General features: G+C 41.3%; 5 protein-coding genes across 12 annotated transcripts in view; 3 read left to right on the forward strand and 2 right to left on the reverse strand.

The window, feature by feature from the left end:
• The first annotated feature begins 23,146 nt into the window (after positions 1 to 23,146).
• Positions 23,147 to 43,623, forward strand: disp2 (dispatched RND transporter family member 2). The gene is made up of 8 exons (XM_064928701.1): positions 23,147 to 23,488; positions 35,649 to 36,071; positions 36,160 to 36,189; positions 36,595 to 36,718; positions 37,300 to 37,427; positions 37,786 to 37,904; positions 38,146 to 38,243; positions 38,614 to 43,623. Exons 1-8 carry the CDS (start codon positions 23,397 to 23,399, stop codon positions 42,112 to 42,114), a joined length of 4,515 nt encoding a protein of 1,504 aa, XP_064784773.1. The 5' UTR covers positions 23,147 to 23,396; the 3' UTR covers positions 42,115 to 43,623.
• On the reverse strand, positions 43,565 to 46,254 carry rpusd2 (RNA pseudouridine synthase domain containing 2). Its single transcript, XM_064928702.1, has 3 exons — positions 45,398 to 46,254; positions 44,953 to 45,249; positions 43,565 to 44,738 (listed from the first exon to the last, which is right to left on the reverse strand). The coding sequence occupies exons 1-3, from the start codon at positions 46,100 to 46,102 to the stop codon at positions 43,950 to 43,952; spliced, it is 1,791 nt and encodes a 596-aa protein (XP_064784774.1). The 5' UTR covers positions 46,103 to 46,254; the 3' UTR covers positions 43,565 to 43,949.
• Positions 46,255 to 63,796: 17,542 nt separating this feature from the next.
• Positions 63,797 to 72,447, forward strand: LOC135508482 (coiled-coil domain-containing protein 32-like). Of its 2 annotated transcripts, none has more exons than XM_064928705.1 (4): positions 63,797 to 64,115; positions 65,583 to 65,852; positions 70,527 to 70,680; positions 70,854 to 72,447. In XM_064928705.1, the coding sequence occupies exons 2-4, from the start codon at positions 65,597 to 65,599 to the stop codon at positions 71,035 to 71,037; spliced, it is 594 nt and encodes a 197-aa protein (XP_064784777.1). In that variant the 5' UTR covers positions 63,797 to 64,115; positions 65,583 to 65,596; the 3' UTR covers positions 71,038 to 72,447. The 2 variants fall into 2 exon arrangements, with proteins under 2 accessions (XP_064784777.1, XP_064784776.1); XM_064928704.1 differs by lacking the exon at positions 63,797 to 64,115 and adding an exon at positions 64,138 to 64,463 and having other exon boundaries at positions 70,854 to 72,446.
• Positions 72,448 to 76,113: 3,666 nt separating this feature from the next.
• Positions 76,114 to 78,121, forward strand: prlh2r (prolactin releasing hormone 2 receptor). Its single transcript, XM_064928703.1, has one exon. The coding sequence runs from the start codon at positions 76,114 to 76,116 to the stop codon at positions 77,332 to 77,334; it is 1,221 nt and encodes a 406-aa protein (XP_064784775.1). The 3' UTR covers positions 77,335 to 78,121.
• A 33,424-nt stretch (positions 78,122 to 111,545) lies between these two features.
• Positions 111,546 to 144,179, reverse strand: part of bahd1 (bromo adjacent homology domain containing 1) — a 44,593-nt gene continuing 11,959 nt past the window's right edge. For 2 of the 7 annotated variants that reach the window (XM_064928710.1, XM_064928706.1), the window contains exons 2-7: positions 121,765 to 123,314; positions 118,301 to 118,662; positions 116,350 to 116,509; positions 115,886 to 115,965; positions 113,997 to 114,088; positions 111,546 to 113,834 (exon numbers count right to left, since the gene is read on the reverse strand). In XM_064928710.1, coding sequence (XP_064784782.1) covers positions 113,645 to 113,834; positions 113,997 to 114,088; positions 115,886 to 115,965; positions 116,350 to 116,509; positions 118,301 to 118,662; positions 121,765 to 123,307 — 2,427 coding nt within the window. In that variant the 5' untranslated portion in view covers positions 123,308 to 123,314 and the 3' untranslated portion in view covers positions 111,546 to 113,644. Of the gene's footprint in view, positions 113,835 to 113,996; positions 114,089 to 115,885; positions 115,966 to 116,349; positions 116,510 to 118,300; positions 118,663 to 121,764; positions 123,315 to 128,152; positions 128,438 to 128,465; positions 128,625 to 128,892; positions 129,012 to 144,179 lie in introns of those variants that run through there. The other 5 variants (XM_064928709.1, XM_064928711.1, XM_064928712.1 and 2 more) reach the window with 5 other exon arrangements.

Raw genomic sequence — 144,179 nt, forward strand, 5'->3', positions numbered from 1 at the left:
TTTACTGTAGAATAGCATTGTATCTGGTCAAACACTATTTTTTTCAGAGGTTTACTACGGGTTGGTAACAGGCTGATTGGTTGGCTATTTGAGTAAAGGGGGATATACTATTCTTGGGTAGCGAAATGACTTTAGCTTTTCTCCAACCTTGAGGGCACACGCTTTCTCGTAGGCTTAAATTGAAGATGTGGCAAATAGGAGTGGCACTATCGTCTGCTATTATCCTCAGTAATTTTCCATCCAGATTGTCAGACGCTGGTGGCTTGTCATTGTTGATAGACAACAATATGTTTGTTCACCTCTTCTACACTGACTGAATTCAAAAGTACAATTCTTGTGTTTCATAATTTGGTCATATTTTTTTATTTTACCTTTATTTAACCAGGCAAGTCAGTTAAGAACAAATTCTTATTTTCAATGACTGCCCGGGAACAGTGGCTTAACTGCCTGTTCAGGGGCAGAACAACAGATTTGTGCCTTGTCAGCTCGGGGTTTGAACTCGCAACCTTCCGGTTACTAGCCCAACACTCTAACCACTAGGCTACCCTGCCGCCCATGTATTTGGTGATATACTTGGATGTGTAGTGTCAGCGTTTGTTGCTGGCATGACACCCCTAAGTTTGCTTCTCTTGCCAATGAAAAAGTCATTAAAGTAGTTTGCAATATCAGTGGGCTTTGTGATGAATGAGCCATCTGATTCAATTAATGAAGGAGACGAGTTGGCTTATTTTCCCAAAATGTCATTAAGGTGCCCCAAAGCTGTTTACAATCATTCCTTGTTAATGTATCTTTGCTTCATAGTGTAGTATATTTGTATTTAGTTCAGTCACATGATTTCTTAATTTGCAGTATGTTTGCCAATCAGTTGGGCTGCCAGACTTAATTGCCATACCTTTTGCCACATCCCTCTCAACCATACCATTTTTAAATTCCTCATCAATCCAAGGGGATTTAACAGTTTTTACAGTAATTTTCTTAATGGTTGCTGCTTATTAGTAACTGGAATAAGTGATTTCATAAATGCGTCAAGTGCAGTGTCTGGTTGCTCCTCATTACACACCACAGACCAGCAAATATTCTTTACATAATCAACATATGAATCACTACAAAACGTATTGTATGACCTCTTATACACTATATTAGGTCTAGCCTTTGGAACTTTGGTTTTCCTAGATATGGCTACTCTATTGTGATCACTAAATCCTATGGATTTGGATACTGCTTTAAAGCAAATATCTGCAGCGTCAGTAAAAAACGTGATCAATACATGTCTATGATTTAATTCCTGTGCTGTTTGTAACTACTCTGGTAGGTTGACTGACAACCTGATCCAGGTTGCAGGCACTGGCTACAGTTTGAAGTTTTTTCCTGAGTGGGCAGCTTGATGATAGCCAGTCAATATTGAAATGACCCAGAAAATATATTTCTCTGTTGATATCACATACATTATCAAGCATTTCACACATATTATCCAGATACTGGCTGTTAGCACTTGGTGGTCTATAGCAGCTTCCCACAATAATGGGCTTTAGGTGAGGCAGATGAACCTGCAGCCATATTACTTATTACTTCAACAGTATTTGATTGCCTCTAAGCTTTACAAGAATGAGGTTCTGAATATAGATCGCAACACCGCCTCCGTTGGCATTTCTGTATTTTCTGTAGATGTTATAACCATGTATTGCTACCACTGTATCATTAAAGGTATTATCTCAGTGAGTTTCAGAGTCAGAATATGAATGTCATCTGTTACAAGCAATTCGTAATTTCATGGACCTTGTTTCTTAGGCTACATATTTTATTATGGCCTATTTTCTGGGTTGCTTGATTGTTTTTAATGCTTTTTCTGGGAAGCTTATCAGAGGTAGACTTGTTCATGTTATTTACATTGGAGCTGATAGTGCAGGGTGAGCTGCATAAAGTGGTCTTCCTACTATTGCACACCGCCTCAGTGCTAACAGTGTAACTCGGGTTTATAGGCTCATGTTTACTGCTTACAATAGCTGTACGATAAACAGATGTATTCGGTGCAATTAGGAGTACATAAATTAAATTACTTACATTGTGTTTGCCAATGCCCCTAAGATCAAGCACATTTGATGCAGTATTATGACGACTCGATTGTCACAATGGTAGGGATTAACTGAGTCGGTCCTGGATCATTTACCAGTCATTGCTTCAACGCAGCCTTGAAATGCATAGACAGAGTCCAGGAGCCAAGATGATTTGGATGGACTCCGTCATTCCTGTAGAGTATCTTCTGTTTCCGGAAGGTGTCAAAGTTATCAATAAAAGTGACTCCAGCAGAGCTGCAGTAGTCTTTTAGAGAGATGTGTAATGCCAGCTGTCTGCTGAATCTTTCACACCCGCGGCCCAACGATGGTACTGGACCTGAAATGATCGGCCATTTTTTGGAGTCTTTTAATGCTAAAATCAGTTCTTTAAAATCCATTTTCAAATGTATATCCAGTACTATATGAAAGCTCAGTCCAGAAAGTAGTTTACATTTATATTTTAGCAGATGCTCTTATTGAGAGTGACTTACAGTTGTGAGTTTTCATACTTTTTTCATACTGGTCCCCTGTGGGAATCGAACCCACAACCCCTGGCGTTGCAAGCTCCATGCTCTAACAACTGAATCACACGCAGTGATCCAGTCAGTCATTGAACTAGTATTTTCTCCCCAATGCCTTATCATGCCAACCAGTTCTAACCTAGACAGTATGGGACCAGGGACAATGACACACTCCCGTAGCCCTCCATAACCTGCTTCTACCAGGCTTATTTCTGGCTCTGCATACCTGCATTCAATACCTCCTCCTCTCAATGGAACTCACGGGAGCTCTCCCAAACAGGGTAACAGATAGAGAGGAGAGGGTGCCAAAAGGAATGCATACACATGCCCACACATTAGTGTAAAGTGTGATTGACTGGTTGGAGTAGAGACGGGTTCAATTCCTATTGTGACGCTATCAAAAAGACAGACTCCAAAACACAATATATCAAAGCATTTTAAAATATTAAACAACAATATTAAAAATTAAAATAAGCATATTAAAAGTCCAGAACAGAAAGTAATCATTGAACAGAATCTCTTTCATTGAAAAAAGTTACAGGTTCACACCCACAAGGTGTACAAAATGAAACACAAACAATGCAATGACAATTCTATTCTAGCATCACATATGGTATTAATTAACTTAACTTGGCATTCAAATCAAAGACCATTACGAGGGAACGAAATTGTTTTGATCATCGAGGCCGACTGCTGTGATGTAAGCACCTATATGCTCGAGTTCACATCTGGAACCAGATAGCTGAAACTGCTTTGGAATGAGACAAGGAGGCAGCCTGCAGACAAGCAAAGATAAAGAAATAAGAAAAAAACGAAGTTCTTCAGAGACCCAGAATGAAAGTAAATCTGAACTGGAGCTTGATTTCAGGTTTAAAGTACTCAGCATTAAGGGGAGTCAACATGTCACGCCCTGGCCATAGAGAGGCTATTTATTCTCTATTTTGGTTAGGCCAGGGTGTGACTAGGGTGGGCATTCTATGTTATTTTTTCTATGTTTTCGTATTTCTTTGTTTTTGGCAGGGTATGGTTCTCAATCAGGGACAGCTGTCTGTCGTTGTCTCCATCCTAACCATACTTAGGTAGCCTTTTCCCACCTGTGTTTTGTGGGTAATTATTTTTCCGTGTGTGTTTGTGTGCACCTTGGCTTCGTCACGTTCTTTGCTGTTTACCTGTTTGTTTACCTGTTTGTTTACCTGTTTGTTTACCTGTTTGTTTGTTTGTTGGGTTTTACTTTCATTAAAAGATGTGGATCTACATGCACGCTGCGCCTTGGTCGATGTATGACAGGGAGTTTGAGGATAGTGAGCGTGACACCACTTGAATAATTTACACATTTTAATGACAAAAAATGTGACTTTAAAAGGTGAAATTAGGCATTTTACATCATTGACTTCCCAAAGCATAATCTTCCAATTCCACCCCTGATGACAACCACAGTTCAGTCAATGTCTCAACGGTGAAAATGAGTGACACTAACCTGTCCACATCCTCTGGTTGTTCAGGCTGAAGCTAGTGCACTGAGGATGGGAGTTACAGATGAAGGCCGCCTCCTTGGCACTGTACACCGACAGCACGCAGCCTTGGTGGTTGTACGAGGGCCAGCATCTGGATTCCATGTTTCCAGAGGTGCTGATGCCTCTCATGACTGCATAATCTAATGGGGGGGGAGAAGAAACACCAGAGTCTTTCAGAGACGTTGTGGGGCCTGGGCCAAACTTATCTGCTAAACATTAGCATGGGATGTGAATTATGAGCGCCTGGCCTCGCTCCAACCCAACATCAGAATGGAAGTCAACTCATTCACAGTGAGAGGAAGGTGGCAGGGGTGTCGTGTTACGCCATTGGTATTCTTTCACCTAAACCTACAAGGCCGGTGTTGGAAATGCTGGGGGGCACACTAAATGGGGGACAAGCGCTTCTGTTGGGGAATTTGTGAGGCAGACAGAGGCTCACTTTAAAAGTGAAAACTTAAGCTGGAAACAAAAGGGTGACAGGGTTGAGCTCCAGAAACACAGTGTTAAGAACAATCAGTAGAACAAATCATCTGGAAAAAAGGGGAGACATTAGGTTTATCGGTTTTACTTTAGGTCTTGGACAGTGAATCTCCTCTGTATATCCTCGGTCTATGGGGTTCCAAAATTGAACTTGAGTATTTGGTAGCATTGCCTTTAAATTGTTTAACTTGGGTCAAAGTTTTGGGTAGGCTTCAACAATTTTCCCACAATAAGTTGGGTGAATTTTGTCTCATTCCTCCTGACAGAGCTGGTGTAACTGAGTCAGGTTTGCAGGACTCCTTGCTCGCACACGCTTTTTCAGTTCTGCCCACACATTTTCTATAGGATTGAGTTCAGGGCTTTGTGATGGCCACTTCAATACCTTGACTTTGTTGTCCTTAAGCCATATTGCCACAACTTTGGAAGTATGCTGTGGATCATTGTCCATTTGGAAGACCCATTTGATGCAAAGCTTTAACTTCTTGTGATGTTGCTTCAATATATCCACATAATTGTCCCCTCTCATGATGCCATCTATTTTGTGAAGCGCACCAGCCCCTCCTGCAGCAAAGCACCCTCAAAACATGATGCTGCCGCCCACGTGCTTCACGGTTGGGATGGTGTTCTTTGGCTTGCAAGCCTCCCCCTCTTTCCTCCAAACATAACAATGGTCATTATGGCCAAACAGTTCTATTTATGTTTCATCAGACCAAAGGACATTTCTCCAAAAAGTAGGATCTTTGTCCCCATGTGCAGTTGTAAACCATAGTCTGGCTACTTTATGGCAGTTTTGGAGCAGTAGCTCATTCCTTGCTGAGAGGCCTTCCAGGTTAAGTGTATTTCAGGTTAAGTGTATTTCAGGTTAAGTGTATGTAAACTTCTGACTTCAACAGTATATATAAATAATCTGCCTTCTTATTACCCTCCAAGCTTTTTTATTTTTAAATCTTACCTTTATTTAACTAGGCAGGTCAGTTAAGAACCAATTCTTATTTGCAATGACGCCCTACACAGGCCAAACCCGGACGACGCTGAGCTAATTGTGCGCCGCCCTATGGGACTCCCAATCACAGCCGGTTATGATACCGCCTGTATTCGAACCAGGATGTCTGTAGTGACACCTTTAGCACTGAGATGCAGTGCCTTAGACCGCTGTGCCACTCGGGAGCCCCAAATTAAGCTCAGGACTCTGGATCTGAACCCCTCCCTGTGCAACTAAGTCCTAGACTTTCTTGACAGGATGACCCCAGGTGTTGAAGGTCGGGAACAAAACCTTTGCCATGCTGATCCTCACAGAAGTTCATGTTCAGCCCCCTCCTGTACTCTCTGTTCACCCATGACTGTGTGGTTATGCACGTTTACAACTCAATCAACAAGTTTGCTGACGACACAACAGTGGTAGGCCTGATTACTAACACTGATGAGACAGACTACAGACAGGAAGTGGGAGCCCTGGCAGAGTGGTACCAGGAAAATAACCTCTCCCTCAACGTCAACAAAACTAAGGAGCTGATCGTGGACTACAGGAGACAGCAGAGAGAGCACGCCCCCATCCACATTGATGGGGTCACTGTGGAGAAGGTTAAAAACTTCACTGAGTACCTGAAATGGTACCTCCACACCGATACTGTGGTGAAGAAGGCAAAATGTCCATGATTTTTGTCCAAAGAGCTACTTTTGTTAGCACGTTTGGTAAACAAATCCAAAGTCATGAAGCGCATTCCCTAGTTGCAGACGAAATGTCAAAAAGTTCCGTTACTGTCCTTAGAAACATGTCAAACGATGTATGGAATCAATCTTAAGAATGTTTTTAACATAAATCTTCAATAAAATTCCAACCGGAGAACTCCTTTGTCTTCAGAAAAGCAAAGGAATGCAGCTACCTCTCATGTGAAATGCGTGATCAGCACGTGACTGCTGGCAGACCTCTGACTCATTACTCTCTCATTCAGTCCAACTTCACAGTAGAATCCTCAAACAAGTTTCTAAAGATGGTTGACATCTAGTGGAAACCCTAGGAAGTGCAACTTTATCCATATCCCACTGTGTATTCAATAGGGTCTGGGTTGAAAATCGACCAACCTCAGATTTCCCACTTCCTGTTTGGATTTCTTCTCAGGTTTTTTCCTGCCATATGAGTTTTGTTATACTCACAGACATCATTCAAACAGTTTTAGAAATGTCAGAGTGTTTTCTATCCAATACTAATAATAATATGTATTTTTTAGCAACTGGGACTGAGGAGCAGGCAGTTTACTCTGGGCACCTCTGGGCACCTTTCATCCAAGCTACTCAATATTGCCCCTGCAGCCATAAGAAGTTAAAGCACATTCGGCAGCGATTACAGCCTCGAGTCTTCTTGGGTATGACGCTACAAGCTTGGCACACCTGTATTTGGGGAGTTTCTCCCATTTCTCTTTGCAGGTCCTATCAAGCTCTGTCAAGTTGGATGCAGGTCTTCTCTACGTTTGTCAAGTGCATCCTGTTTCTATAACCAATGGAAACTCGATGCACCTGAGCTCAAGTTCGAGTCTTATTGCAAAGGGTATGAATACTTATGTAATTAAGGTATTTGTTGTTTATATTTAATACATATGCAAAAACCTGTTTGTCAATATGGGGTATTGTGTGTAGATTGATGAGGAATACAAATAATTTGATCAATTTTAGAATAAGGCTGTAAGGTAACAAATTGTGGCAAAAGTCAAAAAGGGGTCTGAATACTTTCCGAAGGCACTGTAATATTATTTATATTCAAGTCGAGGCGGTCGGTCACGTACTTACATTCTGGACTCTGATATTGCTCGTTCTGATGTTTTTTGCAATCTTATCTTTTTATTGATTTTTTATTTAATTGAGATTATTTGTGTATTAGTATTGTACTGTTAGACATTTACTTATACACAAGCATTTTGCAGCACTTGCTTTGACATCTACTAATCTGTGTATGTGACAAATAAGCTTTGAGGGACCACCCTCACCCTCACCTCACCCTCACCCTCACCCTCACCCTTACCCTCACCCTTACCCTTACCCTCACCCTCACCCTCACCCTTACCCTTACCCTCACCCTCACCCTCAACTCACCCTCACCCTCACCCTCACCCTCACCCTCACCTCACCCTCACCCTCACCCTCACCCTCACCCTCACCCTCACCCTCACCCTCACCTCACCCTCACCCTCACCCTCACCCTCACCTTCACCCTTACTGTTACTCATTTCTCACCTTCACAGATCCCCAAATTACTAGCCCTGATGACTCTTGTATTCTAATGAGCATATACTGTACTTGCAAACAGGACCACTTCTGGAAGTATATGCATGCACATCCATGCATGTTCTCTCACACACACAAAATGCACACACGCAGACAATCAGTGTCACACACAGAGAATCAGTGTCACACACAGACAGACATATATGGGACACTACGCACACTAGAAAATAGTAGAGGGCTTAAGGCGTGAGAGAGGAGGCCAACATTCAAGATCCCTCCCTGAGCACCGACATCTGTCCTTCAGAGTATTTTATCAGGCCCAGTTGGAATGAAGATGGGGACTGGGTTAATCCACTCCAGGCTAAGAACGTCATCCTCCAAGCAGCAGCTCCCTCTCCCCCATCATCCACCCCAGGTATGCCCCAGTGGGAGCCAGGGGACAGGCTGTTCCTGATTAGCACTTTCTCCAGGGATGTGGAGGAGGAGTGCAGTAGAGAGAGAGATTGAGTGTGTCTGTGTGTGAGAGACAGAAAGAGAGAGAGAGCAGAGAGCGAAGTGAGAAAGAGAGCAGAGTGAGAGAGAAAAGAGAGCGAGGCAGAGAGAGATATGATTTGGTGCTTCTGTCCCCAGCCAAGGAGGGCCTACAGCAGCACCTAGATCTTCTGCACAGATTCTGTCAGACCTGGGCCCTGACAAACTTGGGCCCTGACAGACCTGGACCCTGACAGACCTGGGCCCTGACAGTATATCTCAGTAAGAGAAAAATAATGGTGCTCCAAAAAAGGTCCAATTGCCAGGACCACAAATACAAATTTCATCTAGACACCTTTGCCTTAGAGCACACAAAAAAACTATATGTGCCTTGGCATAAACATCAGCGCCACAGCTAACTTCCACAAAGCTATGAACGATCTGAGAGACAAGGTAAGAAGGGCCTTCTACACCATCAAAAGGAACATCAAATTCGACATACCAATTAGGATCTGTCAAAAAAATACTTCAATCAGTTATAGAACCCATTGCCCTTTATGGTTGTGAACGTCTGGGGTCAGCTCACCAACAAAGAATTCACAAAATGGGACAAACACCAAATTGAGACTATGCATGCAGAATTACAAATATATCCTCTTTGTACAACGAAAAACACCAAATAATGTATGCAGAGCAGAATAAGGCTGATACATGCTAATGATCAAAATCCAGAAAAGAGCTGATAAATTCTACAACCACCTAAAAGGAAGCAATTCCCAAACCTTCCATAACAAACCCATCACCTACAGATAGGGGATCTTCTCCAGGTTCATCTTAGAAAGCTGGTCGTGGGACTCTGTTCACAAACAGAGCCCCAGGACAGCAACACAATTAGACCCAACCAAATCATGAGAAAACAAAAAGATAATACTTTGTCACATTGGAATGAATTCACAAAAAAAACAGAGCCAACAAGAATGCTATTTGACCCTAAACAGAGAGTACACAGTGGCAGAATACCTGACCACTGTGACTGACTCAAAATTAAGGAAAGCTATGACTATGTACAGACTCAGTGAGCATAGCCTTGCAATTTAGAAAGGCCGCTGAAGGCAGACCTGGCTCTCAAGAGAAGACAGACTATGTTCATACTGCCCACAAAATGAGTTGGGAACTGAGCTGCACTTCCTAACCTCCTGCCAAATGTATGACCATGTACAAGACACGTATTTCTCTCAGATTACACAGACCCACAAAGAATAATAAAACGTATCACATTTTGATAAACTGCCACATCTATTGGGTGAAATACCACAGTGTGCCATCATAGCAGCAAGATTTGTGACCTGTTGCCTCAAGAAAAGGGCCACCAGTGAAGAACAGACACCATCGTAAATACAACCCATATTTATTTTTCCATTTGTACTTAAATTATTTGCACATCATTACATTATGAAAGTATTACGACCCCTTGACAATCTACACATCCCATAATGACAAAGCAAAAACTGGTTTTATGAAATCTTTGCAAATGTATTACAAAAAAACGTAAATATCACATTAACATAAGTATTCAAACCCTTTACTCAGTACTTTGTTGAAGCACCTTTGACAGTGATTGCGGCCTTAAGTCTTCTTGCGTATGACACTACAAGCTTGCCACACGTTTGGAGAGTTTCTCCCATTCCTCTCTGCAGATCTTCTCAAGCTCTGTCAGGTTTGACAGAGAGTGTTGCTGCACAGTTATTTTCAGATCTCTCCAGAGATGCTCGATCGGGTTCAAGTCCGGCCTCTGGTTGGGCTACTCATGGATATTCAGGGACTTGACCCGAAGTCACTCCTGCGTTGTCTTGGCTGTGTGCTTAGGGTCGTTGTCTTGTTGGTAGGTGAACCTTCGGCCCAGTCTGAGGTCCTGAGCACTCTGGAGTAGATCTTCATCAAGGATCTCACTGTACTTTGCTCTGTTCATATTTCCCTCAATCCTGACTAGTCTTCCAGTCCCTGCTGCTGAAAAACATCCCCACAGAATGATGCTGCCACCACCACCATGCTTCACAATAGGAATAGTGCCAGGTTTCCTCCAGATGTGACACTTGGCATTCAGGCCAAAGATTTCAAACTTGGTTTCATCAAAACAGATGATCTAGTTTATCATGGTCTGAGAGTCCTTTGGGTGCCTTTTGTCAAACTCTAAGCGAGCTGTCGTGTCTTTTACTGAGGAGTGGCTTCTGTCTGACCATTCTACCATAAAGGCCTGATTGGTGGAGTGCTGCAGAGCTGGTTGTCCTTCTATAAGGTTCTCCCATCTCTCCAGAGGAACTCTTGAGTTCTTTCAGAGTGACCATTGGGTTCTTGGTCACCTCCCTGACCAAGGCCCTTCTCCCCCGCCTGCTCAGTTTGGCCAAGAGGCCAGCTCTAGGGAGAGTCTTGTGGTTCCAAACATCTTCCATTTAAGAATGATGGAGGCCTCTGTGTTCCTGGGGACCTTCAATGCTGCAAACATTTTTTGGTACCCTTCCCCAGATCTGTGCCTCTACATAATCCTGTCTCGGAGCTCTACTGTCTCGGAGCTCTAATTCTTTCAACCTCATGGCTTGGTTTTCGCACTATCAACTGTGGGACCTTATATATAGACAGGTGTGTGCCTTTCCAAATAATTTCTGAATAAAAATCAAATCAACGTTTATTTGTCACGTGCACTGAATACAACAGATGTTGACCTTACAGTGAAATGCTTACTTACAGGCTCTAACCAATAGTGCAAAAAAGGTATTAGGTGAACAACGGGTAGGTAAATAAATAAAACAGTAAAAAGACAGGCTATTTACAGTAGTGAGGCTATAAAAGTAGCGAGGCTACATACAGACACTGGTTAGTCAGGCTGATTGAGGTAGTATGTACACGTAGATATGGTTAAAGAGAGAGAACAGTCTATGACTGGGGTGGCTGGGGACTTTGACAATTTTTAGGGCCTTCCTCTGACACCGCCTGGTGTAGAGGTCCTGGACGGCAGGCAGCTTAGCCTCAGTGATGTACTGGGCCGTACGCACTACACTCTGTAGTGCCTTGTGGTCAGAGGCCGAGGAATTGCTGTACCAGGCAGTGATGTAACCAGTCAAAAAAATGTGTTTCCTGAGGGGGAATAGGCTTTGTCATATCCTCTTCACGACTGTCTTGGTGTTTTTGGACCATTCTAGTTTGTTGTTGATGATGACACCAAGGAACTTGAAGCTCTCAACCTGCTCCACTACAGCCCTGCCGATGACAATGGGGGCGTGCTCGGTCCTCATTTTCCTGTTGTCCACAATCATCTGCTTAGTCTCAGTTACGTTGAGGGATAGGTTGTTATTCTGGCACCACCCGGCAAGGTCTCTGACCTCCTCCCTATAGGCTGTCTCGTCATTGTCGGTGATCAGGCCTACCACTGTTGTGTTGTCTGCAAACTAAATCATGGTGTTGGAGTCGTGTCTGGCCATGCAGTCGTGGGTGAACAGGGAGTACAGGAGAGGACTGAGCACGCACCCCTGGGGAGCTCCTGTGTTGAGGATCAGCGTGGCAGATGTGTTGCTACCTATCCTCAGTCAGGAAGTCTAGGATCCAGTTGCAGAGGGATGTGTATAGTCCCAGGATCCTTAGCTTAGTAATGAGCTTTGAGGGTACTATGGTGTTGAACGCTGAGCTGTAGTCAATTAATATCATTCTCACATAAGTGTTCCTTTTGTCCAGGTGGGCAAGGGCAGTGTGGAGTGCAATAGAGATTGCATCATCTGTGGATCTGTTTGGGCGGTATGCAAACTGGAGCGGGTCTAGGGTTTCTGGGATAATGGTGTTGATGTGAGCCATTACCAACCTTTCAAAGCACTTCATGGCTACAGACGTGAGTTCTATGGGTCTGTAGTAATTTAGGCAGGTTACCTTCGCTTTCTTGGGCACAGGGACTATGGTGGTCTGCTTGAAACATGTAGGTATTACAGACTCAATCAGGGACCCCTGCCAGTTGGTCAGCACATGCTCAGAGCATACGGCCTGGTAATCCATCTGGCACCGCAGCCTTGGGAATGTTGACCTGTTTAAAGGTATTCAGGTCAGCGACGGAGAGCGTGATCACACAGTCGTACAGAACAGCTGATGCTCTCATGCATGCCTCAGTGTTGCTTAAGCGAGCATATACGTGATTTAGTTCGTCTGGTAGGCTCGTGTCACTGGGCAGCTCAGCTGATGCATGGCTGTGCTTCCCTTTGTAGCCGAAGATTTCTAAAAACCTGTTTTCGCTTTGTCATCATGTGGTATTATTTGTAGATTGATGATTTACAAAATAATAATAATAATAATAATAATAATACATTTTAGAATAAGGCTGTAACGTAACAAAATGTGGAAAAAGTCAAGGGGCCTGAATACTTTCCGAATTCACTGTAAACAGCCTTAATGACATTTTAAATATCTCTATTCCTTTGGAACTTCTGTGAATGTAATATTTACTATTCATTTTTTATTTCACTATTGTTTATAATCTATTTCACTTGCTTTGGCAATGGAAACACATACAGTTGAAGTCAGATGTTTACATACACTTAGGTTGGAGACATTAAAACTCATTTTTCAACACCTCCACAAATTTCTTGTTAATAAACTATAGTTTTGGCAAGTTGGTTAGGACATTTTCTTTGTGCATGACACAAGTCCTTTTTCCAACAATTGTTTAGAGACAGATTATTTCACTTATACATCACTGTATCACAATTCCAGTGGGTCAGAAGTTTACATACACTAAGTTGATTGTGCCTTTAAACAGCTTGGAAAATTCCAGAAAGTGATGTCAAGGCTTTATAAGCTTAAGCTAATTGACATCATTTGAGTCAATTGGAGGTGTACCTGTGGATACATTTCAAAGCCTACCTTCAAACTCATTGCCTCTTTGCTTGACATCATGGTAAAATTAAATTAAATCAGCCCAAGACGCCAGAAAAAATGTGTAGACCTCCACAAGTCTGGTTCATCCTTGGGAGCAATTTCCAAATGCCTGAAGGTACCACGTTCATCTGTACACACAATAGTACGCAATTATAAACACCATGGGACCATGCAGCCGTCATACCGCTCAGGAAGGAGATGTGTTCTGTCTCCTACAGATGAATGTACTTTGGTGCAAAAAGTGCAAATTAATCCCAGAACAACAGCAAAGGACCTTGTGAAGATGCTGGAGGAAACAGGTACAAAAGTATTTATATCCACAGTAAAATTAGTCCTTTTTCGACATAACCTGACAGGCCACTCAGCAAGGAAGAAGGGGCTGCTCAAAAACCGCCACAAGAAAGCCAGACTACGGTTTGCAACAAACACCGTACTTTTTGAAGAAATGTCCTCTGGTTTGATGAAACAAAAATAGAACTGTTTGGCCATAATGACCACAGTTATGTTTGGAGGAAAAAGGGGGATGCTTGCAAGCTGAAGAACACCATCCCAACCGTGAAGCACATCTCAACACATCAGTCAGGAAGTTAAAGCTTGACCACAAATGGGTCTTCCACATGGACAATGACCCCAAGCATACTTCCAAAGTTGTGGGAAAACGGCTTAAGGACAACAAAGTCAAGGTATTGGAATGGCCATCACAAAGCCCTGACCTCAATCCCATAGAAAATTTGTGGGCAGAACTGCAAAAGCGTGTGCGAGCAAAGGAGGCCTACAAACCTGACTCAGTTACACCAGCTCTGTCAGGAGGAATGGGCCACAATGCACTCAACTTATTGTGGGAAGCTTGTGGAATGCTACCCAAAACGTTTGACCCAAGTTAAACAATTTAAAGGCAATACTACCAAATTCTAATTGAGTGAGTGAACTTCCGAACTTCTGACCCACTGGGAATGTGATGAAAACAATAAAAGCTGAAATAAATCATTCTCTAATATTATTCTGACATTTCACATTCTTAAAATAAAGTGGTGATCCTAACTGACCTAAGACTGGGAATTTTTACTCGGATTAAATGTCAGGAATTGTGAAAAACTGAGTTTAAATGTATTTGGCTATGGTGTACAGTCGTGGCCAAATGTTTTTAGAATTACACAAATATACATTTTCACAAAGTCTGCTGCCTCAGTTTGTATGATGGCAATGTGCATATATTCCAGAATGTTATGAAGAGTGATCAGATGAATTGCAATTGATTGCAAAGTCCCTCTTTGCCATGAAAGTGAACTGAATCCCAAATAAACATTTCCACTGCATTTCAGCCTTGCCACAAAAGGACCAGCTGACATCATGTCAGTGATTCTCTCATTAACACAGGTGTGAGTGTTGACGAGGACAAGGCTGGAGCTCACTCTGTCATGCTGATTGAGTTCGAATAACAGACTGGAAACTTCAAAAGGAGAGTGGTGCGTGGAATCATTGTTCTTCCTCTGTCGACCATGGTTACCTGCAATGAAACAAGTGCGGACATCATTGCTTTGCACAAAAAGGGCTTCACAGGCAAGGATATTGCTGCCAGTAAGATTGCACCTAAATCAACAATTTATCGGATCATCAAGAACTTCAAGGATAGTGGTTCAATTGTTGTGAAGAAGGCTTCAGGGTGCCCAAGAAAGTCCAGCAAGCACCAGGACCGTCTCCTAAAGCTGATTCAGCTGTGGGATTGGGGCACCAGCACAGAGCTTGCTCAGGAATGGCAGCAGGCAGGTGTGAGTGCATCTGCATGCACAGTGAGGTGAATACTATTGGAGGATGGCCTGTCAAGAGGGACAGCAAATAAGCCACTTCTCTCCAGGAAAAACATCAGGGACAGACTGATATTCTGAAAAAGGTACAGGGATTGGACTGCTGAGGACTGGGGTAAAGTCATTTTCTCTGATGAATCCCCTTTTCGATTGTTTGGGGCATCCAGAAAAAAGCTTGTCCGGAGAAGACAAGGTGAGCTACCATCAATCCTGTGTCATGCCAACAGTAAAGCATCCTGAGACCATTCATGTGTGGGGTTGCTTCTCAGCCAAGGGAGTGGGCTCACTCCCAATTTTGCCTAAGAACACAGCCATGAATAAAGAATGGTACCAACACATCCTCCGAGAGCAACTTCTCCCAACCATCCAGGAACAGTTTGGTGACAAACAATGCCTTTTCCAGCATGATAGGGTACCTTTCCATAAGGCAAAAGTGATAACTAAGTGGCTCAGGGGAACAAAACATCGATATTTTGGGTCCATGGCCAGGAAACTCCCCAGACCTCCATCCCATTGAGAACTTGTGGTCAATCCTCAAGAGGCAGGTGGACAAACAAAATCCCACAAATTCTGACAAACTCCAAGCATTGATTATGCAAGAATGGGCCGACATCAGTCAGGATGTGGCCCAGAAGTGAATTGACAGCATGCCAGGGTGGATTGCAGAGGTCTTGAAAAAGAAGGGTCAACACTGCAAATATTGACTCTTTGCATCAACTTCATGTAATTGTCAATAAAAGCCTTTGACACTTATGAAATGCTTGTAATTATACTTCAGAATTCCATAGTAACATCTGACGAAAATATCTAAAGACACTGAAGCAGAAAACTTTGTGGAAAGTAATATGTGTCCTTCTCAAAACTTTTGGCCACGACTGTATGTAAAACTTCTGACTTCAACTGTATTTCCCATGCCAATGAAGCCCTTTGAATTGAGAGAGAGCGCGAGAGAAGAGAAGAGAGAGAGAGAGAGATAGAGAAACCACCGGCCCTTTTACTGTCCTCACAGTGGCCTCAGAGCTACAGGGGGAAATAGGTTATACTGCACTATCAGGAGAGAATTATGAGAAAGCAGCATAACTGTTTCAACACGTTCTCAGGACAAACCAGCAAAATGTGCTCTATTACTTTGGTCTGTTACAGTGAATAGATTACTGTTTTATTTTATTTATTTAACCTTTATTTAACTAGGCAAGTCAGTTAAGAACAAATTCTCATTTACAATGAAGGCCTACCCAAACAACGCTGGGCCAATTGTGCGCCGCTCTATGGGACTCACAATCACAGCGTGTTGTGATACAACCTGGATTTGAACCAGGGTGTCTGCAGCGACGCCTCAAGCACTGAGATGCAGTACTTTATACCGCTGCACCACTTGGGAGCCAAGTTTGTTCATTAAGGTAGTCATCACAGTAGCCTACAACTACAGTTACGACTGCTTAAATTCACATTGCAAATTAGACTGTAATGGATTGATTAAATAGACTTGGTGGATTTTTAGAGCAACGGGCAGAGTAGCCAACAGAGGGACACTGTATCTCATCCAGCTGCTGATGCAGAACTGAGAGCCAAGGTCAGGAGAGGTTCAAGAGGAAATACATTAGGAAGGTCCTGCAGATGCACATCGAGGCTTTTCATCCATTTCACACATGCAGCAGAGCATAATAGACATAGAGAAGGGGATAGCTCCTTAAATAGGCAACTAAGTCACACTGATGGGCTTGAGGTTTCTAGTTTTCTATCACTGTAGGTCATGTTTTTTTAAAGGCAGGGCTATGTTGTGTGTTTGTGTAAGCCTCTGACACCTTGATTTGTCGATATCCCCTGGATATCAATAAAGTTATATTCTATTCCTTAGGCCATTTATGTATTTATTCAATTAATACCCTTTTCACGTACCTTGATGATGTTTGGATGTTGCAGTTTCTGCAGCAAAAATACATTTTTTTCAGTTTGAAAGACAGGAGCTTGTGACAGCCCAAGGGGTCTTTAAAATCTGCGAGACATCTCCCCATGTCAGTTCCTTTGTCGTACACAGTCTTCAAAGCAACAGAATGTCCCTCCAATAGCACAAATTTGAGCAAATTTGAGCCCTATTTCACAGCTTTCAAATCAGCAAGCTGATCACAGACAATATGATCCTTATTCGTTCTAATAGATTCAATGGAATCTTCACTATCCTTCTACAAACTAATATCCAAATTATTACTTTCAAATGATTGATGTTGTGCAAAACAACAACCTCTCTGCCCCAGAATAGATGAAGAAAGGGAGGATTTCCTTGCCTCTTTCGTTGAGTTCATGAACTAATGTGTTATGCTCCTGTAACAGTATAACCCTCGCCCATACCCGGGCGCGAACCAGGGACCCTCTGCACACATCAACAACAGTCACCCACGAAGCATCGTTAGCCATCGCTCCACAAAAGCCGCGGCCCGTGCAAAGCAAGGGGAACCACTACTTCAACGTCTCAGTGCAAGTGACGTCACTGATTGAAACGCTATTTAGCGCGCACCACCGCTAACTAGCTAGCTATTTCACATCCGTTACACTCCATAACAAAATCATCCTCAAGAGTTCCATTGGTAAGTTTACGTTTATGAACTCTGAAGTGCCAACTGTCCATAAAAAAAGGTTAAAGAAAAGACCAGAATATATAAAAGTGCCGCTGCGCATTGTGGGCAGGTCTTTCAACGGTTGTAGGAAAACACACCAAAAGCTGTCAATTCAATCGGATGATAGATCTATTTTGTGGTCGTGGTCAGAGAGAAAGCAAGGTTGAGCTCATTGTTTTTACCTCTTGAGGCACGCCCATTAGAAAGAAGCGTGTCTTCCCGTAACATCACGCCCCTGAGTTAGTTGATGCAGTGTTTTCACAAGTAAAATGGTTCAAATCAGGGATGGGCAACTGTTGGCCTGCGGGTAGCATAACACCCTCAGATCAATTTCCACCAAAAACAAATTGAACTCAAATGGGGTCTCAATTTATTGTTGCAAATGATAATAGTAGAATACACAAGGTGCAATTTCGATATTTGGTTGTGCATCAGCAGTTTTTATCATGTTGTGTAAGTCACTGATAGTCAGTCAATTAGCCATGTCAGCATTTTTTAAATTTATGATAAATTCATTGATCATGATCGAATTACCAGCTGGTGGTCCCTCAGATATCACATTAAAAACTGCAAACATTTCTCTCTGCCCAATGGCAAAACAATAATAATTGGTGGGGGCCCACATCCTCATCAAAGTTGTTCATCCCTGGTTAAATGTGTTTTTATATATATATTTTTTTAACCTTTATTTAACTAGGCAAATCAGTTAAGATCCAACTCTTATTTACAATGACGGCCTACATGCCAAACCCAGACAATGCTGGGGGAATTGTGCCCCCTATGGGATTCCCAATCACGGCCGGATGTGATACAGCCAAGATGCATAAACCAAATTCAAGAATTACAGGAGATAATTTTTTTTTACAGAATATTCAAGTTCATATTCTTCCTAAACATTTACAACTTTGTCACTCTGTAGACTTTCCTCTCACACACATGTGCATATAGCAGACACTGTTACCCAGAGACACTGTTACCCACAGACACTGTTATCCAGAGACACTGTTATCCAGAGACACTGTTACCCAGAGACACTGTTACCCAGAGACACTGTTACCCACAGACACTGTTATCCAGAGACACTGTTATCCAGAGAAACTGTTACCCAGAGACACACTGTTACCCAGAAACACTGTTACTCAGAGACACTCTTGTTTAGAGACACTGTTATCCAGAGACACTGTTACCCAGAGACACTGTTTAGAGACACTGTTCCAGAGACACTGTTACCCAGAGACACTCTTGTTTAGAGACACTGTTATCCAGAGACACACTCTTGTTTAGAGACACTGTTACCCAGAGACACTGTTACCCAGAGACACTGTTATTGTTTAGAGACACTGTTACCCAGAGACACTTTTATCCAGAGACACTCTTGTTTAGAGACACTGTTATCCAGAGACACTGTTACCCAGAGACACTCTTACAGTTTAGAGACACTGTTATTAGCAAAATTAGGAAAAGACCCAGTAGTGACTAGTAGAGACACTGTTACCCAGAGACAGTCTATCAGTAGCAAACCCAGTAGTGACTAGTAGTCTATCAGTAGCATACCCAGAAACACTGTTACCCAGAGACACTCTTGTTTAGAGACACTGTTATCCAGAGACACTGTTACCCAGAGACACTCTTGTTTAGAGTGACACTGTTACCCAGAGACACTGTTACCCAGAGACATCAGTAGCATACCCAGTTAGAAACACTGTTACCAGAGACACTCTTGTTTCAGAGACACTGTTATCAGAGCATACCCAGTAGTGACTGTGTTACCCAGAGACACTCTTGTTTAGAGACACTGTTATCCAGAGACACTGTTACCCAGAGACACTGTTACCCAGAGACACTGTTACCCAGAGACACTGAGACACTAGCATACCCAGTATAGTGACTAGTAGTCTATCAGTAGCATACCCAGTATAGTGACTAGTAGTCTATCAGTAGCATACCCAGTATAGTGACTAGTAGTCTATCTAGCATACCCAGTATAGTGACATACTATCAGTAGCATACCCAGTATAGTGACTAGTAGTCTATCAGTAGCATACCCAGTATAGTGACTAGTAGTCTATCAGTAGCATACCCAGTATAGTGACTAGTAGTCTATCAGTAGCATACCCAGTATAGTGACTAGTAGTCTATCAGTAGCATACCCAGTATAGTGACTAGTAGTCTATCAGTAGCATACCCAGTATAGTGACTAGTAGTCTATCTAGTAGTCAGTAGCATATCTAGTAGTCTATCAGTAGCATACCCAGTATAGTGACTAGTAGTCTATCAGTAGCATACCCAGTATAGTGACTAGTAGTCTATCAGTAGCATACCCAGTATATTGTGACTAGTAGTCTATATAGTACATACCCAGTATAGTGACTAGTAGTCTATCAGTAGCATACCCAGTATAGTGACTAGTAGTCTATCAGTAGCATACCCAGTAGTGACTAGTAGTGACTAGTAGTCTATAGTATCAGTAGCATACCCAGTATAGTGACTAGTAGTCTATCAGTAGCATACCCAGTATAGTGACTAGTAGTCTATCAGTAGCATACCCACTATAGTGACTAGTAGTCTATCAGTAGCATATAGTGACTAGTAGTCTATCAGTAGCATACCCAGTATAGTGACTAGTAGTCTATCAGTAGCATACCCAGTATAGTGACTAGTAGTCTATCAGTAGCATACCCAGTAGTGACTAGTAGTCTATCAGTAGCATACCCAGTATAGTGACTAGTAGTCTATCAGTAGCATATACTATCAGTAGCATACCCAGTAGTGACTAGTAGTAGCATACCCAGTAGTGACTAGTAGTCTATCAGTAGCATACCCAGTAGCGACTAGTAGTCTATCAGTAGCATACCCAGTATAGTGACTAGTAGTCTGTCAGTAGTCCTACCCAGTAGTGCCTAGTAGTCTAAGTGTAATATATCTCATACAGGTGGGATTCACTTGGCATGTTACAGAGATTAGGAGAGTCTAGACCCTTCAAATTCTAATCTGGACCTTGAAGTCAGTTCCATTGCTTTTTGTACATTCTTTCCCTGCAATTCAGGAGACTGATTTACAACTGGGACACCAGGTGGGTGATTCCCCTGTAATCAGAGACTGGTTTACAACTGGGACACCAGGTGGGTGATTCCCCTGTAATCAGAGAATGATTTAGAATTCGGACACCAGGTGGGTGATTCCCCTGTAATCAGAGAATGATTTAGAAATGGGACACCAGGTGGGTGATTCCCCTGTAATCAGAGAATGATTTAGAACTAGGAAACCAGGTGGGTGCAATTAATGATCAGCTAGAAGAGAAAACCAGCAATACTTCAGAGCACCAAGGTAGGATTTGAATACCTCTGGTCTAGACTGAAAATACCTTTGTTAGTGACTAGTACATTTACATTGAACATAAAAAAAGGTCAAATGAGATTTTGTAAGAACTTTTTTTTACACATATAAAAATCAACATGTTATTTCATTGTGAGATAAGATAGGTAAACAACTTCATGCAGATGGCTGGAGTAACCATAGCAACACACCTTCCTAGTCTGTTTTTTAAATGGCACCATGCACAAAATTCATCAGCAAAATGGCATTATCTTCTTACGGATACAAGGGCAGAGGAACAATAGCTAGCCAACTGTCAGTGCCAGGAACTAGAACTATACTTGGATGAAATCCCTGCAGTTCTGCATGCAATTACTTTAACTAACTATATGTCTAATGTTATTAAAAATGGAACAGTTGAATTATTAACCATTATTCTCTATCCTAGACTGAAGGTCAGATGTGATGATTCATTGTGAAATATTGTTCACAGTTCACACTTCCCTTACTGAAATATACAATATATCTTGTTGCTCATTTGGAAACAATCGTCACACTTCTCATAGCATGCCTTTTAATAATACTCCTGCCGCTTTATCTTCCTATCTCGTGTTCATAAGCAACATCTTGCCTTTGGGAACCTCTTGTATCCCTTATTAGGGAAATCTTTCCGCTCCGTCTTGAGCTGTATCCAGGACATAAATAAACCATTTTCGCTCGCATCACTACTCACTGAGAAGAAATCTGCCACAGGAAATTACCATGGGTGTCGTTTCAGGTCCAACCTTAATACAGAGTAGACAAAGCTATAGGCGGGCTGAGGATGTAGCGGCATTAGCCTCAACGCTTCATGATCAACCCTCACAGCTTATGTACAGACTGAATGTACAGTAGATACAGTACAATATAGATGCAAAACCCAGTGTTAAATCTATCATGTGAAAATCCAATGGCAATGGGCAGATTGAAGCTCATTCTGAGTACTGTGCATCTGTAGGCCTACTTAAGTATCTTGTAATATAGACGACTCAAACGTGCATAGATTTATCTTAAGAGCGAAATACCATGTTTCAAATGTTATTAAGTCAATAACCTCAAAATTCATTTGGAGCTAATTGATTGTTTCTCGAAAGAAAAAAAGGGACTGTTTGGAACAAATACATCTAAATGTGAGATACATCAATGGGTTCTTGACAGAATATGCTACTCCGTAGGCATATTTAAAATGTTATAGTCAAAACTAAAATCGCTAGTTAACAAAAAAAGTAATGGTTTCTCTAGAAAATGAACTGCTTGCTTGGATCATCTAAATCAAATGTTTTGACACAGGCAAGTTGTTGATAAAGGATGCTTTCAGACTGTGTCCCTGTGGCAGAATACCTTGGTATTTTCAACCAATTTTTCCAATGGTTGCCTCTGAGTGTAAAAAAAAAACCACACCATTGTTCTTTCCTCCAGTCAATACTAATGGGATCAGTGATGACGACGAGGTGTCTGCATTATGATTCATATGTAGACACAAACCAGCTGGCGTGCCACTGATCATTCACCAGAGGAGCCTGCATGATGTCTTTATGAAGAGTAACCGAAGGAGGAGCAGACTCCCTCCCTCTCGGGTCCCAGGTGCATTTTCTGTCTGCATTAAAAGGACAGCAGAGTGATAATCAGCAGAAGAGCGTCGTCACCTGATGCCTACAGTGGCGGTAAATTAGGTAACGGCTCTAAAATATGAGCTGGAGCTAAACTTTAATTAATGGAGTACTGTAATTTTATTTGGAAGCAAAACTAAGAGTATTTCCCAAATCTAACCCTCTGGGGCCACAATAATAAATACAAAAAATAGGTGTAGCTTATTTAGTATTCTGTATTGTATTTAAACTAAAACGGTGTAATATAACGATTGCTTCGGACAATCTAATCTAAAATGATAGTTGCCCGTTATATAGGCTAGTTATGTGACAATACAAACATTTCGCTACACCAGCAATAACATCTGCCAAATATGTGGATGTTACCAATAAAATAAAATTTGATTTGATACTGTATTATTCACAATAAATTATTCAGACTTACAGATTCATGGCATTCTGCCAGCTTTCTATATAAAGGTAAATCATAGATTAAGAAGAGGAGAAAAATGTAACAGATATTGTTTTGAATAGCGGGCTACGCACGAATCAAAACAATGCAGGCAATATCGTCGATACATTGTATCCGTGTCATACTGTATAGGCCAGCACCACCCTCAATTGAACAGCGCCCGTGCTATTCACGGTCATCTAAACTTCTCCTCAACAGCAGAAGAGCTCATCACACCACGTCGACCAATAGCAAACCAGGCTTTAGCAGATAGGTTACTCAAACATCCATCCATCCCTTTTGCCGTTGTACAATAGAACCGATCTTACTATTCCAAGTAGTAAACACGAGGCTGAATCCTTCAATTTTCCAGTTGGAAATTTCCGACACGAGAAAAGTAACTGATAGAATGGATACTTGCTCTATCACCGATGAGCGCGCAGACGCTATAGTCATGGATTCGCCAAGAACTGAAAGACCTGCAAGGGAGACATTTCAAAGGTACGTAGCCTTTCGTTCTCTGTTCACCTCAAAGAAAAAGAACGGTGTTTGTCTAGTCGGCTGTTAAATTATTCCTCTGCATCATTAAATATACATTTGTATTGGTGTTTTGTCCAGCCCTTATTGCCGTTATGTCAGTGTAGGCTATATCAATCTGTCTGTCAATGAATATCAATGTTCTTTGTATTTGTAAGCACTTGATGACCACAGCAATACATTTTAAGGATTTCTCAGAGTCCTATTCTTCAATATTGTATTTATTATAATGTACAAATGTGCCACTGCTTACATGAATTGTAAATCAAGAGCAGACTAAACAGGAAGAAGTCCATCTTTCATTTACTCGTTTTTTTGGTGGGTGAGAAATACATTGATTTGTATTTGTAAAATGTGTTCACAAATACTGTACAATAGCAGCCAATCTCTCCCCAGAGTATGTTTAATTGAAATGTTATAGTCCAATAACAGGTTGAGTGTGGCAGTCAATTCACCCAATCCACAATTAACATTCACTTCAATAGGCAATCTCCCGGGATCCAGAGATATCTGGTATTCCTCAGCTACACACTCACTCTGTGCTCTCCCAAGTCAGCATAATGCAGATATGCATACGACATTGCTGACACAATAGCCTACTGTAGGGTTGGCCCAGGGGAAACCACAAATCCACTGGGCAAAACTCCACCGTGCCAGTTTTTTGATAGATAACTAATAGTCACTACATTGCCCCTGCTTTAGTTTAGCCATCAACATTGAACATACACTATATATACACAAGTATGTGGAAACTCCCCTCAAATTAGTGGATTTGGCTATTTCAGCCACACCCGTTGCTGACAGGTGTATTAAATCGAGCACACAGCCATGTAATCTCCACAGACAAACAATGGCAGTAGAATGGCCTTACTGAAGAGCTCAGTGACTTTCAACGTGGTACTGTCACAAGATGCCACCTTTCCAAAAAGTCAGTTCATCAAATTTCTGCCCTGCTTCCCCGTTCAACTGTAAGTGCTGTTATTGTGAAGTGGAAACGTCTAGGAGCAACAACGGCTCAGCCGCAAAGTGGTAAGCTACACAAGCTCACAGAACAGGACCGCAGAGTGCTTAAAAATCATCTGTTCTCGGTTGCAACACTCACTAGTGAGTTCCAAACCGCCTCTAGAAGCAACGTCAGCACAAGAACTGTTCATCTAGAGCTTCATGAAATGGGTTTCCATGGCTGAGCAGCCACACGCAAAAAAAAACTTGGTGTCATTGGACTATAGAAGAGTGGAAACACGTTCTCTGGAGTGATGAATCACGCTTTACCATCTGGCAGTCCGGCGGACGAATCTGAGTTTGGTGGATGCCAGGAGAACGCTACCTGCCCCAATGCATAGTGCCAACTGTGTAGCACCAAGTCCAGCACCAGGCCTAATTTGTGTCTGGGTAACTGGCCCTAAATGTTCTACATAGAAGTATTTTTGTTGAGATTTGTGCTATAGGTGCATCTTGGGAGGTTACAAAAAGGAAGGTCAATAAAGGGATAACGTGAGATTCTGTCAGATTAACCATTTTTATATTCCTGTCTGCAGTGTGAAGGAATTTAGTTAGTTTTGCAAGCTAATGTTAATTAATTAGTGCAATGACCTTTATATAACTAGGCAAGTCAGTTAAGAACAAATTCTTATTTTCAATGAGGAATAGTGGGTTAACAGCCTGTTCAGGGTCAGAACAACAGATTTTTACCTTGTCAGATCAGGGGTTTGAACTTGCAACCTTCTGGTTACTAGTCCAACGCTCTAACCACTAGGCTACCCTGCCACCCCAGACTCTCGTAGTATCTCTTTAAGTCAGCCAACAAACAAAATATTCAACTTAATATTCAAGGGGGGGGCGGTTTTCTTTCTCCAGAGGTCACCGAGGACAAGAAAGCTGGGCATCATAGACCATGTGTCTGCCATATGGAAAGATGAGCATTATAGACCATGTGTCTGCCATATGGAAAGATGAGCATTATAGACCATGTGTCTGCCATATGGAAAGATGAGCATTATAGACCATGTGTCTGCCATATGGAAAATTGTGTTTCATAATGCAAAAAAAAACAACAACTACAATGAACAGACATAGAAATGCAGTATGTAAAGTGTTGGTCCCATGTTTCATAAGCTGAAAAAAAATATCCCAGAAATGTTCCATTAAAGCACAAAAAGCTTATTTCTCTCAAATTGTGTGTACAGATTTGTTTACATCCCTGTCCGTGAGCATTTCTCCTTTGCCAAGATAATCCATCCACTTGACAGGTGTGGCATATCAAGAAGCTGATTAAACAGCATGATCATTACACAGGTGCACCTTATGCTGGGGACAATAAAATGCCACTCTAAAATGTGCAGTTTTGTCACACAACACAATGCCACAGATGTCTCAAGTTTTGAGGGAGCGTGCAATTGGCATGATGACTTCAGGCATGTCCATCAGAGCAGTTGCCAGATAATTTAATGTTAATTTCTCTACCATAAGCCGCCTCCAACGCCGTTTTAGAGAATTTGGCAGTATGTACAACTGGCCTCACAACTGCAGACCACGTGTAACCACGTCAGCCCAGGACCTCCACATCTGTCTTCTTCACCTGCGGGATCATCTGAGACTAGCCACCGGGACAGCTGATGAAACGGAATGGTATTTCTGTCTGTAATAAAGCCCTTTTGTGTGGAAAAACTAATTGTGTTTCGCTGGGCCTGGATCCCCAATGGGTGGGCCTTGCACTGAAGTGGGTGCGCCCCTGCCCAGTCATGTGAAATCCATAGATTAGGGCCTAATGAATATATTTAAATGGACTGATTTTCTTATATGAAACTGTGACTCAGTAAAATCATCAACATTGTTGCGTTTATATTTTTGTTCAGTATATTGGTCAGAAAAGGCACATACAAATACTTTTCTGTCCTTTTCATAATGATAAGCCAGACTCCTGTTATTGACACTGGAGGAGGGAGTGACAAAGCTGGAAGTAATAGTTGAAATATCCTGTTGTCAGTGTAGCATCTCTTGCACAACTCTATGCAGTGCCTTTCCAAACCTGTTTTTTTTTTTTTGCAAATGCATAGAGCTGTTAAATATTGGTCTTGACTAATGATAAAAAAAAAAAAATACATTTTGTCCTATTTGATACATGTACAAGAGTGTATTAAACCACGTGAATTGTAGATGTTTTTTTGTTGTTGCATATCCCACTCTCCCTGATGATATGCAACCACTGACACTCAGGTACCGTTGTCAAACTTCCCCATGACGCATCAGATGCCTGCTTACTCATTAGCCAACCAAAACCAACCACAACAATCAATATTCAATTCTGCATGAGAAGTACCAAATGCATCATAATAATTAGGCAAGTGGTTAAATGATGTGAAACCAAGAGAGTGGTTCAATTATGTAAAACCAAGAGAGTGGTTAAATGATATGAAACCAAGAGTGGTTCAATTATGTAAAACCAAGAGAATTGTTAAATACTGTGAAACCAAGAGAGTGGTTAAATGCTGTGAAACCAAGAGAGTGGTTCAATGATGTGAAACCAAGAGAGTGGTTCAATTATGTTAAAACAAGAGAGTGGTTGATTAATGTAAAACCAAGGGAGTGGTTAAATGATGTGAAACCAAGAGAGTGGTTCAATGATGTGAAACCAAGAGAGTGGTTCAATGATGTGAAACCAAGAGAGTGGTTCAATTATGTTAAAACAAGAGAGTGGTTGATTAATGTAAAACCAAGAGAGTGGTTAAATGCTGTAAAACCAAAAGAGAGTGGTTAAATTATGTAAAACCAAGAGAGAGTGATTAAATTATGTGAAACCAAAAGAGAGTGGTTAAATTATGTGAAAGCAAAAGAGAGTGGTTAAATGATGTGAAACCAAAAGAGAGTGGTTAAATGATGTGAAACCAAAAGAGAGTGGTTAAATGATGTGAAACCAAGAGAGTGGTTACATTTTTATTTTTTTATTTCACCTTTATTTAACCAGGTAGGCTAGTTGAGAACAAGTTCTCATTTACAACTGCGACCTGGCCAAGATAAAGCATAGCATTGTGAACAGACAACACAGAGTAAACAATGAACTGTAAACAACACATGGAGTAAACAATGAACAAGTCAATAACACAGTAGAAAAAAAAGAGTCTATATACAATGTGTGCAAAAGGCATGAGGAGGTTGGCGAATAATTACAATTTTGCAGATTAACACTGGAATGATAAATGATCAGATGGTCATTTACAGGTAGAGATACTGGTGTGCAAAAGAGCAGAAAAGTAAATAAATACAAACAGTATGGGGATGAGGTAGGTAAAATTGGGTGGGCTATTTACCAATAGACTATGTACAGCTGCTGCAATCGGTTAGCTACTCAGATTGCAGATGTTTGTAGTTGGGGAGTGAGATAAAAGTCTCCAACTTCAACAATTTCTGCAATTCGTTCCAGTCACAGGCAGCAGAGAACTGGAACGAAAGGTGGCCAAATGAGGTGTTGGCTTTAGGGACGATCATTAAGATACACCTGCTGGAGCGCGTGCTACGGGTGGGTGTTGCCATCGTGACCAATGAACTGAGCTAAGGCGGAGCTTTACCTAGCATGGACTTGTAGATGACCTGGAGCCAGTGGGTCTGGCGGCGAATATGTAGCGAGGGCCAACCGACTAGAGCATACAGGTCGCAGTGGTGGGTGGTTTAAGGTGCTTTAGTAACAAAATGGATGGCACTGTGATAAACTGCATCCAGTTGGTTGAGTAGAGTATTGGAAGCTATTTTGTAGATGACATTTCCGAAGTCGAGGATCGGTAGGATAGCCAGTTTTACTAGGGTAAGTTTGGCGGCGTGAGTGAAGGAGGCTTTGTTGCGGAATAGTAAGCCGACTCTAGATTTGATTTTAGATTGGAGATATTTGATATGAGTCTGGAAGGAGAATTTACAGTCTAGCCAGACACCTAGGTACTTGTAGATGTCCACGTATTCTAGGTCGGAACCATCCAGGGTGGTGATGCTAGTTGGGCGTGCGGGTGCAGGCAGCGAACGGTTGAAATGCATGCATATGGTTTTACTAGCGTTTAAGAGCAGTTGGAGGCCACGGAAGGAGTGTTGTATGGCATTGAAGCTCATTTGGAGGTTAGATAGCACAGTGTCCAAGGAAGGGCCGGAAGTATACAGAATGGTGTCGTCTGCGTAGAGGTGGATCAGAGAATCGCCCGCAGCAAGAGCAACATCATTGATATATACAGAGAAAAGAGTCGGCCCGAGAATTGAACCCTGTGGCACCCCCATAGAGTCTGCCAGAGGACCGGACAACTTGCCCTCCGATTTGACACATTGAACTCTGTCTGCAAAGTAGTTGGAGAACCAGGCCAGGCAGTCATTGGAAAAACCGAGGCTACTGAGTCTGCCGATAAGAAAATGGTGATTGACAGAGTCGAAAGCCTTGGCCAGGTCGATGAAGACGGCTGCACAGTACAATGATGTGAAACCAAGAGAGTGGTTAAATTATGTGAAACCAAGAGAGTGGTTAAATTATGTGAAACCAAGTAAAGCAGAGAATCCCACTTCGGACACCAATGTAACTCTGCATGTTACTCCACATCATACACACCTGTCGGGAGATCATGAACGTTTTGCTATGGTGTACGCTACTACTGAACACAACCCCCCCTGGTACATCGTGTCATTTCAAACAAAGGACAAACACTGAGATGGTTCTCATCTCCATAAAATCATTAAACAGGCCACCAGTAGTAGTATGGGAGCCAAACATGAAAGAACCTTTAGACCTAAATACGATGTAATATCAAAGTTTAGCAAAATGCACAGCGCTGTTCCACTGAGGGTGGTGCTGGCCGACAGTATGACACGAATGCAATGTAGCAGAGTATCAGCATAGGAACACCCTGTTTAGACTGAAATACAATGTCATATCAACCTTTGATAGAACGCTTCCCATGTCAAATCATATTTGAGAGATTGGCAATATCTCAGGCGATTGTTGTTTGATTATGTAGCTTGTATGCAGGGGGCTCGTAAACGCCCAGCTGGAGGTATTTTTGTAACTGCTCTGTTCGCTAATGAACTGGATCCACTAATTGCCTAGCTTTGCAAGCATGACCTAGCTATCTTAAAAGTGGTCAATGAGAAGCAGTGAATACCAGAGTTTACCACTGCAATAACACAGTCCTAAGGAGTGCAGTGGGCAGCACCTGCTGCTAGCACAGAAGCCCCCATCATGCTGCCGTCAGTGCTCTGCGCAGCTTGTGATGTGTCAGCTGAGGGGTATCAAATCAAATCAAATCAAATTTATTTATATAGCCCTTCGTACATCAGCTGATATCTCAAAGTGCTGTACAGAAACCCAGCCTAAAACCCCAAACAGCAAGCAATGCAGGTGTAGAAGCACGGTGGCTAGGAAAAACTCCCTAGAAAAGCCAAAACCTAGGAAGAAACCTAGAGAGGAACCAGGCTATGTGGGGTGGCCAGTCCTCTTCTGGCTGTGCCGGGTAGAGATTATAACAGAACATGGCCAAGATGTTCAAATGTTCATAAATGACCAGCATGGTCGAATAATAATAAGGCAGAACAGTTGAAACTGGAGCAGCAGCACGGCCAGGTGGACTGGGGACAGCAAGGAGTCATCATGTCAAGTAGTCCTGGGGCATGGTCCTAGGGCCGCGGTTCAGTTGAAACTGGAGCAGCAGCACGGCCAGGTGGACTGGGGACAGCAAGGAGTCATCATGTCAGGTAGTCCTGGGGCATGGTCCTAGGGCTCAGGTCCTCCGAGAGAGAGAAGGAGAGAATTAGAGAACGCACACTTAGATTCACACAGGACACCGAATTGGACAGGAGAAGTACTCCAGATATAACAAACTGACCCCAGCCCCCGACACATAAACTACTGCAGCATAAATACTGAAGGCTGAGACAGGAGGGGTCAGGAGACACTGTGGCCCCACCCGAGGACACCCCCGGACAGGGCCAAACAGGAAGGATATAACCCCACCCACTATGCCAAAGCACAGCCCCCACACCACTGGAGGGATATCTTCAACCACCAACTTACCATCCTGAGACAAAGCTGAGTATAGCCCGCAAAGATCTCCGCCACGGCACAACCCAAGGGGGGGGCGCCAACCCAGACAGGATGACCACATCAGTGAATCAACCCACTCAGGTGACGCACCCCCTCAGGGACGGCATGAGAGAGCCCCAGCAAGCCAGTGACTCAGCCCCTGTAATAGGGTTAGAGGCAGAGAATCCCAGTGGAAAGAGGGGAACCGGCCAGGCAGAGACAGCAAGGGTGGTTCGTTGCTCCAGAGCCTTTCCGTTCACCTTCCCACTCCTGGGCCAGACTACACTCAATCATATGACCCACTGAAGAGATGAGTCTTCAGTAAAGACTTAAAGGTTGAGACCGAGTTTGCGTCTCTGACATGGGTAGGCAGACCGTTCCATAAAAATGGAGCTCTATAGGAGAAAGCCCTGCCTCCAGCTGTTTGCTTAGAAATTCTAGGGACAATTAGGAGGCCTGCGTCTTGTGACCGTAGCGTACGTGTAGGTATGTACGGCAGGACCAAATCAGAGAGATAGGTAGGAGCAAGCCCATGCAATGCTTTGTAGGTTAGCAGTAAAACCTTGAAATCAGCCCTTGCTTTGACAGGAAGCCAGTGTAGGGAGGCTAGCACTGGAGTAATATGATCAAATTTTTGGTTCTAGTCAGGATTCTATTGTATTTAGCACTAACTGAAGTTTATTTAGTGCTTTATCCGGGTAGCCGGAAAGTAGAGCATTGCAGTAGTCTAACCTAGAAGTGACAAAAGCATGGATTAATTTTTCTGCATCATTTTTGGACAGAAAGTTTCTGATTTTTGCAATGTTACGTAGATGAAAAAAGCTGTCCTTGAAATGGTCTTGATATGTTCTTCAAAAGAGAGATCAGGGTCCAGAGTAACGCCGAGGTCCTTCACAGTTTTATTTGAGATGACTGTACACATTAAGATTAATTGTCAGATTCAACAGAAGATCTCTTTGTTTCTTGGGACCTAGAACAAGCATCTCTGTTTTATCCGAGTTTAAAAGTAGAAAGTTTGCTGCCATCCACTTCCTTATGTCTGAAACACATGCTTCTAGCCAATTTTGGGGCTTCACCATGTTTCATTGAAATGTACAGCTGTGTATCATCCGCATAGCAGTGAAAGTTAACATTATGTTTTCCGAATAACATCCCCAAGAGGTAAAATATATAGTGAAAACAACAGCGGTCCTAAAACGGAACCTTGAGGAACACCGAAATTTACAGTTGATTTGTCAGAGGACAAACCATCCACAGAGACAAACTGATATCTTTCCGACAGATAAGATCTAAACCAGGCCAGAACTTGACCGTGTAGACCAATTTGGGTTTCCAATCTCTCCAAAAGAATGTGGTGATCGATGGTATCAAAAGCAGCACTAAGGTCTAGGAGCACGAGGACAGATGCAGAGCCTCGGTCCGATGCCATTAAAATGTCATTTACCACCTTCACAAGTGCCGTCTCAGTGCTATGATGGGGTCTAAAACCAGACTGAAGCATTTCATATACATTGTTTGTCTTCAGGAAGGCAGTGAGTTGCTGAGCAACAGCCTTTTCTAAGATTTTTGAGAGGAATGGAAGATTCGATATAGGCCGATAGTTTTTTATATTTTCTGGGTCAAGGTTTGGCTTTTTCAAGAGAGGCTTTATTACTGCCACTTTTAGTGAGTTTGGTACACATCCGGTGGATAGAGAGCCGTTTATTATGTTCAACATAGGAGGGCCAAGCACAGGAAGCAGCTCTTTCAGTAGTTTAGTTGGAATAGGGTCCAGTAAGCAGCTTGAAGGTTTAGAGGCCATGATTATTTTCATCATTGTGTCAAGAGATATAGTACTAAAACACTTGAGCGTCTCTCTTGATCCTAGGTCCACGCAGAGTTGTGCAGACTCAGGACAACTGAGCTTTGAAGGAATACGCAGATTTATAGGAGGAGTCTGTAATTTGCTTTCTAATAATCATAATTTTTTCCTCAAAGAAGTTCATGAATTTATCACTGCTAAAGTGAAAGTCATCCTCTCTTGGGGAATGCTGCTTTTTAGTTAGCTTTGCGACCGTATCAAAAAGGAATTTTGGATTGTTCTTATTGTCCTCAATTAAGTTAGAAAAATAGGATGATCGAGCAGCAGTAAGGGCTCTTGGTACTGCACGGTACTGTCTTTCCAAGCTAGACGGAAGACTTCCAGTTTGGTGTGGCGCCATTTCCGTTCCAATTTTCTGGAAGCTTGCTTCAGAGCTCGGGTATTTTCAAACCAGGGAGCTAGTTTCTTATGAGAAATGTTTTTAGTTTTTAGGGTGCAACTGCATCTAGGGTATTGCGCAAGGTTAAATTGAGTTCCTCAGTTAGGTGGTTAACTGATTTTTGTCCTCTGGTGTCATTGGGTAGACAGAGGGAATCTGGAAGGACATCAAGGAATCTTTGTGTTGTCTGTGAATTTATAGCACGACTTTTGATGTTCCTTGGTTGGGGTCTGAGCAGATTATTTGTTGCAATTGCAAACGTAATAAAATGGTGGTCCGATAGTCCTGGATTATGAGGAAAAACATTAAGATCCACAACATTTATTCCATGGGACAAAACTAGGTCCAGCGTATGACTGTGACAGTGAGTGGGTCCAGAGACATGTTGGACAAAACCCACTGAGTCGATGATGGCTCCGAAAGCCTTTTGGAGTGGGTCTGTGGACTTTTCCATGTGAATATTAAAGTCACCAAAGATTAGAATATTATCTGCTATGACTACAAGGTCCGATAGGAATTCAGGGAACTCAGTGAGGAACGCTGTATATGACCCAGGAGGCCTGTAAACAGTAGCTATAAAAAGTGATTGAGTAGGCTGCATAGATTTCATGACTAGAAGCTCAAAAGACGAAAACGTCATTTTTTTTTTTGTAAATTGAAATTTGCTATCGTAAATGTTAGCAACACCTCCGCCTTTGCGGGATGCACGGGGATATGGTCACTAGTGTAGCCAGGAGGTGAGGCCTCATTTAACACAGTAAATTCATCAGGCTTAAGCCATGTTTCAGTCAGGCCAATCACATCAAGATTATGATCAGTGATTAGTTCATTGACTATAATTGCCTTTGAAGTAAGGGATCTAACATTAAGTAGCCCTATTTTGAGATGTGAGGTATCATGATCTCTTTCAATAATGACAGGAATGGAGGTGGTCTTTATCCTAGTGAGATTGCAGTGAACACCGCCATGTTTACCAACCTAGGTCGAGGCACAGACACGGTCTCAATGGTGATAGCTGAGCTGACTACACTGACTATGCTAGTGGCAGACTCCACTATGCTGGCAGGCTGGCTAACAGCCTGCTGCCTGGCCTGCACCCTATTTCATTGTGGAGCTAGAGGAGTTAGAGCCCAAGTCGGGAGCTATAGTAATTAAATGAAATGTATTAGTCACATGCAATATCTCAATTGGCCCAAGGGGGGACGCTGCATCATTCATTTTTTCATTGGTACATGGCAACTTCTAATTGGACAGCAAATAAATAGTGCTTTCACCTAAGTAAGTTCAGAAGCAAGCTGGTGACGCATCAGCCACCCAACAGCAACATATTTTTTTCCCCCTGCCAAAAATGGTAATCTTGACGGGGTGATTTGAGTGGAACCACTACGAAGGTTTGAGAAATTGACTCCACTCTTTTAAGAGACCGATACATCTTCAGACACTTTTTTAAAATTATTAATACAGCTACATTTTGAAATGCCCAATGGCACACAGTCGAGTTGTGATGAATTTGCTGCCCACCTATCTCTCCCCCGGTGGTTGGAAATGCAAATAAAGCCCTCAAGTACTGCTCTCTGTTTACTTACCCCGTCGCCTTGGCGACGAGGTGATGGGGATCAAAGAAGTGGCGTCTCAGTCCACCCAGACGACCAGGTCTGGTAAAACAACCCATAACGTCATTTGACCCTCTAATTGGAGTCAGATTGAAATTAGACTGTGCATAAATGTCTGGTTGTCCCTCACAATTAAATCTGGGAGGTGACTGTGGATATGTTCCCGTCTGTTCGTACGTTTGTCACACGCTATATCTCAGACAGCACTGGGACAATTTAGACTAAACTTGGGTGAATGATGAGTCTTGCCATCGAGATCTGGCATTTTTGTTAAATTACACTGATTGGCCCAAGTCGGGAGCTATAGTAATTAAATGAAATGTATTAGTCACATGCAATATCTCAATTGGCCCAAGGGGGGACGCTGCATCATTCATTGGGGGATGACATGTTTACCGTTGCCTTGTTTTATTCAGTCATACTATAGAGCCCGCAAACTCAACTCTGGACCTCGAAGTCAGTACCACTGCATTTTTTCATTGTTCCCCTCTAATTAGACCTGGGACATGAGGTGGGTGCAATTAATTATCAGGCAGAACAGAAAACCAGCGGTCTCCGAACCTCGTAGGTTCAGAGTTGAATACCCCTGCCATAGAGTATTGAAATAACTGGAATTCAATATTACTTACAGTTCAGTAAATAAGGATTCCGATTTATAAACGTTACTTGTCATTAGGCCTAACGCAATTACTAATAGTGGTTAACGTAGTCAGCTCTCTCTCGCTGATAGTCAGCAGTTTTATTGTGTATAGTTTATGTCCTGTTCTTTAGAGAAAACATGAGGAAGAAAAGCACATAACTTAACTCATAACATCTGTGCAATGTACTTCTTCCATAAACAGGAGTCATTCTTCATCAGATCCACTGCAGTCTCCATCAACAGGACTCTCTTTTGGATGTTGAAACACAGACAGGGCAGATGGAGCATCTCTTGGACTAATTGGGCCTCGAGCAACAAAACAATACTTTAGATGTCATTCCTTACCTAATTAATTTGGTTTGCCAAATTGGGTTTCAAGCAACAACGCAACAATACTTTGGAAGTCACCCCTTACACGATTCATTAGGTTTACCTACTCAAGGCTTAGTAAAACTGTTGCAGCCGGGGAAGCCGCTGAGCTGAAACATTGATTATCAAAAATTCTGGTGTATATTTGACAATGACAAACACTGCAACCGTAGGGGTTATAAATAAATACACTTTCCCCCCCTCTGTCTTTTCACAGTGAGATACCGGAGGTGTCACTGTGTCCTCCTGACAGTGTGTGCCCGGAGGCCCAGGCCACTCGGATCCAAACCGAAGGGGACCAGTCTGACAGCTGCAGCCTCCCCAGACCCTCCTCCTCCACCTCCTCCCAGCTCTACCACCAAGTCTCCCAGGGATGCAACTACCATTCACAGCAGCACCGACAATGTCACTGTTGTGGCCATCACAAGCCAATCAAAGGCAAAGCCTGTCTGGAGTCGCATCCAATCACTGTGGGTCCTCCTCACACCGACTGCTCGACAAGCGCTGTCAAGACGGGTCGCAGCTGCAGCCCCTCCCATGTTCCTTCCTGTCACAACGCTGTCCGCTGCCACTGGCTGCACGGTTCCCATGACGGCGGTGGCACCCAGAAGTCCAAACAGCATCATGTGGTCACAGTCAGGTCTGTATTCCGTATGCTGCACACAAGCATAATTATCATGCAAAAATTATAAAAAGGTCAATGATGCAGAATTATTTGTCTATTTTAGGGATGACGGACTCTACTGGATCCCTAGAAAGTCAGTATCCACGACAACAAGATGATTGTGTAACAGCAAAATGACCTACAATTTCCATTGCACCCTTAATGTGCACAGTGCATGGCAGTAATTAGGACAAAACTATATTTTTAGTCTTTAATTTAGCTATACAACATGGTTCTAAACTCAAAATAGTATTTCATTAAGCTATACAACATGGTCGTAAGCTCACAATAGCGTTGCATAACTCAAAATATGAGTACTGGTGACCAATGTTTTGAAATTGAATGTTAAATGTTGTACTTAACTGAAAAATACTTGAACCATGAGACTTGCCTAGCACACCCACCGAGTGAGACACACAGTACAGTCCTTTAACTATGCAAAGCCCGTTAGAGATAAGTGTCACTGAGATCCTCTTTTCCTGTGGCATTTTCTTGACAGTTACTCCCAGGTGGTAGTGAGGTATCCTCTGGCGGTGCTCGTCGGGTGTGCAGCGGCCCTCCTGGGATGTTCCCTAGCCGGCCTGTTGATTGGTCCCCTGCCAGACTTCTCTGACCCGCTCATGGTGAGTGCCTCTCTCTGCAGCACTGTCGCGTTCTCTGCCAACTTCCTGTCAAACCGAATGCTACTGTAAACCCCCCCTTTTTTTTTTTAGCTCGTTCCTGCCTCTTGAAAAGCTGCCGTAAATAAAGTAGACCCGGCAGATCTCTCAAAACATTTCATCTTGTCAGCTCAAGAAATACAAGTGTAGCCATATCAGTGCAATTGCAGGTATAATGAACAATCAAGAATAGTTAAATAAACTAATTGAATTACCATGTGTGTAATAAATGTGTACAGTTAAACTCATGTAAACATGTAATGACCATGGCAGAGACCAGGGTAAAAACAATAATAATCTGGAAGAATATTGAAGACAACGCTATATCAATCAACACTGCATGTACAATGTCACTATCAATTTTCAAAGCATCCATTATAGTATTTCACTAAACCTTCGCATCTAAATCAGTCTTTATTCACCTACTGTAGGCCAAACAGTCAGCATTAGGCGTACATATTTCTCATGTTAATGAATTCAGTGCATTGTTTTCCTGCTTCGGCTGTCGTCAGATGTTGTTCCATTGACTTATGTTTTTAATGCAGGGCTTTGAGCCTCGAGGAACATACATCGGGGTGCGACAGTCTGCCTTAGCCAAGCTTCAACAGAACACAGGGCCTGGAAACACACTGTCTCTGATACCGCAACACCTCAAAGACAAGACAGCTGGGAGGTACTGTGCTAAAACCGGAGGAGCTCTCCACCACACACAGAGAGCCCTGCACAAAATGTCTGCCACAACAGAGTAGAACCATGGGACATTGCGTTCACTCAGCCTCAGATTATAATTACTCACTAAAACAGGCTACAATTTGGCATCTTTCAGTTCAGAGGCACGATAGAGATGGAACAGGGTTACATTTGCACATGATATAGTATAGCTACGATTTAAAAATGCTGGATAATTGTATGAGGAGTCCATATGTCCATTGTTGCGTGGGGTATAGATTTAGCTATTGCCTGTGTGATTGATATGAATTGTCTAGATGTCTCAAGTATAATTTTGTTGCGTTCATGTTTATTTTACGAAGCTATGGAGATGGTAGCGGAGGGGATGCCGGTGGGAGCCAGGAACAGTCTTCCAGGCAACGGTCTAAAAGAATGCTAGACAGGAATTCGGCCCAAGACACATTCCTCTGTGACGCTCCAGGTAGGCTACTAACATGTCTCTCTGCTACTAGAGAAATGTTCCTAAAAATGTTGCAGGAAACATACCCAAAATGTATCAATCAAAAATCTGGGTATTGACGAGCTAGTTCATCATTCCAGTGTTCACTTTCAGTTATGAGCAAAACATAAGCAATCCATCTAGATACATTTTTGTAAGTGAAGACTGAGGACAGTCTTTGCTTAGGGGTGCCATGTTCTTGACTCCATCTGTGCCATCACAGGAGAACGCTACGCCCAGCTTGTCTTCCGCTCTGGAAACTCTGCCAGTCTTTGGAGCCTAAAGGCGATCTACTCCATGTGTGAGATGGAGCAGGCCAGGGTAGGTATTCGTGCATCTTAAAAATCATCATACATGCCGTATATCCAGCATTACCAACCAGACCACGAAATCAGGGAGCCAACTCAATCAAATACCTTTCTGGGCTACAGAACTTGGCAGGCACTGATAGCGCACATCTTAAAACATTTATATGTATTTGAAAGAGAACAAAAAAAGGTGTTATTGATCCCCATTAGCTGGTAGATGAAAATAAGTTATGTGAAAAGTTGCTATAAAATCTGTCCATTTCAATTTACTCTTGTAATAAAAAGATATATGGAACATCAATTACATTGATTTTGCCATGGGTAGAGGGAGAATAAGTCAACAGAAGTGTTTAACTGCCAAACTTCTCTTCTCCATCTTTCAGATTCGTTCACAACCCCACTTCCAAGATCTCTGCAAGCAACATATCCGATTGGAAGTGGATGGTGCCATAATCAGGGGCGGATGCTGTCCAAGTTGGTCACTGGGAAACTACTTGGCACTTCTCAGCAATGCCTCATCCTGTCTCAGCCTGACCTCTGTGCAGGTGTCAGAGAGTCTGAGCCTACTACGCTATTGCGCCCCATACTACCACGATGGAAGGCTGGTGGCATATTGCGCAGAGAGGGGCTTGCAAGGCAACTGTGCATCCGTGCCGACTCGGTGCAAACACTCTCGCGCCGTATTCCAGATATTGCATTACCTGGTTGATAAGGACTTCCTAGGGCCACAGACAATAGCATATCAGGTCCCCTCACTGAAATATAGTCTTCTGTTTCTACCGGTCGAAAAAGGAGATCACTTGATGGAGATATACATGAACAGCCTTGAAGGTCGTGAGCTTACATACAAGAACACTACTATTACAGGAATGGACCTAGGCATCAAGCAAAAGCTTTTCAAGTATTACCTGGCTAGGGACTCCATCTACCCTGTTCTGGCTGTAGTGTCGCTGTTCCTCACCATAGCCCTTTATTTGCAGTCTCTTTTCCTATCAGCTCTGTCTTTAGTTGCAATTGTGGGTTCTCTCTTGACTTCCTATTTCTTCTACAAAGTGGTTTTTCAGCTGACATTCTTCCCTTTCCTCAACTTAGCTTCAGCTTTCATCCTGTTTGGTAGTTGTTCTAACCACGCCTTCACTTTCATTGATTTCTGGAATCTACAACTATCCCAGAATCCACCCGTTTCTCTAGAGATAAGAGTTAATAGAGTTCTCCAAGAGGTCGGATATTTGATATTGGCATCAGGCCTGACTTCTAGTGCCACATTCTTCTCTGGGTTCCTGAGCAGCATCACGGCAGTCAGATGCTTTGCTGTGTACCTGGGAACGTCTTCCTTAATCTGTACTTTTTCCGCCCTTGCGTGGCTGCCCAGCTCGCTCATATTACGCGAGCGCTACACTGTGCCTGCCTCAGCCTCTGTTACTGCACAGGCATGGAAGCCTTGCTGCACGAAAAGTATTGGCGGGTTCTGGGACACAAGCTCGCGAAAGCGGTGCCTCTTCACCTTGGGTCAGAAGCTACGAGGGTTGAAGCGAGGACTGTCCGACACCTCCAATTTACTTTTCCTGAAAATCCTCCCATGTGGAGTGGTCAAGTTCAGATACATTTGGGTCTGCTGGTTCGCAGTGTTGGCCGCAGGAGGAACATACATCTCAGTTGTAGACCCTGGTATGAGACTACCCACTTTAGACAACAGGGCAACTCAGTTATTCCGCTCTAGCCATCCCTTTGAAAGATATGACGCTGAATATCGCCACCAATTCATGTTTGAACGGCTGGTGAACGGGGAGGACAAGCTCATTACATTGACTCTTGTTTGGGGAGTCATCCCAACCGATAACGGCAATCACTTTGATCCGAAAAGCAACGGATCTTTAGTTATGGATCCAGAGTTTAACATGAGTAGCCCAGAGGCTCAGGTGTGGTTGAGAGACTTGTGCGGAAGAGTTCAAAACCAAAGTTTTTATTTACCGTCATCATCATCATCTGAAAACGAAGGCTCAACAGACAACGTCTGTATTGTCGAGCAACTCATACACTGGGTGTCTATTCGACGATGCTCAGAGAGTGAAGACGCCTTACAGTTTTGCTGCAACGATATTCCCTTTCCTTACCCACCGGGTGTTTTTGAACAATGCCTGAGCATGATGGTGGCCGAGCGGCATGCAGAGGGCTATGTGTCCGAGGTTGGAGGCCTACATTTTGAAGCGGATGGTCGAATAGCAGCCCTGGTAATGGTATTTAGAACTACGCACCGCTATAGCTACAACTTTAGTCACACCACCCTTTTCTATAATGATATTGTGTCATGGTTTAATGGTGAAATGTCTGGCGCACCACTGGGACTAAAGGAAGGGTGGTTTGTGAGCCAGTTGACACTATTTGACTTGCAACATTGTCTAAGCTCAGAAACCCTTGTGGTCACTGGGTTCTCTGTAGCTCTAGCATTTGTCTTGCTTCTTCTGACCACATGGAATATTCCACTGAGTATTTATGGCGCTGCTGCTGTTGGAGGAAGTGTTTTTGTCACCATCGGCCTCCTGGTCCTTCTAGAATGGCAGCTTAGTGGTGTGGAGGCACTCTTCATATCAGCTGCTGCTGGGCTGTCTGTCGACTTTTTAGCCAACTACTGCATATCATATAATTCAGCTCCACACTCTGATAGAATTGGAAGAGTTGCACATTCTCTGAAAAGAATGAGCTGTCCTGTAGCAATAGGATCCGGGGCCTTCTGCTGTGTGGGCATCGCCATGCTCCCTACTACTGCCTTGTTGTTCAGAAAGCTGGGGATTTTCTTATTTCTGGTGAAATGTGTAGCATGTGGATTTGCCACTTTCTTTTTCCAATCCCTATGCTGCTTTTTCGGTCCTCAAAAGAACTGTGGGAAAATAATGTTGCCATGTTCATCTCAACCGGGGACTGAAAGTCTGCCCTCCTGCTCAGCAGCAGAACCCAGGTCCTCGACCTGCGCAGCAAACGGAGCTTTTGGAAGATCAAGAGTTCGAAGGAATTTCAATAAAGACGAGGGTAATTACCTTTACCCGAACCATCAGCGTCAAAGACAGCGACAGGTAGAGGGCGGAAGGGAACCCGAGCAGTACGAGCTTCAGCCATTGGCCTGTCAGCTGAGTGACAGCTTTGAGAACAGCACGTGTACTAGTAAGCTATCCAACAGACCCTCAGTTCTCTCCGATGACATCCAGTTCGGTGGGCTGAGTCCCAGGAGGGATGTGGAGAGGAGCAACATTGAGGCAGATAGTGAAGAGCTCTGTGGGAGGCACCACAAAGGCTGTCACCCACCCCCAGCTTTGCAGACCTCTTCCCCATATAAAGAAAACACCCTAAGGCCTGTAGTAGCTCCTCAAGGTGACTTGGCTAAGGAAAGGCTCTTGTGCAAGACGTGCAGAGGACAGTCTGCTGGCATCAAGCACTGGAACGTATCGCTGTCCTCTTCCTCAAGCATGGAGGACACCATCATTAGTCAAACAATAGAAACAATTTACCAGCCATCCCTCTCAAAGGACGAGGCCCCTAATAGCACCTTTAAGCATCACCCTCACAAACGCCTACTGTCATCTCAGAGTTCATTTGACGGGCTAGAGGATTCCAATGAGACTTGCCTGAGTGACATTGAACCTGGACCCTCAAACCAACAGACTTCTATTGAAGCAGAGGGAGAACTGGAACCACAACCAGGGCACCTTAACGGAAAGAGAGACACCCTACGTCTCTCCCTGAGAGAGACCACGTATGAGACAGCCTCTCCGGGGTGTGGGAGGGGCCGTACGAGCCAGAGTGAAGGACCAGTGATGTTGCCAAACAGTAAACCAGATTTGCCTGATGTATGGATCAAACGAGATGGGCAGAGGGAAGATACAAGCTGAATTAGATTTAAAAAAATATGTCTAATCTAAGCATGCAGAAGTGTTCGGTTCATCATCTGTCAGCTTGATTAGCCCAGTCAGAAACGGCAGAATGTTACGTTTGTGAATAAGATTCTTTGTAATGGATTCACACATTTTGGAAAATTCACAGCTGGACACACACTGGAAGTTGGATAATCACTGACCTTTTTGTTATTCGACTGTATTACCCTGATCTATATCCATAGTCTGGATAAATTCTTAGACAATAATGTCATTTGAACACTTTAAAATCATTTCAAAATACATTTTTTTTTTTAGATGTGAGGAAAGGGGTTCTTTTGTTTGAGCAACAATACGCTTGGCTATGTATTCCACGGACCCACCATCAAAACACCACCAAGACATATCATGGTGATGGAAGTTACATCACTACAAGTAGATCAGAAATTGTGTGTAATTTAAAAAACATTTTTTGTAAACCACTTCACTGTACAACACTCATTGCTGTTGTACAAAGTCAAATGCCAAGAAATGTAACATTAATTTGGTGACTTAAGACAATTCTGTGTGTATTAATTATTTAGGGGACCTGAACAGCACTGTTATACACTTACAGTAGGGAGCTGCAGATGTATATAGTGAGCCTTATCCTTTGATAATGAAAAAATGAAGGTCTTGTACATGAAACCAACTCATGTAATTGGCAGGCCTGAATCTGACAAAGGTGATTTTTTACCAGCTTGGTGGCTCCTTCCATCATTAAACATGACTTGTAGATAACCAGCTTCACAGCACAGTTCAAAGAAATGTAGAATCAGCGTTCTATGTAGAGTAATACTATCTCTACTAAGGCTTGACTGGGTAATCAAAAATTGTAGTTTTACATCCACAGAGCAGCCTTCACTACATTTCACCACCTGCTGGAACATCAGATTAAATATATATATATATGTGTGTGTTTGCCTTGACAGAACACATGCAGTCTATGGATCATGGTGTACAATGTGCAGCATGTGCCAAATCTTTGCAACAGTCGTTTTTCCATGAAGAAAATGTAAATGTGTTTTATGTGAAAGGGATTATCCTTTACAATAGTGGAGTTGTATTTTTGGTTCAAAATACAATCCAGAATAATGTATGTATTAAGGGTTTAATTGTGGTTTGATGAAATGACTGCAAAAATTAATGTGAAGAATTGACAAGAATTGTAAAATGTGCCTACAAGCAGGGTTATTTTGAAGTTGTCTCACCCGAAAGGGTTTCCTTTTGACAACCGATTCAGTGATCATAAGTCTTGGATGAGCTTTTGAAATAACCTGCCTTAGAGAAAGGAATGATAGAACTTAACTTTAAGCTTTTGAGGAGCAGAGAAAACGGAAAGGTTGCAATGACTATTAAACCTGAGATAACACGGTACTTTGTACTCATTTTCACATGGTGGAAAGTAAAAAAAGAAAGTGTATTTTTCCTGCAGAATGGGTTGTTTTATTTAAGGCCATGAAAATAAAATTTAATTGTCAAACTTTATGAAAATGTTTATTGGTTTTCAATTAGAAGGGCGGTTGAAAGAAATCCTAGACAAACATCTTCCTGGCTTAGAGTCCAATGGAAACTATATGGTCCAAAGTAATATATTCCTTAACGTGAGTCAGAGGGAAATGAATTATACAATTTAAAAACAGAATTATTCATGATTTACAGAACCGTGAGCCATAGAACTAACAACCGAGCTTGGTTCACCAAGTGTCCAAAGACACTTCAACAAAACAACAATAGTGATATTTTACATCCTATTGGGCACATCCACATAGTATACTGCCTGCACTTCTGTTGTACAACATCCCTATAGTGCCTTAGTCTTCAATCCAGTCGTCCTTGGCCCAGTCAGGTAGGCGAGTCGAATATTCAAAGTCTGGTCCTTTATAGCGCAACGCATGGAGGTACATGATGAGCTCCTTCTCGGTGGGGTCCGGTCGGACAATCTTACACTCGCTACACAGAGGGTCTTTCGTGTTTCTAGCAGCTAAGTGAGAAGATTCTGTTTGATCATCATTTTCATCAGCTGGTCCGGGTACTGCACCGGGTAAGGCTGGACTGCTGTGGACCTGATTTGCACTCTGTTCTACGTCACTCAGTGTACAGTCACTTGAAACAGAATTGCAAACACGTGGCAACAGCTCTGGCTGAGGTGCCTGAGCATCTTTGCCATAGACGTCAGTCTGCACATTGCTCACCTGTACCAGTCCCTCATCTGGGATGTCTAGGAGATGAAGACTCTCCTTCAAACGATGTTCCTCCAGAATCGCTTTGAGAAGCTCATCGTCGCTCATGCCCATCAGGCCTCCCTTTGCCCTTTGGGGACCCCAAGCAGAGGAGCCATAGACAGGGTCGTTGAGGATGGGGTAGCCCAGGAACTGGAGGTGGACACGAATCTGGTGAGTGCGGCCAGTGAGAGGGAGGCAACGCACTACACTGGAGTGGCCGTTCCAGCTGAGCCTTTGGAAGACTGTGCGGCAATCCTTGCCTTTAGGATGCACTCTGCACAGTCCCACCTTGAAGGAGACCACCAGGATGGGCTCCTCACAGATGATCTCACCCTCTGGGAACTCCCCTTCCACTCGACAGACATACTCCTTCTCCAGCTGTAAAAGATGACAGACTATCAGTCACTTATATCAAACTTTAATAAAGTATATTTTATGTTTCCTCTCAGAGAGAGATTATACTTGAGCCCTTATTTAATCCAAACTGATGACCAGATTTATAGGATAAGTGACTAAAAAAATAAATATCATCAAGGAAACACAATGTTCCTTTTCGATTGATTGGTGCACACTGGACAAGAGGATGTCTTACCTGTCTGTCTCGCACCAACACATCCAGTTTCTGGGACACTTCCAAAGTCCGGGCGAAGAGCAGCACCCCAGATGTTAGGCGATCCAGCCGGTGCACAGTGTGAAGGCCACATATGCCCCGTTCCTTTCCCAGGATGAAAATGACCGTGTTGTGACGGAAGCGCCCACAAGGATGAACTGGCATCGAGGCTGGCTTGTCAACTACCAAAACCTCCCCATTATCTTCCAAAATCTCCAGTGGCCGTCCAACTACAGGTGGCTCATGGCGATGCACTGTATTCCTTAGGAAGTCATTGTTCTGAGGGGGGAAAGACAGGTCTGACCATATTTATTCTGCACAGATTATTATTATTTTTTTTTACATTTTAGGGACAAAGTTAGATAGACTGTTGTATCTAATTCAAGCCAACATAATCAGCATCCATCTAATTCAAGATTGAACTCACCCTGAGTGTTACAGAGAGGTCATCCATTGGGGTTTCATTGAGTCGGATGCGTCCTAGTTTGGAAGCCATAACGTAGTACTCCAACGGCTCAGCTCGGAATTCACTGCTGAAAACCTCGAGAAGACTTTTGCCAATCCAGCGTCCCTTGCAGTACGTTTTGAAGTCGAAGTAGTATGGGCGCACTTTGCGTAGACCTCCTTCAAAATAGTATGTTGTTTCATCAAAATGCTCTTTGCTAAAACTTACGCCGGGGTTGCGTTTTTGAGGGGGAGGAATGTATCTCTCTCCTGTACGGAGTTGTTTCTTCCCACCTCCTCGTCGTCTCTTTCCACGACTACTTTTCTCTGGGTCGTCCAGCTCTTCGCTCTTACGTTTACAAGTTTCTTTCAACTCGTCTGTGGTAGAATTGACTGAAGTGTTTGAGGTATTTACCGCTGACACCCTCGTCATTTCTGTCGACTCCATTGTATGCGACATTACTGTAAAATGGTTTTGATGCAAACGTGGGCCAGATGATAACTCATTTACTGAGTTGTAAAGTGTATGTTCTTTTGTCACTTTACAAATTAAATCGCTATAATTTGTGACGTTTGTCAATTGCGCATTGCAAGGTCTAGCACGTGATAGTGTTATGTTATTAAGCGTTATTTCGCGTTTGTTAAAGATTTGGAGAACATAGAAAATGTTCTTGATATAACGTACCATCAAATTTAAGAAAGAGTATCGTTTTCTCTAGAGAGCTCTGTAAAAACCACTGTTTGTCGGTTAAAGGTAAATAAAATCATCTGTAAAATGTGTCCAAACTACTCACACGTATCTCACTGAAGCAGCCTAACATGCAGCCATGAAAGTATGGGTCTCCCTTCCAAATGACTACGGGCTCTCATCGATGACGCCCCTGTGTTTTAGTAGTCCGTTTCAAAGCCTTATCAAATATCCCCATCCTCCTGACACTGAATAGTGCTTCACACCTAATGCTTCACACATACAACATAATAAAATCATAGACCTGAATAAATTGCATTTATGATCTCTTATACAGGCAATGGTTAAATTGATAGAGGCAAAGTGTATTGAAAAAAAGCCCAAGGCCAAACAATCCCATCTCTCTCAAATAAACAACATTATTTCCCATGCATTTACACACAAACAAGCGTTTTCATTACAATATTTGTATTAATAAATTATGACATTACTGTATAATCATTTCAGTATTTAAAAAATAAAGACTAAACTGCATCTATTCTCATCGTTATGTAAAAAGGGTTGTTTTTCTGTTTCCGATACAGACTACTTGTAATCATTTATAGGTTAGACTATGTTTACTTGCATTCACATCAGTCATTAGAAAAAAAATAATGTTCACTTTTATCAAGACATTTCCTGTTGGTTGGTACGATGACTCAATTTGTATGAGGGTTGTCATATCCCTTTAATTTTTGTAAAATTAAATACATGAATAAGCCGACCTTTCAGCTAGACATCTGTGAGGAACAAACAGTGGGTCGATGTTTTGAATGCATATACAAAACGGGAGCACTTAAATGAACGATTTTAGCAATCACAGACAGAGTCGTTAATCCAAAAGCCCTTGGCAACCCTCTTCAACCCTCTGGGATAATGTTCATCTGCTGCCCAGTTTTAGTCAATAAGCAAATGGGAAGTGTTGCTAGGCAGCAGACAGACAGAGATCTAAAAAAAAAAAAAACTCAATAGCTGCAGCACCAGCACCACCATCTGCAAGGGCAACCACACCACATGGAAGTCACCTCCTGCAAGGGCAACCACACCACACAGCAGTCAGAGCTCACCTCTGGAAAGAAAAACACAGAACAGCATCTCTCAAGAGATCAACTCTAGATGTGGGATGATGAATTAAGGCAAAGTCATGACGGCAGGCGGTGACGAAACTGACATCAGTTAAGGTTTATGATTTTCATGACCTGCCCATTTATCTGCTTTATACTGTATACTTTATATACAATTTATGTAGCTAGTGTATACGTACCCTTTATGTAGTGTATAATACCCTTTATATAATGTATACATACCCTTTATCTAGTGAATACATACTCTATATAATGTATACATACCCTTTATGTAGTGTATACATACCCTTTATATAATGCATACATACCCTTTATGTAGTGTATACATACCTTTTATATAATGTATACATACCCTTTATGTAGTGTATACATACCTTTTATATAATGTATACGTACCCTTTATGTAGTGTATAATACCCTTTATATAATGCATACATACCCTTTATGTAGTGTATACATACCTTTTATATAATGTATACATACCCTTTATGTAGTGTATACATACCCTTTATATAATGCATACATACCCTTTATGTAGTGTATACATACCCTTTATATAATGCATACATACCCTTTATGTAGTGTATACATACCTTTTATATAATGTATACATACCCTTTATGTAGTGTATACATACCCTTTAGTGTATACATACCCTTTATGTAGTTTATATAATGTATACATACCCTTTATGTAGTGTATACATACCCTTTATATAATGCATACATACCCTTTATGTAGTGTACACATACCCTTTATGTAGTGTACACATACCCTTTATGTACTGTATACATACCCTTTATATAGTGAATACATACTCTATATAATATATACATAACCTTTATGTACTGTAAACATACCCTTATGTAGTGAATACATACCCTTTATGTACTGATTACATACCCTTTATGTAGTGAATACATACCCTTATGTAGTGAATACATACCCTTTATGTACTGATTACATACCCTTTATGTAGTGAATACATACCCTTTATGTACTGATTACATACCCTTTATGTAGTGAATACATACCCTTTATGTACTGTAAACATACCATTTATCTCGTGTATACATTCCCTTTATATAATGTGTAGTAAAAAAATATATAATAAAAACGAACAAATTAACATAACAATGACAAGGCTATTTACAGGGGGTACTGGTACCGAGTCAGTGTGCAGGGGTACATGTTAGTTGAGGTAATTTGTACATGTACAGTGCCTTGCGAAAGTATTCGGCCCCCTTGAACTTTGCGACCTTTTGCCACATTTCAGGCTTCAAACATAAAGATATAAAACTGTATTTTTTTGTGAAGAATCAACAACAGGTGGGACACAATCATGAAGTGGAACGACATTTATTGGATATTTCAAACTTTTTTAACAAATCAAAAACTGAAAAATTGGGCGTGCAAAATTATTCAAAATTATCCCTTTACTTTCAGTGCAGCAAACTCTCTCCAGAAGTTCAGTGAGGATCTCTGAATGATCCAATGTTGACCTAAATGACTAATGATGATAAATACAATCCACCTGTGTGTAATCAAGTCTCCGTATAAATGCACCTGCACTGTGATAGTCTCAGAGGTCCGTTAAAAGCGCAGAGAGCATCATGAAGAACAAGGAACACACCAGGCAGGTCCGAGATACTGTTGTGCAGACGTTTAAAGCCGGATTTGGATACAAAAATATTTCCCAAGCTTTAAACATCCCAAGGAGCACTGTGCAAGCGATAATATTGAAATGGAAGGAGTATCAGACCACTGCAAATCTACCAAGACCTGGCCGTCCCTCTAAACTTTCAGCTCATACAAGGAGAAGACTGATCAGAGATGCAGCCAAGATGCCCATGATCACTCTGGATGAACTGCAGAGATCTACAGCTGAGGTGGGAGACTCTGTCCATAGGACAACAATCAGTCGTATATTGCACAAATCTGGCCTTTATGGAAGAGTGGCAAGAAGAAAGCCATTTCTTAAAGATATCCATAAAAAGTGTCGTTTAAAGTTTCCCACAAGCCACCTGGGAGACACACCAAACATGTGGAAGAAGGTGCTCTGGTCAGATGAAACCAAAATTGAACTTTTTGGCAACAATGCAAAACGTTATGTTTGGCGTAAAAGCAACACAGCTCATCACTCTGAAAACACCATCCCCACTGTCAAACATGGTGGTGGCAGCATCATGGTTTGGGCCTGCTTTTCTTCAGCAGGGACAGGGAAGATGGTTAAAATTGATGGGAAGATGGATGGAGCCAAATACAGGACCATTCTGGAAGAAAACCTGATGGAGTCTGCAAAAGACCTGAGACTGGGACGGAGATTTGTCTTCCAACAAGACAATGATCCAAAACATAAAGCAAAATCTACAATGGAATGGTTCAAAAATAAACATATCCTGGTGTTAGAATGGCCAAGTCAAAGTCCAGACCTGAATCCAATCGAGAATCTGTGGAAAGAACTGAAAACTGCTGTTCACAAATGCTCTCCATCCAGCCTCACTGAGCTCGAGCTGTTTTGCAAGGAGGAATGGGAAAAAATGTCAGTCTCTCGATGTGCAAAACTGATAGAGACATACCCCAAGCGACTTACAGCTGAAATCGCAGCAAAAGGTGGCGCTACAAAGTATTAACTTAAGGGGGCTGAATTTTGCACGCCCAATTTTTCAGTTTTTGATTTGTATTAAAAAGTTTGAAATATCCAATAAATGTCGTTCCACTTCATGATTGTGTCCCACTTGTTGTTGATTCTTCACAAAAAAATACAGTTTTATATCTTTATGTTTGAAGCCTGAAATGTGGCAAAAGGTCGCAAAGTTCAAGGGGGCCGAATACTTTCGCAAGGCACTGTATGTATTCACCCCCTTTGCTATGAAGCCCCTAAATAAGATCTGGTGCAACCAATTACCTTCAGAAGTCAAGTAATTAGTTAAATAAAGTCCACCTGTGTGCAATCTAAATGTCACATGATCTGTCACATGATCTCAGTATATACACACACCTGTTCTGAAAGGCCCCAGAGTCTGCAACACCACTAAGCAAGGGGCACCACTAAGCAAGCATTGCCATGAATGCTAAGGAGCTCTCCAAACAGGTCAGGGACAAAGTTGTGGAGAAGTACAGATCAGGGTTGGGTAATAAAAAATATCTGAAACTTTGAACATCCCACGTGTCACCATTACATCCATTATTAAAACATGTAAAGAATATGGCAAACACCAACAAACCTGCCAAGAGAGGGCCGTCCACCAAAACTCACAGACTAGGCAGGGAGGGCATTAATCAGAGGCAACAAGAGACCAACGATAACCCCGAAGGAGCTGCAAAGCTCCACAGTGGAGATTGGATTATCTGTCCATAGGACCACTTTAAGCCGTACACTCCACAGAGCTGGGCTTTACGGAAGAGTGGCCAGAAAAAAGCCATTGCTTAAAGAAAAAATAAGCAAACACGTTTGGTGTTTACCAGAATGCATGTGGGAGACTCCCCAAACATATGGAAGAAGTTACTCTAGACAGATGAGACTAAAATTGAGCTTTTTGGCCATCAAGGAAAACGCTATGTCTGGCGCAAACCAAATACCTCTCATCACCCCCGAGAACACCCCATCCCCACAGTGAAGCATGGTGGTGGCAGCATCATGCTGTGGGGATGTTTTTCATCGGTAGGGACTGGGAAACTGGTCAGAATTGAAAGAATGATAGATTTCACTAAATACAGGGAAATTCTTGAGGGAAACCTGTTTCAGTCTTCCAGAGATTTGAGACTGGGACAGAGGTTTACCTTCCAGCAGGACAATGACATTAGCATACTGCTAAATCAACACTCTAGTGGTTTAATGGAAAACATTTAAATGTCTTGGAATGGCCTAGTCAAAGCCTAGACCTCAATCCAATTGAGAATATGTGGTATGACTTAAAGATTGCTGTACACCAGCGGAACCCATCCAACTTGAAGGAGCTGGTGCAGTTTTGCCTTGAAGAATGGGCAAAAATCCCAGTGGCTAGATGTGCCAAGCTTATAGAGACATACCCCCAAGAGACTGCAAAAGGTGGTTCTACAAAGTATTGACTTTGGAGGGGTGAATAGTTATGCACGCTCAAGTTTTCAGATTTTTGGTCTTATTTCTTGTTTGTTTCACAATAAAACACATTTTGCATCTTCAAAGTGGTAGGCCTGTTGTGTAAATCAAACGATACAACCCCCCACAAAATCACCCCGTAGCAGCCACATCTGTCATCATGAAGTGCTTTGAGAGGCTAGTTAAGGATCATATCACCTCTACCTTACCTGACACCCTAGACCCAGTTCAATTTGCTTACCGCCCCAATAGATCCAGAGACAACAGACTACACACTGCCCTATCCCATCTGGACAAGAGGAATACCTATGTAACATGTAACAATGCTGTTCATTGACAGTAGCTGCCAAGGCAGCAAAATTAAGGCAGTTTATACAATTTTAAAAACATTACAATACATTCACAGATTTCACAAGACACTGTGCCCTCAGGCCCCTACTCTACCACTACCACATATTTACAGTACTAAATCCATGTGTATGTATAGTGCGTATGTTATCGTGTATGTGTGTATGCATGTGTCTGTGCCTCTGTTTGTGTTGCTTCAGTCTCCGCTGTGAAGAGACCTCTGGTGGCATGTCTTTTGGGGTATGCATGGGTGTCCGAGGAGTGTACCAGTAGTTCAAACAGACAGCTCGGTGCATTCAACATGTCAATACCTCTCATAAATATAAGTAGTGATGAAGTAAATCGCTCCTCCAGGAGAGATTGACATGCATATTATTAATATTAGGGCGCCAGGTAGCCTAGTGGTTACAGTGTTGAACTAGCAACCGAAAGGTTGCAAGATCAACTCCCCGAGCTGACCAGGTAAAAATCTGTCCTTCTGCCCCTGAACATGGCAGTGAACCCACCGTTCCCCGGTAGGACTTCATCAATAAGAATGTATTTTCTTAACTGACCTGCCTAGTGAAATAAAGATAAATTAAATAAAATTACTCTCTGTGTACATCCAAGGGCCAGCCGTGCTGCCCTGTTCTGAGCCAATTGCAAATGTACTAAGTCCCTTTTTGTGGCACCTGACCACACGACTGAACAGTAGTCAAGGTGCGACAAAACTACGGCATGTAGGACCTGCCTTGTTGATAGTGTTGTTAAGAAGGTAGAAACTAGGGCCTGTAGGACCTGCCTTGTTGATAGTGTTGTTAAGAAGGCAGAGCAGCAATTTATTATGGACAGACTTCTCCCCATCTTAGCTACGGTTGTCAATATGTTTTGACCATGACAGTTTACAATCCAGGTATACTCCAAGCTGTTTAGTCATCTCAAATTGCTCAATTTCCACTTAATTTATCACAAGATTTAGTTGACATTTAGGGTTCAGTGAGTGTTTTGTTCCAAATACAATGCTTTTAGTTTTAGAAATATTTAGGGCTAACTTATTCTTTGCCACCCACTCTGAAACTAACTGCTACATTGAAAGTCAGCGCCATCCACATTGTCCAGGAACAAAGCAAAGTTAACACAGCTCCTGCAGCGCTGGAAACATTCAATAGCAACCTCTGTTTGAGACCGCTGAGCCAGCTAGGCTAGCTGGGCTTTTGTGTCTCTCCCCCTATACGGAATCTGTCAGGATTCCGGGACAGACAGCAGCACTCACTGCAACTAAGCCCAACAGAGTCGCAGGATCCAAAATAAATTAAAAGTGTACCAAAACACTGTCAGCTTTTAAACCGGGGTCTCTAGTTCAGGTTCCAAGCTCATTATTAAGCTCGGGTCCCTGGGTCTGAACCCCACCCTGTGCAACTGGGTCCTGAAATCCTGATGGGTCGCACCCAGGCGTTGAAGGTAGGAAACAGCACCTCCACTTTGCTGATCCTCAACACAGGGGCCCCACAAGGGTGCGTGCTCAGCCCCCTCCCGTATTCCCTGTTCACCCATGACTGCATGGCCACACATACCTCCAACTCAATCATGAAGTTTGCAGATGACACAACAGTAGTAGGCCTGATTACCAACAGTGACGAGACGGCCTCAGGAGGTGAGGGCCCTGGCAGAGGGGTGCCAGAAAATAACCTCTCCATCAACGTCAACAAAACGAAGAAGCTGATCGTGGACTTCAGGAAACAGCAGGGGGAGCACGCCCCTATCCACATCGATGGGACCGCAGTGGAGTAGGTGGAAAGCTTCAAGTTCCTCTGCGTACACGTCGCTGACATTCTGAAATGGTCCACCCACGCAGACAGTGTGGTGAAGAAGGCGCAACAGCGCCTCTTCAACCTCAGGAAGCAGAAGAAATTTGTCTTGGCCCCTGAGACCCTCATAAACTTTTACAGATGTACAATTGAGAGCATCCTGTAAAACCAACTGGTACGGCAACTGCAACATCAGGAACATCATGGCATAATCTGCAAAGGCCAGCAGCAGCGGGAGGAAGAGGTTTTTGTCTTCTGGTTAGGCTATCTTGATCCCTGGATCCTTCTTGAGTCATTTGTGTGCCTACATTATTTAATCACCGTATGCTTATAGCATCAGACAAGCTCAGTAGCCTACAGTTGATTTTATTAAAACACATTGGGTGTGTCTATATATGGAAAAATATATGACAAAAGTACCCCCTTAAACTTATGAATATATAATGTATTTGGAACGTGTGAAAAACTATTGTTGATATTGTCAACATACTGTACTTTCATGATAGACTATATTGTTGTATGGGTGAAATGAAAAGTATTTTTTCATCTCTGCTTTGCCCCGTTGAATAAAAGTTATTTCTTATAGCCTAACTATTGTCTTTCTTTTTACAGTTCAAGCACATTTAGCATTGATTTTTTTATTTATTTAACTAGGCAAGTCAGTTAAGAACAAATTCTTAGTTTCAATGACGGCCTAGGAACTGCCTGTTCAGGGGCAGAACGACAGTTTTGTATCTTGTCAGCTTGGGGATTTGAACTTGCAATCTTCCAGTTACTAGTCCAACACTCTGACCACTAGGCTACCCAGGCTGCATTATACTAAAATTAGACAGCCCTGAATATTATGTTGTTGTTTTTTAGAGGGTGGATCAGCTTCATATTGCAGAAATAATGTTGCTTCCAATGTAATTGTCTGCATCATTTCCAATCCCCCATATATTTTTGGGGTAAATATATATATACATATACATACACACATGCATACCTATATAGACATACATACTTTTTTAAAGAATATACCTTTATTATTATTCCCCACAAACCCTACCGCTGATCCTCCAATTGGAGTAAACTAATAAACACTTCTGCTTCTACCTTCAATCCATACATCTTAATACACATTTTACAGACACAGTCTACTTTACAATAGTTCTCTCTTGTTTGTTCTTAGTCCTCCTCTATTTCTGATGTCCATCCAGTTTGATTTCTATTTGTAACTGTACTATTTCACAAAAGTTCCGAACCTATATACATTTTACAGATCCCTTATGCTTTACATTGTTTATCTTGTTATTAGTCCCACCCTTCAGCTCCATTCAACCCCTCCCATCTATCTCTCAACATCATCCATTTCGGATTTCTATTTGCCATATATTTTTCAACTGTGCTGTCATGCTTCACAAAATAATTGAACCTTCCTATTCTCATAGCTTCTACAGATTGTAAATTAAAAATAATCATTTTTGCTAAAATAATGATTATATTATTGATTGATTGACTATGGCTTTTCAAATCACCCAGTATTGCTATCTGCAGCGTTAGTTCTATGTTGCAATTCTTCAGCCATTCCTGGACCTGTGACCAAAAACGAGCTACATATGGACAACACCAAAATAAATTATCTAATGACTCTGCCTCCTCACAGCAGATTCTGCAGAGCTGGGAAGATTGTATCCCCCATATATATAACATTCTATTAGTTGCAAGAATTTTGTATAGTAATTTATATTGAAAAATTTGAAGTTTTGAATCCGGCGTTGTTTTTCATATCAATTCATAAACCATGTGCCATGGAATGGGTTTCATCGAAAATCTCTTCCCAACTATTTTGCAATTTATATGGCACAGCTGTCAGTCTTTTGGTCCTTAAATGAAATTGGTATATGTTTTTATTTATCACACTTTTCTTTAACCATTTATGTTCTTTAATACAGGGCCTACATAGAAGTTCCTTACTTTTTCCCATTCTACTTGCCTCTTCCATTTTTGTGGTAATGCTGCAATTAATTGGTTGTAATTTTGGGTAGAGCAGACATTTCCATATGTCTGTGTTAGCTGCATGTGTGACATAACTCCACCAGTCCTGTTTCTGATATCATTCACTAAAATTATACCTTTTTAAATAATGTCTTCAATAAATACATTTTTTTTAAATCAAATTAGTATATTTGAATTTAACCACAAAATGTGTTGTACTATTTGTTCCATCCTTTCAGGTGGATTAAACTGAAATTGCAACCAACTTTCTAAGGCTTGTTTAAAAAAGAAAGATATTTTGGAGATTATTTCCTTTTCAACAACCGAAAGTGAGCAGGTGTCATCTGAATAAAGGGGAAAAGGCCCTTCCTGAATATAGGATGAGACATTCGTACCAATTGACTAGAGAACCAGTTTGGATTTAAGTATAACTTTTGTATGACTGATGCCTTTAGTGAGAGGTCTAATGCTTTAATATTTAATAATTTCTGCCCTCCGAATTCATATTCGTTATATAAATAGGCCCTTTTAATTTTATCTGGCTTGCCGTTCCAAATAAAATTGAATATTTTTTGTTCATATAATTTAAAAAGCAGGTCACTAGGTGTAGGCACAACCATAAGGAAATAGGTAAACTGTGATATAACTAAGGAGTTAATCAGGGTGATTTTTCCACAAATAGACAGGTATTTTCCTTTCCATGGTAGCAAGATCTAAGAGGCAGTGGAGAGACTCCAATTGTGGTTTTAAAAGAAAACATGAATCATCAGAGTACAATGACACCTTAGTTTTTAAGCCACGGATTTCTAATCCCTTAATATTATTGTTTGATCTAATCTTAGCAGCTAAAATTTCGATGGCAATAATAAATAGATATGCCGATAGTGGACAACCTTGTTTTACTCCTCTAGAAAGTTTAAAACTTTCTGAGATGTAGCTATTATTTACTATTTTACACCTAGGGTTACTATACATAACCTTAACCCATTTTATAAGATTCCCCAAAATTGAAATGTTCTAGGCATTTATATATAAACTCTAGTCATACTTTATCAAAAGCCTTTTCCAAATCAGCTATGAAAACCAGGCCTGGTGTCCCCGATATTTCATAGTGTTCTATTGTTTCTAGTACTTGTCTTATATTATCTCCAATGTATTGTCCATGTAAAAAACCTGTTTACTTTTTAAATTCCATGTGCCAAGCATTTTGCTAGGATTTTTGCATCACAACACTGAAGTGTAAGAGGACTTCACTTTTTTAAATGGACTGGATCTTTATATTTACCACTTGGGTCCTGTTTCAGTAATAATGATATCAGACCTTCTTGTTGCATGTCTGATAATCTACCATTTATATAGGAGTGGTTAAAACAAGCCAATAATGTTTTTTTTTAGTATTCCAAATAAGGTTTTGTATACTTCCACCGGTATTTATTTATTTTATTTTACCTTTATTTAACCAGGCAAGTCAGTTATTAAGAACAAATTCTTATTTTCAATGACGGCCTAGGAACAGTGGGTTAACTGCCTGTTCAGGGGCAGAACGACAGATTTGTACCTTGTCAGCTTGGGGTTTTAAACTCGCAACCTTCCAGTTACTAGTTACTAGTCCAACGCTCTAACCACTAGGCTACCCTGCCGCCATCCAGCCCTGGAGTTTTCCCATCCTTAAAGGCCCAATTGCCTCAAGCAGTTCCTCTTCTGTAATTTTGCCTTCACATGAGTCTTTCTGTACAGAGTTTAATTTTACATTATTATTAGGAAAAAAATCCATACAATTAGTTTCAGTTAGTGGAGATGGAGGAGCCTGAAATGAAAACATATTCTTAAAGTACTTTACTTCCTCTTTCAAAATATAATTTGGTGAATCATGCGTGACTCCATAATTTGTAACAAGTTTTAATACATTTTTTTGGTAGCATTTCTATATTGAAGATTGAAAAATAATTTGGTGCATTTTTCCCCATATTCCATCCAGTTCGCTTTATTATTATAATATATTACACTGGATCTTTCTTGAATAAGTTCCTCCATTTCTTTTTGTTTTTCCTCTAACTTATTCTGTGCCTCTATAGTACAGTTTGTATTGCTATCTAACTGTACTGTTAGTCCTTCAATATCCTTTGTTAATATGGACTCCTTTGATCTAAATTGCTTTTGTTTTATAGATGAGTACTGAATTGCATGGCCTCTAAAGGCACATTTAAAAGTGTCCCATACAGTAAGGGGATCTGCTGTACCGATATGTCTGAACAAGTCAGTTATAAATTCTTCTGTCCTAGTTCTAAACAATTTATCATCTAGCAGGCTTTGATTAAATTTCCAATATCCTCGCCCACATGGAAATTCTGTAAGAGTAATATATATGCCAATTATGTGATGATTCTGTCGCCTATCAACACTTTTTAAACTTTCGGTGCCAGAGAGAATGGTATAAGAAAGTAATCAAGATGACTAGCTTGATTAAGCCTCCGCCATGTACAGTGGGGAGAACAAGTATTTGATTCACTGCCGATTTTGCAGGTTTTCCTACTTACAAAGCATGTAGAGGTCTGTAATTTTTATCATAGGAACACTTCAACTGTGAGAGACGGAATCTAAAACAAAAATCCTGAAAATCACATTGTATGATTTTTAAGCAATTAATTAGCATTTTATTGCATGACATAAGTATTTGATCACATACCAGTAAGAATTCCGGCTCTCACAGACCTGTTAGTTTTTCTTTAAGAAGCCCTCCTGTTCTCCACACATTACCTGTATTAACTGCACCTGTTTGAACTCACTACCTGTATAAAATACACCTGTTCACACACTCAATCAAACAGACTCCAACCTCTCCACAATGGCCAAGACCAGAGAGCTTTGTAAGGACATCAGGGATAAAATTGTAGACCTGCACAAGGCTGGGATGGGCTACAGGACAATAGGCAAGCAGCTTGGTGAGAAGGCAACAACTATTGGCGCAATTATTAGAAAATGGAAGAAGTTCAAGATGACGGTCAATCACCCTCGGTCTGGGGCTCCATGCAAGATCTCACCTCGTGGGGCATCAATGATCATGAGGAAGGTGAGGGATCAGCCCAGAACTACACGGCAGGACCTGGTCAATGACCCGAAGAGAGCTGGGACCACAGTCTCAAAGAAAACCATGAGTAACACACTATGCCGTCATGGATTAAAATCCTGCAGCGCACGCAAGGTCCCCCTGCTCAAGCCAGCGCATGTCCAGGCCCGTCTGAAGTTTGCCAATGACCATCTGGATGGTCCAGAGGAGGAATGGGAGAAGGCTATGTGGTCTGATGAGATCAAAATAGAGCTTTTTGATCTAAACTCCAATCGCCATGTTTGGAGGAAGAAGAAGGATGAGTACAACCCCAAGAACACCATCCCAACCGTGAAGCATGGAGGTGGAAACATCATTCTTTGGGGATGCTTTTCTGCAAAGGGGACAGGACGACTGCACCGTATTGAGGGGAGGATGGATGGGGCCATGTATCGCGAGATCTTGGCCAACAACCTCCTTCCCTCAGTAAGAGCATTGAAGATGGGTCTTGGCTGGGTCTTCCAGCATGACAACGACCCGAAACACACAGCCAGGGCAACTAAGGAGTGGCTCCGTAAGAAGAGTCTCAAGGTCCTGGAGTGGTCTAGCCGGTCTCCAGACCTGAACCCGATAGAAAATCTTCGGAGGGAGCTGAAAGTCCGCATTGCCCAGCGACAGCCCCGAAACCTGAAGGATTTGGAGAAGGTCTGTATGGAGGAGTGGGCCAAAATCCCTGCTGCAGTGTGTGCAAACCTGGTCAAGAACTACAGGAAACATATGATCTCTGAATTGCAAACAAAGGTTTCTGTACCAAATATTAAGTTCTGCTTTTCTGATGTATCAAATACTTATATCATGCAATAAAATGCAATTAATTACTTAAAAATCATACAATGTGATTTTCATCTCTCACAGTTGAAGTGTAACTGTGATAAAAATTACAGACCTCTACATGCTTTGTAAGTAGGAAAACCTGCAAAATCGGCAGTGTATCAAATACTTGTTCTCCCCACTGTATATCTCACTAGGTCAGGGTATTTAAGTCTCCATATATCCACTAATTCCAATATATCCATGATATTCATGATTTCCTTAAGTGCCTGAGGGTGATCGTTTGTAGTGTGATTTCCTTTCCGATCCATAGAGGTATTTAAGACCGTATTAAAATCTCCCCTTACTGTATGGGACCATAATTGTAGAGTTGATAAATTCTTATATATATTTTTAAAGAAGCTTGGATCATCATTATTCGGACCGTATAGGTTATCCAATAACATATTTAAAATAATCCATCTACCTCGAGGATCTGTTTGGACAATTTGCACATTTGGATCAAAATTATTGTTAATTAAAACCTTCACCCCTTTTGAATTTCTTTGCCCATGGGAGAAGTATATCCCCCCCCAGTTCTTCTTCTCCAACTTCTTCACAACTTCTTCACAACTTCTTCTAAAACTGTTGAATGGGTTTCCTGTAAACAATAGATATTATATTCCTTCTCTTTTAGCCAGGTAAATACTGATTGTCTTTTCTTATTATCTGCTAGGCCATTACAATTGTAACTGGCTGTACTTATTTCACCACTTACCATAATGAGACAACTTTCAATTCTTGTTTGTAAACGTACCATTAGAAAGTAACATGATGATTGAGTGTCTATATAGATGTACCATGATATTTGCATTGCTACTAAGTAAGCCTCCAATTGGTCCCTACTATTCCACCCGCTAAAAGCTCTCCTCATCCCGAGTTGGGTTGTCATCCAAATGCCTGGCAGACCACCATCGACCCCCTGTATCCCATAACCCATAACCGACTGGGATTACCCAATTGAAGTAGATTAACTGTCAAATGCATTTCCATCGCCCTCACCTTGTTTTGTATTATATATAGCTGTGGATCATCCTCTATTGTCCCTAACATCTTTTACTCCTTCGCAACAGTTGTGGGATACACGCATACACCCACACACTCAACTCATACCCACCACACAACCATAAGCTCACTTACTCAACAATTGCACCACCCCAGAGCCCAACTCCAGATAGGTCTTGATTTACAAATGCACTTGCAGTTGCAGCTGCACGAGAAGTCCTGCAAGACCGCACAGAAAATAGGCAAAAATTAAGAGATTTTATTTACCATTGTCACATCCTAGATAATGTAGGTCAAATGTACACCTTTTCCCTGAAACACCCACAACACGGTCCCCCGTATTGACCATATTCCCAAGCATCTCCATGCAGTCCGACTTTGATTCTGTGCCACTAGGGTCACAATAATATACCCCCTCTCTGAATGTCCGAGTGTGACCCCCTCCCCATGGGTTACTGCAGCTATTGTTGCCAGCACTGCCACTGCCTGGGTGGGGGCACCACACCGGAATCCCCACCGGCTAAGTACAAGGTCATCAAGGTTCTCATTAGCAGCTTTGATAATTTCCTTGTGTAGTATGCTCTCCCTTTAGAGGCTTTGGTTTTGCAGGACCAACCCTGCCAAGCAGGCTCAGAATCTTGAGGGGGCAGTGCTGCTCTTGGTCTCTGACCATCATTTGGCTGCATACATACCACTTACAGCATGCACATAAAACAGTTAGGGACTTCTCCTTAGTATCTGGGTCATTCAGGTGGGTGTCTAGGGTATAGGGTCATGGACCGTACCATTAAAATAGGATCATAAATAAATAATTTGATATAATTTATTTTTAAAATGTAGTTCCCCATGATAGGACAATAACAAATCAAATGTATCATCTATTTTAAAACTGTTCCACCATGATAGGACAATAAATAAATAAGACGTATAATTATAAAAGTATATCCATCATCTGAACAACATTGAGAGCTCTCTCATACCCCGGCCCACAGCAATACATTGGTTCTGGGATATGCAACCATTTCATTACTCACTCACTCAACTTACAAACATAAAAAATAAAAAATAAACATACACCACACCATCCACACATACTGTGCTTTCTGTTTACTTAGTTTTTATCTTGACTATGTTGAATTAGTGCTTGTGTGTTCAATTAGTTATATGTGAAGATATATAGAAAAGCTATATTTTTTATTGTATTGTTACAATCCATAACCAGGCTAGAATTGTGTTTATCTATGAGAACTTTGCAATTTTTAAAATAACAATGGAGTAGTGTTTGTGTCTCTGAATATTATGTTGCTTTATCTCTCTGTCCTCAGTTTTTCTCACTAGGGACTGGAACTGTGGGAGGACATATTTTCATTATGTCCTTCCACAAAGGTACCTGCTCTATCCAGAGTAGCCTACTCTCCCTTCTCTGACAGCTGGAAATACTAGCTAATCCTTTCACCCTCTTCCATGGTAACACAGTCAGCCATGTGGATGATTGGAAGCATCTAACAGACTGACTCTGGTCTTCCAACATGGTGCCTGGTGCGGTTGCTAGGTGATTTGTGACACAACTGCAAACCCTCTATTATAATAATAATCTGAAATCATAATGGCTATAATGATGTAATAGTGCTCTGACAACATAATGCCCTTAATGGGGTAATAATTATCTGTAATAACAATAAACTTTATGTTAGCTAGTCAGAAAACATTGCAAATGTAGCAAAAACGGTTGGTTTAAAATACTACATGTAAAATACTACATGTATGTAGTATTATAGTAAGCCAACAAATGTAAAACTAATATGAGTAGCAAAGCTTTTCCCACTTATTGATCTTCAAAATTCCATTTGGGTTGCGTAATGGCGGAAAAGGAAGTGGATGGCGAGTTTGAAACAAGGAGCGTGTTGAGTAAGGTTGGAGAAGATGAATGGAAAACAGTCGATGACTGGAACAAAATGGAAATTGTCTAAAATGGAAGAATACGATAAGTGTAATGCAGACAAGTATTAATTTTCTAGTTGGGATGTGTTTTTTTGGATAAGGATGAATATCTGGGAGATACGTATGACGTCTTGGTGCTTTCAAGACCACTCTGAAGAAAATGGGTCAAATCATGATGCCAGTGATCCTCAGGTTGTAATGTCGGAGCTCTAGAAAGACGTCTGAGTTTCCGACTTGGAATTCCCAGTTGGATGACCATCCAAAACTATTTTTCCCAGTCTGCGCTTGTTTTTTTTCCATAGTGACCAGTTGTCTTGACCGCGCTGACATCGGAAGTCGGAGAGTTCCCAGTTGTTTTGAACATGGCGTTACCATTAGGCAGATGAGGCAATTGCCTCACAGACCTCACATCATCAAGGGGCCTCGTGATCTTTTGGGTGATAAAACCTAAAGAGCATTCCAGAGCATGAGTTAGTGTTTCTGTTCTATACCGTACCAGGGAGAGATGGTTCCAGTTTGGAGTTGGAGGGACAGACAATGAAAACTGTTGACACAGCAGATACTGTCTGCTATGTATTATAGGTATCTTTCATACAAATCTTAACTATGTGACACATTCTTTATATCTGTTGTTCGTCATGTAGGTTGAAAGGGGTGTATCTTGGCTATAAAAGGCCTTTGTACTTTTGTCTCGCCGCTCTCAAAGGATCATCAGAAACTATGATTCGTCGACCAGCCATTGCTATTGCAAAGCTCTCACTATTAAAGATTGTTTAAGTATAAGTCTGACTTGTGTGATAAGTTTGTCTCTCCTCATTTGATAGTAAAGAAATGAACCACCACAGTGGTTAGTACCCGTCACCTGACCAGAATGGAAAAAGGGAAGTAAGTCTGTTGGTTATTTTTTTATATATACAAAGAACACCTCCCTATGCATTTAAAGATATATATGGTACCACAGGAGGGGTATATAAGGTAAAACAGGAGGAGTATATAAGGTACCACAGGAGATTGGTGGCATCTTAATTGGGAAGGACGGGCTTGTGGTAGTGGATGGAGCGGAATTGGTGGAAGGGTATCAAATACACATTAAACACATGATTTCCATTCCATTCAACATTATTACGAGCCGTCCTCCCCTCAGCAGACTCTGCTGTAAGGTACGGAGTAAGACCATTCGTCCCCAAAATACTACAACGTAAAAAAGTGTAAAGAATTTGGCAATGTGGCAAATGTGTATACTGAAGATTTGGAGTGAAGAAGGTCAGTGCTGCAATTGTGGAGTAGAGGATGATGATCCAGAGTTCCTGTAAGGGTGAAGGAAGTCGAGGTGGTGAAAGTCAGGACGTTCTATTGGATCTCCTATGTGGAGGTAAAAGGATGATGTGCCGCCCTCAGGCTCCTTGGAGGTTTTCTTTTATTTTTGCGATCTTTCTGTTTTCATCCCGCACAGTAGGTGGCGGCGATTTACCTTTTGGGGTATAGTCTGCCAATAAAGCTTGAAGGAGAATAATAAGAAGAAGAAGAAGAAGATGGAAAAGGAAGAAGATGATGATGATTTCATTTGGCATTAGCTGTAGCATAGATATTAGAGATAAGCATATCTGGCTGTAGGCCAGACAAACCTAATCACACTGATAACCTTATTTTTGTGATCTTTTTGTTTTCATCCCTCACAGTAGGTTGCGGCAATTCACCTTTTGGGGTGTGGTCTGCCAATAAACCCTGAAGAAGAAGAAGAAGAAGAAGAAGAAGAAGATAAAGATGATGATGATTTCATTTGGCCTCAGCTGATGCAGAGATATTACAGAAATGTATCTCTGGCTGTAGGACGGTAAAACCTAACCCTAACCACATTGTTAACCTATTTTGACTTTGTGGCTGTAGTAACTAGAGACAACCATGCAGGACACACTTCCTGGTCCCCACAGAGCTGGCCAATAACATTGGGATTACATAAATCAAAGCCAATAAGCATCCATAGAACCCCAGAATGACTTGACAGGCAGTTACCTTATCTAGTCAGATCACTCAAAACACGCCAAAGAAGGATTGCCTGGTTTGGATTTTGTTTGGGATTCTTCCAGCTAGAGGAGCAGCCTAGCTAGATAACGTTAACAAATTAAAGTCCTAGATACTACCTGGTAAAATACGGTTTAGCTGCTCTAAATTGAAGTCGAAGGTAAGACGCCAATAAACATATTTAGCTAGCAGAGTGAATGTTTACCATTTATTATTTCAAATTCCAATGACAAGGTGATTATTTTAGTTGCAGCTCGCTAACGTTAACTAAATTGGCGTTAGCATTAACTAGCTAGCTACAGCTAAAACACGGTAATATCCTAGCTAACAAATAGGAACATTCTGATTCATTGTTGCAGTTTATCTCATTTCTAATTTGGTGGACAGTTTACCAACACCTTGGATTTGGTATACCTTCAAACTTAATTGCATTGCTCTTTCTAGCTGTAATTTAATGTATTATTGAGCTTGCTATCAGTAGTTCATAACTTTTTTCCATGGTAGAAAAAGTACAAAATTGTCATATTTGAGTAAAAGTAAAGCTACCTTAATAGAAAATTACTCAAGTGAAAGTCACCCAGTAAAATACTACTTGAGTAAAAATCTCTAAATATTTGGTTTTAAATATACTTAAGTACCAAAAGTAAATGGAGTTGCTAAAATATATTAAGTATCAACAGTATAAATAATTTTAAATTCCTTATATTAAGCAAACCAGACGGCACAATTTTATATGCATTTTGAATTTATTTACGGATAGCCAGGGGCACACTCCAACACTCAGACATTTACAAATTAAGCATTTGTGTTTAGTGAGTGCGCCTGATCAGAGGCAGTAGAGGGATGACAAGGGATGTTTTCTTTATAAGTGTTAATTGGAACATTTTCCTGTAAACATGTAGTGAGTATTTTTGTGTGCGAGGAAAAAATGTATGGAGTAAAAAGTACATTATTTTCTTTAGGAATGTACTAAAGTAAAAGTTGGCAGAAATATAAATAGTAAAGTCATGTACAGATACTTTAAAGTACTACTTAAGTAGTTTTTTTTAAGAAGAAAAGACTAGCCTGCTGGCCTTACGGGGTTGATGGGAACATCCGCCTGAGCTATTTAGGAGGGATATCACACCTGGCACAAATTATTGTCTCGTTCTGTTTTTCCTGCTGAGGGGTGCCCTATACCTGCGTCCAGAGGGGAGTAATTCAAAGTCCAGGCACAGGGGGTGGCTTGGGTCTAAAATGACAACACTGACTATATTGTTGATGATGCTTGTCTCAACAGAGCACTGTATCGACATGAAGATGATTGACGATTTCGAGAGTCATAAGGCCCGGTCCAGCAGAGATTTGTGGTCAGAGATCAGCTGGAGCCTGCCTGACGTGCAGGAGGAAGATCAAGGCCGAGGAGAGGATAATGCTGCTCTGTTCAAAGATTCATTCCAACCGTCACATGTTTGCAATGACCTGCAATCTAATGGCATGTCTATGAGTTTCTCCTCTCACAGTGTCTGGGAACCTATGGAAGACTCGGATGTCTACATTGCTAGTTTAGGTAAAGTCAATCTAATATCGACCTTCTGTTTCGACTCACTCATCTATGGCCCAGTTGATGCCATCAATAGGGCTGTGGCGGTCATTACATTTACATTTAAGTCATTTAGCAGACGCATTTTTGTCAGCCTGTTATTGTCATGTACAAGACTGGCAGTCTCACGGTAATTGACCATTAATTAACAGAAACATGTTTAGCATCTCCAGGCTCTACTCATACAAGCAGCATACAAGCTTTGGAACATCTACATTTTAAAAAAAGTATAATAAATCGATTGAATACACACCATCACAATAAATTCATTATTTATGTTAGTCAGGTCTAAACAAAACATTATGATATGATTTTTTTTTTTTAAATCTTCAGAATATGTGTTGGCCTACTTTATATTATCTGGCTATCCACCATGCCATAGGCTATAGGCTTGTTTATTTAGCAGGCAAGATATAAGTCCCGTGCCATTATTTTATATGTTATAGGATTTTATAATAAGAAGAATATATTTGAACTTAGCTGAATAAAATATATTTTTCCCATTCTGGAGCGAGAGTGAGCGCATATGAAGTGGCTATGTTGAACATAAAAGTGATAATTTGAAACAGGTCCTATATACTATATTTAGAGTTATTTGGCAACTTTAGAATGCCTTATAAATCAAAAGATATATGGGCTGCATGATGCGACTATACAGGGCTATTGATGCTACTATATAGGGCTATTGATGCGACTATATAGGGCTATTGATGCGACTATATAGGGCTATTGATGCGACTATATAGGGCTATTGATGCGACTATATAGGGCTATTGATGCGACTATATAGGGCTATTGATGCGACTATATAGGGCTATTGATGCGACTATATAGGGCTATTGATGCGACTATATAGGGCTATTGATGCGACTATATAGGGCTATTGATGCGACTATATAGGGCTATTGATGCGACTATATAGGTATATAGGGCTATTGATGCGACTATATAGGGCTATTGATGCAACTATATAGGGCTATTGATGCGACTATATAGGGCTATTGATGCGACTATATAGGGCTATTGATGCGACTATATAGGGCTATTGATGCGACTATATAGGGCTATTGATGCGACTATATAGGGCTATTGATGCGACTATATAGGTATATAGGGCTATTGATGCGACTATATAGGGCTATTGATGCGACTATATAGGGCTATTGACAGAGTGGCATGGGAGGTTTATTTCTTAGACTGGGTTAAGATGTCAATTTTGGGACACATCCTCAGTAGTGTGCCTTCGAATCAGTGGGTGATTCGGCCTTTAATCACTAAACACCCTCATCAAAGGTGGCCAGCTAAACGGTGATCAAGCCTTAGCTTGTGTCCCATGCCCAATTAAGCTGTCCCACGGGACTATGCAAGGCAGGGGCGTCTTCCTCGAGGAGGGCATACCTCATATGCCCTCCTCAAGTTGGAGGGATCTGAATTGGGTTCTCAGGTGGGGGGTCATGAAGTTATAGCCCAGCAAGGGTCCTTCCGTTTGATCCAGATCCACTGGCTGCCTCTTTCAGCTGCTTGAGAAACTGCTCTGACGGTCTGCCGCAGAGCCTGTCCATGGATTCCAAGTTCTTTCAGCAACCTGATGGTGGAAGAAGCCACGAATCCTCTGCATCCCACTTCAACTGGCCTGACTTTTGCATTCCAGCCACGCTGAGTTGCGTCTGCTGCCAACTCTGTGTAACGCAGTTTCTTATGCTCGTAGGCCTCTTCAACAGAGTTTTCCCACAGGACTGTGAGCTCTATGATGTACACAGCCTTTCGTGAAGGGGACCAGAGTACCATGTCTGGCCTAAGGTTGGTAGAAGCAATCTCAGGTGGAAAAATTAGTTGCTGGCCAATATCGACAAGCATCTTCCAGTCCCGGGCCATGGCTAGGTGTCCAGTTTCTGGCTTCATAGGAGGATACTTGGGCCTTTTCTGTCCCTCCCGGATGAATGTTGTTGTTTTGACGGGATTGCTTGTTTTTGGAGGTAATGAATTGGTTGCACATCTCTTGGTCTCAAGTGCTGCAGCCAGGCTCTTGAGGACCTGAATGTGCCTCCAGGTGTAGCGGCCTTGTGAGAGGCTGGTCTTGCAACCTGTCATTATATGCCTGAGAGTCGCTGGAGCTGGGCAGAGGGGGCAGGTCGAGTCCTCGCCATACCATTGATGTAGATTTTTTGGTGATGGAAGCACATCATAAACAGCTCTTATGATGAAGCTGATGTTGATGGGCTATTGATGCGACTATATAGGGCTATTGATGCGACTATATAGGGCTATTGATGCAACTATATAGGGCTATTGATGCAACTATATAGGGCTATTGATGCAACTATATAGGGCTATTGATGCGACTATATAGGGCTATTGATGCGACTATATAGGGCTATTGATGCGACTATATAGGGCTATTGATGCGACTATATAGGGCTATTGATGCAACTATATAGGGCTATTGATGTGACTATATAGGGCTACTGATGATTTGAGAAAGTCACCGGAAAAAAATCATGCTCTGTTCCTTGCCTCAGACTGCACAGCCTGTTCTCTTATCAAGTGATCATATTTTCACCCATCAGACTATTTTCAACTTCATCTTGTCTTTACTAGTATGTAACATTTGTTTTGATTTATAAATGGCCCATTATCAAATGGGTAGGAACAGGGGCAGGGGGGAAATGCATGTCATCCATATGCACTGGAATAGCGAATGGAGGCCGCTTTCTCTCCGATAAGTTTTTCACTCATGTTGGGTAGGCTACTCTGGTAATTTCGCTGCGGCAAATGGAATGTTCTGCCTAAACTCTGTATGCAATGGGTTCTCCCTGTTCCTGCAGCTACCCCGTGTTTAATTTGGGGAAACCAAGTGAAATCTATTGCGGAACATTGATAGTAACATGTTTTCACAACGAAAAAAAAGTATTTAATTGAACTGTTGACAGACCCTCTCTTTGCGTGCTGGAGAAAGAAATGAAGGAGAGAGGGGAGGAGATATTCTGTAGCTAAAGGTAATGTCTTGATTATGGGGCAGCAGGTAGCCTCGTGATTAGAGCGTTGGGCCAGTAACTGAAAGGTTGCTAGATCGAGTCCCCTAGCTGACATGGTACAAATCTGTCATTCTGCCCCTGAACAAGGCAGTTTAACCCACTGTTCCTAGAATTTGTTCTTAACTGACTTGGCTAGTTAAGTAAAGACTAAATTAATAAATGAACATTTAACAAAAAGCAATATTAATAGGCTATGCAAAATCCAAAACAAATGCACTATAATTGTAGGCTAAATTTGAATTTCTTTATTTATAGACAAATTATTTACCAAATATCGTAAATCAGTATTTTGTTTAATGTTTTTCTGCCATGTGTAATGATGCGGTTGGCTATGTATTGTATAATGGCACAATCATTATTTTAATTCAGCTTTTGAGGGGGCTTGGGTTCATATATAGGCCTGTGCTTATGCATTAGCTCTAATATGCATATGGCAGTTTTGAATTAATCATCACCTTAGAAAGCGCTGACCACTTCGTTGTCAGGCTTTGAAACAACATCCACAAGTACCATGTTTTCCACTCATGTCAGAGTGGTTAGCAGGACAAAAGAGCCCTGAGTAACCAGGCCATTAGCGACCTGATGATCGTTAGCGAATTGGGTAGGCTACTACTAATGCATGTCCAGAATGCATAAAACGAGATTTCCGTGACTCAACTGTCACGTAGAATTTTACTGCAGTCGTGGTGATAGTCACCGTTAACAGTGCTAGTCATGACTCATGACTGCAGGTGTGGAGGTAATATAGTCACCGTAACAGCCCGAGCCATCAACCCTGGTCCTTGCTAGTATGGATCAAAAGCCTGTATACCCAACAGCTACCTAGGACCAGTGTTGGTGACCATCACTGCATTACTGTAGTTAAGAGGGTCAGTCTTCTTTCCATTCTTGATGTTGGATTGACTCTGTACCGGTACCCCCTGTATATAGCTTCCACATTGACTCTTTACCGGTACCCCCTGTATATAGCTTCCACATTGACTCTGTACCGGTACCTCCTGTATATAGCCTCCACATTGACTCTGTACCAGTACCCCCTGTATATAGCCTCCACATTGACTCTCTACCGATACCCCCTGTATATAGCTGCCACATTGACTCTGTACCGGTACCCCCTGTATATAGCCTCCACATTGACTCTGTACCGGTACCCCCTGTATATAGCCTCCACATTGACTCTGTACCAGTACCCCCTGTATATAGCCTCCACATTGACTCTGTACCGGTACCCCCTGTATATAGCCTCCTTATTGTTATTTTATTGTGTTACTTTAAAAAATATATGTATTTAGTTTGTTTGGTAAATATTTCCTTATCTCTTGAACTGCATTGTTGGTTAAGGGCTCTGAAGTAAACATTTCACAGTAAGGTCTACACCTATTGTATTCAGCGCATGTGACAAATCATTTGATTTGATTTGATAGGTGTAAGCTGTAGTTCATGCAGAATATTTTATGTCCAGAAAGATAATGAATTGGGAAAGTATCCAAACACAGGTTTTACTGTTAATCCTGGTCTCCCCTTGGCTATTTGGAATGATTGTGTGAGAGCCAGAAATCAAGGTCCCATATTACTAATGAAATTCATTATAAATCCCGTCTTTCAGAGAATCGTCTGAAGAGAATAAAGGGACAGTGTACTGAGGTGACGTCCAGGGAGATGCTGCGCTCCCTATCTCAGGCCAAAACAGAATGCTGGGATAGATTCTTGCACGACGCTCAGAGCTCGGAAATATTTCAGGAGAACGAGTTAGATCACAGGTGAGTAGAAGAGCATCATTTGTTGTACAGGCAGAAGTAAGTCTATAAACTCACTATCACTGAGCAGCTTTGAAGGCTGAGCTTGTAAAGTTTATTACAGGTCCACCGATTGTTCTGTTGTCAACCTTGCCTCTTTGTGTAATGATAGGATGTGTGATAACTTCCCTTCACAGTACCCTGGAGCATCTAAAGCGTTGGCTGGTACCTGAGAAAGTGGCCATCAGCGCTGAGGAGCTGGAGTGTCTCCTCCTGCCGTCACTGAGCCGAGAGCAGACCTCCACGGACCAATCACAGAGCAGACCAGAGACAGCCACTCAGAACCCTGAAGAGGACAAGAGTCCCATACCTGAGACATAGCTTCCTGTTCACCGCAGACATTTTTGTACGTTATCATGTGTTATTCATGTTCAGAAACATGATTGAATTTCCTGTACTGTCATTATTAGGTTATGTGTATTTGTCTTTATTATTGCGGAGAAAGAATTCGGTGACATATCGTTGCAAATATTGGATCGGTCCATTTTTTTTGTCATGTTACTCCCATCAAATGTTGTTGATTTTTATGATATGGTTAGAATAAAAAGCAGTTAATTGTTGGGGTAATATCCCGAAACCACACCGGGTGCATTTTTGTTAGGCTACTACACTATGTTGGTCTATAATGTTGTAACGAGCTGTGACACTCTGCTTTAAGATACCAGTCCAATCAAGAGTATTAATAGCTCAGATGAAATCATTATAAATGTAGCTACTATATGTTCATTACCATGTATGATAAATATACTACGTTCATTATAATGTATGATAAATATACTACGTTCATTTATGTATGGTAAATATATAATTTCATTATAATATAGTATATTTATCATACATGGTCGTGAATGTAGTATATTTATCATACATTATAACGTAGTATATAATTAGCATTAGTATCATTAGTACCATGTATGATAAATATACTATGTTCATTATTACCATGTATGATAAATATACTACGTTCATGACCATGTGTGATAAATTTACTACGTTCATTATAATGTGTGATAAATTTACTACGTTCATTATTACCATGTATGATAAATATACTACATTCATTATTATCATGTATGATAAATATACTACTTTCATTATCATGTATGATAAATATACTACGTTCATTATGACCATGTATGATAAATATACTACTTTCATTATCATGTATGATAAATATACTACATTCATTATAATGTGATACATTTACTACGTTCATTATTACCACGTATCCTCTGTACATCCTCTACTGTATATCCTCTACTGTATATCCTCTACTGTATAGTCTACTGTATATCCTCTACTGTATATCCTCTGCTGTATATCCTCTGCTGTATATCCTCTGCTGTATATCCTCTGCTGTATATCCTCTACTGTATATCCTCTGCTGTATATCCTCTACTGTATAGCCTCTACTGTAATCCTCTACTGTACATCCTCTACTGTATATCCTCTACTGTACATCCTCTACTGTACATCCTCTAATGTACATCCTCTACTGTATATCCTCTACTGTATATCCTCTACTGTATAGCCTCTACTGTAATCCTCTACTGTACATCCTCTACTGTATATCCTCTACTGTACATCCTCTACTGTACATCCTCTAATGTATATCCTCTACTGTATATCCTCTACTGTATAGCCACCCCTAGATGGCAGCATTGTAATCCACAAAATAACTTGGACGTAAATAAAACCGCACAGCCAAATAATATGTTGACTGAGAACTAGTAGTGAGTGACATTCAGAATTATATCAACTTTCTTATGTTCTTCATTTAATAATAGTCAGCAGTGGCGACTCGAGTAAATTAAATCATACGGCTGTGGAGGTCCCCCCCCCCCCCCCCCTAGCAGTCAGATTGCTCCTTATTCAGATGCAGCAGTGAAAAGGTGGACTACTTGAAGGGAGACAGATTGACGGAGGGAGCTGTGCAGATATCCTTCTCACAAGAGTTGCTTTGAAGAATCTCTCTTGGATCTCTGTTGAAGTTGTTCAACTTCAACAACAAAAAAGGTACATATATATATTCAATGTGTTTTTGTTATATATTTATAGAAATGCTGCTTCCAAAGGGAAATGAAAGAATATAGGATATTTCAAACGTGGATTGTAAAATAAGTTATGATTTTTCTTTGACATTAAGTGTGCATGCTTTTGCATAATATAATTATTGCATTTTTTTACTAGATGATATTCGTTCTGGAATACATTTATTTCACGCTATGACCATGGACTGTAGTTGATTTGATACAAGACCACTATACAGTATGATACAGAAAACATCTTGTTTGCATGTCAACCATTCATTCATCCAACCATTTATTCATCCATCCATCCATATCTTCATTAATTAAACCATTCATTCATCCAACCATTTATTCATCCATCCATCTCTTCATTAATTAAACCACTTATTCATCCAACCATTTATTCATCCATCCATCTCTTCATTAATTAAACCATTCATCCAACCATTTATTCATCCATCCATCTCTTCATTAATTAAAACTTTCATTCATCCAACCATTTATTCATCTATCCATCCATCACTTCATTAATTAAACCATTCATTCATCCAACCATTTATTCATCCATCCATCCATCTCTTCATTAATTAAACCATTCATTTATCCAACCATTTATTCATCCATCCATCCATCTCTTCATTAATTAAACCATTCATTTATCCAACCATTTATTCCTCCATCCATCTCTTCATTAATTAAACCATTCATTCATCCAACCATTTATTCATCCATCCATCTCTTCATTAATTAAACCACTCATTCATCCAACCATTTATTCATCCATCCATCTCTTCATTAATTAAACCATTCATTCATCCAACCATTTATTAATCCATCCATCTCTTCATTAATTAAACCACTCATTCATCCAAACATTTATTCATCCATCCATCTCTTCATTAATTAAACCATTCATTCATCCAACCATTTATTTGTCCATCCATCCATCTCCTCATTAATTAAACCATTAATTCATCCATTCATTTATTCATTCATCCATCTATCTCTTCATTGATTCATTAATTAATTCATGATACATTTTCCTGAGATATCATACTCTTGAGTCCCGTACAGCCCTGATAAATATTAAATCATGAATGATTTGGTTCTCCTTCACAGATGCATTTATTATGTAAAGGACTTACCTGATTTATGTCTCTATCTGTCTTTTTGAAAATGGATTAGGCTAACATGATGAATTTTCTTCAAGTTTACCCGTGGTCCAGTTCACACCAAGTTCCACCTGTGGTCCACACAGAAACACAGTCACCTCAGACTCGTGTTTTCTCTGCACCGAGCTCAGAAATACAGTTTGACTCATATCTATGAGCACATTGAGCTTTCCCACTTTTATTATTGACCCATATTGTCATATTGCCACCCCCCACCCAACATTAAATTGAATGTAGCTGTGGACTTTTGAATGGAACATGTTAATTTTTGTAATGGCGGGCATGTTCTCTCTGCCCAACAATAGCAAAGGATAGAGGGGGAAATGTAGAAAGCAACAGAGTTCTGAATGTATTACTACATAAGACTGATATTGTCCAGGGCAAAGTGCACCTCGTAGTCAGCTCATTTCAATTCAAACGGGGCAGCAGGTAGCCTAGCAGTTAACAGCGTTATGCCAGTAACCGAAAAGTTGCTGATTCAAATGCCAGTGCCGACAGGTAAAAAAAATCTGCCGAGGTGCCATTGAGCAAGGCCCTTAACCCTAATTGCTCTGGATAAAAGCGTCTGCTAAAATGTAGAAAATGCAAATAACCTCTATTCAGAAAAACTCTCTGAATACCAACAAGTCTCAATCATTTCACATTTCAACTATAGACTAATCACATAGCCTGCAAATGAGAGGCAAAGTGTTGAAGAGGCATAGTTCATTTTCAAAGGTTATCCCGACTGATATTTCAGTAGGTGTTGTTGAATATGGAAGATGATAATTAGCCTTTTAAATATCATTATTCAGAACTTTACCATGCTATGAGAGACTATGATGAGGTGATGAAATAGACAATGAATGAGATATCACAATTACACCATTGATAATATGCGATTTGACAGCCAAAGTACCCCTTAACATTAATTCAAGTGTAAAATTTGGTTTCTCTTTTTACTGACCTGCATTTCTTTATTGTAGTATGATTTAGCTCTGATGATGTTTTCTTTGATGAGGTTTTCCCTGATGTTGATTTCCCTGATGATGTTTTCCCTGATGTTGATTTCCCTGATGTTTTCCCTGATGATGTTTTCCCTGATGTTGTTTTCTTTGATGTTGATTTCCCTACTGATGTTTTCCCTGATGTTGTTTTCCCTGATGTTGTTTTCCCTGGTGTTGTTTTCCCTGATGTTGTTTTCCCTGATGTTGTTTTCTCTGATGATGTTTTCCCTACTGATGTTTTCTCTGATTATGTTTTCCCTGATGATGTTTTCCCTGATGATGTTTTCCCTGATGTTTTCCCTGGTGATGTTTTCCCTGATGATGTTTTCCCTGATGATGTTTTCCCTGATGATGTTTTCCCTGATGATGTTTTCCCTGATGATGTTTTCCCTGATGATGTTTTCCCTGATGATGTTTTCCCTGATGATGTTTTCCCTGATGATGTTTTCCCTGATGATGTTTTCCCTGATGATGTTTTCCCTGATGATGTTTTCCCTGATGATGTTTTCCCTGGGGATGTTTTCCCTGATGATGTTTTCCCTGATGTTGTTTTCCCTGATGATGTTTTCCCTGATGATGTTTTCCCTGATGTTGTTTTCCCTGATGATGTTTTCTCTGATGATGTTTTCCCTGATGTTTTCCCTGATGTTTTCTTCTCTGATGATGTTTTCCCTACTGATGTTTTCTCTGATGATGTTTTCCCTGATGATGTTTTCCCTGATGATGTTTTCCCTGATGATGTTCTCTGATGTTGTTTTCTCTGATGTTGTTTTCTCTGATGTTTTCCCTGATGATGTTTTCTCTGATGTTTTCCCTGATGTTGTTTTCCCTGATGATGTTTTCTCTGATGATGTTTTCTCTGATGTTGTTTTCCCTGATGATGTTTTCTCTGATGATGTTTTCTCTGATGTTGTTTTCTCTGATGATGTTTTCTCTGATGATGTTTTCTCTGATGTTGTTTTCTCTGATTATGTTTTCTCTGATGTTGTTTTCTCTGATTATGTTTTCTCTGATGTTGTTTTTTCTGATGTTTTCTCTGATGTTTTCCCTGATGTTGTTTTCTCTGATTATGTTTTCTCTGTTGTTTCTGTTGTTTTCTCTGATGATGTTTTCTCTTATTATGTTTTCTGTGATGTTGTTTTCCCTGGGGATGTTTTCTCTGATGTTGGTTTCTCTGATGTATTCCCTGTTCTGTTGTGTTTTACAGGGATGGACAACAGGGAGTTTTCTCTGAACTTCTCTTGGGTAGAGAACACATCTCTCCCTGCCTACTCCTCATCGTCCTCCTCCTCCTTCACTGGGTTGGATCTCCTATTTGACCTGAAGCCACTATTCATCCCTCTCTACTCCATGGTGATCCTGGTCGCCTGCTCTGGCAACCTCCTGCTGCTCTTCCTCATCGGGCTCAACAAGAAGAGACACAACACCACCAACTTCCTGATCGGCAACTTGGCGCTAGTCGATTTGGTCATGTGCATCTTCTGTGTGCCCCTGACGGCTTCCTATGCCTTCGACAAGCGAGGGTGGCTCTTCGGACGCTTCATGTGCCATTTTGTCACCTTGATGCAGTCGGCGACGGTTTTTGCAGCCGTCTTGTCACTCACAGCCATTGCAGTGGACCGGTACGTCGTTGTGGCCTATCCCATTCGCAGGCGGTTGGGTTGCCAGTTTTGCTGGGGTTTGGTGGCTGCCATCTGGTTGTGTAGCCTTGCGTTCTCCACTCCCACGGCTCTCCACATTGGCTACCTGGACCTGAGCGCCACCGGTCTCCACATGGTCGTCTGTGAGGAGTTCTGGCATGGCCAGGAGCGGGGACGCCTTGTCTACTCCTGCTTTGTCCTGCTCTTCTCTTACTTTGTGCCACTCGCCGCTGTGTCTGCATCCTACCTCGCTATCTCCTACCACTTGAGACAAAGGAACATTTCTGGTTTGATGGCGGCGGGTCCTGTTTCCAATCAAATGAACTGGGGGCGAAAGAGAAGAAAGACTTTCTGCCTCCTCCTTGTGTCGGTGCTCTGCTTCGCCTTCTCCTGGCTCCCTCTTCAGGTGGTCAATCTCATCCGCGACCTGGATACTGACTTCACCATCCTGGGCAAGAGCCACGTCAACGTGATCCAAGTGTCGTGCCACCTGTTAGCTATGAGCTCGGCGTGCTACAACCCATTTATCTACGCGTCGCTCCACGACAAGTTCCTGTCCTGCCTGTGTCATCGTGACCTCTTCCCCCGTCACAGAGGAGTGGGGGGTCGAGGGTCAAGGGGGAACAGCCGCAGCTTCATGACATCCCACCGACTGCACCGTGTGGACACCTTCTCCACCCTGGGCGACATCCCGGTGCTTCTGGGGAACAAGATGCCACAGGAGAGCTGGCCGTTGCGGCAGGCACATAAGTCCTCAACCACTACAATAATTGACCATAATTACATGTAGTTGGAGTTTGAAAGCGGAAGCACCTTATGGCACATGGGCCAGAGCACTGAAAGCGAAGGATGTATCTGAAAGATCAATTTCCTCCCCTTTGACCTCATCCTCTAATTAATTCTGAGAAGGACGTCAGGAGAGAGTAATCAAGAAAATACTATTGAGATAGAGTCACTATCGCTGAGAAGTCAACCAACAAAACATTTGGAAATCATGTGGGATGAGGTTGGCACCAATGTAGCTGACAGCTGCACCTGAACGAGCACGGATCCATGACGAAACAATATATTTCTGAGCTTACAGTCACTGGTAGTCATTGGTAGAAGATAACTGCCAAAATAAAGGAACCACCAGCCAGAACAGCTTCAATGCACCTTGGCATAGATTCTACAAGTGTCTAGAGCTGTATAGGAGGGATGCGACACCATTTTTTTATAAGAAATTCCATCATTTGGTGTTTTGTTGATGATGGTGGAAAGCACAGTCTCAGGCGCCGCTCCAGAATCTCCCAGAAGTGTTCAATTGGGTTGAAATATGGTGACTGAGACAAGAATGGAATATGGTTTACATAATTTCATGCTCATCAAACCATTCAGTGACTACTAATTCCCTGTGGGTGGGGGCATTGTCATCCTAAAGGGGGCTAGCAAAATAATGGCCTGCCCAGCATTTTTCATACATGACACTAAGCATGATGGGATGTTAATTGCTTAATTACCTTAATTAAGCACCTGCTTTCAATATACTTTGTATCCTTCATTTACTCAAGTGTTTCCATTATTTTGTCAGTTACCTGTATTTCTATGAAAATACAATTTATGCAGAATTATTTTTAAATCGTTTTGTTGGCCACACAAAACGATCATACTATGAAACAGATCAAAAGGTGGTCATTATCTGTCATAATAAACAGGGTAGTTTGGGTCCTGAATGCTGGTTGGCTGAAACCGCATTCCAGCCGTGTATATATCAGACAATATACCACAGCTACGGCACAAGTTTTTTTTTACTGTTATATTTATGTTGGTAACGAGCTTATAATAGCAATAAGGCATCTTGGGGGTTTGTGGTATATGGTCAATATACCACTGCTAAGGGCTGTATCCAGGCACTCCACTTTGTGTTGTGCATAAGAACAGCCCTTAGGCGGAGTATATTTAAGCAATATGGCCCGAGTGGGTGTGGTATATGGCCAATATACCATGGCTAAGGGCTGTTCTTAGGCACGACGCAACTCGGAATCGTGGTATATTGGGCATATATCACAAACCCCCTAGGTGCCTTATTGCTGTTATAAACTGGTTACCAACGAAATTAGAGCAGTAAAATTAATTGTTTTGTCAAACCCATAGTATCAAATCAAATTATATTTGTCACATGCGCCGAATACAACAGATGTAGACCTTACAGTGAAATGCTGACTGACAAGTCCTTAACCAACAATGCAGTTTTAAGAAAAGTAAATGTTTAGAAATAATTTAATAAAATAAACTGAAGTAAAAAGAAAAGAAAAATAACAAAATAATAAAAATAACAAATAACTAAAGAGCAACAATAAAATAAGAGTAGTGAGGCTATATTCAGGGGGTACTGGTACAGAGTCAATGTACAGGTTAGTCGAGGTAACTGATGTAATATGTACATGTAGGTAGAGATAAAGTGACTATGCATAGATTATAAACAGAGAGTAGCAGCAGCGTAAAAATGGGGGTCGGTGGTGGGGGGGGGGGGGTGCAAATAGTACGGATAGCCATGTGATTAGCTGTTCGGGAGTCTTATGGCTTGGGGGTGGAAGCTGTTAAGAAGCCTTTTGGACCTAGACTTGGTGCTCCGGTACCGCTTACCGTGGGGTAGCAGAGAGAACAGTCTATTCAGTAAATGGCTGTTTATTTGACACTATAAGACACTATACCGTCTAAAATACCATGGCTTTCAGCCAATCAGCATTCAGGGCTCAAACCACCCAGTTTAAAATGGCCATACCACACCTTCTCAGGCCTTATTGCTTAAATAAACATAGGAATCAAATGAACAGCCATTTAATGAATAGATTGTGGTGTCAATATGCTTCACTGATTGGATTATGGTGTCAGTGTGAATAGATTGTGGTGTCAATATGATTTACTGAATAGATTGTGGTATCAATATGATTTACTGAATAGATTGTGGTATCAATATGATTTACTGAATAGATTGTGGTGTCAATATGATTTACTGAATAGATTGTGGTGTCAATATTAATAGATTGTGATGTTAATATGCTTTACTGAATGGATTGTGGTGTCAATATGAATAGATTGTGATGTCAATATGAATAGATTGTGATGTTAATATGCTTTACTGAATGGATTGTGGTGTCAATATGAATAGATTGTGATGTCAATATGAATAGATTGTGATGTCAATATGCTTTACTGAATACATTGTGGTGTCAATATGCTTTACTGAATACATGGTGGTGTCAACATGCTTTACTGAATCGATTGTGTTGTCAATATGAATACATTGTGGTGTCAATATGAATAGACTGTGGTATTAATGTACTTTACTGAATGGATTGGGGTGTCAATACTATTTACTGAATAGATTGTGGTGTCAATATGAATTGGTCTCCTGAGTGATGCTGTGGTCTAAGACATTGCATCTCAGTGCAAGGGGCATCACTGCAGTACCTGGTTTGAATCCAGGCTGCGTCAAATCCGGGAGTGGTTGGGAGTCCCATAAGGCGGCGCACAATTGGCCCAGCGCCGTCCGGGTTTGGCCGGGGTAGGCCGTCATTGTAAATAAGTATTTGTTATTAACTGACTTGCCTAGTTAAATAAAAAAATATATATTGTAGTGTCTAAGGGGCTGATTCAGACTTAAGAATGTATACCTTTCCTATGCACTTCTCAGTATTTGGTATTCAGACATACCTTATTCAGTCGTATAACGCGCTCTGGTTACACGGCGTGCTCTGAATACATTTCATTCACACGCTAAAAATCATCCCACTTGCTGGCCAACATATTTTAATAAAGTTAAAAGGCAGTACAATTTAAATTCTGCATATTTCATTTCATAAACTTTACTGTGGGAAAGTTGATATGTTGATATGCTTCAGTTTGCTGCCATATGAATGGTTTCACATTCGTCTCCAGTGATATTGAGGTAAAATATATCTAAAAACAAGTGTCATTTATATTTATAATTATTTTATCCAAACGGATTACTCATTCACCCAGCTCATCTTAATAGCTCTTATCCAGCTGTAAATAATGTAATTTATAATTCCTTTATCCAAACAGGTTATTCATTCACCCAGCTCTTCTTATTAATAGCTGTTATCCAGCTGTAAATAGCAGTGCAGAATAAAGTAGATGCTTTTCCCACTTGGAGCCGGTAGGTTCGCCAGACGTGCGTAAAGGTGGTGCAATCTTCTATTCAATTCCCACCTCAAACAAATAGTCGCTGAATAGCATGCTATTCTCATGCTCAAGTGTTTGGTCAGAAGACGCATAGAGAGAAAAGTCTAAAAAAAAAAAGGTCATTACGTTCCATTTACACGTGTGACTCTCAAACCCGGATCCAGGAGCGTAATCATCGCCTCACTAATTAGCATAATGCAGCGGACATAAATATCCCTAGAGAATCTTCCTATTCATGAAAATCACAAATGAAATATATTGAGACTATATTGAGCCTTTTGTTAATCACACTGTCATCTCAGATTTTCAAAATATGCTTTGTGGATTGTGGTGTCAATAGGATTTACTGAATGGATTGTGAATGAGACATATGTTCAATTTGTTAGCAAATGTTTGAAAGATTTCCCTAAGACACTTTACAGTACATATAGCTTATGCAGCTCAAGATATTGAATATCATTGATGATGTGTATGGAAATATTTTTGAATGAGTTATTTATAATCCTCAAGATGAGCAAATGTTTAATGTTGTCCTCCCATTACACTACTACTCCAACTTGAATCAATATTCATAAATGTTAATGTGAAATGTAATATTGTGTAGATTTTTGTTTCTTTAAATGTTGTGTAAAATTAACAATTTGTTATGTTGTTTTGTCTATTAGATTATGACAGGATTAACTTGATAATGAACATACCATTGTATAGCATTTTAGATTGTCATGCAGCATGTTGGTTGTGTTGCTCTTGATGTTAAAGTTTAACATTAAAATAACATTGAAGGACCTGTGGATTGGGCCACTCTGAGACTAATACTTACTGACGCTTAATTTGAATAAACAGATGCTTTGGAAACCACTCCAACTACTCAATATGTCTGTCTTGATTACCATGAAGCCATCAGCCAGGTGTCTGAGAAGATGTTCAGATAGCTTATGCACTTTGCAGTGCTTAAATGTAAGTTTGATTTGTGAAAATTAATTCACAGCCCTGAATATCTAAATGTCACGTTGGTATGCAACTGATGAAGTCAGAATCATCCAACATTTTTTTTCTTCCAGGGACCTCATGATACGATATCATCACAATACTTTGGTGCCGATATGACGTATTGCGATTCTCACGATTCTAAACTCAGCAAAAAAAATAAATGTCCTCTCACTGTCAGCTGAGTTTATTTTCAGCAAACTTAATATGTGTACATATAAACATAACAAGATTCAACAACTGAGACATAAACTGAACAAGTTCCACAGGCATGTGACTAACAGAAATGGAATAATGTGTCCCTGAACAAAGGGGGGGTCAAAATCAACAGTAACAGTCAGTATCTGGTGTGGCCACCAGCTGCATTAAGTACTGCAGTGCATCTCCTCCTCATGGACTGCACCAGATTTGCCAGCTCTTGCTGTGAGATGTTACCCCACACTTCCACCAAGGCACCTGCAAGTTCCCGGACATGTCTGGTGGGAATGGCCCTAGCCCTCACCCTCCGTTCCGACAGGTCCCAGACGTGCTCAATGGGATTGAGATCCGGGCTCTTCGTTGGCCATGGCAGAACACTGACATTCCTGTCTTGCAGGAAATCACGCACAGAACGAGAAGTATGACTGGTGGCATTGTCATGCTGGAGGGTCATGTCAGGATGAGCCTGCAGGAAGGGTACCACATGATGGAGGAGGATGTCTTCCCTGTAACACACAGAGTTGAGATTGCCTGCAATGATAACAAGCTCAGTCCGATGATGCTGTGACACACCGCCCCAGACCATGACGGACCCTCCACCTCCAAATTGATCCCACTACAGAGTACAGGCCTCGGTGTAACTCTCATTCCTTCGACGATAAACGCGAATCCGACCATCATCCCTGGTGAGACAAAACCGCAACTTGTCAGTGAAGAGCACTTTTTGCCAGTCCTGTCTGGTCCAGTGATGGTGGGTTTGTGCCCATAGGTGACGTTGATGCCTGTGATGTCTGGTGACCTGCCTTTGCAGACAGTCTGAGCGCTCGCTGATGAAGGGATTGTGCATTCCTGGTGTAACTCGGGCTGTTAACTCTATCCTACCAGGCTACCTGTCGCCCCTACTGACTACTACTACAGTATAATATGATGAATCACTGCTGAGACAACATTTATACCACTCACTAATGAATTCAGTGACTTATGCAGTGAGTAGGTATAAACAGGAGGAATGGGTAATAATTATACCAAAATCCATAGATTTGTTGATGACAATGGTGCTTGTCCCCCCAACACAGCTGGTTATTTTACTGGGCTCTGTCTGTCGATGTCACGCCCTGGTCTTAGTATTTTGTGTTCTGTATCTATTTGGTCAGGCCAGGGTGTGACATGGGCTTTTGTATGTGGTGTGTTTTGTCTTGTTTTTTTTTCATAGGTATTGGGTTTGTAGCTTAGTGGGGTGTTCTAGCTTAGTCTATGGCTGTCTGAAGTGGTTCTCAATCAGAGGCAGGTGTTTATTGTTGTCTCTGATTGGGAACCATATTTAGGCAGCCATATTCTTTGAGTGTTTCGTGGGTGATTGTCCTTATGTCCTTGTTTCTGTCATGTGTTAGTTTGCACCAGCATAGGCTGTTTCGGTTTTCGTGTTACGTTTGTTGTTTTCGTATTGATTCGTGTTTTCCTTGTTTCATTAAAATATGAATCACAATAGCCACGCCGCATTTAGGTCTGACTCTCTTTCATCTATAGAAAACCGTTACAGAATCACCCACCACAACAGGACCAAGCGGCGTGGTGACAGGAAGCGGCAGCAGGAGCAACAAGGTCTGGATTATACGACTTGGGAGGAAATAGACAGGTGGGTGGTCGACCCAGGGAGAGTGCCGGAGCCCGCCTGGGATTCGCTGGAGCAGTGCGAGGAAGGTTATAGGAGAATGGAGTTGGAGAAACGAACACAGCGGCATGGAAGGAAGCCCGAGAGTCAGCCCCAAAAATGTATTGGGGGGGCACAGGGAGGGTGTGGCAGAGTCAGGAGTCAAACCTGAGCCAACTCCCCTGGTTTATCGTGAGGAGCCAAGGAGGAGGCCAGAACCAGAGCCGGTGTTGGAGGTGAGCAAAGCAGAGACTGTGAAGGAGTTAATGGGGAAATTGGAGGAGAGAGTTATGAGGGAGTTGCTGTGTTGGTGCTTTAGGCATGGAATTCGCCCAACGGAGCGTGTCGGGGATTTGATGGCACCAGGGTCAGCGCTCCATACTCGTCCTGAGGTGCGTGTTAGTCGGCTGGTGAAGATTGTGCCAGCCTCACGCACCAGGCCTCCTGTGCACCCCCCTAGCCTTGCACGTCCTGTGCCAGCCCTGCTCTCAAGATCTCCAGTACGCCTTCACGGTCCAGCCCATCCTGTGCCACCTCCACACACCAGCCCTCTGGTGGCAGCTCCCCGCACCAGGCTTCCTGTGCGTGTTCTCGGCCCAATACCACCAGTGCCAGCACCACGCACCAGGCCTTCAGTGCGCTTCGCCTGTCCAGCGCTGCCAGAGCCTTCCTCCTCTCCAGCGCTGCCGGAGTCTCCCGCCTGTTTAGCGCTGCCAGTCTGCATGGAGCAGCCAGAGCTGCCAGTCTGCATGGAGCAGCCAGAGCTGCCAGTCTGCATGGAGCAGCCAGAGCTGCCAGTCTGCATGGAGCAGCCAGAGCTGCCAGTCTGCATGGAGCAGCCAGAGCTGCCAGTCTGCAAGGAGCTGCCAGTCTGCAAGGAGCTGTCAGTCCGCAAGGAGCCGCCAGTCTGCAAGGAGCTGCCAGTCTGCAAGGAGCTGCCAGAGCTGCCAGTCTGCATGGAGCAGCCAGAGCTGCCAGTCTGCAAGAAGCCGCCAGAGCTGCCAGTCTGCAAGAATCCGCCAGAGCTGCCAGTCTGCAAGAAGCCGCCAGAGCTACCAGTCTGCAAGAAGCCGCCAGAGCCGCCAGTCTGCATGGAGCAGCCAGAGCCGCCAGTCTGCATGGAGCAGCCAGAGCCGCCAGTCAGCATGGAGCAGCCAGAGCCGTCAGTCAGCATGGAGCAGCCAGAGCCGTCAGTCAGCATGGAGCAGCCAGAGCCGCCAGTCAGCATGGAGCAGCCAGAGCCGTCAGTCTGCCAGGATCCGCCAGTAAGCCAGACTCTTCCAGATCCACCAGTCAGCCAGACTCTTCCAGATCCGCAAGTCGGCCTGACTCTTCCAGACCCGCCAGTCAGCCAGGTTCTGCCAGAGCCAACTACCTGCCTGAGCTTCCTCTCAGTGCCGAGCTTCCTCTCAGTGCCGAGCTTCCTCTCAGTGCCGAGCTTCCTCTCAGTGCCGAGCTTCCTCTCAGTGCCGAGCTACCCCTCAGTCCCGAGCTACCCCTCAGTCCCGAGCTACCCCTCAGTCTAGTGGGGTCCTGGGTAAGGACTACTAGGCCAAGGGTCGCCTATCTAAGGACGTGAGGAAGATGGACTAAGACTTTGTTAGAGTGGGGTCCACGTCCCGCGCCGGAGCCGCCACCGTGGACAGACGCCCACCCAGACCCTCCCCTATTGGTTTTGGTGTGCGGCCGGGAGTCCGCACCTTGGGGGGGGGTGTTCTGTCACGCCCTGGTCTTAGTATTTTGTGTTTTCTTTATCTATTTGGTCAGGCCAGGGTGTGACATGGGTTGTAGGTATGTGGTGTGTTTTGTCTTGGGGTTTTTTCATAGGTATTGGGTTTGTAGCTTAGTGGGGTATTCTAGCTTAGTCTATGGCTGTCTGACGTGGTTCTCAATCAGAGGCAGGTGTTTAACGTTGTCTCTGATTGGGAACCATATTTAGGCAGCCATATTCTTTGAGTGTTTGGTGGGTGATTGTTCCTGTTCCTGTCCGTCGTGTGTTAGTTTGCACCAGTATTAGGCTGTTTCGGTTTTCGTGTATTGTTTATTGGTTTTTCGTATTGATTCGTGTTTTCTTCAGTTTCATTAAACATGGATCGCAATAGCCACGCCGCATTTTGGTCTGACTCTCTTTCACCTATAGAAAACCGTGACAGTCGAGCTGAAACGGTAAAAACAGGATAGGTTCATGATCAGTAGGCACCACGTGAAAAACAGACTGAAACAGGGAGCGACTTTAACCATGTAAGCACTTTGAGCATCTGGAAAATCTAATTATCAATTCAATCTATTATTCATCATCATTAATTATTACCTTCTACTTGTCCAATATGAAACTTTTTTTCCCCATTGCAAAATGAAAACATTTTCAGTTGCTTGCCCTTAATGAACACAGACCAGAACATGATACATCATCCAGTCAAATACACCCCAAACATCTTATTGTTAACACATTGCCCAGATAAAAGTGAGGGACACAAGATGCGAAGGAGACCAACATAGCAGGTAAAACCATCCCCAGTGAAATTCAATAAAGAGCTGTACAAATGACATCAGTTGGCGCAGTGTTGTGATTCCATCTCCACCGCCTTCACCATGACACGTACACATGTGTTTAACTGAGTGGGGCATGAATCAAATCTCTTCAATGAAAAGGCAATCAAGGTGACGTATGAATAGATTTTTCATTACTCCACTGTTTTCACATGGACTGAGGTCAAAGAAATCCCTCAAGACTTGCTAAGGAGAACCTGGTGTTATGCTTTAACTGACCATTTATAATTAGGCTATAACATTCAACTAATTATGACATGACTTCACTGACATCAATGCTATACGGGGAACACTCAATTAACTGTGGCCTTTGACGTGTAATTGTATTTTCAGAAAGGAAATGACATTCAATTGTATTTGTATTTATATTTATTATGGATCCCCATGAACTCTTCCTGGGGTCCAGCAAAATTAGGGCAGTTTATACAATCTTAAAAACATTACAATACATTCACAGATTTCACAACACACTGTGTGCCCTCGGGCCCCTACTCCACCACTACCACATGTCTACAGTACTAAATCCATGTGTATGTCTAGTGCGTATGTTATCGCGCGTGCTCGAGCATGTGTGTGTGTGAATATGGTGCCGTTTGGGACTATATGGCGATTAGGGTTCCATTTGGGACCCGGGCGAGGTCTGCACTCTGAAAAGGGCATCCATTATAAAAAAGCTGCAGCACTCACTCCTTCCTTCTCTCCAACAGCCCCCAGATTCCTGGACCATTGTTAGCCTTTCTTATGATGTACCTTCATTGTCATGCAAATACCAGGGGTCAGGTGCTGTACCTTTAGGCTACGCACTACGCTCATTTATACCGTCATTTGTGGAGCGGGGAAGAGATTGACAAAGGTGTTGCCAACAATATATATAATTTAGAGGGAAATTATGGGGAGAGTGGTTTTGGGGCATCCCCCATGCACCACAACCACCCACCCCATTTTGTCATTGTCATATGTTCAAGTATTGCGTTTAGTATTGTGTATAGTGTTGTCTTCCCGGACACATGTTCCCGATACACAGTCGATCAGGAACAACACTTCAATGAATTTCATGTGGCAGATCAGCATGGGATATCAAGCTGATGCACATGATGATGTTTTCATGTAAAAGAGCCTGATTTAAACATTTCCTCTTTCACTTTCAAATTTACACCCACTCTCAGAAGATGTGATGGGGCATCTCATCATAATTAGATATTAAGGATAATTATAGATTATATTGTTGATAAACCATATCAGGGACTCTGAAATCATTTTGAGAGGCAACACAACAACCCTCCAAAAAGGCATGGGAAAGAACAGTCAACCTGGCCATCACCCAGAATGTTTCCATCATTTTTCTCCAGATAAATCTACTTCTGCCGTGTCACATCGAATTACATAGTTTGTCATTCTGCATATAAGTAATCAGTAAAAACTCTATGCATTTGTAATGTTCCTGTGCTTCCCGTAAACAATTCAAGCAATCCAACTGAAAGGAGAGGATCATGGGGGTTTCTGAAATATGTACTTCTCAAACTCATCTGGCTTTGTGATATTTAGCCATTTTGATGTAATATAAAAATCCATCATGTTAGTTGAACCTGTTGATGTGTCCCAAGTGACACCCTAATCCCTATGGCTTTGATAAAAAGCATGACACTAAATAGGGAATAGGGGGCCAAACTCTGAGCGCATCTCAATGATCTGAGGGCTCTGACACACCGAAATTTTGTATCCGACAATTTTGTAAGGAGCCAATGCTTTTTAAATGGTAATCAACCATTGCTGGACGAACGACAGTGAAGATCCATTGTCCGACAAAAAAGGTACAAAAATGTACAAACTCCGTCTTTCTTCATACAATAGTTGACTTGAGTTCTGCTTTTGAAGGACTAACCCCGTTTCCATCCACAATTTTAATGCGAGTAAAGTCATACCTAAGATAAGAAAATCAGGACAGCTGTGATGGAAAAAGGAAGTTTCATTACAATTTTATAAATGGCAAAAGATAATTTGCCCATTCGTTATGGTGGGATCTAATTGTGTTGGTAAAAGGTATTTTTCTAGAATTGATCGTGGAAACGCCTTTATGGGCAAGTATTGATATAATAACCATCATATGGAGTGAAACTTGGAGTCACGTGATGATATGGTGTGTGGTCCTCCCACTATGATTCGGGAAACCATTCATTCTTCTTTTTTATACGATTTTATTTTATATCTTATACACAATACAAAAACATACACATACTGTATAAATGACTACACTATACAAACATGCCTACATCACACGTGCCCAGATCCACTAGCTCCATCTCCAGCACCCTTATCACATTCAGCCACATGGCCTCAGGTGCTACCATTTTGTTTCTCTCCATTGCACACGCTCTTTCAATTTATTTAAATAATAAAGCATTTGACCTTCCCATGGTGTGAGCAACGGAGGATTGACTGATTTCCCGTTTTTTGAGAATACTTTTTAAAAAGATATTTGATGAGAATAGTATTGTCCAACCCATCAGGTTGTCATGTCTTGACATATACAGACAGACAAACTACAAGTAAATTTACTTTGCAATACCTCTGACATCCATCTTTCCAACTCCGCCCATAACTTTTGAATTTTGTAACATTCCCAGAAGGCATATTGAGTAATTAGTATTTTTACACGTAAGACATGACTCTGCCATTGTGCTGAAAAATTTGTGAATTTTATCTCTAGTTTTTCACATTCTATACATTCATTTATACTGGATTAAGCATACATTTTCGTTAACTGTAATCTTGTGCAAATATACAGTGCCTTGCGAAAGTATTCGGCCACCTTGAACTTTGCGACCTTTTGCCACATTTCAGGCTTCAAACATAAAGATATAAAACTGTATTTTTTTGTGAAGAATCAACAACAAGTGGGACACAATCATGAAGTGTAACGACATTTATTGGATATTTCAAACTTTTTTAACAAATCAAAAACTGAAAAATTGGGCGTGCAAAATTATTCAGCCCCTTTACGTTCAATGCAGCAAACTCTCTCCAGAAGTTCAGTGAGGATCTCTGAATGATCCAATGTTGACCTAAATGACTAATGATGATAAATACAATCCACCTGTGTGTAATCAAGTCTCCGTATAAATGCACCTGCACTGTGATAGTCTCAGAGGTCCGTTAAAAGCGCAGAGAGCATCATGAAGAACAAGGAACACACCAGGCAGGTCCGAGATACTGTTGTGAAGAAGTTTAAAGCCGGATTTGGATACAAAAAAGATTTACCAAGTTTTAAACATCCCAAGGAGCACTGTGCAAGCGATAATATTGAAATGGAAGGAGTATCAGACCACTGCAAATCTAGCAAGACCTGGCCGTCCCTCTAAACTTTCAGCTCATACAAGGAGAAGACTGATCAGAGATGCAGCCAAGAGGCCCATGATCACTCTGGATGAACTGCAGAGATCTACAGCTGAGTTTGGAGACTCTGTCCATAGGACAACAATCAGTCGTATATTGCACAAATCTGGCCTTTATGGAAGAGTGGCAAGAAGAAAGCCATTTCATAAAGATATCCATAAAAAGTGTTGTTTAAAGTTTGCCACAAGCCACCTGGGAGACACACCAAACATGTGGAAGAAGGTGCTCTGGTCAGATGAAACCAAAATTGAACTTTTTGGCAACAATGCAAAACGTTATGTTTGGCGTAAAAGCAACACAGCTCATCACTCTGAACACACCATCCCCACTGTCAAACATGGTGGTGGCAGCATCATGGTTTGGGCCTGCTTTTCTTCAGCAGGGACAGGGAAGATGGTTAAAATTGATGGGAAGATGGATGGAGCCAAATACAGGACCATTCTGGAAGAAAACCTGATGGAGTCTGCAAAAGACCTGAGACTGGGACGGAGATTTGTCTTCCAACAAGACAATGATCCAAAACATAAAGCAAAATCTACAATGGAATGGTTCAAAAATAAACATATCCAGGTGTTAGAATGGCCAAGTCAAAGTCCAGACCTGAATCCAATCGAGAATCTGTGGAAAGAACTGAAAACTGCTGTTCACAAATGCTCTCCATCCAACCTCACTGAGCTCGAGCTGTTTTGCAAGGAGGAATGGGAAAAAATTTCAGTCTCTCGATGTGCAAAACTGATAGAGACATACCCCAAGCGACTTACAGCTGTAATCACAGCAAAAGGTGGCGCTACAAAGTATTAATTTTTCAGTTTTTGATTTGTTAAAAAAGTTTGAAATATCCAATAAATGTCGTTCCACTTCATATATGATTGTGTCCCACTTGTTGTTGATTCTTCACAAAAAAAATACAGTTTTATATCTTTATGTTTGAATCCTGAAATGTGGCAAAAGGTCGCAAAGTTCAAGGGGGCCGAATACTTTCGCAAGGCACTGTAAGTAAAAAATAAATAACATTTAAAAAAACATTCATTTTTATTCTATGCATTTTATTTGCACATATAAAGTCTGTTATGATGGAGTTTACTTTTCTTCATGAATAGAAAAACAGCATTTTAAAGAGGTTTATTCTACCGATAATATTTCTGGGAAGATTATTCCATTTAATTAGATCTGCTTTCATATTGTTCAGTAATAGGATAAATGCATCTTTATATATTTGTTGTTTGTTGTCACTTATTTTTAACATCCTAGGTATTTGATATGTTTTGTTTGTCCACATCAAGTATTGCTGTAGATCAGAGTTATTCTTTAACTTTTTCATATTGCCATTATTATAAAAAAAAAATTCTGAAATTTTTTTTTGCAAAGGGGCCATTGAATTTTCAATATTGGTCAGGTATATTAGGTGGTCATCGGCAAATACATTTTTACTATTTTCTACATTGTAGAATAATAGTGAAGTCATCAAAACTGTGAAATAACACTTATGGAATCATGCACAGTAGCAACCAGAGTAGTGTTAAACAAATCAAAATATATTTTATATTTGAGATGCTTCAAAGTAGCCACCCTTTGCCTTGATGACAGCTTTGCACACTCTTGGCATTCTATCAACCAGCTTCACCTGGAAAGCTTTTCCAACAATCCTGAAGGAGTTCCCACATATGCTGAGCACTTGTTTGCTCTCTAACTATTTAACTTAACAGTTTGTGTAACAAAACTATCAGTAGAGTTGAAAATGTGATGGAAAGACATGGAACTATAGATTTTTATTTGGTATATGAAAACTTAAAGGTGCAATATGAAGAAATTGCTCTGCCTTTTCCTGGTTGCTAAAATTCTAATTGTTTGCCTAATTTCCGTTTATGTGTGTGTGGGGGGGGGGGATAGAGAATCATAGAGAATCATTGTACCATCTAAACCGCTGTGAAATATATTTGTATCTTCAGGTGTTTGAAGCTGGTGTACAAAACCAAAACTTAAGAACTGGAAGCATAAAAATAGCTCACATAGAACAGATCTACCACTTCTTAGAATTGCTTCCAATGAGAATGACAGATCTATAATGCACATTTCTCTGTGAATTTTGTGTAGTCACCCCAAAAGTTACATATTTCATCTTTAAGCAAAAATTTTGTCTACATTATGAAATATCTGAAATCCGTGCCATATTGCTTTCACCTCTATGACAGATGAAAAACAGTTTAGACTATTGAGATGCAACTCATCTGTGGGTTTTTACCAGGGTGTTTTATAATCTCTCACAGGGCTGCCCATTAGGAAGACCCTGCCAAGCGGAGTCCCAGGCTACCAGTGGGACTCCATTCTAGGGCTTTACAATCACACATTAGAATGGAAACACAGGTAGTTGCCATTGAGTGGCCATGACTAATACCTGTTCCCTCACTTTCCATGGCAGCAGGAGTCTGTTATAAGGAGAGAACCAGTGAGAGCTGGCTGAGGTAGAAAGGGCATGGAGAGAGAGCACACGGAAAATAAATCCATACCAATTTGTAGTAGTCACACAAAGAGCTCCCAGAGAATAATCTTTCAGTCATTCCATTTTAACTGTGTTGGTCACACAGTGGCATAATACCTGACAGAAGATGATATTGACAGCTTTTATCTGGCTTGGCATAATACCTGATAATGACAGCTTTTATCTGGCATAAAATTATATGTTATATTTTTTTATCTTGCTTTCACAAGGAGCCAGAGCTGGACCATTGGGGATGGATTGTAGTTTGATTTACCTTTTAGTCATTTAGCAGACGTTCTTATCCAGAGCAACTAGGGTTAAGTGCCTTGCTCAAGGGCACATCGGCAAATTTTTCACCTAGTCAGCTCGGGGATTCAAATCAAAGATTTTTTGGTTACTTGCTCTTAATCACTATGCTACCTGTTTGATAATGGAAACTAAATAATGTATTCTCTGTTGAGGCTGAGAAAGCAGAGAACAAAGATGGAGCCTACCCTTACCTATTTAAAAATATATATTTTTTATTTCAACCCTAGATTGTAAACTGTCATGGTCAAAGCATATTGATGCACTAGTAGCTAAGATGGGGAGAAGTCTGTATATAATAAAGCAATGCTCTGCCTTCTTAACAACACTATCAACAAGGCAGGTCCTACAGGTCCTAGTTTTGTCACACCTGGACTACTGTTCAGTCGTGTGGTTCGGTGCCACAAAAAAGGACTGAGGAGTATTGCAATTGGCTCTGAACAGGGCTGCACGGCTGGCCCTTGGATGTACAAAGAGAGCTAATATTAATAATATGCATGGCAATCTCTCCTGGCTGAAAGTGGAGGAGAGATTGACTTCATCACTACTTTTATTTATGAGAGGTATTGACATGTTGAATGCACCGAGCTGTCTGTTTGAACTACTGGCACACATCTTGGACACCCATGCATACCCAAAAAGACATGCCACAAGAGGTCTCTTCACAGTCCCCAAGTCCAGAACAGACTTTGGGAGGCACACAGTACTACATAGAGCCATGACAACATGGAACTCTATTCCACATCAATTAACTGATGCAAGCAGTAAAATTAGATTTATTAAACAGATTTAAAAAACACCTTATGGAACAGAGGGGACTGTGAAGCAACACAAACATTGGCACAGACACACACACACACACACACACACACACACACACACACACACACACACACACACACACACACACACACACACACACACACACACACACACACACACACACACACACACACACACACACACACACACACACACACACACACACACACACACACACCACACACACACACACACACACACACACACACACACACACACACACACACACACACACACACACACACACACACACACACACACACACACACACACACACACACACACACACACACTATACACACGCACTATACATACGCATGGATTTAGTACTGTAGGTATGTGGTAGTGGTGGAGTAAGGGCCTGAGGGCACACAGTTTGTTGGGAAATCTGTGATTCTATTGGATTGTATAAAATTGTATAAACTGCCTTAATTTTGCTGGACCCCAGGAAGAGTAATGGGGATCCATAAAAATTACAAATGTAAAACATGTCAAATACTTTCTTAAACATAATACATTACAATTGTAAATGACCTCCGTTGTCATTGAGTTTCAACTCTTCAAATGAATTCAAACATCAGTACATACTTCATCACCACTGTCCGTATTGCCACAGGGTCACCGTGACGATAGGCCCTTAACTCTACCTTGGGAGCACCATTCACATAACTCCTGCCGTGAGCATGGCCTATGGACATGCTGCACCATTAACTTTATGTTTTAACCTTGGTGCTATGGATTATCATAGTCCTTATCAGACATGTAATCAGACATAGGAAATAAATCAGGTAAATGGGGTTCTGAGGCGTCTCCTTCAGGGGTCAGTAATGGCATGGCAAGAATAGTCTCAACAGCTTTGCTGCACAATTTCTTAACACAATCAGCATATAATCAGCATTATTGTAAAAAATATATATATATATATATATATAACTAAGCCAGTAAATCAACCAATGAAATATTACAGCTCCCATAACACCAAATAATGACTGAACCCATCCAAACAGATTCCAATCACCACTGAGCTCTTTCAGATGCTCTACCACCATAGTAAAGTTACCCTCACCCTAGGGTATGAATGTACAGCAATGGTCACCTATCATTTGGCACACTCTTATGCAAAACATTCTGTCCCCGTATGTACTTAGCCTCTGGCTATAAATACATTTTGCACAATGAATCATTCTATCTAATCCATAGCACGTTAGTCACTACTGCTAGTCCACTTACATAGTTATAAACATACTTAAAACATGCTCAAGTCAATTGTACTATATCATCCAGAAAGCCATGTGTATTGATGCTCTTTAACATTATAATTATGATAACATAGTCAAATAAAACCCCTACTATCAATGTTATTCAACACAAATGTAGTGCTCCCAAATTCAAGACCCTCAACTTAGCACACACTAATACAGTTAGATTGTAAATTTACAAACGGGATCATATATAGATAGTTTGTACTACTTATTACCAGTATTAACTTTGATGACAGATCGGTATCTCAATCCATTCTTAGTCTAAAATAATTATGCAAGGGTGCAGACCCCCACAATCAACCTGACACCCCAAATAAATAAATACAGGCACTGACCTCCCCCCTCCTCCTCCCGGCACTCCTCCTTCTGTTGTGTCTTCATTGGTTCTTCTTCAGATAGCTTCATAGTTCAAAGTGGATGGCCAATGATAATGTCTCATTTCAATGTCTCACCTTACCACCTTCACCACCCCATTATGTCTTGTCCATATGTCAGCCAGTATACCGGCAACATAAGATATGTTTTGGAACATCTCTCCATTTACACTCTGAGTGAAAAACATGAGAGAAAAAACAGTTGATAGCTTCGATTGGATGCTGTAACCGGTTTCTGGCTCGGACTCATCTCTCTTGGGAGCAGTGGTGGGGACAGGGCTTTGAACACCTTTGTCACTCTTCTTCAGCTGTTTAGGGGGTTTTGAGGTTCACACATCGGGCAAATTATCCCTGCTATGCGTCAAGACACCATCTGACATCACTTTTCACGATAACGGAACACCAGTTTAGCTCAGATCATTTCTGATTCAGGAAATCCAGACAAACATTGACTATACCAAACAAATTATTCTAAATACCAATGCCAAAACATATGTGAAAGAGAATAACACATTCTATTGAAACAATTTTTTTTGCTTATACTCCCCATCACACTGTCAACCTCATTAGTCTCAAGGTCAGGAAGTCAGAAAACTTAGGGAGTATTTTCCATCATCCAGCAGACCCAATCTGGTGAGATTAGTATTGAAACAAAAACAAAAGCAACAATACTTAGTCAAAGGCAACGCCCTCTTCTTCTTCCCATTGGTCAGAATCACAAATATGGCTATGAACTGTAAACGTCATAATTACATTATAATCATAATTATCATAATGATCAGTATTACAAGTTACCTTAGCCTTCCTGTTCTGTTTGTTTCATGTTAATTCATTCTGTGTTCCCGGTCCAAAATTGCCACCCCGTTACAGCTGATTATAAATCCATAATATTACAAATATTATCACCTAATGTTGTGTTACATCTTTTTATCAACGTAAGTTCTTGTGAAAATGACATGTTTTGAACTTTTATTTGCTATTTATGGCCTGTAGGCCTCATTGACCTGAGCTCAAACAACTCGTTGAGTAATAAAAACATAACGTATGGATTATTTTGACTATAACAAATACTCAGATAAAACATTATTGTGGTATTTATCACAGACTACTTTGTGTCAAAGTTTAACAACATCTCTCTCCTCCTCACCGGTGTTATGATCAAAGATAGGATCAAGAGCCTCACATACAGTATATTGTTTGGTCATTGTGCTGCCACAGAATGAATTGTGAGAAAGGCCTCAAAAAAGCTTTATGTACCAGAGCTGCAAGAAAAGTTCTATATATTATTGAAACTGTGTGTGTGTGTGTGTGTGTGTGTGTGTGTGTGTGTGTGTGTGTGTGTGTGTGTGTGTGTGTGTGTGTGTGTGTGTGTGTGTGTGTGTGTGTGTGTGTGTGCACGCTCAAACACACATGCATGTGGGGGTCTGGGAGAGGAAGTGTGTCCATCTGATGTGCCCGAACTTAGATTTATACACTAATTGTAGTCTCACCCATTCACCTCTAACGACCCGTCATTAGAAATGATCATAGGTGTACAAAAGTTCAATAAAACACCCAAAATGTAATGAAAATCATCAAAGTGTATTTTGTGTGTTCAGATGCCCTGTGTGGACAAAGTCATGGAACCTTATGACAATCAGATTAAAGAGAAAACGTGTAAATTGGTCCAATTCGACCAGATCACAGAAGGAGGGTTAAATTCATCATCCAAATGACTTTCCATTGAGGGTGATCAAACCACACAGAGGTCATACAGAGGTCATACAAAACCTTCAATGAAACGTTTCTCATTATATTGGACTGATTAATGAAAAACAGTCAAACATTTCATACATTTCATATCCCAGGTTTACATTTAGTTTCCAGTACATTTCTTATCAAAATAATTCATGTGTTAAATTAAAATAAAGACTTTAGAAAATGCCATGTGGGTGCCCCTTTAAGATACCAAGGCACTAACCCATATTCATAACCATTAAGTTGTGTGTGCATGCTGGTATATGTGTGTGTGTGTTAAATCATATGGCAAAAACAAACAAAAATGGCTAACACTCATTTAAGTTTACATCAACCCTCCTTATCAATGTCTTTGTCACTGTCACCCATCGTAAGGTTAAGAAAATTAAAGAATCCAAACCATGATTGTTCTCTCCTTACTAGAAGACAATGTTTTCATTGTAGTCTAACATAACAATATTACTCTATATTTTTAATACCAACCTCTGTTGGATATTTCCTTTCTGCTTCACACTTATTAAACGTCTATTATTATAAGATTAACATATTATCCACCAAATCCTCAAAATACATCAGCCAATTCCTGAGGGAAAAGATGCATTTCGATGGGAGTTAAAATAGTTCACAATACTTGAGCCACTTTCTGCCCACAACTTCAATTCAGTCAGTAACATGGACCAAATGCTATTGAAATTACGAGTAAATCCCGCAAACAACACAACTATAATGGTTTGTTGTTTTAACATCTGGCACATAATAACGACACAATTACCAGAAAATAGCCTAAAAGTTAATCCAAGTGTTTCTTTGCAAATATTTCACATGCGCAAAGGTGATTTAGCAGTCAAATGAGTTGAATCGACATTCATTGATCTGGAAACAGATCTGGCAACAGATGATATTTTTCGTTGCGACATCCAACAGGTGGATATTATAGGCAATTAGCAAGACACCCCCTATAAAGGAGTGGTTCTGCAGGGGGTGACCACAGACCACTTCTCAGTTCCTATGCTTCCTGGCTGATGTTTTGGTCTCTTTTGAATGCTTCCGGTGCTTTCACTCTAGTGGTAGCATGAGACGGAGTCTACAACCCACACAAGTGGCTCAGGTAGTGCAGCTCATCCAGGATGGCACATCAATGCGAGCTGTGGCAAGAAGGTTTGCTGTGTCTGTCAGCGTAGTGTCCAGAGCATGGAGGCGCTACCAGGAGACAGGCCAGTACATCAGGAGACGTGGAGGAGGCCATAGTAGGGCAACAACCCAGCAGCAGGACCACTGCCAGAGCCCTGCAAAATGGCCTCCAGCAGGCCACAAATGTGCATGTGTCTGCTCAAACGGTCAGAAACAGACTCCATGAGGGTGGTATGAGGGCCCAACGTCCACAGGTGGGGGTTGTGCTTACAGCCCAACACCGTGCAGGACGTTTGGCATTTGCCAGAGAACACCAAGATTGGCAAATTCACCACTGGCGCCCTGTGCTCTTCACAGATGAGATCTTCTGACCCCTTGTGAGACCATATGCTGGTGCGGTTGACCCTGGGTTCCTCCTAATGCAAGACAATGCTAGACCTCATGTGGCTGGAGTGTGTCAGCAGTTCCTGCAAGAGGAAGGCATTGATGCTATGGACTGCCCCGCCCGTTCCCCAGACCTGAATCCAATTGAGCACATCTGGGACATCATGTCTCGCTCCATCCACCAACGCCACGTTGCACCACAGACAGTCCAGGAGTTGGCGGATGCTTTAGTCCAGGTCTGGGAGGAGATCCCTCAGGAGACCATCCGCCACCTCATCAGGAGCATGTCCAAGCGTTGTAGGGAGGTCATACAGGCACGTGGAGGCCACACACACACTACTGAGCCTCATTTGGACTTGTTTTAAGGACATTACATCAAAGTTGGATCAGCCTGTAGTGTGGTTTTCCACTTTAATTTTGAGTGTGACTCCAAATCCAGACCTCCATGGGTTGATAAATTTGATTTCCATTGATAATTTTTGTGTGAATAGTTGTCAGCACATTCAACTACATAAAGAAAAAAGTATTTAATAAGAATATTTAATTAATTCAGATCTAGGATGTGTTATTTTAGTGTTCCCTTTGAGCAGTGTATATTAGGCTATTGTTATCATATAGAAACATAATTGAATATTGTACATAATATTAGCATCAACATACTTAATTGTTTAATTCAATTTCACATATTTAATTGTTTCGTATTTAATTTCACATTTTCACATTTATTACATGTAATATTTTGGTTTAACCAACCTCTTGATACTCCCCATCCCGGATCCGGGATCGTGAATAAAGCCTCAGGCTCATTAGCATAACGTTAACGATTTCTGAAAATCGCAAATAAAATGAAAATAATGCGCCTGCTCTCAAGCTTAGCCTTTTCTTAACAACACTGTCATCTCAGATTTTCAAAATATGCTTTTGAACCATAGCAATTCACTAATTTGTGTAAGAGTATGCTAAGCTAGCTTAGCATTTTGAGTAGCATTTAGCATGCAACATTTTCACAAAAACCAGATAACCAAATAAATAAAATAATTTACCTTTGAAGAGCTTCGGATGTTTTCAATGAGGAGACTCTCAGTTACATAGCAAATGTTCAGTTTTTCCTGAATGAGTCTTTGTGTAGGAGAAATCGCTCCGTTTTGTACATCACATTTGGCTACCGAAACGAACCGAAAATTCAGTCACCAACAACGTCAAACTTTTTCCGAATTAACTCCATAATATCGACCGAAACATGGCAAACGTTGTTTGGAATCAATCCTCAAGGTGTTTTTTCACATATCTCTTCATTGATATATCGTTTGTGGAAGCCTGCTTTCTTCTCTGAATTCCATGGAAAAATACTTGCAGCTGAGGTTTGCGCACCAATTTCGGCGCAGGACACCGGGCGGACACCTGGTAAATGTGGTCTCTTATGGTCAATCTTCCAATGATATGCCTACAAATACGTCACAATGCTGCAGACACCTTGGGGAAACGGCAGAAAGGGCAGGCTCATTCCTCTCGCATTCACAGCCATATAAGGAGACAATGGAAAACGGAGCCTCAAAAATCCTGCTGATTTCCTGGATGCCGTTTCATCTTGGTTTTGCCTGTAGCTCACATTCTAGGGCACGCACAGAGAATATCTTTGCAGTTCTGGAAACGTCAGAGTGTTTTCTTTCCAAATCTATCAATTATATGCATAGTCAAGCATCTTTTTGTGACAAAATATCTTGTTTAAAACGGGAACGTTTTTCATCCAAAAATGAAATAGCGCCCCCAGAGTTTCAAGACGTTAATGCATAATAAGCATCATCAACAGGAGGAACATTTTAGGTGTATGCTAATAATCTGTAGAAAGAACATATCAATGTATAAGACTTGTTCATGAATGAAATAATTGTTCATAAGAGGTCTGAGATCAAAGTCAATATTCAGACCACTAGGGGTCAATGTTTTAAGACAGGATATCCAGTAAGCCTCCCTTTGTAGTAGTAGGATCTCGATGTTACCTCCTCTCCTTGGTTGAGAAACATACTCAATGCCTGTGTATTTTGAGGGAGGAGATTCCTTCATTATGTCACATTTACTCCGCAGTGATTTTTTTATTTGATGGAAACCCTAAATTATGGAACCCTAACACTAAGTTGTTACTAGTTATGTCTACATTCCGTGTTAATTCTCCCTAACTCACACTGCGGAAAAAAAAATGCTTCAAGCCATTTAATGTATTAACCAGACCGAGAAAATCCCATTGTTTATAGTTTAATTGGGAGGGTAAGTGAATTCCCCATACTTTCCTATCACAAATGTAACAAATGTGGCCCCTACACTCACTTTTCGAATGACTACAGGGCCCACACATTACGCTTCGGTATTTTTCTGCTACCCCCGCAATTTTTATTTCTTTTATTTTTATTTTGCCTTTATTTAAGCAGGTAGGGCAGTTGAGTACAAGTTCTCATTTACAACTGGGACCTGGCCAAGAGAAAGCAAAGCAGTGCGACAAAAGCAACAACACAGGGTTACACATGGGATTAACAAACGTACAGTCAATGACACAATATAAAAATCTATGTGCAGTGAGTGCAAATGTAGTAAGATTAGGGAGGTAAGGCAATGAATAGGCCATAGTGGCGAAATACATCCTGGAGTGATAGATGTGCAGATGATGATGTGCAAGTAGAGATACTGGGGTTCAAAAGAGCAAAAATAAATAACAATATTTGGATGAGGTAGTTGGGTGGGCTATTTAGAGAGGGCTGTGTACAGGTGCAGTGATTGGTAAGCTGCTCTGACAGCTGATACTTAAAGTTAGTGAGGGAGATAAAATTCTCCAGTTTCAGTGATTTATGGAATTCGTTCCAGTCATTGGCACCAGAGAACTGGAAGGTGAGGCGGCCCAAAGACGAGTTGGCTTTGGGGGTGACCAGTGAGATATACCTGCTGGAGCGCATGCTACGGGTGGGTGTTACTATGGTGACCAGTGAGCTGAGATAAGGCATGGCTTTACCTAGCAATGATTTATAGATGACCTGGAGCCAGTGGGTTTGACAACAAATATGAAGTGAGGGCCAGCCAACGAGAGCATACAGGTCACAGTGGTGGATGGTAATGGGGCTTTGGTGACAAAACGGATGGCACTGTGATAGACTACATCTAATTTGCTGAGAAGAATGTTGGAGGCTATTTTCAAGGATCTGTTGGATAGTCAGTTTTACGAGGGTATGTTTAGCAACATGAGTGAAGGATGCTTTGTTGCGATATAGGAAGCCAATTCTTGATTTCATTTTGGATTGGAGATGCTTAATGTGAGTCTGTTAGGAGAGTTTACAGTCTAACCAGACAGCGAGGTATTTGTAGTTGTCCACATATTCTAAGACAGAACTGTCCAGAGTAGTGATGCTATTTGGGCGGGTGCGGGCAGCGATCGATTGAAAAGCATGCATTTCGTTTTTCAAGCGTTTAAGAACAGTTGGAGGCCATGGAAAGAGTGTTGCAGGGCATTGAAGCTCGTCTGGAGGTTTGTTAAACACAGTGTCCAAAGAAGGGCCAGAAGTATACAGAATGGTGTCGTCTGCGTAGCGGTAAATCAGATAATCACCAGTAGCAAGAGCGACACCATTGATATATACAGAGAAAAGATTCGGCCCAAGAATTGAACCCTGTGGCACCCCCATAGAGACTGCCAGAGGTTCGGACAACAGGCCCTCTGATTTTACACACTGAACTCCATCTGAGAAGTAGTTGGTGAACCAGGCGAGGCAGTCATTTGAGAGACCGCATAAGAATGCGGTGATTGACGGAGTCGAAAGCGTTGGCCAGGTCGATGAAGACGGCTGCACAGTACTGTCTTTTATCAATGGCGGTAATGATATCGAGTAGGACCTTGAGCGTGGCTGAGGTGCACCCATGACCAGCTCGGAAACCAGATTGCATAGCAGAGAAAGTACGGTGGGATTCGAAATGGTTGATGATATGTTTATTAACTTGGCTTTCAAAGAGTTTAGAAAGGCAGGGTAGAATGGATATACAGTGGGGAGAACAAGTATTTGATACACTGCCGATTTTGCAGGTTTTCCTACTTACAAAGCATGCAGAGGTCTGTAATTTTTATCATAGGTACACTTCAACTGTGAGAGACGAAATCTAAAGAAACATACATTAAGTTCAGGGAACACTTGTTCAGCTGTGTGAGGAGTGTTGTCATGCCATTCAACTTCTCTTGGGTCATCTTCTGCTTGAAATCCAGCATAATGTCCAATCCATCGAGAGGGATACAGTTCACAGGATACAGTTCTGCTACAGACACACGCAGGCAAAGGAATTCTGTTTCTCTCCAAGAATCCACTCCAGGAAGAAGCACAGGCACCACATGGTATTGTCTCTAAAACATAAAAAGATAATACATTAAACTCTGTTCGGGGCGGTGCTCGGCAGTCGTCGTCACCGTCCTACTAGAAGTTGGCTCCCCGCCTGTTCGGGCGGTGCTCGGCGGTCGTCGTCACCGTCCTACTAGAAGTTGGCTCCCCTGCCTGTTCGGGGCGGTGCTCGGCGGTCGTCGTCACCGTCCTACTTGCCGCCACTGATCCCTTTTTCGTTTGTCTGTTTGTTTTGTCTTATTGGTTTCACCTGTGTTCTGCGGTATGGCTTAATGAGCTTCCCTATTTCCCTATTCCCTAAGTACGTGTACCTGCCCTTGTTTTGTGCGGGATTGTCTTTATGTTACGTGTTTGCGTTTTAGGTAGAGGTGGTTATATTTTCTGGACTTGGCACCCTGTGTTTTTGGGTAGTCACTTTGTTGTCCTCGCCCTGTGTTGTTGGGCTTGTCATTTTTGTGTGCCGTATTAAAAGAGCACTTTTCCCAGTGGAACTCTCTACGCCTGATTCCTTCACCCACCTAGTCCCGTGTGACAGATGGCATCGGTTCTAGTTAAATTCAACTCTTTGTTTCTATATTCCAGTTGAAACATTTATGGTTGAATGATGCCAAGTAGTAAAAATAATTCTCCATCATCAAATTCATGTTGATGAGAGGAATCACTTAAAGCCATTGTGGTGTGGTCAGTTCTTTCAGTTTTGCCCAAAGGATTGTGTTGTTAGCTCCCTTTAAAAAAAGTCTGCCTTTTCAGGGAGATGGAACCAGAGCGCAAAGCACCACTGCACACCATTTGTAGTCTTTCAGAGACTGGAAAAAATGTGTCAGCTTGTATATTTAGCAATGAATCCGCTGATAGGAACATTGCGGAAAGACGTTCAATGGCTCTATCATACAAAGACAACCAGATCTACACACACAGAAAAGTATAGTGCAATCAGTATCACATAGTGCCTTCATGAAATGCCACAAAGCAGGACAACATTTATTTTCAGATCTCGCCCCCCGCCATCTATACACCGGAAGCCATCATAGGGTGTATCATTCAGAGCTCGAAGCCCAAACCAGCCTTCCTCCTGGGCAGTTAGGTGTGAAACACATCTCTGACCTATGAATGCATCAGACATAATGAAAACAAGCCCAGATTCCCCCAGGGTGAAATTCCCCTTTAAGCTCGGACTTCAGTACACAGTCGGGCACTCCAATACTGTAGGTGGTGGTAAATGCACCATAACAACCGCCAATAAATCCTGTTTTCCTGCAGTTCTGTTCACTAAGGCGAGGGCAGGTGTTCGGCAGGCGGGAGCGAATGACACAGTGTGGCAGGGGAGACACCGGTAGCTAACTAGCTAGCTAGCTCGGTCCCCCCAAAACGGAGAAAATACTTTTGATTCCCTTTTGACCAACATTTTAGTTGCATAGACAATCAGGGGAAATCAAGAACATCAGAAGTGTCACACAAGCATGTCATGTGAACTAACTCACTTTTGTACATCGCGCTGCTCCGTACAATCGACCTTATGACCAAAAAAGGTCATACTTCCAAGTCAACTGTAATATAAATACCATTGTAAAACACAATTTCTCCCCTTTCCAACAAAATCAATGACGAGAACTTCATGATGCCCATCTCTGCATGATTCAAGAAGGCAATGAGTTCCGTCGGGTCTTTTTAAAAATGGCGGGTGGGGAAGTGAAACCTAATTGAGTGATAGTGAGAAGGAGAGATTTCGTGTGGGGAAACGGCTTTTTTCACTCGATCTGTCCAACTTATCACCTTATCGCCTCTAAAATGTAAATAAAACACTCTAGAGTTTATATAATGTGTCCTTACATAGCTATTTGAAGGTTTGTGTCGAATTTGAATCAGGTTTTTAGGGCGGTGCTAAAGTGATCTTCAGAAGTTAAACAGTGGCTTTTGAGAGTCATGATAGCTTGCAGTGATGATGCAAAAATTGACTAGGTATCCCCCACTTACCCTGTCACTGTCCTTTTCTTAATTTTAAACGGTGAGAGAAGTGCTACACCTGGTGGAGAGAGGCTGTAAGACAGAATTAGTTGCTTTATGTGTGCTGTACGTTACATCATGACACGTCACGATATAACGTACAGCGTCGGTGGTGTCGTTTTTTCAAATTTTCTCCAATACTATAGAACCATTACCATGTCAATCACGCTTGAATAGAAATGTAGTTCACACCCCAAATTTTGATGTCAACACAGTCGCTACAATCCCATTAGTTTTCTTTGCAGCCTCGTTTGAAGGTTGCGGTTGCCCATATTTGGGCGTTCATACGGTGGAGGAAAAAGTACCCAATTTTCATACTTGAGTAAAAGTAAAGATAAATTAATCAAAACGACTCAAGTAAAAGTGAAAGTCACCCGGTAAAATATTACTTGAGTAAACGTGTAAAAGTATTGGTTTGAAATATACTTAAGTATCAAAAATTTTATGCAAAAAATATGCTTAAATATCAAAAGTAAAAGTATAAATCATTTCAAATTGCTTATATTATATATTTAAATTTTTATTTTTGGACAGCCAAGGGCACACTCACACATCATTTACAAAACAAGCATTTGTGTTTAGTAGGTCTGCCAGATCAGAGGCAGTAGGGATGACCGGGAATGTTCTCTTGATAAGTACGTGAATTGGACAATTTTTCTGTCTTGTTAAGCATTCTTTTGGGTGTCAGGATACATGTATGGAGTAAATTGTGACATTATTTTTTTTTTAAATGTACCCCCTTTTTCTCCCCAATTTCATGGTATCCAATTGGTAGTTAGAGTCTTGTCTTACCACTGCCATTCCCATACGGTGTCACGCCTTGGTCTTAGTATTTTGTGTTTTAGTTAATTAGTTGGTCAGGCCAGGGTGTGACATGGGTTCATATTATTGTGTTGTCGTATTGGGTTTTTTGTAGGCATTGGGATTGTGGTTGATTAGGGGTGTGTTTAGTTTAGGTTTGGCTGCCTGAAGCGGTTCTCAATTAGAGTCAGGTGATTCTTGTTGTCTCTGATAGGGAACCGTATTTAGGTAGCCTGGGTTTCACTGTGTATTTCGTGGGTGATTGTTCCTGTCTCTGTGTAGTTTCACCAGATAGGCTGTAATTAGGTTTCACGTTCCGTTTTGTTGTTTTGTATTTGTCTCAGTTATTTTCATGTATTCGTCATTTGTTTCATTAAAAAACATGAGTAACCAACACGCTGCATTTCGGTCCGACTCTCTTTCGACAAACGAAGAACGCCGTTACATACGGACTAAGGAGAGGCAAAGGTCAAGAGCCATGCATCCTCCGAAACACAACCCAACCTTGCCGCACTGCTTCTTGACACAATGCCCATCCAACCCGGAAGCCAGCTGCACCAATGCGTCAGAGGAAACACCGTACACGTGGCAACCTGGTCAGTGTGCACTGTGCCCGGCCCGCCACAGGAGTCACGAGTGTGCGATGAGACAAGGATATCCCTGCCGGCCAAACCTTCCCTAACCCAGATGACGCTGGGCCAATGGTTTCGTCGTCCCATGGGCCTCCCGGTCGCGGACGGCTGCGACAGAGCCTAGGCTCGAACCCAGAATCTCTGGTGGGTTTGACCACTGTGCCACCCGGGAGGTCAATTATTACATTATTTTCTTCAGGAATGTAGTGAAGCAAAAGTAAAAATTGTCAAAAATATAAAAAGTGAAGTACATATATGTCAAAAATCACCTTAAGTAATACTTTAATGTATTTATACTTAAGACCTTTACACCGCTACGTTCATGCAGGGACCAATAGGATGCTCGAGAGGAACCAATGCCCACATTCATGGCCGAGGGAAGGGGGGGGGGGGTCTTGTTAACAGAAGTAAATACAATGGCTCTCTAGGCGCAGCTGGCCACACATTTAAAGGTAGATTTAGTAGGTACCAGTTTATGCTAACTACATTGCTTGTTTAAGTAGTATTTATACAAGGCAGAAACATTGTTTCCTTACTGAAAAATATTTAGAATGCAAGTTTCAACGAGAAGCATAGCTACATCGAGGTAACATTGTAATGGGTCACCCCGCTTTTCCAAAGTCAAACCTGTCCATTAGTCGCTTTTTAAGATGCCAAAATAGAAAATGGTTTAAGTAATTGTTTTCAGTATCTTAATGCTGTTTTGTTTTGTGTTTTCTGATTGTTTCAGTGCATGCATTCAACGCGCTTTGGACAAAGGATTCGCACAGGGCCGGCATCTCCAAAGTTCACTCAAAAAGGCAATAGTTCTGAACTGGGATTGATTAAGTTTTTGTTGTTTTAATTATTTAACTGTTTTTCATTCTCTTTTCAACTTCTATTGGTTGAAAGCTCATTGCTTAGTTATCACATGGCTCATGTAAATTCTGTAGTTGCCCCGTTAAACATAGTAAGGTTAAGATCCCTATAGTGTTCACATTTGTCTCATGTAAATGTCGTAGGAAGATAAAAATATATAATAAACAATTTATTTGGGAAATATCCAGTCTTTTCTCTTTTCTTCATTAGCATGCTGATGATCTTAAGGTGTATTGTGAGACTGCATAATGTTTTCATTGTGAGATGGATCAGAACATTGTATTGGATTTATTTTGATCTGTTAAGACATTGAATGCATGTTGTTTGGAATATTTAGTAAATGCAGTATGCTAAGTTTAGTTTTCTCTGTGAGAGGCAAGTGGATTTAAAGTTATATGTAATTTGGTTTAAGTAGATAAGACATTTCAATGTTGTTATACACAATGTAAAAAAAAAAGATTAGCATATTCATGATGAGTTTGAAGCAAATTCGCAGCAAACAGTAGAATGTTAGCTAGAATTGTTTACCTGAAGTTCACAAGTCGCCGCAACAGTTTGCCACAAAACTAATTTGCATGTGAAAATATGAGCTTGCTGCAAAATTGGCCAAAGTTTTGCCAGAGCTGTTTGCCAGAAGCAAGGTTTCTCTCTCAGGACCATATTGGAAAGTTATGACATTCTGGATTAAGGGGACCGAATGCTAGCCAGAGCTAAAATAGACCGCTGTTCAATAGTCCTGGCTCACCGGAATCTGTGCCCTCCAGCGGCTTCAGAAGAGACTAATTCTTCAATGCTTTTCTGTACTGTTTAAAGGAACTTCTATAGCAGGTGGTTCAATCACTGGTCCTCATGATGCTCATCGCAGACCTGGGACAATTTCCCATCCTGCGCTTATCACTTCCCGCCAAGTCTGTATGGTCTCCATGAGACTCATGGAGACAGTTAATCTAGTCTGAAATGTTATGAAGGATCTCACACCAACCCTTTTATTATGGAGAGCTGTCATTATGAGACACATTCAAAGACTGGTAGCCTATACCACCTGCCCGAGGGTGGACAAATACATTTCTACAGGTCACATCATTTGACTTACTTTCCGATGACTGTGTTTACACAGGCAGTCCAATTCTGATCTTTTTCACCAAATATTGGCAATACTGATTAGTCAAAAGACTGATTAGTGGAAAAAAGATGAGAATTGGGCTTGTTATGGTTATGTCCTATAGCATATCCACATTCACTCCCACCACATATATATCCTATAGCATATCCACATTCACTCCCACCACATATACAGTGCCTTGCGAAAGTATTCGGCCCCCTTGAACTTTGCGACCTTTTGCCACATTTTTACATTTACATTACATTTAAGTCATTTAGCAGACGCTCTTATCCAGAGCGACTTACAAATGAGTGAATTCACCTTCTGGCTTCAGGCTTCAAACATAAAGACATAAAGACATAAAACTGTATTTGTTTGTGAAGAATCAACAACAAGTGGGACACAATCATGAAGTGGAACGACATTTATTGGATATTTCAAACTTTTTTAACAAATCAAAAACTGAAAAATTGGGCGTGCAAAATTATTCAGCCCCTTTACTTTCAGTGCAGCGAACTCTCTCCAGAAGTTCAGTGAGGATCTCTGAATGATCCAATGTTGACCTAAATGTCTAATGATGATAAATACAATCCACCTGTGTGTAATCAAGTCTCTGTATAAATGCACCTGCACTGTGATAGTCTCAGAGGTCCGTTAAAAGCGCAGAGAGCATCATGAAGAACAAGGAACACACCAGGCAGGTCCGAGATACTGTTGTGAAGAAGTTTAAAGCCGGATTTGGATACAAAACGATTTCCCAAGCTTTAAACATCCCAAGGAGCACTGTGCAAGTGATAATATTGAAATGGAAGGAGTATCAGACCACTGCAAATCTACCAAGACCTGGCCGTCCCTCTAAACTTTCAGCTCATACAAGGAGAAGACTGATCAGAGATGCAGCCAAGAGGCCCATGATCACTCTGGATGAACTGCAGAGATCTACAGCTGAGGTGGGAGACTCTGTCCATAGGACAACAATCAGTCGTATATTGCACAAATCTGGCCTTTATGGAAGAGTGGCAAGAAGAAAGCCATTTCTTAAAGATATCCATAAAAAGTGTTGTTTAAAGTTTGCCACAAGCCACCTGGGAGACACACCAAACATGTGGAAGAAGGTGCTCTGGTCAGATGAAACCAAAATTGAACTTTTTGGCAACAATGCAAAACGTTATGTTTGGCGTAAAAGCAACACAGCTCATCACCCTGAACACACCATCCCCACTGTCAAACATGGTGGTGGCAGCATCATGGTTTGGGCCTGCTTTTCTTCAGCAGGGACAGGGAAGATGGTTAAAATTAATGGGAAGATGGATGGAGCCAAATACAGGACCATTCTGGAAGAGAACCTGATGGAGTCTGCAAAAGACCTGAGACTGGGACGGAGATTTGTCTTCCAACAAGACAATGATCCAAAACATAAAGCAAAATCTACAATGGAATGGTTCAAAATTAACATATCCAGGTGTTAGAATGGCCAAGTCAAAGTCCAGACCTCAATCCAATCGAGAATCTGTGGAAAGAACTGAAAACTGCTGTTCACAAATGCTCTCCATCCAACCTCACTGAGCTCGAGCTGTTTTGCAAGGAGGAATGGGAAAAGATTTCAGTCTCTCGATGTGCAAAACTGATAGAGACATACCCCAAGCGACTTACAGCTGTAATCGCAGCAAAAGGTGGCGCTACAAAGTAAACTTAAGGGGGCTGAATAATTTTGCACGCTCAATTTTTCAGTTTTTGATTTGTTAAAAAAGTTTGAAATATCCAATAAATGTCGTTCCACTTCATGATTGTGTCCCACTTGTTGTTGATTCTTCACAAACAAATACAGTTTTATATCTTTATGTTTGAAGCCTGAAATGTGGCAAAAGGTCGCAAAGTTCAAGGGGGCCGAATACTTTCGCAAGGCACTGTATATCCTATAGCATATCCACATTCATTCCCACCACATATGTATCCTATAGCCAACTTAGAAGGAATGCCAATGATTTTCAAGCCAAAAAACAAACATTATAAAAGCTTAATAATTGCTTCCTCTGCGGTTACCATTCATAAATGATTGCTCAGAACATAATGTGCTGCCCTTTTGACTCCGCCAGCAACAAGAACTGAGCAATCTGCTCTGGTACCTTTGAGGTCAAGAGGAAATGGGAAATGGATGCCATCAGCCTTTGTTTACAAACCAAATTGACATAACAAGCGAGGTGGTAGAAAATTACATGTCTCAAAATACAGAAAAACAATACTCCATCGAGACCTTGAATTAGACAGAAGAACATCCTTAAACAACATGAGCTTGAAGTCACAAACAGATTAAATTGATGCACTCATGTTTTTTGTTAAGAAAAGCAAAGAACTCCAAATTGAAAATCTTATGGACAGCTGAAAATGGGATGAGTGATTTTGCAGGTGCACTCCATTTAGGTGTATTCATCTACTGTTTTGCGTGTGTGTGCATGTATTTGTGCGTGTTCGTTTGATAAAAGCTTATGAAGGGTAAGCTTCTTACAGTTACTTCCCTTATTCATCTATTGCTTTGGGTGTAGTTGTATGCATGTGTTCTCTCACGTGTGTCAATGTGTATGTGTGTCCACGTGTGTGTGTGTGTCAACGTGTATGTGTGTCCACGTGTGTGTGTGTGTGTCCACGTATGTGTGTCCACGCGTGTGTGTGTGTATTTCCACTCATACCTCCGCAAGCTGCTGTAGAGATACAAGTTCCCTAGTGCAAATGGACTTCTGTCCTCCGCGTGTTTCAGTGTACAGATGTTGTACAGTTTGGGTCAATCACAGTTACAAATAAAAGATAAAAGTAAGAATACCCTTCATAAGCTTTTATCAAACATCAAACACACTGTTAGACATGCAAATGTACCAAGGTTATTCAAAACCCAGAAGCTGATTGAGTGGTAAGAGAGCCTCATGAATATGCATGACACCCCTAATTACTGTATTGGATGAAAGACGCCACACGTCTCTATCTCCTGGACACCCCCCATCTCCTGATCCACTCAACAAGAAGACATGAATGGCCTCCATTAATTCACAAGGAGAGATGGATCCATGTTTTCTAGTTCAGGATGGGTTTGGGAGTAGTGGGCCAAAACACAGATGTCTTTGTCTGCTCTTCACACTCCTCATGGCGTCTCTACATCACATCTGTATTTCCGGTACATTATCATGCCTTACTAAAGGTGGCAATCCCACAGTTGAAACGATTACCGATTGCCTCCCTGCCACTGTTTCGGTAAAAAGCGGAGAAATGTGAGGAAAGTGTGTAAGGTCAACAATTAAATATATTTTCTCATATTGTTCCAATATTTATTGGATTGGAGGATCCAAATGAAAGAACTTCTGGGTCTGTGGGTATCAAGTGTCTCCGGGTAGGAGTGCTGATCTAGGATCAGGTCTCACGGTCCATGTAATCAAAATGAATTGTGATCTAAAAAAGACACAACTGATCCTACTCCGATATGCTTGATGCATACGGCCCATGGAGACATCAATATTGTGTTTGTCAGAAGACAGAAGGATGTTAAATAAAACACAGAGATGAACTAGTATGACACCTTGTGGTGGGTTGTTCTTAGTACATGTCTCAGCCTGTTCCTCGCAACAGCTCACCCACCTTACAGGACCAGAAGGAAATTACACAAACTTATATATATATATATATATTTATTTATTTTTAAAGTGGGGGGAGAAAAAGAGAAAGAAAAACATATGCAAAGATTTGCCCTATTGACTTTACAACATCATCAAATGAGACTCTTGGGTTAAAACTAATTATTTATTCCATTCAAATATTTGTATATTACATGTTAAATAATACAAACACTGTGCTATGAATATTCTTTCCCAAAATTCCCAGAACCTCTAAAACTCGGAACATATGCACACAAGAACAAAGACACTTGGAATTGAGTTTTCTACACCGGGGAATGAGTTGAATGGGACATTTTATACCCATTCTATACCCTTGTTGGTACAAACATTTCTTAGCAATTAACAGAATTTCATGAAAAAAAAGGCATTTAAAAAAGACATAAAAAATAATAATCTTGGCCTACTTTTCATGGAAAGTTATTGGACACCGAGTCCACCGAGACAGGCAGGCACAACAGTCAAGTAAGAAAAATCGATCACATCTTGATTGGACATAAAAAGGACTTGAGCGTGTAAGGAAGGTACTCCTATGGCTTGTGCCCTATACATCGAGATACATCTTAGAAGCAGGTGTGTGTGTGTCTATGTGTGTTGATCAGACAGGAAGCTTTTCAGGGAACTGTGATACCAAACTTTGATTCCCTCTGATCTAAGCAAACACACATGTACATAAATCCACAGTGTGACTTCCATGTTAACGAATCAGTAGCATGTTCAGTTTAAGGACACAGTCGATGATCTCATAATGGAACATGGATTAGTGCACAGTAACATGGGGAGGGGCTTGTACTGAACTGTAGCTCCACCCACTGGCAACCTTGGTTTAGATGGAAAGCAGGTTTTTTGGTGAGGTGTGAACTGAACGTATTGGAGCTTGCATCCTGGATGTAAGGCTAATGGCAGTGCGCGTGTTGTGTTCAAACCCCGGTTCATTGGTCAATTCAAGGCAGGGTAGTAGGGACATACAATTATCGTGGGGGTGGCCCGTTTGAGTCACTGGTCATTCTCATGCTGAATCCCAAACCAGTCCCTTCCCCTCACCCCTCCATTTGCACTTTCACACTCATCATATGAACAAGTGTCCCAAAGCTGAGGGTGTGACAATGATCAGCCCCTTCGATAGCCACTTCGACCAAGCCAGCAAAGCTGCCGGTTCCAAAGCGAAGAGCTATTCCAACATGTAAACACAATATATTTTGTACAATTTCATACAAAAGAATGGAGCATTTGTTGTGCCCGATTTTATATCTTGTAAAATGACCAGGGGAATTTGTTCATTTGAATTTTATGCTCTTATTATTTAAATGACTTGAATTATGCAATTCATGTATGACAAGAGTGTGTCTCGAAGTTAATGGTTTTATTTAATCCCCTCGCCACTCTGGGAGTTTTGTCAGCAACACGTGACTACGTAGGGCCATGAATTGGTAGGGGTGAGGTATAGATGGTAGGGGTGAGGTATAGATGGTAGGGGTGAGGTATAGTTGGTAGGGGTGAGGTATAGTTGGTAGGGGTGAGGTATAGGCGAAAGGCTGGTTTGAGATTCACTGGTACTTTACCTCTAAGACAATGCAGACAGAGAGTTAGTGTTTGGCGAACGCCTGGATCATTTCAACTTAGGAATGATAATTATCTCGTAGTTGCCTTCCTTGCTTTGAAAATACTAAATAATGCACTCTTAAATTACTTTTAAAAAATGTAATAAAAAAATTCTCCATATAGAAATAAATATTTCTCTGCACTTAAGCCAATTAAACCTTAAACTCAAGACTAAATCAATACAGATAAATATGTTAAGCCACCATCTAATTCATGAGTCATCCCATTAAATACAAAACAAGTCTTAACTGATACCATCTGCCAACACAACGTAACTAATAACCCACATAGATACAGGCAAAGTCACGGGACGATGCAAAAGTAAAATAATAATTTGGCAAATCAGTTTTATTAAAGGGGATTTGTGCTTGGGATGATAAAATACAATTCCTCTTTGACCAAGTGTGACCCTTCGCAAATCCCTCAAGAGTGAGAGATAGAGACATTGGGCAAAAGCACTTCCAGACTTAGAGACTTCCTCTGCCTAAAACTGTCAACATCTTCCACTCCTTTCAAAACAGAGTGGCTTGGTCGGTCTCAAAATCCTGTCTTTTCAGCTCTCTCTTTCACTGTTTAAGATTCCTCCGTTCCACCACCATCCACACAAGTGCTACTGCAGACTCTTCAGGATGCGTCCATAGCGGAAGTCGTAGACGTGGCGACACATGAACACCAGGTCGGGGTCGATGTCCGTTGGCACACAGCAATGGGCAGGGACGGCGTATTCGACAGAAGGCGGCACCACTCTGGTGGCACTTTCAGGGAGATCCTCCCCCCGACGAGTCTCCAAAGCACAATATCTGAAACACCAAGCCAAAGGACATGTCAAAAAGACTGCGCAAATAAGTGAACAAATGCAATGCAACAAATAAAATGTAATAGAATCCCACTCAACGTCTTGTGTCTCTCACATACTATTCATTCTCACACTCCATCTCCCATCAGAGATGAACAGACCTTACCTACAGTACTGTGCTAACGTCAACACGTAGCACTTGTCTTCAATGCAGGCCACACTGTTTTCATCCTGATGCCGAGATGCAAAAATTTCATTCTGGAAATGAAGTTGGGTGACAAGAGGAGAGAAAACTGAATCTCATGAACCAAAACAAATCAAATGTTGTTTGTCACATGCGCTGAATACAACAGGTGTAGACCTTACAGTGAAATACTGAATACAACAGTGAAATTCTTACTTACAAGCCCTTAAAAACCAACAATGCAGTTTTAAGAAAAAATAAGTGTTAAGTAAAAAATAGATAAAAGTAAAAAATAATTAAAGAATAGCAGTAAAATAACAGTAGCGAGACTATATACAGTGGATACCAGTACAGAGTCAAAGTGCGGGGGCACCGGTTAGTCGAGGTAATTTGTACATGTAGGTAGAGTTAGAGTGACTATCCATAGATAGTAAACAGAGAAAAGCAGCAGCGTAAAGAGATAGTTCAGCATATTGAACATACTGTATTTACATATATCAAAATATGTAATTTCTGAACGATCCCTTAATTACGTGTCTGACATTATCATCATAAAGACCCACGTGGGAAGATCTATACAGACTTTTCTGATGTGCAAACTGACTAGCCAAACCCTCAACCAATTCTAAAATATCAGTTTGCACACAGAAAAGTCTGCATAGCCCTTCTCAACTTCTTCATCAGGAAATCACCCTTGCATTGGGAATTCAAAAATGGTGCAGTCTAAGTTTTGATTTAATCCTAGCTGGTTATCATTTCAGAGACTTCCGTAAAGCAGAGCAGTAGCTTTGGTCTTCTCAAAGCCCAGGGTATTCAGCAGAGCACACTGTAGTAAAACATTTTACAACCCCAATGAAAATCATTTTTTTCCATTGGACGAGTTCAGCTAGTGCCTCCCGGTTTCAAAACGTTTTCTCCCTACTGAACACGCCCCAACTCTCTCTCACAGAGCATTGTGAATAAGGCTGCTTTTTATTATTCATAGCCAGGGTGAACAAAGAGTGTTTGTTCCTGGGGGATATTGACAATGGGAAGCCTGTACAGCCTATTTCTCCAGGAAATACATAATTAAATGGAAACAATGTGTTTGCCATCTCTTTTCCCAGGCTGAGTCTGAACAAACATTGTAGATGGCATCCACAGTGTGAACTGGGCTTTCAGGAGAACTCACCTCACAGTGTGAACTGGGCCTTCAGGAGAACTCACCTCACAGTGTGAACTGGGCTTTCAGGAGAACTCACCTCACAGTGTGAACTGGGCTTTCAGGAGAACTCACCTCACAGTGTGAACTGGGCTTTCAGGAGAACTCACCTCACAGTGTGAACTGGGCTTTCAGGAGAACTCACCTCACAGTGTGAACTGGGCCTTCAGGAGAACTCACCTCACAGTGTGAACTGGGCTTTCAGGAGAACTCACCTCACAGTGTGAACTGGGCTTTCAGGAGAACTCACCTCACAGTGTGAACTGGGCTTTCAGGAGAACTCACCTCACAGTGTGAACTGGGCCTTCAGGAGAACTCACCTCACAGTGTGAACTGGGCTTTCAGGAGAACTCACCTCACAGTGTGAACTGGGCTTTCAGGAGAACTCACCTCACAGTGTGAACTGGGCCTTCAGGAGAACTCACCTCACAGTGTGAACTGGGCTTTCAGGAGAACTCACCTCACAGTGTGAACTGGGCCTTCAGGAGAACTCACCTCACAGTGTGAACTGGGCTTTCAGGAGAACTCACCTCACAGTGTGAACTGGGCTTTCAGGAGAACTCACCTCACAGTGTGAACTGGGCTTTCAGGAGAACTCACCTCACAGTGTGAACTGGGCTTTCAGGAGAACTCACCTCACAGTGTGAACTGGGCTTTCAGGAGAACTCACCTCACAGTGTGAACTGGGATTTCGTCCTCCCTGTGTGTGTTCTGGGCGGTAGAACCAAAACAGGCTCATCATCATCTCTCCTGAGGACACACAAACAGTGCCATTTTCAGAGTGAGAAGAGGATTACCAAAGTCGAATTGAACATTTGATGTGGTGTAGGGAGCCCATTCATAATCATTTAAACTTTTTTTGTCACATTCTGTGAACTGGGCTGGGCAAAAGTTTGCGGCAGACAGAGCATTTGATTGCTGACTGGAATGCCAGATGGAGTAGTATGAAAAAGTACAAAACCTGGCCATCAGTTGCCTGGCACACCGTCTGTGCCAGGCAAGCTCACTTGAGTGCCAACCAAGTATTTAAAACAAAACCAACACTATTTGAAGAATTTTTTTTTAAACAGGCCTATAGTTTTATATCATCCATTTGTATCAGTTTAGCTATGTGTGAAAGAGGCAGAACTTCACCTGATTCGGGGTCCATCCACAGGGCTGAGATTTTGGCTATGTAGGGCAGAGACTTCTTCCTGGTACCGGAGCGCAGCAGGACTGTGTCTCGAACCCGAATGACCTCGCCGTCCCGCTGTACTCCTTCGAAACATTTGCGCAACACTGTCGTCTCTTCTCCCTGGAAACATAGTCAATATGTCATTGTTGATGGCACATAGTATTAGCATTGTTGTTAGCACATGGTAACCACCTGGTTATTAACAGTATTGTTAGCACATGCTAACCACCTGGTTATTAACTTCTTGGATATAGGGGGCGCTATTTTAGTTTTTTGGATGAAAAACGTTCCAGTTTTAAACAAGATATTTTGTCACGAAAAGATGCTCTACTATGCATATAATTGACAGCTTTGGAAAGAAAACACTGACGTTTCCAAAACTGCAAAGATATTGTCTGTGTGTGCCACAGAACTGATGTTACAGAAAAAACCCCGATAAAAAATCCAATCAGGAAGTGCCGCATTTTTTGAAACCGCCTCATGGCAATGACTCCTTATATGGCTGTGGAGGAGCTAGGAGTCAGCTTACATTTTCCACGTTTTCCCCAAGGTGTCTGCAGCATTGTGACGTATTTGTAGGGATATCATTGGAAGATTGACCATAAGAGACTACATCTACCAGGTGGTCGCTTGGTGTCCTCCGTTGCAATTATTGCGCAATCTCCAGCTGCAGTATTTTTCCGTTTGCTTCTGATGACAAGCCAACTGCCACCACTGATAGATTATCGAATAGATATGTGAAAAACACCTTGAGGATTGATTCGAAACAACGTTTGCCATGTTTCTGTCGATATTATGGAGCTAATTTGGAAAAAAGTTTGGCGTTGTAAGTGACTGCATTTTACGGTATTTTTCTTAGCCAAACGTGATGAACAAAACGAAGCTATTTCGTCTACACAAATAATCTTTTTGGAAAAAATGAACATTTGCTATCTAACTAATAGTCTCGTCATTGAAAACATCCGAAGTTCTTCAAAGGTAAATTATTTTATTTGAATGCTTTTCTTGTTTTTGTGAAAATGTTGCCTGCTGAATGCTAGGCTTAATGCTATGCTAGGCTATCAATACTCTTACACAAATGCTTGTGTAGCTTTGGTTGAAAAGCATATTTTGAAAATCTGAGATGACAGTGTTGTTAACAAAAGGATAAGCTTGTGTTTCAATATATTTATTTCATTTCATTTGCGATTTTCATGAATAAGAAACATTGCGTTATGGTAATGAGCTTGAGGCTATGATTACGCTCCCGGATTCGGGATTGCTCGACGCTAGAGGTTAACAGTATTGTTAGCACATGGTAACCACCTGGTTATTAACAGTATTGTTAGCACATGGTAACCACCTTGTTATTAACAGTATTGTTAGCACATGGTAACCACCTGGTTATTAACAGTATTGTTAGCACATGGTAACCACCTGGTTATTAACAGTATTGTTAGCACATGGTAACCACCTTGTTATTAACAGTATTGTTAGCACATGGTAACCACCTTGTTATTAACAGTATTGTTAGCACCTGGTAACCACCTTGTTATTAACAGTATTGTTAGCACATGGTAACCACCTTGTTATTAACAGTATTGTTAGCACATGGTAACCACCTTGTTATTAACAGTATTGTTAGCACATGGTAACCACCTTGTTATTAACAGTATTGTTAGCACATGCTAATCACGCAGTTATTGGAACTGTTATTAGCACATGCTAATCACCCGGTTATTGGAACTGTTATTAGCACATGCTAATCACCCGGTTATTAGCATTGTTTTTAGCACAGAAGTAAGAGTGGATGGTAATAATACCATACATACAGACAAAGTTTTCCTTTAGAGGAAATTCTAATATTCTGTAGCCTCAGCTAGTAATCTTGCAAGGCACAACCAGTATCTCTTAACACAGAGCGACACATACCACAGTGAAAACCTCCTTCTCGAAGGCCACGCCCACGGGCAGCCAGCCATTGGTTGCCCGGCGACGGGTGATCCTCTGCTGCTTGGCAGCTCCGCTGGCGGCAGGCCCCAGCTGATGCTCGTCTCGAATATGGGAGTCACCACATACCCCAGACCGAGAGCTGCTGGGTGGTTTTGCACGCTGAGGACACTCCCGGGTCACTTGCAGCGTAATCCTCGGTTGGCTGGGGTCCAATAGAGGGTTCTGGAGGTGGGGCACTGATTGGCCGGCTGGGGGAGCACTGGCGGTGGCAAGGCAGCCTTGTGTGGGGGAAACTGGGACAGAGGGGGGGTTGTGGTCCTCCAAAGGCGAGGAGTAGTCTTCTGTGAGGAAAAGTGGAACAGTCAGATACTGGAGTAATCAGTCTCTTAAACTCACATCTTACTTCACATTCATCCTCTCCTTTCCTGCCATGGGGACACTCTGTTTCAGTGCCACTGACGCTGTGTGCAGTAGAGATAAGAACACGATCTGTATCCTCTGTCTTAATTGTAGCTTTGAACCATGGGGCTGGCCACAGGGCTGGCCACGGGGATGGCCACAGGGATGGCCACAGGGCTGGCCACATCAGAGTAGCAGAGATAGCCATTTGTTGTGGCCTGATGGTCCCCCAGACAGGCAGTGTGGAATCAGAGAGCTGGCTAAGGATATTGAGAGTGATCAGGGGGAGGGAACATACATCTATCTGTACAAGCAAAAAGCTCTCTGAGACATTTACAAAGAGTACACAAGTAAAAAGGGGTAATAAAATCATATTTGATGTTACACATCCACTGAACAGCCAATATGCAGCACTGCCTTCAGGACGCGAACCAACAGAGCTGCTACAAGTTTTGTACAAGCATCAGTACGGCTTTGAAATGAAAACGGATGGCTGTGACTTCCATTTTTATCTTGTATATACCTTGTCAGCATTTGTATCCATTATGTGTTAATGTTGCTGTCTATATGTTCAAATCATTCTGTTATCCGACTTGACACAACTGAACCTTCTGGAATAATGGAATAATTATGATACTGTAATAGTGATGCAGTGGAGAGATGTTTTTTTAGTGAATAGCGTTTAGCCACCTATTATGCAAATATTCTACTTGTATATATATATATTTTTTACATTTTTTATTATAGCATTTATGTTACTTGCCTCCCATCATCTCAGTCAGCACTCATTTACCACTACTGTTTGTTCCTGGAAATCTAGGATTCCATCAGCTGATGCATGATTGGCTCTGTACACAATGGTAGTGGAGACGCTGTAATGTAATGTAGGAGTGTGTGTGGAGTCTTTGAAAACCCCAAAGGAATCAACCCACCACACTAGTGTAGTGCAGGTTCACCTGAACATTAAGGCCAGCTAGGACGATACAACAAATGTCACATTATAATAGACTCTCGCAATCGGATAGCTTGTGGTTAGTAGGAAATTAAAACAGAAGTCTCCATCACTTCTCTGGGGAAAAGGGTCCATTTCTGTGTCACATCAAAGCAGGCAGCTCAACAGAGGCAACAAGACATTGTCAAATACCAATTTACCTCGGCTAATAGCGCCTCTGAGCGGGCTAGCCAACGACACGCCATATTGATCTGTAATCAGCATACTTAAATGAAGTCATGAGTGCTGCTGTGGTCCCCGACAAATACGATCTGACCACAGACCAGCTGAGAACAAATTCCCTCAGTAAGAGTGGCCCTGTTCTGTCGTCATCCACTGCTCCGGAGGCAGTGACTCAAGTACTGTAAAGGGGCTATGGGACACCTGGCTGAAAGGACATGTGGAATCATTTCAGCCTGTCTTGTGTGTACAGTATCGAGCTCTGCTATAAAGCTTAACAAACACATATATATATATGGTTTGTTAAGCTTTATAGCAGAGCTCGATACTGTACACACAAGACAGGCTGAAATGATTCCACATGTACCTGCAAAACACCAGTCAACGCCAGCAGTGAAGAGCCGACTCCGGGATGCTGGCCTTCTAGGCAGAGTTGCAAAGAAAAAGCCATATCTCAGACTGGCCAATAAAAATAAAAGATTAAGATGGGCAAAAGAACACAGACACTGGACAGAGGAACTCTGCCTAGAAGGCCAGCATCCCAGAGTTGCCTCTTCACTGTTGACGTTGAGTCTGGTGCTTTGCGAGTACTATTTAATGAAGCTGCCAGCTGAGGATTTGTGAGGCGTCTGTTTCTCAAACTAGACACTCTAATGTACTTGTCCTCTTGCTCAGTTGTACGCTGGGGCCTCCCACTTTTCTTTCTATTCTGGTTAGATACAGAATGCGATGTTCTGTGAAGGGAGTCGTACACAGCGTTGTACGAGATCATCAGTTTCTTGGCAATTTCTCGCATGGAATAGCCTTCATTTCTCAGAACAAGAATAGACTGATGAGTTTCAGAAGACAGTTAATTGGCCATTTTGAGCCTGTAATCGAACCCACAAATGCTGATGCTCCAGATACTCAACTAGTCTAAAGAAGGCCAGTTTTATTGCTTCTTTAATCAGGACAACAGTTTTCAGCTGTGCTAACATAATTACAAAAGGGTTTTCTAATGATCAATTAGCCTTTTAAAATTATAAACTTGGATTAGCTAACACAATGTGCCATTGGAACACAGGAGTGATGGTTGCTGATAATGGGCCTCTGTACGCCTATGTAGATATTCCATCAAAACAATCTGCCGTTTCCAGCTACAATAGTCATTTACAACATTAACAATGTCTACACTGTATTTCTGATTAATGTTATGTTATTTGAATGGACAAAAAATGTGCTTCTCTTTCAAAAACAAGGACATTTCTAAGTGACCACAAACTTTTGAACGGTGGTGTATATATGACCACTGGGAGTAAATGGTGTTTGGTTGATCAGAGAGCACAGCTTGGCATCTCCAGACGAGTAATTACAGTACATTCTATTTACACAATCTGTGGTGAATACTCATTGGACCTACTCACGCAACTAATGGCTCGAGTGGCGGGCAGGGATAAAGAAACAAAGTTCAGCTCAGGACTGTAGATTTAAACCCCACTGGGCTTTTAGATCCCACTGAATGAATCCCTAGAACTCATAATCCTAACCCTAGAACACCTAATCCTAAACCTAGAACACCTAATCCTAACCCTAGAACACCTAATCCTAATCCTAGAACACCTAATCCTAACCCTAGAACACCTAATCCTAGAACACAAATGAACAACTTTCTTGAAAACTTTAGATTCTTGCCTCACCTGTGACATTTCTGATTTTCTGTATTCTAAAAAAGGTAAAAACATGAACATTTTCTCAGCAGATTGTAGCTGATTTGACTGATTGACTAAAAAAGGTCACTAAGCCATCTCAAATATGCAGTTAACACTCTGCAATCATCATGACCCATTCACATCATTATTACTACATATCTATAGGCATTTCTGCCTTCTCTTACCCAACTTGGTGTTATAGCTGCAGCTGGAGCAACCTGCATTATAGCAGCACCCCCTGCTGGCGAGGGTTGTTACTGATCTGTAGGTGTAGCGACTGATTCTGCAGGCTTCTCCATAGCAGTAGACCGGGTGGGAGATTCCTGAGGGGTGGGAGCCGGTCGGGGACAGCAGCTTGGGACTCTGGACCCCACCAGGACACAACGTGATGGAGGCCCCAGAAGAGGGCGGGTAGGGCATGGGGCTGGAGCTCATGGAGGTCATGAGGGTAGAGGAGGTCTTGTGGTGGGCAAAGTGGACATAATAGCCTGAGAAACATTGGTAAGGGTGGGGGCCTATGGTCAGGGCATGTGGGTGGGTAAGGGAACAGGGAGAGAGGAGGCGGCCCTTGGAGAGCGAATGCTCCTCAAGTTCGTTGTCACCGAAGCTCTTTTGGCCAAGGAACAGGGCCAGTCGGTGGCAGTACTCCCCCAACCTTTCTTGGGAGCAGCAGCATAAAGAAGGAGTCGCCTGGGTCTGGACTGGCTCCTCCACAGACTTCATCGGGTAGCCAAGGAAGGATCCACACTGGAAGTCAGATCTGATGGAGCCATTCCCCCCTGTAGTCCCCCCCCACTGTGGTTCTGGGTGGAAGTATTCCCTTTTACAGAGATTACAGCATTTCTGAACCAGCTGTGGCTGGAACTGGGATTGCCTGTGATGGATTTCATGATGATGCTGTTTCTTTAGCTTGATCCTCACTACCCCACTCAGCTGGTTGCAGTTGGCCTTGGCCCCCCGGTGTTTGGCTTTGAAGGAAGTGCTGGTGATCTTGAGCAAAGCAGCAGCATTGAGGCTGGCCTGACGCCGAGGGGTGGGACCATACAGACTCAGCAGACCCACATCCTCCATCTTCATAGTCTTTTGGTATGTTTTGGAACTTCCAGTTCCACAAATGTCTGATTTTGCCACCTTAGGACCACTTGGGGTGTTATGGCCCAAAATGATTGTATCCTTTGCCAGATTCCCATTGGAATGTAGCTTATTTACGAGTCTGGACCCTTGCAGATGTTCTCTGTATAAGAGCAGACTATTCACAGCCTCCGCGTTGAGAGAGGCCAGCCTCCGTTTGCGAGGTTCCACGACAGGTAATGTGCATAACACTTTTGATTGATTGTTTGGTTCCGGCGCTAGCCGAAAGGCTTTGCAGGTCTTTTGTCTAGACTTGCAGGGCTTGGTCCTTCCACGCACCAGGCTATGGCTCCCTTCTTCTTTGGTCTCTATTGGAGCTTCCAAGCAGCTCTCCTTGTCCTCATCACCGCTCGACTCCAGACGAGTGAGAAGGACTCGACAGTCGAGGCTGTCCCCCTCGCACAGATCCAGCTTCCTGCCCTCCTCCTCTTCCCACAGTTCATTGTTCTCCTTCACACTGCCTCTCTTTACCTCCTTGGGCCTCCCTCTTTTTAGTTTTGGCCGGGCTCCCCCCACCATGGCCTCTGCATGTGGAAGACCTACCTGCTCCCAGGAGACACTGGGGCGGTATCTGCATGGGTCATCACATCCCTTCATACAGACCCTGGGGAAGGAGACCAAGAAATCAATACATGGGGAGAGTTTTTTTTGTTGCAAAAACCGACATGACAATGGATGAATGCACAAAAAGAAAGTTTGTCTCAATACAGTTTATATTACGCCCATAAAAAACAGCTATATTTTATCTGCTGAAACACTGATGTGGTTGACCACATATTTTGCAACTGAATGTACATATTGACTTGTCATAAACACTTTGAATTGATAATGGTCAGAAGGATCCTGGTTTTTTTTTACAAATAAACTTGATACAGGCAGTGCCGAGTGTTGATACTGTCGTAACCGTACGCTCTTTACACGCCGTTTCAAACCCCTGTTTTGACCACTAGATTTATAATTGTCAAGAAATGTAATGGCCTTCCAAGCGTCTCGGTTTTGTTTTATTAAATCGTACTATTTGAAGAAAAGTCCTCTGGTCTGATGAAGCAAAAATAAAACTGTTTGGCCATAATGACCATCATTATGTTTGGAGGAAAACGGAAGAGGCTTGCAAGCCAGGTGAAGAGAAGCCTGTAGTAGAAACGAATAGTACAGAGAGGATATGGGTTTCAAAAAGCGATAAGGTCAGAAAGATACTGCTGCTGACTGACATAGGATCATATTGATGTAGGAATTACCCAACACACACACGCAATCTTATTTCCAGGAAAGCAAAATCTTGCCCTTTAACCTATTGTGCAGATCCAAGTGACTCATCAAACAAGCTTCAGATTCTACTTTATCTACATCCTCACAGAATAAATTGCAATAAACGTTTAGCTCTCAGGAAATACAATCACACTCTAGTCATAATGTTGAAGAGTGGATTGTCATTCACAAATAGGAAAATTGCCACTTTCCACAGTGGCCATTCATATCAAAGACTCCCGGATAGAAGTTGTTTTTTCTAATACTGGCTGCACTGAAACAAATCCTAAAACCTGAAATGACCCATAGTCTTTTGAAGCCTTATGATGACTTGCTTTCTCTTACGGCACTTAATCTTCTATCATACTATGAACTAGAGGTCGACCGATTAATCGGAATGGCCGATTAATTAGGGCCGATTTCAAGTTCACAACAATCGGAAATCGGTATTTAAATATATATTTTTTTACACCTTTATTTAACTAGACAAGTCAGTTAAGAACACATTATTTTCAATGACGGCCGAGGAACGGTGGGTTAACTGCCTTATTCAGGGCAGAACCACAGATTTGTACCTTGTCAGCTCCAGGATTCAATCTTGCAACCTTACAGTTAACTAGTCCAACGCTCTAACCACTTGCCTCTCATTGCACTCCACTAGGAGACTGCCTGTTACGCGAATGCAGTAAGAAGCCAAGGTAAGTTGCTAGCTAGCATTACACTTATCTTATGAAAAACAAATCAATCAATCATAATCACTAGTTAACTACACATGGTCGATGATATTACTAGTTTATCTAGCGTGTCCTGCGTTGCATATAATCGATGCAACGCAAGGGGATGATTTAACAAAAGCACATTTGCGAAAAAAAGCACAATCGTTGCACGACTGTGTACCTAACCATAAACACCAATGCCTTTCTTAAAATCAATACACAGAAGTATATATTTTTAAACCTGCATATTTAGCTAAAAGAAATCCAGGTTATGAGGCAATATTAACCAGGTGAAATTGTGTCAGTTTTCTTGCGTTCATTGCACGCAGATTCAGGGTATATACACAACAGTATGGGCAGCCTGGCTCGTTGCGAACTATTTTGCCAGAATTTTACGTAATTATGACATAACATTGAAGGTTGTGCAATGTCACAGGAATATATAGACTTAGGGATGCCACCCGTTAGATAAAATACGGAAGGGTTCCATATTTCACTGAAATAATAAATGTTTTGTTTTCGAGATGATAGTTTTCAGATTCTACCATATTAATGACCAAAGGCTCACATTTCTGTGTGTTATTAATGTTATAATTAAGTCTATGATTTGATATTTGAGAGAGCAGTCTGACTGAGTGGTGGTATGCAGCAGCAAGCATTCATTCAAACAGCACTTTAGTGCATTTTGCCAGCAGCTCTTCCTTGTGCTTCAAGCATTGCACTGTTTATGACTTCAAGCCTATCAACTCCCGAGATTAGGCTGGTGTAACCGATGGGAAATGGCTAGCTAGTTAGCGGGGTGCACGCTAATAGCATTTCAAATGTCACTCGCTCTGAGACTTGGAGTGGTTGTTCCCCTTGCTTTGCATGGGTAACTAACTAAAGTGCCTATAAGAACATCCAATAGTCAAAGGTATATGAAATACAAATGGTATAAAGAGAAATAGTCTTATAAATACTATATTAACTACAACCTAAAACCTCTTACCTTGGAATATTGAAGTCTCATGTTAAAAGGAACCATCATATGTTCTCATGTCCTGAACAAGGAACTTAAACATGAGCTTTTTTTACATGGCACATATTGCACTTTTACTTTATTCTCCAACACTTTGTTTTTGCATTATTTAAACCAAATTTAACATGTTTCATTATGTTTCATTATCTATTTGAGGCTAAATAGATTTTTATTGATGTATTAAATTAAAATAAGTGTTCAATCAGTATGGTTGAAATTGTCATTATTACAAATTAATTAAAAATAAATAAAGAAAATACAAAAGTCGTCCGATTAATCGGTATCGGCCTTTTTGGTCCTCCAATAAATCGGTATTGGCGTTAAAATCATATTGGCGTTTTCAACCCCAGATATCATAAAATCAATTTGCAACCATTCAAATGTTGGTGTGACTACTACCCCTGAAATCAATGCAGGAAAACACCCATAACTGTAAACTAACTAGTCACCCCCCCAATTCATTTGTTTGATATCATGAGGCAGTAGGAAATTCTTATGACATGAATGGAGGAGGTTTTATTCACACATCCAAGACGTAAACATCCCTACCTTACAGGAACCCAGTCTGCCTTCCTATTGATGTAGTTCTGTTATTCCCACAGATCAGTTAGAAGAGAACAGGAGAGACATGTCTCTGTCTCATTTTTATTTTTTTGTAATTTTATTTCATCTTTATCGTTCAAGGACACATTCTTATAAGTGGGTTAACTACCTTGTTCAGGGGCGGAACGACAGATTTTTTTCTTGTCAGCTCAGGGATTCGATCCAGCAACCTTTCGGTTACTGGCCCAACGCTCTAACCTCTGGCGGCTCCCTGCCGCCCCATATGCATGATTACTATCCAACACAAGTGGCTTACAGATCTGGGTTCTCTCAAGTACGAGCTTTGGAATGTCAGATAAGTGGGGTTTGCACTTTTGGAACTATTCCATTGAGTTAATTGTGCCAAGCAGGCTCAATCAAGCATAGTATTTGAACGAAACTGAACTGAACACAGGTCTGGTCCTTTTTATCTTCACAATATCCTTTCACTGGTTTCCTCCAATCTTTCAGAAACAAATAGCGACCTTTTCAAACCCACTACTGAGTCAAGATTAGAATTAGATAAGACATAAGACTAGAAGAGGAAGAAAAACTTAAAAACAGATGCCGGTGGTTTTGGTAATATTGTTTTTTAAAGTTTATGATCATTTAATTTACAAATCAATACTAAAATGTGTTTAAGAGAATAATCCCCCACAAGTATTAATAGCATAACCAAATCAAAATGTAATTGTTCTTCTAAAAATTAAGCCAACTCTATACAAGATTGGTTGTTCTTTCTTCCGTATTTTCCTATTCTATAGCAGACATACGTTTTAAATGACAACCACAATAACGGTAAGTCGACTTGATTCTAAAAAATAAAAATAAACATTTTTAGCCTTGCACTTCCAAACATCCCACAATTTGGTTGGACATTATTTCCTGTGGACCGTGAAATGTAATACATGAGAAAGACTAATTTAATTTACAGATAACGAGAGAACAGAAGGAGACACACATTGAGTTTCTGTCTATGGATATCAAATCAAGTTGCTTCATTGGGATACGACAGAAGGCTATGCAACGGATCAAGTGTAACTGACGCACATTGTAGAAAACAGACACGCTATATTGAGAAAAGGGTCAAACTCTGAATAAGAAACATATTTCTATGCTAGGCCTATAGCATCTAAATAATATTTCCTCTTTCTTTTTTTATTATTTTACTTTCAATCACACCAAAAGTTGGTGTTGGAGAAATATTTGCCACAATGAGTGACCAACACATTGCAAGTAGATTGTGACAAATAGCCTACTGCTGGATATGGAATAGCCTAATAACCTAAAGGTATCATCGTGTAACCCACAAAACATGCCCTAAACTCAAATAATACTGAGAGTGAGAGAGAGAGGCCAAATACCATGGATATGTTGAGGGAAGCGACCTTGCGCTACAAGTGCAGTTCCCACAGGGCGTTATATCAATGGAATCCATATCATCACGTTCCGTATTATCACCGTCCGGGTTTATCAGATGTATTTATCACCATGATGAGCACGAGGCTATACAACCACTAGATCGGAAACACACATTATGATTAACTAATAACTAATATGGGTGTTCATTACTACTAATCGAATATTTCATATTATAGGCGGTCATTATGGTCTGCCCAGAAACCCAAATTATGAGATTGATAATGCATTGCCAGAATCTGTTCTGAATTATTGAGTTCGGCCATCGACATGGGATATTCTAACGTGATGACAGGCTGTGGTATAATATCAGAAGTAGGGGTTCCGGTGGATGCAGGCGAGGAATGACTATGGTCACTGACTAAGCGTAGTAAAGCGGTTATAAGCATGTTATTACATCGTCACTCACTCAATTAGCATTTACATTAAATATGACGTATATGCGCTATGCAATTTTACCTTCGGTCCCGATGGAAGATCGGTTTGAGTCCACTCTTAATTCAGATTACACCTTTTATAAATTATGACCAGAGTCGAGGTGTAATTTAGAAAAAAACGAGCGCCCAATAGAGACGTGGTAAAACGGTGACCTACTTCCGAAGTAGCATGCTGGAGACAATATCCATGCGCTGCATTAAGAGACTGCTGTTGCGCTGGGACATCGAGTAAAATATCGTTAATAAGAGCTACGATTTTCTCAAAAGATTCCTATTATCGAAGTTTACCGAGGTCAAAATGAACTGCCAGTAATTGCAATATCTCTCTAACCTACCTTCAACGATCAAGTTGTCTTCGACAATTAAAACTTGCTGCATGAATCAAACCTGCTTCACGACACTGCGGCGCCCTGAACTATGAGAAAATCAATATCAAGCGGAAACTTTGTTACAAAGTCTTCATTGAATCAACCCCAATCGGAAAATCTCCAAACTAAATGTAAACCAATGACAACGACGTTATTGCGAGTCTTTGAAATCTAGGTTGTCCAATCAAAGTCTATTTCCTCCATGGGATGGAACAAATTCAGTTCAGGCTATCCAATGTCCACCTATCAAAACAATAAAACGGTGAAATACATTTCAAATCAATATCCAGCAATGGAAGTATAGGCCTAATTAAACCTATATGAAATCCATGCCTCTTTTGCTCCTATTGCTTTGAATAACATTTTGAACATCCCCTAGGTTATTATAGCTTACTTCTCAACCATAGCTATTCTAAACATAAAGGCTCTCTGATGTTTGCCTGAGGACTCGGAAGTTAATTCTTTCACTGCTCCATCTTCGCTGCACGCTTCAGTCTGAGACTGCCATCATTGAAGTCGTTTGTGGTGAAGTCAAAATGAAGGGGTGTTGTACAATACAAAGTAAATCAGCGATTGGATCATCTCTAACCAATCAGAGTATCAAAGACAATGAATTATTCTGGATCTAGCCCAACCCATCGGTTTCTGGGATCAATCAGAACGGTTAGAATGCGTTTGCATTCCAGAAATAGACGGGGAGGTACTCAGTTTCAGTTTCTTTCCCACAATAAATCGGGATCTGACGTCCGTGGGCGTGGCCGAGCGTTTGCCCGGAATTAGGTGTTTGGGTTGCCACGCAAACTCTGATAAATTTTCGCACTTCAAGTAAATTGTATAATGTTGAGCTAATAATTAGGCTGAGACAACTTTATGGTAATTTTAGTAAAATGTTGGCATCATGTCAAAAATCACACTTATTGAGGTAAATCATAATTGGTCTCATCAATATTACATTTGTAGTGTATGATAAACAGCTGTAACAGGCCTCCTGTCTGATTTAATGGAGTATGAAAACTGCTAAATACAGTAGGCAGACAGCAGAGAGCTTGACCCCCTACACTGAATCAGCAGCTAAATTGCATTCTGAGCACTTTCCCCTCACTTAGCATGACATTTAACACCTAAGTCTTTCCTTTCTGAGTGGAACCAACGTTAATGTCTTTGTGCAATGATTTTTAATGACAGTATAGATTCATTCTGACTCTAGTTTTAATTGGACAATATCATGCACCAATTCCCCTATTCTGAATGAGTGAATATGAACAAAAAACATATTCCTCCTATCTTCAAATGAGTCATACCTGTTCATTAAAGCGCAACTGAAGGAAATAAACAACTGATACTAAGTGGCCTATGTGTGACATTTATTCTAGTGTCAAAATTGACTACAAAGTGTAAATAGGATCATTTTGTTCATAAATTCAGCGAGTTCGTCAGGACTTACTTGAGGGTTAAAAGAGTCTAAAATAATTTGGTTTGAAATATACTTCATTATCAAAAGTAAAAGTCTAAATAATTTCACATTCCTTATATTACGCAAACCAGATGGCATAATTTATTTTAATTTTACAGATTGCCAGGGACACACTCCAACACTCTGACATAATTTACAAATTAAGTATTTGTGTTTAGTGAGTCCACCAGATCAGATGCAGTAGGGATGGTCTCTTTAAAAGTGTGAGAATTTGACCATTTTCCTGTCCTGCTAAGCATTCGAAATGTAATGACTACTTTTGGTTGTCAGGGGAAATTTATGGAGTAAAAAGTACATTATTTTCTTTTGGAATGTTGCGGACAAGTAAAAGATGTACAACAAAAAAATGAATAGTAAAGTAAAGTACATTTACCCCAAAAAAACTATTTACTGTAAGTAGTATTTTAAAGTATTTTTTACTTAAGTACTTTACACCACTGAAAACCTCCTCGGCAAAAACATGTCTGAATGATTTTCAGATTTCTTGAGTTAACTTTGATTCATTCTGACAATTTTGAGGAAGTGATACTGGCCTTGTTACTATGGTGTCTAATGGGGGACAAACATCAGTAACTGCTACATCGAACCGCATCCCCAAGACTGAAATTAAGTTTTTCTTAATGAGAAACAGAGAAACACATGCGGAACAGGTACAGTCAGTTACTCTTTCAAGCTCCACACGGAAGAAAATGGACTGAAACCGCGAGGGTCTACAAATCAACATAGATCATTCCAATAAGAAACTTTCATTTTTTTTTTCTGTTGAAAAACCTTTTCCATTACGTGCATTAATGAATGCAAACCAGGTGCCATGAGAATTTTTTTTTTAAATTTAGCATCCCTTTGAAACAGTGGTGTAAAGTACTTAAATAAAAATACTTTAATGATGTACTACTTAAGTAGTTTTTGGGGGTATCTGTACTTTCCTATTAATATGTTTGACTACTTTTACTTCACTCCATTCCTAAAGTGAATTATGTACTTTTTATTCCATAAATTTTTCCCTGACAACCAAAAGTACTCGTTACATTTTGAATGCTTAGCAGAACAGGAAAATTATCCAATTCACACACTTATCAGGAGAACATTACTTATCATCCCTACTGCCTTTGATCTGGCGGACTCACTAAACACAAATGCTTTTGTTTGTAAACAAAGTCTGAATTGTGGAGTGTAACCCTGGCTATCCGTAAAAAAAATTAAAAAATTAATGTACCGGTAAAAAAATAAATAAATTGTGACGTCTGGTTTGCTTGATAGAAGGAATTGTTTATTATTCATTACTTTTACTTTTGATACTTAAGTATATTTAAAACCAAATACTTTTACTCAAGTAGTATTTTACTGGGTGACTTTCACTTTCACTTGAGTCATTTTCTATTATGGTATCTTTACTTTTACTCAAGTGTGACAATGTAGTACTTTTTCCACCACTGCTTTGAAACAACTTTCATGATCACTATAAAGCAGGATAGAGAGAGATACAAATGACACCAATTTGAAAAGTTTACAAAAGCTTCAAAATCAGTTAATAAAGTACGGTAGTGTAGTTACTACATCAAAAGTTATTTACCATTAATATTGGCGCAGCATGTCAGGTGTTGAATGCTTGAATGTACAGAAGACGTACACAAACTTCAAACTGTTTGATGCTTGCCATGAACTCAACAGGCAGCAAATGTGAACATTCATTTGTACACATTCGTGTGCACAGATTTGTAGATGACAGTTCACAACTTCTGTTCAGATAGGAGATGACACAGGAAGTCTAGTTAGCTTCAGCTCAGCTTCAAAGAGCAGGGCAAGATGCCAGGGACAGTGACATATGGAGCTGAGAGAGTGAGCAAGTGAGAGGAGACTTGAAACTAACTACTGTGTTGTGTGTGTGTGTGTGTGTGTGTGTGTGTGTGTGTGTGTGTGTGTGTGTGTGTGTGTGTGTGTGGAAACTTGAAACTAACCAGTGTGTGTGTGAGTGAGAGTGAGAGTGAGAGTGAGAGTGAGAGAGTGAGTGATTGGGAGTCTACTTGCGGTCAGCATTTTAGATCTCATCACATCAACTCACGTGGACATTTTTTAGTTCCAACCTGGCCCTTAGTTGACAGCTTTTCTACACCAGTATATAAAAGGTTGACATGCCTCTCAAAAACCATCAGGAACAATGGACCTCAATGCCCAATTTAATTCATCTGTCACTTTGAAGGACACTTTATGCCATGTGCTCTGTGCTTTTCAGTGAAAGATAAGAGACATACAAAACCCCTCGGGGTGACAGCGTCTGACTCCTAAAACAGGAGTTACTGTCCCTCACCCTGTAAATACTCAAGTGTGATAAGAGAGAATCCTGGGAGCCCTTCAAATCTATTGCAGCTGTGGATCCACCAACAGCTGACGTTGGTTGGTTTCAGTGGCCGTTTCCCCTCGAAACAGACCAGTACATTTCACAGCTGTGGCATTTGGCTTGATTCCAGGTAGTGGCTGATGTGTTTGAAGATTGTAGCGTGGCCATATGAAATACGTTATCCTCAACATTAGAGCAAGTTTAAGAACCGACAGCTTTGCATGTGATTTATGAAATATTCCACGCTGGGATTAACTTAATTCAGGCATGACTATGTTGCACCATCAGTGGATGCAACTTCAATGCCCTTGGAGTCTTTATTATGTGTTTAAAAAGGCTTTTGCTGTCTGGTATCACAGCACTGCAAATGCGGTTTGTGACTGAAGGTGGTTCTCATCTTCAGAGAGTAGTTTATTACAAAGATAACCTCCGGGCTGTCATGTTACTTTTTCTTATCACTAAGCACAAACTCTGTTTGTGATATCACCAATGATAATCTTGACACTCATAGAATTAGATACAATTATACATCATCTATTTGATTAGATGATCTGCAGAAGCATAACTGCACATAAGATTTCTTTAACGACTTGGTGGCAGCAGTAAGGTCATTCATTGTCCATCCGTCCATCATCGACACTGAAGCGAATTCGGGGTGTAGCCCCCGATCGGGACTCGATCCCCGGTCCAGTGACGGTCAACTCAACACCTCAGCCATTACGCCAAACCTCTTGACTAGATCACTAAGTGTTGGGTTAAGGTTGCTACAATACAATCAATCCATACACTCTAACCACATGAGAGTTGTCTATTTTAGAAAGTGACACCAGCAGAGATAAACCATCAATGGGCTTCTCTTCCCCTTTAAATTATTTTTGAATGACTGCCCTTGAAACAGGCTCTACCTAGAAAGTGAACCATACAATTTTTATGTATAATTTATATAGTGAACAAAAATATAAAACGCCATATGTGGTGTTGGTTCCATGATTCATGAGCTGAAATAAAAGAACCCAGAAATGTTCAAAGTTTATTTCTCAAAAAATGTGTTTACATCCCTGTTAGTCCACCTGACAAGTGTCTCATAACAAGAAGCTCATGTTTAACCTTTATTTAACTTGGCAAGTCAGTTAAGAACAAATTTTTATTTACAATGAATGACAACCTACCGTCATTCAGGGCCGAACGACGACCTTGTCAGCTCGGGGATTCGATCCAGCAACATTTGCTCTAACCACTAGGCTACCTGCCGCCCCATTAAAGAGCATGATCATTACACAGGTGCACCTTGTGGTGGGTACAAGAAAAGGCCTCTCTAAAATGTGCATTTTTGTCACACAACACAATGCCACAGATGTCTCAAGTTGAGGGAGCTTGCAATAAAATAAAATAAAAAACTGTCAAGTGTCAAAATGACTGAAATGCTTACGTACAATCCATTCGCTTCACCAAAAACGCAGTTAAGAAAAATACACTAAAAAAAGTAATAAAAAGTTACAAATAAGTAAAGAACAGCAGTTAAATAACAATAGCGAGGCTATATACAGGGGGTACAGGTAGAGAGTCTATGTGCGGTGGCACCGGTTATTCGAGGTAATATATACATGTAGGTAGAGTTATTAAAGTGATTATGCAAAGATAATAATGGATGTGTGTGTAACCACATCAGTCAAGGACCTCCACTTTCTGGCTTCTTAACCTGCAGGATTGTCTGAGTCCAGCCACCGGACAGTTGATGAAACTGTGGGTTTGCACAAACAAATAATTTCTGCACAAACTATCCAAAACTGTCTCAGGGAAGCTCATCTACTCCTTTAAAAGTGAGCTTGCACCACGGGACTTAGAGGTAGCTAGCGTCATGGCTTCATTGCTCCAGACCACCACAAGGGGGAGTTAGAGCACTCATTATGCATTTGGGTCCCAAGTTTTTATATGACCAATCATATCGAGTGGTTCCAATGACAAATTTTGACTCGAGCCACCTTGCCTTGTGGCGTGCTTCAACAAAGATGGCTGACAAAACATTATGGCGGAACCCATTGTAAGTTGCAATAATGTCATAACGAGTCAAGCAAAAATGTACAATTGAGCGGAATGTGTTAGTTAATGTAGAGAAAACATTTGTGCATATTTTTGTCATATAGTTAATTTTACGAAAATCGCTATTTAGAAAGTTATCTGACTAGCTAATATTAGCCAGCTAGCTAGTGTTAGGAGATTGAATTTGTAATTCGTATTGTTGAATGTTTTAGGGACTCTTGAGAAACCAGGCTGTCGTCTTGTGAAACAGTGGATGTAAAGAATCTAGCTAGCTATAGCATGTACTGCAAATTGAATGTACAATTGTGTAAGCTCGCCTTGCAATGCAGCTGAAGTAACATAGCTAGCTAACCATTTACTTGCTTACTTGGTAGTGGAGGATAAAAATAACTGTATGCCTATGGATGTGTAGCTATCTATAGTATGTAGCTGATCTGTGTATGGACCCTAAAACGTTTGGTATGAATATTAGTTCAGAACCTATCTATGAACCTCAGCTATGATAGTGATTGGGATGGCAGGGTAGCCTAGTGATTAGAGTGTTGGACTAGTAACCGAAAGGTTGCAAGTTCAAATCCCCGAGCTGACAAGGTACAAATCTGTAGTTCTGCCCATGAACAGGCAGTTCTGTTCCTAGGCCGTCATTGAAAATAAGAATTTGTTCTTAACTGACTCGCCTAGTTAAATAAAGATACAATTTTATTTTATCAACTTCAAGTCTGAATGGCATTAATGAAGCCAATAAGTTGGGAGTAGAATATAATAAACTTTATTGTGCCAAGGATGCACATCCTATGTACTGTACTGTAGTTATTACCACACATGAGATTCCCACATTGTAGCCTGTACAATGAATATATTCACTGATCATGTACTCTTCCTTGGCAAATAAAGGTTCGGTTCAGGTATGAATCTCTGAGACATTATTTTTCAGTCCATTATTTTAATGACGCTGTGTCTGTTGACTGGAGTGATGCTTAGAATTCCATAAAAAATGTATCCCTTTTATTTTACCACTACAATCTGTTCATCGGGCGAAACTGGAAAAAAACAACGTGTAGAAAGTAAACATCCACACCTCGATGGTGTCAACTGTGCTTATGTCTGCGTAATGAAAGAATAAAAGCTTCGACGTTTTCTAGCCAAGTGATCGATGACAAACGAGCTCGCTGCCCAGAGTTACATAATTACAAAGAGGAGATTCTCCTGATTAAAATGGTGCCCATGTAACAGTTTTGCTTCCGTCCCTCTCCTCTCCCTTACCTGGGCTCAAACCAGGGACCCTCGTTACCCATCTCTCCACAAATGCCGTTGCCCTTAAAGGGAACAACTACTTCAAGGTCTCAGAGTGAGTGACGCCACCGATTGAAACGCTATTGGCTCGCACCCCGCTAACTACCTAGCCATTTCACACCAGCAACACCCGATTTTGAAAAAAATCTAAATATACACATCGCGAGATATTTGGCGAAAGACAGACATGCCCACATTTTCCTGATTGGAAACAATGGGAAGACCGCAGAGCTCCAATATTATTTTATTTGTTTACGTTTTAACTACAAAACAACGTGAGCAGGTCTCATTGCCAACAATAGCTAAGCAGGAATTGTGACGTTGAACAATAAGTTGGGATTAGAACGTTCGGAAGATGAGTTGGTGCCACGGTGCTCAATAGAACTAATAGGAGATGGCAGGGTGAAAAATACACTAAAATAAGGTATTTCGCGATTACTTCAAAATGACGGCAAGCAGCTGAAAATATGATCATATTATGAAACTGGGCTCCGCGGTGGATGCAATGAAGTAGTTATCAGAAAATAACGTTGTTAAAAATGTAATGTGTCCAGCCTACTATCTACATGGATTTCAGAGCACTCTCGTCTGAGTGTACCAGAGCGCAGAATAAATTACTTTACGAGCACTCAACACCCGTTGAATATGGCCGGTGTCAGTAAAATATGTAATTCAATTGTTTCCAGCAGCACATTTACACTCACCAACGCTCTGGTCTGCTAGGCCGAGTAAAATGGTCAGAGTTGTCTCATTTGTGTCTGGAAGTAGGTAGCCAACGTTAGCTTGGGTACTTGACTGCCGTTGTAAAGGCCAGAACCCTCAAAGGAACCCTAGTCCCCGGCCCGAAAGTCCACTGTGCGCTCCGAGAGCAAAACGGCCTGAATTTACAAACTGACAATTTTTCTCTGAATGGAAACACCATAATATTAATCTAATTAATTAAGCCAAATTTCTTAAAATCAATCCCATATACTATGTAATTACAAAAAAGGTCTTAAATTCTCTGGTAATGTCAATACGGAATACCATCAAATGCTTCTCAAAGATGCCCTCTGGTGGTCAAACTAGCAATAACTTGCAGTAACAGAAGAAATGGCTGAGAATTAAATGACGTGCCACAGAATGCTGCAGCAGCATGCAGGGTGTGCCGCAGTCTGCCGCAACTTTTAAAGGAGGAACCACTGTACATGCTCGTCGTCCTCACCAGGGTCTTGACCTGACTGCAATTCGGCATGGTAACTAACTTCCGTCGGCAAATGCTCACCTTCCATGGCCACTGGCATGCTGGAGAAGTGTGCTCTTCACAGATGAAACCCCGGTTTCAACTGTACCGTCCAGACAGGTTGTATGGTGTTGTGTGGGCAAACTGTAAAATCTTTCAAATTGTTGCATGTTGCGTTTATTTATATATATTTTTTTTTTTTTCAGTGCAACATAATAAATAGGAACGAGCTGCCAGTGCTTTACTACTGTATGGCTTGGAGCTAAGAGGAACAGTAAAAGGTCTTGACAAGCTATTTCAGATATTGATAAAAGTGAATGAGAATCATCACGATGGAAATGGATTAAAATAAAAAAAATAAAAACACATTCCCCTAAACTGATAGCCTGGTCGAAGAAAAAGGGATGAGAATAAATAAGCAAAAAAATAAATTAACGATGGCTTTAGTCTGTTCTTTTTAGTGCCACTACCAGTGAGAACAATAGTGTATTCAGTGAAACGCTCAGAACTTCATAGATTACTCAGTCATATCATTGCCAGTCAGTCATATCATTGCCAGTTAGTCACATCGGTTTTACACAAGATTTGATTTGAATACATTTCTCTCTGGACGTTCTGTAATGCTGCACCCTTTGGAACAGACCCCGATGCTGAGCATCCATGTGACCCATCTGCATCCAGCTCTGGCTGTGTTACACAGGCAGCCCAATTCTGATATTTTGTCAATTCTTGGCAAAAGAGCTGACCTGATTGCTCAAAAGACCACTTAGTGGAATTCAGGCAGAAAACATCACGTATTCATTTAACCACTTACTGGAAAGTAAATGACAATAGATTAGGTTGGCAATAAATTGGCATTAGGCTCTGCAGATTCAGGGAAGCTCACTGCCATAGCAAAGCTCAACCATTACAAAAGCATAGCCCAAACAGGTGGAGGCTGGGGTGGAAATTCAGAAAAACAGACACGCATGGCGATGGCGAGTAAGGCATGTTACAGCAACAGCAGATCACCAAGAACCACCAGCGCATTGTGGCCATCAGAGGATGTGCAGAAACTGGTCAACTACATAGACCTCCACGTTAAGGTAGGGTGATGAATATAACTAAATAGATCTCCACGTTAAGGTAGGGTGATGAATATAACTAAATAGACCACCATGTTAAGGTAGGGTGATGAATAGAACTAAATAGACCTCCATGTTAAGGTAGGGTGATGAATATAACTAAATAGACCACCATGTTAAGGTAGGGTGATGAATCTAACTACATAGACCTCCACGTTAAGGTAGGGTGATGAATAGAACTAAATAGACCTCCACGTTAAGGTAGGGTGATGAATCTAACTACATAGACCTCCACGTTAAGGTAGGGTGATGAATATAACTAAATAGACCTCCACATTAAGGTAGGGTGATGAATATAACTACATAGACCTCCACGTTAAGGTAGGGTGATGAATATAACTAAATAGACCTCCACGTTAAGGTAGGGTGATGAATATAACTAAATAGACCACCATGTTAAGGTAGGGTGATGAATATAACTAAATAGACCTCCACATTAAGGTAGGGTGATGAATATAACTACATAGACCTCCACGTTAAGGTAGTGTGGTGAATATAACTAAATAGACCATGTTAAGCTAGTGTGATGAATCTAACTACATAGACCTCCATGTTAAGCTAGTGTGATGAATATAACTAAATAGACCTATGTTAAGGTAGTGTGATGAATATAACTAAATAGACCTCAACATTAAGGCAGGGTGATGAATCTAACTAAACAGACCTCCACATTAAGGTAGGGTGATGAATATAACTACATAGACCACATTAAGGTAGTGTGAGGAATCTAACTACATAGACCTCCATGTTAAGGTAGTGTGGTGAATATAACTAAATAGACCACGTTAAGCTAGTGTGATGAATCTAACTACATAGACCTCCATGTTAAGGTAGTGTGGTGAATATAACTAAATAGACCATGTTAAGCTAGTGTGATGAATCTAACTACATAGACCTCCATCTTAAGCTAGTGTGATGAATATAACTAAATAGACCTATGTTAAGGTAGTGTGATGAATATAACTAAATAGACCTCAACATTAAGGCAGGGTGATGAATCTAACTAAACAGACCTCCACATTAAGGTAGGGTGATGAATATAACTACATAGACCACATTAAGGTAGTGTGAGGAATCTAACTACATAGACCTCCATGTTAAGGTAGTGTGGTGAATATAACTAAATAGACCTATGTTAAGGTAGTGTGATGAATATAACTAAATAGACCTCCAACTTAAGGCAGGGTGATGAATCTAACTAAACAGACCTCCACATTAAGGTAGGGTGATGAATATAACTACATAGACCACATTAATATAATCTAAACATAGACCTCCATGTTAAGGTAGTGTGGTGAATTAACTAAATAGACCACGTTAAGCTAGTGTGATGAATCTAACTAAATAGACCTCCATGTTAAGGTAGTGTGATGAATATAACTAAATAACCATGTTAAGCTAGTGTGATGAATCTAACTACATAGACCTCCATCTTAAGCTAGTGTGATGAATATAACTAAATAGACCTATGTTAAGGTAGTGTGATGAATATAACTAAATAGACCTCAACGTTAAGGCAGGGTGATGAATCTAACTAAACAGACCTCCACATTAAGGTAGGGTGATGAATATAACTAAATAGACCATGTTATTAAGGTTAAGCTAGTGTGATGAATCTAACTAAATAGACCTCCATGTTATTAAGGTAGGGTGATGAATCTAACTAAATAGACCTCCATGTTATAAGGTAGGGTGATGAATCTAACTAAACAGACCTCCACATTAAGGTAGGGTGATGAATATAACTAAATAGACCTCCATGTTGTTAAGGTAGTGTGATGAATATAACTAAATAGACCACGTTAAGCTAGTGTGATGAATCTAACTACATAGACCTCCATGTTAAGCTAGTGTGATGAATATAACTAAATAGACCACGTTAAGCTAGTGTGATGAATCTAACTACATAGACCTCCAACTTAAGCTAGTGTGATGAATATAACTAAATAGACCTATGTTAAGGTAGGGTGATGAATATAACTAAATAGACCTCCATGTTATTAAGGCAGGGTGATGAATCTAACTAAACAGACCTCCATGTTAAGGTAGGGTGATGAATAGAACATTAAATAGAATCTAACCGACCTCCATGTTATTAAGGTAGGGTGATGAATCTAACTAAATAGACCATGTTAAGGTAGGGTGATGAATCTAACTAAATAGACCTCCATGTTAAGGTAGGGTGATGAATATAACTAAATAGACCTCCATGTTATTAAGGTAGGGTGATGAATATAACTAAATAGACCATGTTAAGCTAGTGTGATGAATATAACTAAATAGACCTCCATGTTAAGGTAGTGTGATGAATATAACCAAATAGACCTCAACGTTAAGGCAGGGTGATGAATCTAACTAAATAGACCTCCATGTTATTAAGGCAGGGTGATGAATCTAACTAAACAGACCTCCATGTTAAGGTAGGGTGATGGATATAACTAAATAGACCGCCACGTTAAGGTAGGGTGATGAATAGAACTAAATAGACCTCCACGTTAAGGTAGGGTGATGAATATAACTAAATAGACCATGTTAAGCTAGTGTGATGAATATAACTAAATAGACCTCCATGTTATTAAGGCAGGGTGATGAATCTAACTAAACAGACCTCCATGTTAAGGTAGGGTGATGGATATAACTAAATAGACCTCCATGTTATTAAGGCAGGGTGATGAATCTAACTAAACAGACCTCCATGTTAAGGTAGGGTGATGAATAGAACTAAATAGACCGCCACGTTAAGGTAGGGTGATGAATAGAACTAAATAGACCTCCACGTTAAGGTAGGGTGATGAATCTAACTAAATAGACCTCCATGTTAAGGTAGGGTGATGAATATAACTAAATAGACCTCCATGTTATTAAGGTAGGGTGATGAATAGAACTAAATAGACCGCCACGCTAAGGTAGGGTGATGAATATAACTAAATAGACCACCATGTTAAGGTAGGGTGATGAATCTAACTAAATAGACCACCATGTTAAGGTAGGGTGATGAATCTAACTAAATAGACCACCATGTTAAGGTAGGGTGATGAATATAACTAAATAGACCTCCATGTTTAGGTAGGGTGATGAATCTAATTGGTGCAACATCAGCTGATGAAACTGGGGTTTCCTGTCTGACCTGGCTTTGCTTCATAAAGATCATTACTGGGCTGCCTGTGTAAACGCAGGCTCTGCTACCTCGGCTATTAAGTTAGGGGCCAACGATCGTCCACAAAACAATCACTTAGGGTAAGGTCAGAGTCTTATGGCTTCCATCTGCTCAGTAATCAAAACAAAACCATCTCAGATATTCTTGTTGCTCCAGTGTACAACTGTACAATATTGCATCTGATGTCCAAAGACCACTTTTCCACATGAACTCTTATTACTATCCAAGTGCACAGATTCTACTTTTTTCATGAATTGCATATTTAAAAGAGGATTATTAATTCAGAATAAAGAGAGTGACAAAGCAGGCAGTGCAAGTAACCAGCAGGGCACTTTGTGGAAGAAGACTTCCTGTATGGCTTTAGGCTTCCATTCATGGTGCATTACACATAGGCTCTGACATCTCTGGAGGCTACTGCAAAGTGACATCTTGTCACAGCCTTCACATAACCGATTCGCAACATTTCATTAAAAAGGGGCAATCAAACAATAAAGAGGTCACCCGCCACCTTTTTGGTTAAACATCTTATGGACGGGGCTGGAGAAATGTAACCATTCGCAAATTCATAGACGGGGCTATGGATGCAAGGACAGACCATCTGTGAGATCAGAATTATAGCTTTAACCATGTTAAGGCTATAGAGTGTTTGTTTACAATTACATTGTTTACAAAACAATTGAGTAAAACAAGCTTATATATTGGGTTCTGATGGTCTTAGTTTATTTTAAAGAAGGTTCAATGCAGATGATTTATTTCTCAATATCAAATCCTTTCTGGGTAACAATGAAGTACTTGTGATTGTTTTCAATTAAAATGGTCAAAAAATGAACAGAAATGTAGCTAGGACTGTCTGTGAGTGGTCTGAGTGGGAAGGGGAAAACTGAAAACTAGCCGTTAGTGGCAGAGAGGATTGGAACTCTTTCTCATTGATCTATTGGCAGAGAGGATTGGAACTCTTTCTCATTGATCTATTGGCAGAGAGGATTGGAACTCTTTCTCATTGATCTATTGGCAGAGAGGATTGGAACTCTTTCTCATTGATCTATTGGCAGAGAGGATTGGAACTCTTTCTCATTGATCTATTGGCAGAGAGGATTGGAACTCTTTCTCATTGATCTATTGGCAGAGAGGATTGGAACTCTTTCTCATTGATCTATTGGCAGAGAGGATTGGAACTCTTTCTCATTGATCTATTGGCAGAGAGGATTGGAACTCTTTCTCATTGATCTATTAACTAAATTTACCACCTGGCTAAAACTCAATCCCAACAAAACAGGATACAATGTTGAGCGTTCATTCCAAACAACTCTTTCACTAAAAGGGCATTTTCATAATTTCACAGTACTATTCCAATCTCATAGTGTGGAAACATAAAAAAACACAGGAAAACTACATTTTTGGACTGCACTGGGCATGTAAGTTCATGAGGCATGTACAAGTTATATTCTTCAAGAATCAATGAGTTTATATCATGAATTTAAAAAAAAAGAAATTGATGCAAGGGACTTATTGTTACAGCAAACATGTTTGGCAATACAGTGCATTTGGAAGGTATTCAGACCCCTTGACCTTTTCCAAATTTTGATAAATTATAGCCTTATTATAAAAGTAATTAAATTACTTTTTTCCTGTGTACATTCATCAATGTGCACACACACACCACCACATAATGACAAAGCAAGAACAGGTTCTGAAATGTTTGCTAATTTATTAAAAAATAAAAAACGGAAATATGACATTTACAGTTAAAGTCGGAAGTTTACATACACCTTAGCCAACTACATTTAAACTCGGTTATTCACAATTCCTGACATTTAATCAGAATAAAAAGTCCCTGTCTTAGGATCACCACTTTATTTTAAGAATGTGAATGAGAATAATAGTAGAGAGAATGATTTATTTCAGATTTTATTTCTTTCATCACATTCCCAGTGGGTCAGAAGTTGACATACACTCAATTAGTATTTGGTAGCATTGCCTTGAACATTTTTAACTTGGTCAAATGTTTTGGGTAGCCTTCCACAAGCTTCCCACAATAAGTTGGGTGAATTTTGACCCATTCCTCCTGACAGAGCTGGTGTAACTGAGTCAGGTTTGTTGGATCCTTGCTCACACACGCTTTTTCAGTTCTGCCCAAAACAATTCCTATAGGATTGAGTTAGGGCTTTGTGATGGCCACTCCAATACCTTGACTTTGTTGTCCTTAAGCCATTTTGCCACAACTTTGGAAGTATGCTTGGGGTCATTGTCCATTTGGAAGACCTATTGGCGACCAAGCTTAAACTTCCTGACTGATGTCTGGAAATGTTGCTTCAATATTTACACATCATTTTCCTGCTTCATGATGCTATCTATTTTGTGAAGTGCACCAGTCCATCCTGCAGCAAAGCACCCCCACAACATGATGCTGCCACCCCCGTGCTTCACGGATGGGATGGTGTTCTTTGGCTTGCAAGCCTCCCCCTTTTTCCTCCAAACATAAGGACGGTCATTATGGCCAAACAGTTCTAATTTTGTTTAATCAGACCAGAGGACATTCCTCCAAAAAGTACGATCTTTGTCCCCATGTGCAGTTGCAAACAGTATTCTGGCTTTTTCATGGCGGTTTTGGAGCAGTGGCTTCTTCCTTGCTGAGCGGCCTTTCAGGTTATGTCGATATAGGACTCATTTTACTGTGGATATGGATACTCTTGTACCTGTTTCCTCCAGCATCTTTACAAGGTCCTTTGCTGTTGTTCTGAGATTGATTTGCACTTTCTGCACCAAAGTACATTTATCTCTAGGAGTCAGAACGCGCCTGCTTCCTGAGTGGTATGACGGCTGCGTGGTCCCATGGCGTTTATACTTGCGTACGATTGTGTGTACAGATGAACGTGGTACCTTCAGGCGTTTGGAAATTGCTCCCAAGGATGAACCAGACTTGTGGTCTACAGTTTTCTTCTGTGGTCTTGGCTGATTTCTTTCGATTTTCCCATGATGTCAAGCAAAGTGGCACTGAGTTTGAAGGTAGGCCTAGAAATACATCCACAGGTA

This window comes from Oncorhynchus masou, chromosome 21 (genome assembly GCF_036934945.1).
Source record: "Oncorhynchus masou masou isolate Uvic2021 chromosome 21, UVic_Omas_1.1, whole genome shotgun sequence".
Taxonomy (NCBI): Eukaryota; Metazoa; Chordata; class Actinopteri; order Salmoniformes; family Salmonidae; genus Oncorhynchus; species Oncorhynchus masou.

Excerpts from the sequence above, each read along its gene's own strand:
- disp2 (XM_064928701.1), top strand. The coding sequence starts at position 23,397 with ATGGATACTTGCTCTATCACCGATGAGCGCGCAGACGCTATAGTCATG. Across the intron at positions 36,072-36,159 it reads CATCATGTGGTCACAGTCAG|GGATGACGGACTCTACTGGA; the intron begins GTCTGTATTCCG and ends TGTCTATTTTAG. Across the intron at positions 37,905-38,145 it reads ATTCCTCTGTGACGCTCCAG|GAGAACGCTACGCCCAGCTT; the intron begins GTAGGCTACTAA and ends GTGCCATCACAG.
- rpusd2 (XM_064928702.1), bottom strand. The coding sequence starts at position 46,102 with ATGGTACGTTATATCAAGAACATTTTCTATGTTCTCCAAATCTTTAAC. Across the intron at positions 45,250-45,397 it reads ACCTCTCTGTAACACTCAGG|AACAATGACTTCCTAAGGAA; the intron begins GTGAGTTCAATC and ends TTCCCCCCTCAG. Across the intron at positions 44,739-44,952 it reads TGTTGGTGCGAGACAGACAG|CTGGAGAAGGAGTATGTCTG; the intron begins GTAAGACATCCT and ends CATCTTTTACAG.
- LOC135508482 (XM_064928705.1), top strand. The coding sequence starts at position 65,597 with ATGAAGATGATTGACGATTTCGAGAGTCATAAGGCCCGGTCCAGCAGA. Across the intron at positions 65,853-70,526 it reads TGTCTACATTGCTAGTTTAG|AGAATCGTCTGAAGAGAATA; the intron begins GTAAAGTCAATC and ends CCCGTCTTTCAG. Across the intron at positions 70,681-70,853 it reads GAGAACGAGTTAGATCACAG|TACCCTGGAGCATCTAAAGC; the intron begins GTGAGTAGAAGA and ends TTCCCTTCACAG.
- prlh2r (XM_064928703.1), top strand. The coding sequence starts at position 76,114 with ATGGACAACAGGGAGTTTTCTCTGAACTTCTCTTGGGTAGAGAACACA.